This window comes from Dipteris shenzhenensis, chromosome 11 (assembly GCF_047967505.1).
Source record: "Dipteris shenzhenensis isolate YYH24624 ecotype China chromosome 11, Dip_SZ_1.0, whole genome shotgun sequence".
Lineage (NCBI taxonomy): Eukaryota > Viridiplantae > Streptophyta > Polypodiopsida > Gleicheniales > Dipteridaceae > Dipteris > Dipteris shenzhenensis.
In genome coordinates this window covers 9,136,159-9,280,337 of record NC_141606.1, presented here as the reverse complement: position 1 = coordinate 9,280,337, position 144,179 = coordinate 9,136,159, and the positions used below count along the sequence as shown (strand labels likewise).

The following is a 144,179-nucleotide window of genomic DNA, read 5'->3' as shown; positions in this document are numbered from 1 at the left end:
TAAAGATTCTTTCGATTGTAAAAGAACACAACACAAACACTCAGATTGAGAACATAGAAGAGATGTCACCACTTAAATAAATATATAGGAATTCTTATCCAAACTAATAAACTTAATTATACTAATAAAAGTAAATTCATATTCATAAAAATCTTATTTGTATGAATAAAATGTATCATACAAATACTCACTGATGATGTAGAAAATTTTGAAAAAAAACATGATGTGGCAGTGAAATGTTTCCCCCATTGAAGTATTCATCCAGATTTTCCATTTTTTTAACATCACAAATTTGAAAACTCCATCTTAGATCTATATGGAAGGCATAATAATTTGAGGAAAAATTTGTGATACTGTGATAATCTCTATAGTAGAGTTTGCTGAAATTACTCATTTATAAAATGAAATTCAATATATGCATTGGTATTCAATCCAAGTGACTTATTTTTTTCACATAATATATTACCTCATGAGATCATTTAAATGAAATTTATTCTATGCACTAGTGCTCAAGCCAACTGACAATTAATAATGTATTATCACATGGGGTCATCTAATATGAAGAAGAACCATTGATTTTTTTATTCAGATTATAAGAAACATGAAACATTGTTTATTCAGTAATATTTCTTACGACATGAAAGATGGTTGAAAGCTCAAGGATATACTCTCAAGGAACATTAGGTGTGGTCTATGGAGGAGCATCTCAATTCAAAGCCAAAAATCGCCTTACTACTTTGGTTCTAGATTTAGGTCGATCACATGGCTATGGATAACATGAAACTTCTTTGGCTCTAGCCATGGCAAGGGTGAGCATGATGGGGCAAGAGCTATTATACAGTGGGTAGTCACACATGAACAACTGAACGATGATGTCACTTTAAAATGTGTTGTAGATTTTGGTAATTTTTTAAGCATGAGCATGATGGGGCACGAGCCATTATACAATGAGTAGTCGCACATGAACAATTGAAGGAAAATTATGCCACTTTGAAATGTGTTGTAGATTTTGTTGATCTTTTTAGGATTCAACGTGCATGTCATACCATAAACATGATGTCCAAATCTTATGAAACTCTGCAACTATAAATAATATTATCTTTGAAACGTCTCTACAAAGTTTTTCACCATTAAACACATAGAGGTTGTGAAGATAGTGGGAGAGAGGGAAGGAGTCTCACTTGCGGCTTTCTCACATACACAATGGGGGAATACACACACAGGTGGAGGCTGAAAACAGTTTTCCTTTTCTTAGTTGTGAAAGCCAAAAGAACTCTAGTACAAAGAAATAGAAGAATCCTATACGTGGGTCTCAAACCAAACTCAACTAACTAAGGTGGCATACTAACTGAGCCACGAACTAGAGTAGATAAGGATAGCTGTCATCCAGCTATTATTCGTGGGTGGTGTACCAACCGCATCTGCAGCTAACAAGTCGGTGACATAAATGCACAACGGTCTCTGAACTTGCGCAGCTTCTCTGCGCCCAATTCCTTCGTGCATATGTCAGCTACCTGATCCTCTGTGCAGACATAAACTAGATCAATAAGACCTAGTAAAACCTTCTCCCACACATAGTGATAATGCACCTCAATGTGCTTTGTTCTAGCATGATAGACTGGGTTATTTGCCAAGTGTATACTGCTCATGTTGTCACAATAAATGACAACTGGCCCATCTGTAGACTGATGCATATCATAAAGTAGCTTATGCAACCAAGCTACCTCACATGCAGCCATTGCTGCACCCCTGTACTCAGCCTCTGTGCTCGACAAGGCAACTGTAGGCTGTTTCTTGCTGCTCCAGGTGACTGCAGCACTTCCAAAAGAGAACACATATCCACCACTGGTAGATCGTCTATCAGAAGTACTACCAACCCAATCACCATCCGTGTATCCATGCAACTGTATCTAAACCCCAGCCTCATAAAATAGTCCATACTGCAATGTGGACTTCACATACTTGAGTATGCATCTAGTCGCATCCAAATGTAGTTTCCTTGAATGATTTTTGAAATAACCTTTTTCAATCCATATTTTCCTTGTAAGGGGATATTTTCATAGCTTTTCCCAATATCTGCAGTGAAAACTGAATATATTTCAAATGGTAAATTTAATTTCACCTCATAGATGGAACTGACTAGACAAAATGCACTTTGTGATACCGGCATCTAATTTAAATCATGCTTGGAGATCCCTGGACAATTCCATGATGGGATCCAAGCAAGCTTTTAATGCAAAAGTGATTAAGGAAGCTAGTTCCGAAAATACACATAGGTATGCATTCGTGATCCATCTGAAAGTGTTCTTGTGAGCTTTGAAGGTAGCCATGAGATATGGTAATGAGTGAGAGTCCAAAGTAATATTCAAGTTAAAGTTTTAAATGTCCTTGACCAATCGGTCTAGGATGTGTGGGCTATCCACTCTCTCGAAGTCCCTGCTAGAAACCCTCAACACTTCTTGATCGAAAATGAACTTTTTACATATATATGCTAGAGACAAAGCTAATTTATTTATCGAAGTAATAAGAAGAGGTCATGTCAGTCTCCTAACCTCCTTTTTTATAGATGATATCTCCATAGAATCCACATTTTCTTCAATGCATAATCTCTTTCTCATTACCAATCTCCCCAAATGATCATTGCAAAATAATCTAAATTCTTTCTCTATTGATTTAAGCATTTTTTACGACAAAGGACTTAGTGTGATTAATTGGTTTCAAATCATATATAATGTATCCAGTGTCCCCTCAATACTCAAGTGTTTCCTAGGGATATGTCCTAGCCCTTTCTTCATATATCCTTTTAACATATTCTCAGCCACAATTTCATTATCAATAGTACACACATGTCCCCATTCTCTTCTAATGAATTAGTATCCGTTTCACATTGACATGTAATCTTCGATCCATCCCTGAATAATACCTTGGGTTTACAAAGTATAGATGCTAAGTTACTGGAAAACTTCCATGTAATGCTAATATCTTTCATGATATCAATCAAATCATCCATCTTGTAGTGGCATAGGAAATCTATAAATAATTTTTTAATTAAAAACATTTCACATAATGGTCAAAGAGTGCATGAATGAAGAGGTTAGAATGCTTCTCTTTTGTTAACAAAGTTTTTCTGTTGTGTGATAGTACCATGATACCTCTCAAGCGAACTTTACATACCTTCCATCGATCAATCCTTGTCATCATAAAGGAGGAACGGGAAGGTTCTTGCTCTTTGTATCAGTGTATGATATGGTCTTACCACCTGGGACTCCGGACTATCCAGATGCACCGAGCTCATGGAAGGGGGTTGCCATTCGGTCATCTTGCTGGAATAGTGATCCCTTGGTTGAATAGTAGGAAGTGTGCCCTCACCCCCTCATATAACCAATGCATCCTACTAACTGTCCTCTTGCTCGATGTCCATATGCTCTAGAAAGCAATGTCTCAGGGGATCGTAGCATGAGTTCCCCATATGACATCACTCCTGGTGATGGTTAAGGTAATAATGGAGCAAGGGGGTTCTTCTCCAAATTCTTAATGGCGGCTAGTAGCACTAGCTCCCTCATGTAGTGGAATGTGAGAGACGCCTTGTAGAAGATAACTTCATATATCAAAAGGGCATAAACATTAGTAACATCAATCTCAAGTTTCATATTACGTTGAATGTAATGGATCAAAATATATATATGCAAGACTTGCCCTCATGAATAAAAGGAAGGAGTTGAAAGTAGCATTCAATGATCTATTTGGAAAAAATGTTGGAAGATTGTGCAGCATGTACCAAATACCGTGGTCGAACCATAATGGTTATGCTCTGCAGTCAATCTTTTCTTCTAAGCATATGCACTTAATATAAGCCTGTCTACCAACATTGAAGATATCATTCAGGTATTTAGGAGTTCTCCTTTCTGTTTTTGATATCCGGCTCTTACATCTCCTAAAGACACCCACGAGGGAAGGACATCTGCTTGTCGCAAATGCTGACATCAAGCAAAAGTTGGAGAGAGGATGATTGTGTGTAATGCTAATATTGAAGCTTTGTGGTTGCCTCTTTGCTTCCACTTTTTGCTTTTGATGAATCAACAAGATCAGGTAGGAATAACCACATGTCTGGTGCAAATGGTGCTAATAAATTCATATCATGGAGTTCCTAAACTTTATTATCATATGCCAGCAATTCAGCTTCCAATACCCATGGCAGGAAAAACAGATTATTATACGTGTGTAGAGCTCTTTTTTGGGGTGACTGCAGTGGACATAAATAAGTTGATCTGAGAATATCGTTTCTTGGATATCTTCTGACAGCCGGCTCTTCAAGATCACAAAAACTATGCTGTATTGAGCTAGAGGAGGACCCTTCAGGTAAAGAAAAACATTTCAGACCCACACTTTTAGAGGACAATGGCCCTACTGGGGGAGGGAGATTAGAATAAATGAACAGGCTCCTCATAGTATCGGGAGATTTTTCAACAAATTCCACTAAAGCAACATTATCTTCCTCTAACTGATCCAGAGACAGAGATAACTGATTGATCACCTCCAAAATCTTCTGTGTATTTCCCTTTCTGATTACCAGAATTCTACACCAATCATTGATGGAAAGTTGCATGACCAATAATTTATTTGACTCAGGGTGCTCTTTGATTTCCTGCATGTCTAGGGCAATGATTTTGTCATGGAATCTTTTATGCAGCATAGTCATTATAACCTGGCATCCAAGAGATGGAGCATGAAATGGATCCACATACCCGAGAGCCATCAAATCCTTGTGCCATAAAGAGGCCTGTTAATTAAATCCAAGCATAACCATTAGTCATGAGATTTTTCTACCTCACAATGGCTAGGCTAGTGTGTGTTCATCCTATATTTCTACTATCCATTTTCATATTTCCATTCACGTTCTCCTTGAAAAATTCAGAATCATAATATTCCATTAATTCCAAGAGTCCTCAAATACTACCTTAGCCCAAACTATTTCAGCATCTTAAATCAACTTTTTAGAAATCCAATAATCACACCCATCTCAAACGAAACCTTTTCAAAATCTCTTATTTTCCAAGTCTCCTCACTTTTCACTTGATGGAGCCCAAGTGTATTATAAATATATCTCTTAGCATTGTAGAATATGAAGTTTTTGTGAAATTAAACAAACTTCTTTCAGTTGGAAAGGGGGTACAAGCTGATCCAAATTTGTCATCATCATTGCTCTCTATTTTCAAATCCCTCATACATTCCATTCGGGAAAGAAAGAACAACAGAATCTAGATGATGTTCAAAAAATTGTTTATTGACAGTTATATCCAAGGGTTACTGAGAATTCCCAAAATCTCCATGTATATGGTAGTTCCATATATATGGTCATCATTCAAAATTTCTCAGTGCTATCCAGAGGTTGTATAAAAAAGAACTAATATTATAGGTTCCATAGATGTAGTTGTCTGTCTCGCTAGTAGTATTAAATGTGCCAATGTGATTTTTAAAAACCTTCATCTACAAATTTGGTTGAGAAGTGTGCCAACTCACCTGCATCCATCCACACAAAAGGTAAGTTAGAACCAAGACCTTTTAAATGTGGGACTCCAGGTCTCCATGCCAGCACATAGTTGTTATCCATGTCCCCCAACTTGAAATGCAATACTTACATTATGGCACATAAACCTTCACAAATAATCATTCAATGGTAATGTATACAGCCACAGTAACTGTTCGTAAACATCCTTGGTAGTAAAGGTTATCATTATGAGTGGTTCATAGGTAATCCTCCAACAAATCCAAATCTATATGATCATGGGACCCAATCCATCTCTCTCGAGCTTTTGTAACATTGTTAAACCATGTTGGGATAGCTACATATCAAGCATGTATCTCTATACTACATGCATCACATGAATGGGTTTACATCACTATCAAAGAGCCCTAATAGTGTAAAATATACTAGTGGAAGAACGGACGTAGATTGGGCATATAACCCGGTACGTTCAACCATCCAATATAGAGGGCTCGTGAAGGCAGACCCTCTCACATGGTTTGAACTAAAGCTATGGTAGTAAACTCGTTAGATACTTTAAAATAACGTAGGAGACATCAATGTAAAAGACGGGAGACTTTAGAGGCTAGATGATCTGAACGTCACAAGCAGTATGAGATCAATGCTTCATCAGCTACTTAACCTCCCTTATCCTGCTTGCGGCGTAAGTTTCTAACACACCATTGATTCTATTAGGAAGCATCCTAGCAGGCTACAATCTAATGAGCTTCCTCGTGACCTAACCCTTCGAGCTACCTCGAGCATTGAGTTCGTGTTCACATAGAAGGCTATTCTTTAAGAGATTCCAACCTCCGCCATAGATATGGATGCGCTCGAGTAGACATACACTACTGGCAATAATATACAAGCAATGTATTCAAGAACACACAAGAAGTTGCTAGCGTTGGTCTCCCTCGAGGAATCAAAACCATGGCTGACATATCTAGTCAAGGGGACATCCCATGGTGGACTCAACTTCGACTGTTGCAGTTGCAAAATGTTTGTGCACAATGACCAATCCATCTCTTCGAAGTAACAGCCTATTACTCTAATAAAGCAAACCCCTAGACCTACTCTTCATAGTCGATGGAGGAGACGTTTCGTGGGATCACTGATAAACGGGTCATCATAGCAACTACGCTTTCTGCTACACAAGCCATCTCCTATCAACCTCCCCTCCTGGGTCTCCACCTACCTCTATAAAAATGGATAGCACTTGAGAGGGTCCATGCAGAGAGGCAACTTCTTTCAAGTTACACAAGTCCCTCCATCCATTCCGCCATTGCCTAATGGGAGCTATGTGACCGATGACTTAACCATACTCCTCTGTAATGTATCACACTCCTACTTCAAGGCATACATATCATTAGTGCAATATAATGAAATTATTTCACAAGACTTCCGTCTAGTCCCTCTCCCATGGAGTGATACAAAATGACCCTCGTGTTCACATGAAGTATGGTCACACTACCAGTCGGTAGTCCAGATGTCGAGTCTTCACATCGCTTGTGAGGGGTGACTCAGCTCTCTATTATCCCAAGGTGTTTGCTGACCCTCAACCATCATGGAGCTATCTTCTCTAGGGACCCTTGATACTAAATGTCACTAGTGTTCAATATGCACTGGGATCACTTGACTCACTAAGTCTATTGAAGCTATGACGTCTTTGCAACTCACAAACACATGCACCATCTCAGAACCTCAGGTCATAACGTCTATCGACGAGCTCAGGCTCCTTCGCGACTCCCAGACCTATGCATTGTCTTAGAACTACCGGTGTTCAAGACAGCATATGCATATATCTTCTACTAGTGGCTACACTACTAATGTTCTCCAACGGGAGACTCGGGGCAAACTTAATAGTTTCCTGGTTCCCATGCCACTGAGCAAATTAAGGTAACAACATACCTGGTGGAACATCCATCCTCCTTTTTCTGTGTAGTATACGTCCCCTGAAGTGTTCACGGTGCATGAACACAAGTTCCCAGACCTTATCACTAGTTCCTCACGCTAAATATGTCCCTCCTAACTCAGTCGTTCGAGTTTTTTGGAGGTAGTGTCTTCAGTATCTCAGACTTCTCAGCAACAAAAAGGCTGCCTTGGATGCTCTACCTCCTCGAGGATCATGGGAGCCCTTGTACCTCTGAGGGTTATGTGTCAGTACCTACCCCCACTAACTCCATGGCTGCATCAGTGCTGCTTCTCAGTCTGTTCATATCCCTGGATCAAATCCCTTCAATTACTTCAATATCGTGCACCATTACGTTCCTAACATAATCCAATCTATTAGTTGCATAGTTGGTTGGAGACTTTGAGAATCGAATTGGAACCACCGAACATCCATGTCCTAATTGAATCTTTCAGATAATTTGGTATTACTGCAATCATTTGTTGATTTTATATATATACTCAGAATATTGTTTTTTTTTAATATACCCTTTGTGAAGATCTCCATGCTACAAAAGAGTAATATATTCCCCTTATACTTGGTATGTACAAGTCTACCCACACCTTGGTGTACACTAATCCTCTATTCCCTTTACGTAACTCCTGATAATTATTCTCAAATTTTATCCATCAGAATACTATAATAAGGTGTATCCTACATGGAAGAACTTTTTCTCACCCACATAGGTGATCCACGCCACTCCTTATAATGGAAGAAAGTGTGTGTGTGTGTGTGTGTGTGTGTGTGTGTGTGTGTGTGTGTGTGTGTGTGTGTGTGTGTGTGTGTGTGTGTGTGTGTGTGTGTGTGTGTGTGTAAATAATTCAGTATCCCATCATATAAATGAACCATATATTTATTTCCAAGTAATATTACCAATAATTGAAATAAGAATTTAATTTAGGAAAGATACATATACTCCAAACATTGTACTGATCCTTGCTACAGTGCAAAAAAAAAAATTATTATTATTTGATGAAATCCAAAGGAGATAACAATGTATCTTCAAGGGGTAGCCAAGGTAGTGGACTTGATAACAATTATTTGAGGACGAAAGAACTATACCTGCCAACTAACCAAACAATAACGAAAGTTGGAACTTTACTGGTTATTGAATGGATGCCAAGTATCCAAACATTATTCCCTCTCTTGTCATTTCTTTCATGAATAACATACATCAAATATGCAACAACCAAGGCTTGTAAATGTCGTATATTTAAAGAGGAAAGGGTAAGAACATATTAGGTGCAAAACCAAGTTAAACTAAATGGAAAAAACATTTCCTAGCCTTCCATAAAGGAGGCATGATACAAGTTAGAAATAAAAAAAGCCTACCATGTAGGAGGCATAATAAATTAAAGGTTAGTGAAATAATTTTCTAGCCTACCATAAAGGAGGCACTACAGATAATGAAATTTCTAAGCCTTCCATAGAGGAGGCACAATAAATGTTAGAAATAAATTAGAGCAAGAATATTATTACATGGGTGTCCCAGTGCATACGCATTGCCATATTGCTAGTTATTTATAGAAGGCAAGATTATTAAGAACACTAATAAGAAAAGATATATACACTTAACAAAATTTTTCAATAACAAAGTATTCTAACAAAGATGTTTCCCCAACTCTTTGTTTCTTGGCTTTTCTTGCCAAATATGGTCAAAGCCTACATTTAGCTTCTTCTTCATGGGCTTTCTGCATCTTATGATTGACAAAAGCTATAGATTGGCATTAATTCTAGCTATTTTTTTGTCCATAGGGGTTTTCATGCTTGATTCTTCCTGTATGACAAGAAATAATTTAGTGAAAAGAATCAAAAAATGCACTGTAAGTACGTTAGTTAGAAAGTTAGCAAATACATAGATATAACTCTCATACTAAATGTTGGAAAATGTAAAGAGATGCCAAGCCGACACGGAATCAATTAAAGAAATAAATCACAAAAACCTAGTTACTAGGAATTTATCACTTACCCCATTAACTATGTTCATACACCAAGAAATAAAGGGACAATGATAAAATGATATGACCATGCAATAAGAAAGAAGTAAAAAGATAGAAAAGGGGCACTCATCAAAAGGATGTACAAGTATTAAGAACATGTATTAAATGAGAAATAAGTATGAACTAGTACATAACCACTTGCAATATACTCGTCTATAAGTTACCGTAGAGAAGCTTACGAATTGGAGGGAGCATGGACGAGCAACAAATTGTAAGAGCAAGGGTGCAATGGTAATTCTAGGCCGATAATGGATCAAGGGAAGGTCCAAAGGATAGGCAAGCCAACACTGATCATGAAAGCCATTAGAGGAACTAGTGAAGAGCAAGGAGGCAATGGCTGCTCAAGAATGGTTCACTGTAGGTAAAGTAAAAAAGTGACCAGCTAATGGAAACAAGAACATTAAAGAGAAATCCCTTCGTAAGCTTAAGTGGCAAGCAAAGGGAAAGCACACAAGTGCTTTTGAAAAGAGTAAGTGCCAACTACACAAGCTCTGTGCAGTGCAAGTAAGTAGGCTAGGTAAAAAGAAACTTTATTCTATGATGACTAAACATCAAGCTAGAATGTAGTAGGCAACATAGTAGGCAATGTACTACACATCACGTAGCCAAACGAAGCTATAGCTAGCAAAGCATTAAGAAAAAAGAAGCTAGCACGTTAGAAAAGAGCCCCAAAGCTTCGGAACAAACAAGAGGAGAGCTGTCAACATAATTTCAGTATTGAATAAAGGCCCAAGTGGCAACGAGTATCAGGCTAAAGGGGAGACAGTAGCCCATGCTATTGTGAAGTGCCATGCAAACTATAACTAACTAACAACTAAAGCTAGTCAAAGAGCATGCAGATTGTTACACGAACCACGAGCAAGGAAGAGCACCTGAGCTGATGCACACCACAGGCAATAATATAATGCCTAGGAACCATAACTCAAGCAACAAGGCCGGGACCAATAAAGGTAGGAAGGCCGTAATTACACTAGTATAACAATAGGTAATCAAAGAACCTTCAAAGCAATCATGGAGCCAAGCAAGTGAAGGTAATTAGCCGATCAAAATGCACTACACGCTTGCTATCAATGTAAGAAAGAACACGAAACTGCATGCAAACCAAAAAATCGAATAGACAAATTGTAGGCACGTAAGGAAAACAAGAGCAGATCTATGTACCTGAGTAGTTGCCATTGTAGAAAGGGAGGCGATGATGCTAGTTGCGGGTAGAAGGGATGGATTAGTGTCTAGGCTGAGGTAGATAAGGACTAAAGGTTTTTGGGGGTTGCAAGTATAGAAGCCACAATAGGGGAGGATAGAGGCAAGTAGGGGATATATAGATAGTTAGCTCGTGTAACCATAATGGCACCACAAAGTAGTTAGATCGACCTTATCCCATTCTTAAAATGAGGGAATAGAATCATATGAAAGCATATGGTAAGTTTAAAGAGCCAATTAGGTACAGTAATTAGACGCCACCACACCTATCCTAGGAATCTATTAAATCCATATGCTTATCTTCAAGTCTCTGGAGCAATTATTAAGTCTAGAATTATAAAGTATAAAAGTTTATGCAGTACCAAAAATTGCCAAGGTGCCAAAATTAAAAATCGGGGTTGATCAATTAAAGGCAAATACAAAAGGTATCCAACCAAAAGAAGTCGCTTGTTACATTGATGTGTGAACATGGCACCATTATCCGTACAAAGAATTGCCGCTACCAACTCCACTAGATAAGCTACATCATATCGACCCAAAGGGATAATAAAATATATATTATATTAAGGGTAATATTGTGCACTGTGTATGTGTAGTCGTGTGACTAAATACTACGCATGTGTGTGTGTGTGTGTGTGTGTGTGTGTGTGTGTGTGTGTGCACACGCGTGTGTGTGAGAGTGTGTGTGAGTGAATATGTGCATGTGTTTGTGTGTAGCCTCTGTGTGTGTGTGTGTGTGTGTGTGTGTGTGTGTGTGTGTGTGTGTGTGTGTAATTTCTCTTTATTGATTTTTTAATACACATCCAAGTTTACATATTGGATTGTATTGGCATTGACTTGTCTTATAGGAGTTCTGTGACTATTTATAGGTTTTTCTTTTGTTCGATTATTTTGATATTTTTCTTTGTAAATTATTAGAATCGGGTGTTTATATATATTCTCTCTTTTCATTATCCTTTTGTAGCACGTGTGTTTTAACTGGGATCACAGTCTCTTTTTTATGCTCTCCTTATACACATACTCCCTTAGCAATTTTTTACAAATGTACTAGAATCTCAACTTAGTCACACTTCTCATTAGTTTCATTTCATAACCTTAAAATTAGTTATCTTATTCATTTTAATTTTTCCCTCTTATTTTATGCTCTAAGTACCTCTGTACCTTTAACCCCTTCTAAATCCTATATAATAAAATTAGCATTGTTGTATTGCTTGATCTTTTATGAGATTTTTTAAATTATTAAATTAATTGTTATTTTTCCTCTCTACTTTCAATTGCTTTGTACCTTGATTCAATTTGTGTTGTAAATACTTCCTCTAAATTTTTCATTCATGTTATATCTTTAGTTAAGTTTTGCTCCTACGCTTACCTTCACTTTAAAGCCCTTAATTTTATTAACTAGTTTTTGCATAGCTAATAGGTAGCCCGAAGGGTTGCTTCATTGTTTTATTTCAATGTCTTTGTTAAAGGGGTGGACTACCCCCCTCAAAAAGAAATTCTTTTTACATAAGAAAGGGGATTAACCATGGTTTGTTAATGGTTTTGTCCTTTGCTAAAGGGTGTGGACTACCCCCTTATGATGGTCTTTACTTCTCCCTTAAGGGTGTTGACTAACTCCCTTTGTATTTTTCATATAAGAAGGTGGATTAGTCATTTCACCTTTTAATTGTGAAATCATTATATTTTTATACTCTAGAATCTAAAAAGTTGTTCTTGTTTCTATGTAAAGCAATAACAAGCCAAGAAACACAAGCATTGCCGGTCTATCTAGATTAGGGTTTATTTCACTGGTGGCAGATAACTAAACACTGACCTCGGAACGTGGACTACCTGATGGATTTGACACTTTTTTACCAATCTTGTGGTTTTTTTGGAAAACTCAATATTAGAAAAAATCTTAATTTTCTTGGAATTTTTCGCAAACTCTATATCAAGAAAACTCTCAATTTGTTATAATTTTGTTATAATATTCAATTTAGTTGTCTCAAATATTTTTTTCCTTGTCTCATTTATAACTTTTTAATCCAAATGATGGAATTAATTGTATGGTTTGCTTATTAATGGGACTATTAAATCTATACACACATGCATGCATGCACACACACACACACACACACACACACACAAACACACACACACACCCACACACACACACACTCACACACACTGTTATGGATAAATATGACCAAAGTAAAAGGCATAAATATGTGTGTGTGCTTGTATGTGTGGCAATAGTATAATAAAATATGGTGTGCATAAGGCCTAGGGTTGAGGTGGCAGGGCATGACCATGTGCCACCCTCCATGTAAGAGGACGCATAAGGTGTGTTATACATAATCCATGGCAGTAATAATATAAAATGATAAGGTGGCATGGGTCCTCCATGCACCACCCCTCCACTTAGGCAGTCCCACACCTATATTTAGTGAGATATGGCCCAAGGACCATGGGAGAAGTAATATAAAATAGGTAGAGATAGATATTATATTGGATTCTTCCCTCCATGTGGGATAGGCCCATGTGGGGGGAGGTGTAGAAAGTCCAAGAATGCAAGTTAAATAATGGGAAAGTAGGATGAGGTGGCAAGATTCCTTGTGCCAACCCTCCACTTGTCATCCTAGATGTTTGAACATATTATAAAATTGGGAAGAGACCAAGGGAGTATCTTAGACTTGGGATATGGGGGTTGATGTATGTGGAAAAATGAGGCAAAGGGTTGTCGCACACAATTGAGAGTGCATAACTGCCTAGCCCACATGGGACACTCTTCCACACACACCATGCATGTGGGAGGATGCATTTATTAGGAGAGACCCCCTCTCTTGGCTATAAAAGGAGGGGGCTATTCCTTGATGGAACACGCTCATTCTTGTAAAGCCACCTGATATAGTACTTTGATATCTCCCCCCCCATCCTTCCTTTCAAATAAAGCATGACTCTCTTCCCTTGATGTCTCCATCTCTACATTCCACCTCCCATCATGTACATGCTCCTCTTCCCCCTCTCCCTTCCCCCTTGTGGCATAGTCCCTCTCTTCATTCCCACCCCTCTTAATCCTTTTTTTCCCCACCTATGTTAATGCTTCTTCCCTCATGTTCCCTTTTCCTCTATGGCCCTCGAGCATCACCATGCCTTGCGTCTAACATCATGCCTCGAATTCTTTTCTAGTTAATAGAACTAGTGTGGCTACTAGGATCGAAATCTCCATGGCTAGTGGTGTAAAATTCATTACTCCTACAGTTGGGTATAGTTCTGTAGCACCCTCCGTGTGCCGTTATTTGCTTCTATGCCTCCAATCTGCGTATCTCCTGCTCGTAGTTCTCCATCTCTACAGTTGTAGAACTTCTCAGTTTCTATGCATTTAGCCTGTGGTTCTTGCACATCTTCTAGGTTCTTGCGCCTTTAGCCTACGGTTTCTATGTATCTTCTGGGTTCCAGCATAGCGCCACGCATCTTCTGGTCAATCATGCCTGTAAAACCGCTCATGCATATCTGCAACACCCGCACACTCCCAGGTTGTAGCTAGCACATCTATCCATCACAAACAGATCACGAATCGTGAATATTTTTTGAGTTCCTATGTCTTTTGGCGCATCTACGTGTTGCGGATAGATTGCGACTATTTTCTTGGATTCCTGTGTCTTCTGGCGCACCTGCGCATCACGGACAACAAACTTTTCAGGCTCGTGCAAAAGATTTCGTGCCTCTATCCTCTTCTCTTCTCCTCTCCTCTCCTCTCTTTTTATTAAGAAGTGGGAATTGAACACAAGACCTCCCCATTCACAAAAGGGAGACTTACCAATGGGCCAGCAAATAGGAAGTGATGAAAGTATAAAGATATTGCTTATATGATGAAATCTCATTAACTGTAACTGTCTAACCATAGGGAGTTTCCTCTTGTTGTAAAAAGCAAAAGTACTTCATTTCATGTGCTTTATTCATATCTGATACTAGATCATAGATTCTGAACTTTTTCAAGTTCACTCCTTGGATGCACGCCACATGAGGAGGGTGGACATTTATGTCACTTCTCGACGAGTTCAAGGATTTGGTGCTTGGTCCTCCCCTCATTACGGCTACCAATTGGCGAGATCTCTTTCTTGATCTTCATGTTGATCTTCAACAACTGATTGTACAATGCATTGTTCAAGGAGATGATGGGTGGGATGATACACCGTGGACAATTCAAGGTGAAGAATTAGTGATACACTGGGAGGACTTTGATTTCCATTCTACTCATTATGCGGTGATCGAGCTACTTGCTATCGGAGGTAATTAAAAGGGTGACATTCTTCAAAGGGTGGGATGCTCCCCAAGCTTGGGGGGAGATTTGGTGCATCTGCTTATTAATTCATGTGGATAAGCTCGTCTTGAATGATTTCTTCTCGATCTCATTACAAAGGTTTCTAGGGCTCGGCTATAATGTTTCGACCAAGGAATCCCTTTGTACCTAATCAACCTTTTGCGCCTCATTTTGAGCTTCAAGTTGTAATTCTTTTTGGTCTAAAGATAAACTATCAACAAAGGATTGCAAGTTTATTTGGTGCTGAACGTGTTGCTCAAGTATTAAATTCTCCCCACCCTCTCCTTCTACCTATCTTGGACTACCGAGAAACTTGGGATGTCTGTATTTTAGTCTTGGTGTGATGACATCTTGGCACCTCCAATTTGACAGTGCATACAAACCTTTGATCAAGGCTGCTGGTGTGGGTGTGAAGCTCACTTCACCAGAGGGTGAGGTGTATTATTATAGCCAGTCTACACCAGCAAGTACTTGCAACCAAGCAAAGTACTCAGCACTCATTTTTGGGCTACAAAAGGCACAAGAACATCACATCAAGCAACTTGAGGTGCAAGGAGATTCTCAACTCATGTGTGAACAAGTTAGTGGAAGGTGGAAGGTGTGGAGTGAAGGCTTGGTTCCACGACATCAACAAGTGTTGGAACTTTGCCAACAATTTGAAGAGGTAAAAATTCAGCATATCCCTTGAGCTCAAAATATAGTTGTTGATTTCTTGGCATGTGAAGCCTGTACTTCAATCACGCATGAAGCCAATGGAAGCACCGCCCCAACAAAGCCGCAAGCCACGAAGGAGGGTCATCATTTGTAAGGAATGGAAAGGTTGTGGTCATCATGAAACTAAGTGTTGGGCATATTTGATACGAGTTTATCGACTTCATAAGATCATCAGAAAGGTCCTCAAGGACATTGCTCAAAAGAAGGATGCCAGACCGCACACCGCTTGAAGAAATAGCATGGCAATTATAAGAGCTAGAAGAAGCTAAAGATGATGTGCAAGCTCTCCAACTGTTGACATTTGTCATGGCATTCTTGTTTGCCTTGATGAACAACCTCATGCAGTGCCATGTCTCTAACCCTCGCTTGTAAAGATGGATGCGATATCATGAGGGTTGGTCCTTTAAGGTTGTCTATGAGCTATTCTATGCTGAAGATTCTTCCCGTGTAGTATTTCACAATACACTAGTCACACCCTACCCTGCCTAGGTGTGCTTTGTGGATGTATCTTCACTTAATTTTCAGTTCAAGCTGCCTCTTTCCATTGTTTGCCAATAGATAAGCCTCATTTCAACTCTCTCTTTTCCATTTTTCAAGCATGGCTGACATTCCCGTGTTCTATGGATGGGTTGAAGAAAATCCAAATGAGTATCTTGTGGCCTTCACAAGCGTCGTTGTGTTTCTCTCAACTTTCTTACTAAAGATAGACGGCTATTGGTTCTTCCCATATTTCTAGAGGGTTTGGCTCAAGTGTGGTATGAGAGCAAACCGAGGATGTTCGCCAAAGCTGGCCAAGGTTAACATCAGCGATGATTCAGTATTTCGGCAAAGAAGAGGAGACATAGAATGTGTACCTGCAGGTGTCAAACTTGAAGCAGTCAGAAAGGTGAGACGGCGCATCGATATGTGGATCGAGTGGCCATGCTCCTGGACCATTTAATTGCCATGTAGGAGGACAATGTCGGATTTTGAGCTGGAATGACTCAGCATGTGCTGGGCTACCTTATAAGAGGATCAAGTGACGAATTCTGCCACAAGGAGTATATCCTCAACCTCAGCCTAGAAGATTTCCCCAGCCTCGCCCACGAGCCCCCTCCTTCCTACTCCCCCAACCCCTCTTGCTAAAGAACCCGGAGTCAATGACCTAGCCAAGGCCCTGAATGATCTTTGGCTTGAGATGGTGGGCATCAGAAATAAAGCCAATCGCCCTCCAAGAGAATGTGCCAATGTTATGTGCTACGAGTGCCACCAAAAGGGTCATTATCGCACGAAATGTCCCAATATTCCAAGGGTGAATCTTTTGAGTGAATCAGGGATCGAGGATTCTGATGTAGAGATCCTTGACCTCGAGAAAATAAGTCATACCACCTCAGACCCCTCTCCAAACTAGGCCGCCCTAGGAAGAAGGTGTCCTTCTCAAAGCCCTCAGATGCTGAGATGGCAAACCCACCAACAGAGAAGACTAAAAGATCTCGCAAGAGTAAGTGGTCACCCTTGGATTTTCCCATCAGCTCAGGGCAAGAGGACTATTCAGTCATTCACGACCTTGCTCATCGGTCTTTGAGCATCATGCTCCCTCAACTAATAGCATTAAGCCCTAAGGTGAGACGTGAGCTGTAGCAAGGGCTCTCAACAAGGAGGAGCAAGAAAAAGGGAAAGGTACGAGAGGTCTCTTCTATCTCTGAAGAAATTGATCGGCACCCACATACAGTAGATGTCATCATAGATAATTGCCGTGTCAAAAGTGTGTATGTTGATGGGGGAGCTGCATGTAATATCATGGTGTCCCAAATCATGAAGAAATTGAATTTAAAATGCACAAGGCGTTCCTCCACTCGAATCAAGGTAGCAGATGGTTGACGACTTGCCACCCTGGGAGTCATTGAGGATTTGCCCATCACTGTCAATGGGTTGACCACCACCGTCAATTTCTATGTAGTGGACATTGAAGATACAGGTAGGAGTTACCCAACCAAACTCAAGAGACCATGGTTGAGAAAGAGTGATGCAGTTAGTTATTAGAAGACAGGACACATGTCTTTTGGTGCTTCTAAGGAGAAGATCCTAGTGCAACCAGGTGCCACGAAACCAAAAGAAGAAGAGGAGCAAGACAATGATACTCTCTCATCCTCGATGTCTGAATCAATGGAAGAATTAGATGCGGGTTAGGAGTTCTTAGAGGAGGAAGTTTACATGATGGGGGTGTCTCCGACCCCACCACCTATAGAAAAGGTAACAGCTAGTCCTCAACAGCTTGAATCTATGCTTTCCCCTGACCTCACTTTGAGTGAGAAAGATGAGTTCTTAAAAATGTTCAAAGATTTCCTTGACCTCTTTGCAACTAGCTACCACCACCTTCGCCATGTCACTGCCATAGAAACAAGATAGAGCTGAAGCCTAATGCTAAGCCTGTGGCTCAAAAGTATCGGAGATTAGGGCCCCTACAGATCGATGCTTTGCACTCACAATTGCAGAAACTTATAGAAGCTGGGTTTATTGTTCCGGTTCACAATACTAAATGGGTTTCATCAGTGGTAGTCACCCCAAAGAAAAACAACAAGTGGCGGGTTTGCATCGACTATAAGAAACTCAATGTAGCCACCAAGAGGGACCATCATCCTCTTCCCTTTCAAGACCTCATTCTTGAGAAGGTAAGTGGTCATTAGATGTATACTTTCTGTGATGGTTACTTCGGGTTTTATCAAATCAGAATTGCTGAGGAGGATGTGCTTAAAACCACATTTGCCACACCTTCGGGGACATTTGCATTCAAAGTAATGCCATTTGGCCTCACCAATGCTCCTGCTACCTTTCAAAGATTTATGCAGATTGTGTTTCCTCCTTATTTGGGGGTTTTCTTGGAGGTGTTTTTAGATGATTTTTGTATATTCTCGCCACGTAAGGAGCACATCATGAAGGTTAGGTTGGCCTTACAAAGGGTCAATGATGTGAATGGCAGCCTCAACCCTAATAAATGCACCATTGGAGCCACTCAAGGGAGGTTACTGGGACATATTGTCTCATCTGAGGGCGTCAAGCCTACCCCGAGAAGGTAGAAGCTATCCTCAAGCTCTCCCACCAACAACCAAACATCAGGTACGCTCATTTGTCAATCTAGCAGGAAACTATCACCACTTCATTAATCAATATGCTACTTTGACGTGACCCATGACTATGCTATTAAAAGATGGAGTTGATTTCTCTTGGGATGAGGATTGTGATCATGGGTTTGTACAAATCAAGAGTGCTCTCGCTTCAAAACCCATTCTACGCAATCCTGATTAGTCAAAGACTTTCTATATCAATCTTGGGTTTGGTGAGCACACTCTGGCAGGTATTCTTCTCCCGCAAGGGGAGGATCGATTCATGTATCCCGTTCGATTTGCTTCTCGACAATTGCTCAAAACTGAATGATGCTACTCTGAGGCTGACAACATGCTTTGTCTTTGGTGTTCTACATTGAGAAATTTAAGCATTATGTGGCTGGAACTTCATCATAATCTGCAGCAATGGTCTTGCAAAGCAAGTTCTTCAATCACTAAATCCCATGGGCCGGTTGGCCAAATGGTTGGCAGTTTTACAAGAATATGATTTTTCTTTCAAAATTGTAAAAGGGGGTTGTTCCAACCCTTGTGCTTTGATTGATTTAGAGGAGTGCCTCGATGTAACCCTTGTAGCGGCCATAGAAGTTGGGGATCCATGGTATGGTGGAATCTACAGGTTTTTGACCGCTTTCTCCTTTCCTCTAGAAAGTACTAGCTATGAGAGAAAGAAAATCTGTAGAGATAGTAGGCGCTACACTCTCTTTGATGGGGTGTTGTACCATCAAGGCCTGGATGGGGTACTAAGACGGGCCATTGATGTAAATTAAGTACCTAAGGTATTGAAGCATTATCATGATGGATTTTGTGGAGGCCACCATGCCGGTGACTATACAGCTAAGAAGATTTTACATGCTAGGTACTATTGGCTGACCTTGTTCAAGGATGTCACTATGTATTGCAAAACTTGTGAACCATGCCAATTCTTTGGTAGGAAGGATTTGCGTCCTGGTCAACATCACTTAGTGATGTCCATCCATCCGTTTCAAAAGTGGGGAATAGATTTTTTTGGGCCCCTACCCATGGCTGCCTGCAAAAAGAAGTATCTTTTGGTAGCCACTCAGTATGTCACTAAGTGGGCTGAAGCTATCGTTCTCCCCACTGAAAATGGTAAGGCAGTTTCAAATTTCATATTTGAACATATCTACACAAGGTTTGGGACACCCATGGAAATAGTATTTGACCATGGGAGTCCATTCTTAAATGGAGCAGTGGAGTTGCTCATGGATTGCATGGGTATTGATCACCACACTTCTAGCATCTATCATCTAGCATCCATGGGACAAACAAAGCGGATCAATGGACTCCTTTGTAAATCCAGGGGAAAAATAGCCAAAGGAAACAAGAACCAGTGGGATCAAAAGGTCACTGAAGTTGTGTGGGCTTACAACATCACTCATAAAACATCTACAGGTCACACTCCTTTTGAGTTGGTGTATGGTACTGAGGTAGTTTTACCACTAGAGATAGGAATTCCAGCCTTGAGATTGGCACGAGAACATAGGATGACAGAAGATGAACATGTAGAGGCCAGGTTGGTACAACTTGAGAAGTTAGATGAAACCCAATGCCTTGGACTACATCAAATAGAGATCCAAAAGAATCAACAAAAGGCCTGCTTGGATGCTAAATTTCACAAGGGATGGGAAAGACACTTTGCTGAGTGGGATGTTGTGCTATGCTTTGATAATAGATTGGACCACCAAATGGATAAGAAGTTCGTGCCACTGTGGACTGGTCCATACAAAGACATCAAGGAACATAGCAATGGGTCTGTACAAGTTCAGGAGCTGCATGAGCCATATGGCCAGAAGGTGATCAACAAGCGTTGTCTCAAGCCCTTCTTTGTGTGTGATAGTCCCAGGCATGGAAATGTTGTGCATTCCCTGCCTGGGGGGGGGATCTGTTATGGATAAATTTGACCAAAGTAAAAGGCATAAATATGTGTGTGTGCTTGTATGTGTGGCAATAGTATAATAAAATATGGTGTGCATAAGGCCCAGGGTTGAGGTCGCAGGGCATGACCATGTGCCACCCTCCATGTAAGAGGACCCATAAGGTGTGTTGTACATAATTTATGGTAGTAATAATATATAATGATAAGGTGGCATGGGTCCTCCATGCACCACCCCTCCACCTAGGCGGTCCCATGCCTGCATTTAGTGAGATATGGCCCAAGGACCATGGGAGAAGTAATATAAAATAGGTGGACATATATATTATATTGGATTATTCCCTCCATGTAGGATAGGTCCGTGTGGGGGGGGGGGTGTAGAAAGTCCAAGAATGCAAGTTAAATAATGGGAAAGTAGGATGAGGTGGCAAGATTCCTTGTGCCAACCCTCCACTTGTCCTCCTAGATGTTTGAACGTATTATAAAATTGGGAAGAGACCAAGGGAGTATCTTAGACTTGGGATATGGGGGTTGATGTATGTGGAAAAATGAGGCAAAGGGTTGTCGCACACAATTGAGAGTGTGTAACTGCCTAGCCCACATGGGACACTCTTCCACACACACCATGCATGTGGGAGGATGCATTTATTAGGAGAGACAACCTCTCTTGGCTATAAAAGGAGGGGGATATTCCTTGATGGAACACGCTCATTCTTGTAAATCCACCTAGCTAGTACTTTGATTTCTCCCCCCCCATCCTTCCTTTCAAATAAAGCATGACTCTCTTCCCTCGATGTCTCCATCTCTACATTTTACCTCCCATCATGTACATGCTCCTCTTCCCCCTCTCCCTTCCCCCTTGTGGCATAGTCCCTCTCTTCATTCCCACCCCTCTTAATCCTTTTTTTCCCCACCTATGTTAATGCTTCTTCCCTCATGTTCCCTTTTCCTCTATGGCCCTCGAGCGTCGCCATGCCTTGTGTCTAGCATCATGCCTCGAATTCTTTTCTAGTTAATAACACACACACACGCGTGCACACATACACTTCCTACACCTTCCTCTCTTTTGGTTAGACCCTGGTCCCTTTGTCTCTCCCTCCCTCCCTCCCTCTCTCTCTCTGTCTCTCTCTCTCTCTCTCTCTCTCTCTCTCTCTCTTTCTCTCTCTCTTTCCTGTTTTTCTTAGATATTCCTTAATTTCTCTTTCATTTTTTATTTTCCCTAATTCTCTTTTTTTTCCCTAATTTTCGTTATTTATTCTCCCTTTTTTTAACACTTCATGTCCAATTTTTCTTAAATATTAAATCTATTTTTTCAAAAAATTTGTTTACCTACCTCAATTTTTTCCTTTCTTTCTTTCTTGTTCCTTTCCCTTATAATTTTTCCTTTCCTTTTTTCCTTTTTATCCTTTATTAATGGCCTTTGTTTCTATAAATTCTCTACTTTTTCTTTTAATTTGCTTATAATTTTGCTATGTTCTAGTGTTATTGATGTTTTTTACTCTTCGCCCTTATCTCCTAAGTTTTTAATTTTTGTAACAGTTTTTTTTAATTTACCTTATTACTTTTTCTTTTCGTGTTTATTATCCCATTTTTCCTTAATATTTTCCCTCTTTTTTTTCAGAACCCCCTTCAATTTTATTATTTTTTTCTCTCTCTAAAATCTCCATATTTGGTTTTTTTCTTATTATCGTTTGACCTCCCCTAATTTTTTAAATTTCATTTTTTTGTAGTTATTTACATTTACTTTTCTAAATTCCTAGCCTTTTTCTAATTATTTTCTTTATTTTTTTATTCTAGCCTATTTTCTTTTTCTCAAGTTGATCCTTACCGGTGGATAAAAAAAGGTCTCTTAAGACATTTAATTTTTTCTAAATAGTCCCTTTAGGAAAAGCAAACCATAGCTTAATAAACCCCCCGACCCGCGCACCCACGCATACCCCTCGGTTCCCCTGCTAGGATACTTATAGTTGTTGATGACCTACATTACAAGATGGCCCTTACTTCTTGGGCCTTGACTCCCTCTAACCGACCCTCCTGACTACCCTCATCGTCACTCCCTTTAAAAGCCCTCTACCAATTGTCTCCCCTCACTTACTCTTTATTCCCCTGCTACCCAGTACCCACTGGTCAAATATCGAGCTCCACTCGTGATATGCCAGGGTGACCATTGTGCACTTATGTCACCAACTTGTTAGCTGTAGATGTGGTTGGTACACCGCCCATGAATAATAGCTGGATGACAGCTATCTTTATGTACTCTAGTTAGTGGCTCACTTAGTGTACCACCTAGGTTAGCTGAGTTTGATTTGAGACCCACATATAGGATTCAGCTATTCCTTTTGTACTTAGAGAGAGTTCTTTTGGCTTTCACAACTAAGAAGAGGAAAACTATTTTCAGCCTCCACCTTTGTGTGTATTCCCCATTGTGTATGTGAGAAAGCTGCAAGTGAGACTCCTTACTTCTCTCCCACTCTCTTCACATGGTATCAGAGCTCGGTTCGTGGTAAGCAGCTCAACAAAGCAAACCAAGTTTGCGGTGTCTTGGTAAGAGGATCAGTGTTGCTTTCCTTTCGAGTTTGGGAGCAAATCTCTGTAGGTAGCACAAGAGTGCACTGATTTTGGATGCCCTTCGTTGTGACATTATTTTTTTTATTCGAGGCCATTTCGAGGCCCATTTTGGTGGCGGAAGTTTTCCGCATGCACTCAAAAAAGTGCCCTATTTTTTGTTGTGCGACCACTGTTCTGCAAGTCGGTGAAAAGTTACCCTAGAAATTGCATCGTATGCCTGTGCGTAGTGATATTGGGAGTGACAGAATCATTCTTATTGCCTATTGATGCATAATCGTCACTAGGAAGTGACTGTGTGGTCAAATAACACTTTCAACAGTTTTGCAAATTTGCCCTTGTGAGGCAGAAGTTGTGTTTTTTGCAGTGACAGAATATTTTGCCACTGTTTTATAATGGCGTATCATGCTCTTACACAGATAGTCACTTAAAAGCTTGACAAGAACAACTTCCAAGCATGGAAGTTTAGAATGATGAATTTCCTTAAGGGAAAAGGCTATTGGGAGCTCATTACTGGAGCTAAACAAGAACCAATTATTCCTAATGTTCCCAATCAACAAGAGTTACAGGCATTTAAAGGCTGGCATGAGAGAGCCAAAAAAGTTATGTACTGGCTGTCTATTAATATTTCAGATTCTATGATTGTGCATATTCAGGATGCAAGCACACCGAAGGAGGCATGCGATGTATAGCACAAATACGCAAGCCAGGAAAATGCAGCTCAAGCAGGAGTTGCATAATGTGCAGAGAGAAAATATGAGCATCAATGACTACCACATGAAGGTGTAGAAGATTGCAAATGCACTTGCTTCCATTGGGTCGCCAGGGGAAGATGATGATTTAGTTTCTGTGACCTTGAATAGTCTAGGAAAGGATTATGCACAATTCTGGACATCCATTGCCGTCCGTGAAAAATTTCCTGATTTTGAAGAGTTGATTGCTCTTCTAATTTTTGAAGAGCAGAGAAATGGTAGTGCACCTTCTTCAAGAGGAACTTCAAAAGAAACTATCTTCTACTCAAATGCTGGAAGAGGTAGAGGCAGAGGTAGAGCAGGCCGATCTAGAGGCCATGGTAGAAATCAGAATATGCAGCAAATTCAAGAAAACCAGTCCTATAGAGGAGGACGTGGTAACCTTAGAGGCAAGGGGAGCCAAAGAGGTCGTGGTAGATGGCAGAGAGGCCAAAATGCAAATAGCAATGTTGAATGCTAGTACTGTGGTAAAATGGGTCATATGGCTAAAGACTACTACAAAAAGCAGAATGACATCATGATTGGAAAATTGTAGCAAGGCAATTATGCATCCTCTAGTAGACAAGGTGATGACAGAAATGAGCATTTGTTTATGATGCAGCACATGAGCAATTCTATGACAAGTGCAGAAGAAAGCAATGATGTGTGGTATGTTGACTCAGGTGCATCAAACCACATGACAGGTCATGCAGAATGGATGCAAGATGCAAGGAAAATGGAAAAACCAAGATTTGTGGACATGGTGATGATACTGCACATCCTATTGTGCAAATCGGTAAAATTCCTTTGTCTATGCAAAATGGGAAAAAGAAATACATCTGATGTATTTCATGTCCCGAATATCACCAAGAACCTGGTTTCTATTGGTCAAATGGTTGAGCAGGGCTTGTAGGTCAGATTTAATCCTCACGGATGCTTTGTTGAGGATATGAAAAATAAAGGTCGCTTGATAGCAAAAGGGAAGAAGAAGGGCAAGATGTTTATGTTGGATGCAGACATGCCTAAATTGAGTGCAGCAATGTTTGCACATGGGACTGGTGTAGTTGTAGATATTGATATCTGGCATAAACGCATTGGTCATGTTAATGTACAGCGACTTAAATTAATGCAGGCCCAAAATATTGTTACAAGATTGCCTAAGTTCAAGGTTGCAGAAATGCATAAGGTATGTGAAGCCTGTCAATTTGGAAAACAGGCAAGGAAACCATTTCCTAGACATGTACAAGAGAGTAAGAGGCCATTGGAATTAATCCATTTTGATGTATGGACTACTAAAGCTGCATCTATTGGAGGCTATCATTATTTTATCACTTTTATTGATGACTATAGCAGAAAAGTTTGGGTGTATTTTATGAAAAAGAAAAGTGAAGTGTTTGTTGGGGTAAAGGGCAGTGTGCCCACCCACTTGTACAGTGCCCATGTATACTCATATATATATATATGATAGAGGAATAAGCTGAAGTAGCTTTTGCTCCACCACTTTTGGTGTCTCCTATCCCGTTGTGTGCTCTCCTCTCCCACAACTGGTATCAGAGCCCATGGCGTTCGATCTACGAGGAGCTCGGTGAGAGGAGAATGGGCACTGCTTCGAGAGATCTACCGGGAGCTTTGGAGAGCTTGATTCTCTTATTCACGGAGAGATTTTGGGTAGACATCATCCAAATCTGTTTGCTCTACAATGCAGCTGTAAGAATCTCTTTGGGTTATCTTTCAGCGCTCCAGTGCTCTAGCAACCTAGCGTTGGAAGGAGACTGCTGTCCATTGGTCTTGACGTTGTCTCATGGGAGCCTATCGTTGGCTGTTGATGCATCCTTTGCAGCAAGTGGCTGGCCGTTGTGTGCTTGTTGGAGGCATTGCTTCGTAGATACTTGTTGGAGATCGTTGACATTGGTGTTTCGCAACTCACGAGTGGATATCGTTGGAAGCTGTCGTATGAGTCTTAGAGGCAGCTTGTGTCTTGGAGCTCGGTCGTAAAAGCACCGTTTAGGCTTGCTATTACTGCTAAGGCTGGAGCTTTGAGTGATGCACTCTTGAGGCTGAGCCTTCATTGGAGAGCGTTGTTTGGAGAGGGCTGTAGGGAAGCTCTTTGTAGCTGCAGCTGCTGCAGATGGCTCGTGAGCCACTGCGAGCTCTTAGATGGAGTAGATAGGAGTCTCTTTCTCTCCATACCCTTCTCCTTCCCGTGAGCAAAGGAACAGCATCCCAGTGATAGCAACAACATCCACTTTGGAGAAAAAGAGTGAGTTCTTTGTTTTTAGTCTGGAAATCTGACAATATTTCAGACAGTAAAAGTGAGCAGAATGCCATTTTCGACACCAAGTATTTGCAAATCCATAAGGATTTAGGCTCGGTGCCCAACAAAGGAGTCAGAGAACTTTGGAAGGGCTACGTTTTCTCTGTTGACAGCTCAGTCATTTGAGTTTACAGTACAAAGTTATTTACTGTCCAAAATAGGGACAGTTCGTGATCAGTGTGCAGACATCCATTTTGCAGAGTGTATATTGGCAAATGCATACATGTTGATACACTTTGGCAAGTTGATGCATTTTGGCAAAATGATGCAGTAAATGTCACTTGGTATTTTTTATTCTCTGGTATGCAATTTTCAGAAAGCGGTTTATGCATTGGATGCCACAGTATATGCAAGTATTTTGCTCAGAAATCGGATGTTCAATATCTGGTTATGCTTTGAAGCCCACGAGAAAATGATTGATATTCTTGACTGACAGGTCATTGAATAGTTGCTGCTGTTTTTTTTTTTTTTAAAATGACAGAACAGTCATTTTCAGGACTGAATATCTCTTTCCTGGTGCGGAATCGCACTTTGTGCCGAACTGGAAAGTTGTAGTTCACTGAACATACTACAACTTTGCTTTTGGAAGCAAGTTGATCCGGTATAAGCTGCAGGAGTTACAGCCTCTGCAAAACCACAAATAGTTGCAGTCTACTGTCTATCTGTGACCAATGTGCAGGAAGCTATTTTTCAGGTGAGAATATCTAAGAATCCACAAGGATTTGGCTCTTAAGGTCAACTGACAAGTTGTAGATCTTTTTACCAGCTACAACTTTGCTGTTTACAGCTTTGGCATCCGGTCTTTCAGTGAAAAGATATTGCTGTTCAAAAACAGGGACAGCGTGTTATTTTGCCCAAAGTGGCTGTGAGGTATTGTTGTAGGAATTTCTCTTGCACAACAGTGAATTGGGAACTCACAGTAAATTACAGAAAGTGATTGGGATCTCACTTCAGTCCAAGGGCATTATTGGCATTTTGGCAAGTCACTTTGGCACATTTGGCGAGTGGTGAATGCTTGATTTTGTTGCTAAAGGATTGCACACTTGAGATGATGCATTGGTGATGCAGTAAATGCCATTTCAATGCATTATGGATTTGCATTGGTGGATGCTGCACTGATGTTTATGGATAGTTGAGCTAGGCTCCTATTGCCATTGGTTGAGCAGGCATTGCTCATTTGGTTCAGTGCATTTCTTACTTGGATTGCTAGGCATTGGCAGGTTACTGGGCTGCATATATTCTTGTTTATGCCTCTTTATGGCTGAGTGCTTTTGAGCATTGGATCAGCCAGTTTATTTGGAGACTTGATTGGTCTGGATAACACTATAATTTTTTGGTCATTTGGGTTGCCTATTACACTATACTACTCTTTAGTTGTAAGCTATTGTGCCACAGATATGGCATCTACAGCCGGTAGTGCCGTCTTTGATATTGAGAGGTTGGATGGATCAAACTTTCAGTATTGGAAAGAGCAGATTTATGATGTGTTAGTGCAGAAGAGGCAGCATAAGCCCATTCAATGCAAAGGTGTCAAGCCTAATAGCATTAAACAGAGTGATTGGGATGACATGGATGAGCAAGCATGCTCTATCATTCAGTCATCACTCTCAAAGTCAGTCTACTTGCAGGTACAGGATGGTGTACAGGGTGTAGATTGCCATGCATATGAGTTCTATACTCGTATATGCCGGATGTATGACCATGATAGTGTTATGTTACAGCATGATGGGCTGAAATGTCCTGATGGGCTAAAATACAGCCTTGATATGCACTCCAAAGGTCGATCAATTGGTAGAAACAGGTCATGTTCAAGGGGGAATTCCAAGAGTAAGTCTAGCTCTCGAACTTGTGTTAGATGTTTCTATTGTGGAAAGTATGGCCACATGAGAAAGTATTGCTGGAAATGGCTGAGAAAATACAAGAAGAAGAGCAAGGTTAAGAATGACAGGAAGAAGGAGAAGAAGCATGTTGAGCTTCAAGGCGTGGATGCTAGGGTTTCCACTGATAGTAGCAGTGATGAAGGCATTCTTTTGTCTATGTCTGACACCTCCTTCTTGGCCACTGATGTACCCATTCTCGGTGATTGGATGTTAGATCCATGTGCTTCATGTCATATGACCCCTCATAGGTCATGGTTCAGTGCATATCAGGAATGCATTGTGGAGAGTGGTTTGATGGGCATTGATCATTCTATGGATGTCTATGGTTATGGGGATATCCACCTTGTTATGCCTAGTGGCTCTATTCTTGTTCTACAGAGGGTTAGACATATACCAAGACTTGCTACGAGCAAGATTAGTACTGGACAGTTGGTTGAGGCAGGTTATCATGTCTCTTTGGGTGATCATGCATGGAAGATTGCTAGAGGCAATCTGGTTATGGCTAAGGGATCACGGGTTGGATTCTCTTATGCATTGCATATATCAGGTGTCCAGGATAAGATGCTTATGATTAGTAAGCAGCCATCAGCTAGTTTATGGTATTCTAGACTTGGACATATGTCTACTGCAGGTATGGAAGCCCTTACAACATTGAGATACATTCCTGTTATGGATGTCTCTCAAATTTTATGTCATGATTGTGATGATGATCAACAGTCAGGATCCTCCTTTGTGAGGAAGATAGTCAGTGAGAGGTATCTTGAGCCATTGCAGTTGGTTCATAGTGTAGTTTGTGGGCCTATGCCTACCGTTTCACTGGGTGGCGCCTCTTACTTTGTGACATTTATTGATGCCGCTACAAAGTACATATGGGTCTATCCGATTCGGCAGAAGCATGATGTATATGATACATTTCAGCGCTTCTTGGGTAATGCTGAAAATCAGTCAAGAAAGAAGCTATTGAGCTTGATGACTGATGGTGATGCAGAGTTTATCTCTTCTAGATTTCAGCATCTATGTGATACACTTGGTATCAATAGGGTGTTGACCACTCCTCATCTTTCTGCTCACGATGCCTTGGCAGAAGGCATAAATAGGATTCTAGTGGACAAGATTGGTAGCATGCTACGGTATGCAGGTCTTACCGAATGCTATTGGGCTGAGGCATGTAAGACAGCTGCATACTTGCTTAACAGGTTACCCAGGAGATCTCTGAATGGTAGAGTGCCATTTGACTTCTTGACAGGCACGGCACCATGTTATGAGCATTTACGTGTGTTTGGCTGCGAGGCTTATGCTCATGGTTCCCGATCGAGGAGGTGTATCTTCCTTGGATATAGTGAGTCCAGTAAGGACTACAGGTTATGGGATTCTTCAACTAGAGAGTTGATACATAGCCATAATGTCTATTTCAGAGAGGATGCTATGTTTAGACAGCCCAGGACTATGGATAGCAGGAGAGTGGTATTCCAGGAGGGTGTAAGTGCACTGATACCTCCGAATTCTATGCAGGGACAGCCCATATCCCTTGGAGTGGGAGGTTTTTCCCACGGTGAGCAGGTTATAAAGTTGGGACAGCCACGATTACTTCCTGATTTTGGTCAGAGACGGTCAGATGTCTCTAGTATCCCACAGGTTTATACTCCTATGGAGATTGTTGATGCATCTTCTATGGACAGTTACAGTTTACTCCCAGGATGCAAAGTGCCTCTTGCAGATGAGGATGAGGCTATGCATGGTGAGGAGGATACCTTGGCTAATGATGCCCGGTATGATCCATTGGCTGGTTATGCCAGGACAGATGTGGTTTCTGCAGTTATTGACTCGGGTCATATTGCGCATGGGCAGGAATCATTGATATGTTTACTTCGTAAGTGCCTCCATGGCCAGAAGCAATCCCCTCGAGCTTGGCTTCATAGGTTTGATACCGTTATGAGAGCTCAGGATGTGATGCGCAGTGAGACGGGTTATGGTCTCAGTATTCAGGAGGTCGCTATCCTTATGAGGTTACTTGCCATATGGTTCCTTATGGACAGGGATGCTTTGCAGTGGGAGCTGCATGGTCTTGATGATGTTTCTCAGATACTTGGTTGTTTCAGTATGGAGAGGGGGAAGTTACTGAGTACTCCATTGCCTGTATTGGCTCCATACTTGAAACACAGTAGGTTTGACGATCATAGATCAGTTGAGCAGCAAGTTATGATTGATATGGCAGCCATAGTACTTCATGCATCCATGACTGTGTTGAGACTTGGTTCTCACATGTTTGCCATTGGGGCTACACTTCCAGTTCTTGCTTCCGTTGCAGTGGGAGTTGGTAGCATGATTATGGTAGATTTTGGCAGTAGGGAAGCGGTTGTGGACATCAGGTCCTTATGCTTCCAGGAGCAGCATGCAGGTGATGCAAGTTGGGTAGACCAGCAGAGGTCTATTGTAGGGCATGTGCTTATGGTCACAGGTGGTACAGAGACATTTTCTTTACACAGTGATAGTTCAGGTGCTATGGACTTAGCACAGGAGCACGTGGTGGTGAGAGTTCACTCTCCCAGTGAGATCTGGCATGAGATCTTGGTTGACAGGCATCTACAGCTTGTCATTTTCTATCCTGCAAACCTGATGTGTCTGCTAGCAGCTTATCCTCTATGCACTTTGCACATTGTAAGTGCCGATGGGCATAGGATGACGGTGTGGTCATCTTGTTTTTCAGCCTATGGCTGATTGTATTATATGTGTACTATACTCCCTTAAAGGCACACTGCCTTTAAGTGGGAGGTTGTTGGGGTAAAGGGCAGTGTGCCCACGCACTTGTACAGTGCCCATGTATACTCATATATATATATATATATGATAGAGGAATAAGCTGGAGTAGCTTTTGCTCCACCACTTTTGGTGTCTCCTATCCCGTTGTGTGCTCTCCTCTCCCACAGTGTTTGGGCATTTCAAAGCTTTAAAAGCTATGGTTGAAAAAGAAACAAGCTTGCAAATAAATTGCCTAAAGTCAAATGGAGGGGGAGAATACCTCTCAAATGAGTTTGCAAGGTTCCTACAGGAGCATGGCATAAAGCAACAATATTCATGCAGTCATACCCCACAGCAAAATGGACTTGCAGAAAGGAAAAACAGGCATATTGGAGAGGTATCTCGTGCCATGCTCAACGCAAAAGACCTACCATATTATTATTAGGTTGAAGCAGTTGCTACAGCAATCTACATAATGAATACGACTCCCACTGTAGCAATACATGGCATGACACCAGAGGAGAGGTATACTGGTAGGAAACCAAATATTTCTCATTTGAAAGTTTTTGGTTGCATTGCCTATGTTCATGTGCCAAATGAGTTGAGATCCAAGTTGGATCCAAAAGTTGAGAAGTGCATCTTTATTGGTTATTCTCTGCAACAGAAATGGTATAGATGCTATAACCCTTCTACTCGTAAGTTTACAGTGAGCAGAGATGTTGTTTTTGATGAGATGAGTAGCTAGTATAAACCAGTAAATGTAATTGATGATGTAGATGCACAAAATGGTAATGCTGCACATAATTCACAGCAGCAATCACAAAATATTAGTGGACCTGTAGTTTTCTCTAGCAGTCGTTCACATACTTCAGCATGGACAAGCAGATTGAGATCAGGAGAATCTCCTCAAACAATGCAGATAGTGGTATGCAAGTATCACGAAAAGGAAAAGAGAAAGTAGATCAGCCCATATTTGATGTGAATGCAGGTCACTCTTATGTGGATGGTGAATCCAGTGGCTCAAAACAGAGCCTTGATGATGAGTTGGGTATTCCTTCTGTTGTTACACCTGGAGTAAGGAAGACAAGGGATGTTTTGAGAGCACCTAGTAGTAAGCCTATTTTGCATAGGTCTATCAGAGTTAAGTATCCTATGGATAGGCTAAAATATGATGGATTTATAGCCATTCACTATGCTTATATGGTCAAAGTGATACAAGAACCAGAACCCACTTCTTTTGAGCAAGCCATGGGAAAAGAAAAATGGGAGAAAGCCATGGATGAACAAATGGATGCCTTGGAAGCAAATGCTACATGGGAATTGGTACCTTTACCTAAAGACAAGAATGCAATTGGCTGCAAATGGGTTTATAAGGAGAAGCACAATGCATATGGTTCTATGAACAGATACAAGGCAAGATTAGTTGTCAAGGGATATGCACAGACATAAGGCATTGATTATGAAGAAACATTCAGTTCGGTTGCAAGGATGGCAACCGTAAGAGCAATCATTACTATGGCTACATCAAAGGGATGGTCTTTACATTAGATGGATGTAAAGAATGCCTTCTTGCATGGTGATTTGCAAGAAGAAGTCTATATGGAGCAGCCACCAAGTTATGTTCATGATGTTCATCCTGAGTTTGTTTGCAGGTTGAAGAAAGCCTTGTATGGCTTGAAGCAAGCACCCAGAGCATAGTCTGACAAGATAGGATAGTATCTTGTCACTATTGGCTTTCAGATTTCCAAGGCAGATTTCTCACTTTATGTGAGAAAAACAGAGAAAGATATTATGCTGCTTGTCATTTATGTTGATGATTTGATCATCATAGGTGATAGTGATGAAGATATCCTTCATGTGAAAATGCTATTGAAGCAGAAGTTTGAGATGAAGGATTTGGGAGAGCTGCGTTACTTCTTGGGCATTGAGGTGATTTGATCCACAAGTGGCATATGGCTCTTGCAGAGGCAATATGGATTGGACATGCTGTCCAAATATGGGATGGCATGCTGTAAGCCTATTTCAGTTCCTTTGGAGCAAAATGTGAAGTTGAACGCAGATGCAGGTGAGCTTTTGGAAGACCCTACTATGTACAGATGCATAGTAGGAAGTTTGATTTATATGACTATTACCAAGCCAGATTTGAGCTATGCTGTTGGGTTGGTAAGTCAGTTTATGCAGGCTCCAAGGAAACCTCATTTGGATGCAACTAGACATATACTGAGGTATGTGAAGTCCACATTCCAGTATGGACTATTTTATGAGACTGGGGTTCAGATACAATTGCATGGATACACTAATGCTGATTGGGCTAGTAGTATTTCTTATAGACGATCTACCAGTGGATATGTGTTCTTTTTTGGGAGTGTTGCAGTCACTTGGAGCAGTAAGAAATAGCCTACAGTTGCCTTGTCGAGCACAAAGGTTGAGTACAGGGGTGCAACAATGGCTGCATGTGAGGTAGCTTGGTTGCGTAAGCTACTTTATGATATGCATCAATCTACAGATGGGCCAGTTGTCATTTATTGTGACAACATGGGCAATATACACTTGGCAAATAACCCAGTCTATCATGCTAGAACAAAGCACATTGAGGTGCATTATCACTATGTGTGGGAGAAGGTTCTAGTAGGTTTTATTGATCTAGTTTATGTCAGCACAGAGGATCAGGTAGCTGACATATTCACAAAGGTATTGGGTGCAGAGAAGTTGCGCAAGTTCAGAGACCTGCTTGGTGTGTAGGAATTGGGATTGAGCTCGAGGAGGAGTGTTGAGATATCGAGCTCCACTCCTGATATGCCAGGGTGATCATTGTGCATTTATGTCACCAACTTGTTAGCTGTAGATGTGGTTGGTACACCGCCCATGAATAATAGCTGGATGACAGCTATCTTTATGTACTCTAGTTAGTAGCTCAATTAGTATGCCACCTAGGTTAGCTGAGTTTGGTTTGAGACTCACATATAGGATTCAGCTATTCCATTTGTACTTAGAGAGAGTTCTTTTGGCTTTCACAACTAAGAAGAGGAAAATTGTTTTCAGCCTGCACCTTTGTGTGTATTCCCCCATTGTGTATGTGAGAAAGCTGCAAGTGAGACTCCCTACTTCTCTCCCACTCTCTTCACACCCACTACCTAGAGCTTCCCACTACAGTCTACCCCCTCGCTCCATTAGCTTTGATTGCGGGGCGCCTCTTTTGGAATACATGCTGCATCTCTGGCTTCTGACTCTGCCTCATCCTGCTTGTATGCACGTTGCTTGGTACGGGGTTGTGAACTATTCTGGGCTCTCATTTACTCGAGACGTAACACCATGGACTACCAGTAGAGTACCAGGTATTCGCATGGCAAGTCGTCTTCTTTGCTTCCTTTTTTACACCATAGTACATCCTACTCTATCTCCTACCCCTTCTAAGTCATTTCAATCCTTCTCTCCACCCAGTCTTCCTTATCAAAATACCAAGCCATAATAAAAGTGTCTATCCCCCCTTCTATAAACACACTGCTCTCCCTAGTCTCTATTTATTTAAGAAATCCCCCTTTTTTTCCCCTCCCCTCTCTATTGTTTCCCCTACCCTCCCCTCTCTTTTGTTTCCCCTTCTTCATGACCTTTTTTATGTTTTCTTTTAAGCTTTATTTAAAAAATTTTAAATTTTTATTTTCTTATTATTTCTTGCCATTTGTTCCCCCCCCCCCACACCACCTCCCAACTCCTCCTTTTTTCATTATTTTCCAAAAAAATCCTTTATTTCTCATTTTCCTAACGATCCCTACTACACCTAATTTTCTCTCATTTACCCATACCCCCCTCTTTCCTTTTTTTCTATATATAAATTTCTCCAGACCTCCCCCCTTGTTATATATAATGAATAGGTACATATATGTAAATTTTCCCGTCCCCATTTTTTTTGAAACTGCATGTTTTCTCTAATTTTTTTATTTCTTCCCCCTTCACAAACTAAATCCAAACAACAACCCCATGCCTTTTTTCCCCCCCTCCTCTCTCCCTTTTTTTATTTTTATTTCTCTCTCTCTCCTCTTTTTTCTTTCTATATGACTCTCTTCCTTTTTTCCTCTCTCTCTCTCTCTCTCTCTCTCTCTCTCTCTCTCTCTCTCTCTCTTAAAACCTAACCTTTTACTGGACTACTCAACCCAATCCACACTTGGAAAATCCCATCTTTTTCACTTAATATTTTTTACTTCGTGCTGGTTCAGTTTATGGCCAGGCTTCTAATTTATTGTGACCCCGATAACAAGGGAGGAGTGTCTATGACACTTGTCTTCCCAATTAAAGTTAAGCTGGTTCTTACCATGTTTTCTTGTTGGATGATGGCAGGTATGCATATTCTCCTCTTCAGTAAATAAGATGCTTGTCAAGACTTCACCGGCTTTTTTTTTTTTTTAAACACTCTTGTACCAACTTTTGTTTATGAACACCCATGTAATGATTTTTTTTAAATCCACCCTTATCTGAGCTTTGTGTGCCGTATTGTTAAAAGGTTTCAGTTTTTAAAAACACACACACACACACACACGTTCTCTTATCCCAATTATCTGTGATTCTTCTTTAGAACCATCCCTCTTGTAGAATTAAAAAGGCCACACTACATATATTATTTTAGTTACACAGGAGTACGCTAATGAACTACCAATCGACTTGGAAGTCAATTAATAAACAATATTGGCTAGTTGTTGTTCTTTGCATTAACTTCCTCTGTATTTTATATATTTATAATATTCACTGAATTCAATCCATTGTGACCCACAAGCCTCATTTATTTTTGTTGTACATTTTTCCCTTCACACATATTTTTTGTCTTGTTATCTTATACTTCCATCAGGTTTGCATATTGATAATTGGCTCAAAAGCAACCACAGTTTGGCACTCTCACTTTGTAAGGTATATGCAAAATCATGCCATTTTTCCTTTCCTAGAGTACTATCTATAAAAGACAAACTAGTGTTCTCATTTTGTAAGATATGTGCAAAACTATGCCATTTTTTCTTTCATAAAGTAGTCTCGCTTACATTAACTATAGGCTTTCTTCGATAAAGCACTCTCCCTTATAGGCACTATAGGCTTTCTTCTTTAATTATGTAATTTCCCTAGTTTTATACTTTGTCTTGCTATGTAGTCCCTCTTTTATGATCTAGATGGAAAACCATGGATCCAATCTGGTAAGTTCAATCTGATGGGTATGTGATTGTTGGATCTATACTGATGGACCACATATTTGTGTAACTTAGACTACGTGATCTAGGTGTTATACCATGAATTAAAACTAGATCTAGGTAATGGATTTGGACCAATGGATATGAATTGTGTGACAAATTTTCTAATCTGAACATTGGACATGGATCTAGATTAGTGGATCTAGATTGTTAGATTTTTCTAGATTCATGGTAGACCTGACCATAAATCTTAATAAATTAATGTATATCTACTCTTTTTTAATGTTTCCTATTGCTATTTTGTCAATCACATGTACATGTTCCTAAACATCACGGTATATATGTGTGATGTGACTAATCGGTTTTTCCCAATGTCCAATGGACATTGTCAATCTGCTCTTTTTTATATTTCCTATTGCTATTTTGTCAATCACATGTACACGTTCCTAAACATCACGAGATACATGTTGATTTGAATAATCTTTTTTTCCCAATGTCCAATGGACATTGTAGACCACAACAACATTTGCATCTCTCCCATTTATATATTTATGATGCTCTTAAACTCTCTATTTACTCGACATTGAAAACAAGTAGCCACGAGCCATGACACCTAGCTTCCCATCACGGACTATCTCATTGTTATTTGTGTTTGATAGTGGTAGGTATTAGGTCCTTGCTTTGGTGCAAAGCAAAAGTTTGAGCATCATTTTGTTCAATTCATGAGGTTCTTTTAATTTGATTACCATAAGTTTTTTGAAAAATAGGCCTTTTTACAACAACTATGGTGTTTTAGTTTTCCAACAACTATATGACAAGGCTTTGTCTCAATAAATTCATCCAATTGAGTATGATGTCTCGTACAAAGAAGCTACCTCGCCTACCTTGAGAAGGATGTTTCTCCATACTTCTTTACAAGTAGACACATTTGCTCATTCATCTTGTGAATTGAACAATTTTTTGTTGGATGTATGCTTTTGAGAGGTATATGAATTATATTAAAAATTTTGGAAGTATCCTTTTGAGAGGTATATGAAATATCTTGAAGTGTAAGTAGAGAATATAGTAAAGATAGAATGAAGCATGGCTGAGGGATATGCCATAGTGGGATCTATTAGGGTGACAACAAAGTTTTGGAAGGATTTCAAAGTTTGTGAAATTATGTTTTAGATTACAAGGACGAAATATGTGTCTTCAATTCAATACGTTAAACATGATTTCAAGGGGGAAATTAGAAGAATAAGCATTCTTTAACTAGCATATGACAATGTATACTTGCATGTGAACAAGAACTTAACAACAATCTTCCCTCTTTATAGGAGAGATCCTAAGCACCTACACCTAGGTCATGGTCTCATCTAGCCCCTGTCTATTGCACATAGGAAAATTGGAACTTCCTAAGGATAAGTGCATGTTGGGCTTGGATTAGAGAAAAAATTTACCTTTAAAATCTGAAGTACTAAGAACAAAACAATGGCACTCCTATATGCATGTCATGGTACTAGCATCGATGATAATGTCCTCACTAACACTAGGCTCGAGGCAACTATCAATAGTAATTGTGTTGCTATTGATAATATAAGGGCCATTACTAGCATTACTAGTGTATCTATTTCCAGTAGCTTTAACACCCTTAGTAGCAATGGTAGGTCAGAAGTCATATTACCAACCACTAATATTAAGCTTTCTTATGGAGTTACTTGATATTGGCAATAATATTCCATGTACCAAGCCCTAGTCTTTCCATTTATTCTTATTGGGATGGGCCTACCTATGATTAAGCTCATTGTTTCGTGAAAAAGGTGTTCACATGTATAAATGACATATAAGAGGAATGTAGTTCCATGAATATGCAATCCTTAATCTCGTACTCACGTCTCAAGAAAAGCTTCTTTCTCTTTCCACCATATTATGTAATCCTTGCATCAGTAGTAGGTATCCTTAACCAAATGATATCAAAGCAAGCATGATGGTTTTATGAATCTAACTATGTCTTCCCATAATAGTCAAAAGCACCTTGGCATTTTAAATTTGAGCTCATCTTATTAAAATTTGTGCAAAATCATTGCAATCGTCTTTTCAACGTATTATTTCTTTGTAATCTCTATAGACACTAAGAATGTGTTGATGTCTCAGAATGTGGATCACTACTAATCTAGCCTTGTCCATAGTTTCCATAAACCCATCAATCTCATGTATGTAATGTCACTAAGAAATTGTTCTCTTATGCATAGACCTCCATAGAGATACCTATTACAAGTTGGGTGTCTCTTTAATGGGATTTCTCCCTTGCTTCACCTTCAACTATTGATGTAAGATTTGCTAATGTTTCACTATTGAATTAATGAATGAAGGGGGCAATGATGTGAGGTAGCAAAAGATGCAATGTCACGACTTGATTAGACATAATTGTTGAATTATTGAACAAATGGAGCAATGATATGAGGTAGCAAGAGATGCAATGTGTCACTACTAGCTCATCCAAAAATAAGAGAAATAAAGCATCATCACACCCAAGGGATGAATATGCAATTGGGACTGATCTCATGTATCAAAGAAACAACCATGTAATTTTGCGATCTATATTTTTTTGGAGACATTCAAAGAAGCTATGGGTCCAAAAGATATCTACAAACAAGGTGGGAATCCCACTAAGACCCGACCTTTTGGAATGTTATTGTATGTGTAAGTGTAAAGTAGCTTGAAAAATATTTTCAATAGCTTAGAAAAGAAAAACGAAAGGTGTAGATTGGAAGGAAAGGGAAAGAGAAAAAGCAAGTGAAGGTGAATGAATATGGGGAAGGTAGATGAGTGAAAGAGAGGAGAGAAAAGATGTGAAAGAGGGAATGAACAATTATGGGTGGTAATGTGGCCATTTTGGCAAGAGACTGTCACTGAAATGATATCACATGATTTTGATAAAGGTTGTGTCATTCAAGCTAAAAGACAAAATAACCACTTCTCCTCATGTGAGAACACAAACTTAATCCACAAAGTGACAAAGTCACTTAAGCTCCTCACAAAGAGACAAAAACCTAAATTTAAAACTCATTATGACAACATAAACCACCACTAATCCTATCATTAACCACTTGTTAACATGGTCAACTTGACCAAAGGGTAGTACTAAAGACAAAGAGAGCCTCAATCACTAGTGAAAAATACCCAATAAAAGACAAAAGCAATTAGAACATCCATAACATGACAAAAACCTTAGTACCCTACCAAACACATAAAAAACCTCTAAACCACCACGAAACCAACATGTAATCTAGTGAACTTGACCAAATGAACTAACATTTTAATCTTGGACTTGATTAGCATTCACCAAACAAGAGCATTTCTTAGGAGCCTTTCAAGGCGAAAAAAGAAGCAATGTTTATTCCTCACTCGTGCATTTTGAAGAAGTGCCTTGTGAAACATGAAGTCAAGCATTTACTTGAGGGGAGTTCTGTAAAACATAAAAGTCTTGATTTAGCTAAATTAAATTCACTTGCCAAGAACAAAAAGTCAAAATTAATTAGTTGGGGGGCTATTAGTTGTGGAGAAAAGAAGAGGGATGAAAAGAAAGAGTTGCTAGCAAGTGCATGGTCAAAGTTAAGAGGAGGTGAAACATAGGGGTGAAAGGAGGGTGCCACTTCCGCAACATGTGGGAGTAATGGAGGCACATTAATGAAGGAGGACATTTAAGGAGGTAAGGGAAAATAGTGAGGGGAGGCAAAGTAATGGAGGTCAAATAAAGGGAATGAAGGGGGTTCGTTGTGTGGCAAAAGGGGGACATTAAAGATGGCAAAAGGAAATTGAACATGTGAGGTCAAATAAAGGGAATAAAGGGGGTTCGTTGTATCTTCCTAAGAGGGCTCACTTCTATAGAGATCATTATTGCTATTCTTTTCTTGGATATAATCTTTCCCCTTTGGGAAGGATTTGTGTAAATTTCTTGTCTCCCCTTTATCAACATGTAATTTGATCCTAGCTAAATATAGGCTTTATGCTAAAAACAACCTCACTCATGCACAAACGTAGCTTAAATAGCCTCAATGTGTAAAATTATCTAAGGGATACAAATATGTGCACTTGCTCTTCTAAGTTTCAGTCACTCAATTGCTAATATTTTAAAAAGGTATTCCTTTGATCATGTTATTTATTATGCCAAGTCACATCTACCCAATTATTAAATTTAGATTAAGTTCTTTGATGAGCCCATTAGCTTATGCACCATTGCTTGCTCCTTGTTGATAGATATTGATCTTGGACACTATTCTAGTAGGATTCCTTCTGGTTGATAGGTTTTTAACTTATACACTACTCCGATTGAGAGCTTAGAATTTGCACTCTTCATTTTGTATATGCATCTCTGCAAACATCCATCCACACAAAGACTCTAGCATTGGTTAGAATGTATCAAACAGCTTGCTTGCTAATTTGAGGTTCAAGCTTCATCAGATTTAGTGTGCACACACATGTGCACGCACGCTTTCCATGTCTTTTATATATATGGGATAAGTTAACAAAAAACAATGCGGAGCAGTAGCCATAATATGTGAGATGGCCAGCTTGTTTAATTTGATTCGCTGACCTCAAGACCAATTACCTGCTCCATTGCCAAATGTTTAAGGCAGCCCACAATTAATGTACTCCAAATGCAATCCCAAGGTAGCCAGACATGTGAGCTAGGGATAATGAAAAATCGTTTGTTCTGTTCTATCGATGATGTCAAGACCAATTACCTGCTCCATTGCCAAATGTTTAAGGCAGCCCACAATTAATGTACTCCAAATGCAATCCCAAGGTAGCCAGACATGTGAGCTAGGGACAATGAAAAATCGTTTGTTTTGTTCTATCGATGATGTCAAAGACCATTGAGCTTTAGCAAGGACAGATGTGAACAACAATCAACTCATTCACAATATTGGTCCTTGGGAATGCGAAGTAAAGGGAGACTAGCTGACAGGTTGCCTTCTCACCAAGGTTGAAATAATGAGAACCCAGAGAAAGCTTGCTAATCTGGCGGGCAACAGAAGTATGAGCTCAAGTGTTGCATTGAGGGGCCTATCATCAGGTAACAATCCCCTTCCCAAAATCCCCAGGGTGAACCCATCCATTGCCGTGGTGGTGAGAAAGTTGCCTCTCTTCACTGCTTCCACAATCACCCCAGCCACTTCATCCGTCGTCTGTGCCTTTTCCCTCTCAAACATAAACAATCTCTTCCAGAGAGGTGCTTCAGAATTGAACTTTACCACTGCCAAAACAGCTTGCATGAGCATGCCTTCTCTAATTGAGCATGAGGTAAAATCAAGAGGGAAGAAAGTATCATGCATGCTTAGAACGGTAAATCGCATTCCCAGGCAAATCAAGAGAGCGTATTTTATTCTCATCGTGCAAGCTGAATCAGGTAAATCATGATTCCACAGACGAGCTAAAATATGGGGAGCATATGTTTTCTAATCAACTAGACAAGTGAATGTTCCAGGAAAATCAAGAGTGTGATCAGAGAGCTGAATCAGGTAAATCATGATTCCACAGACGAGCTAAAATATGGGGAGCATATGTTTTCTAATCAACTAGACAAGTGAATGTTCACAGGAAAATCAAGAGTATGCTCTCTAATCATGGATGCCTGGACAGCTGAACCATGTTGCTGGGCAAATTTAAGAAACACTGGAATAGTATTTTACCGTGTTATGCAAATTAAGAGAGGTTAAGATGAGATGCGAGTACCTTCGTCTAGCATTGCAGTTTCTGTATACCCAGGAATCACCATCTGCACATTGATTTTGTCGGGTAGCAACTGCACCTTCAACAATTCTGCGAGTCCCTTCTGGGCGAATTTTGAAGCCATGTACGTATTGGCGCCACAAGCAAAGTACTACGGACAACAATGCATGGTAAAAGGACATCGCAATGTCGTGTAAGCTCGAATCGAAAAGACTGTTAAATATAGAACGCAGAGAATTGGGTTTTCTTGAATATCCTACCAGTGAGCTCAGAGAGTTAATGAAAACAATGGAGGTCGGATTTCTCTGACTACGTTGCTTCATCAAAGGCAGTGCGGCGTGAACAGGGTAAACACTACCCAGGAAATTGATCCGAAATTGGGCTTCCAACTCCGATACTGGAACTTGCTCAAGAAAGCCGCCCTTTGCAATTCCCGCGTTGCATATCAAAATGTCGATAGGTTTCCATTTGAAAGATTCTTTGATCGCGGTCGTGATAGCTGACGGACAAGCAACGTCCACGGACTGCAACCAGCCAAGCAAGCATCATGCAGTGGTTTACCAGCATCGCCACCTTTACATAGCTATGAAATCGCACTTCGTTTGCTAAGACATACTCTAATTAGAGAGACAGACAAGCGGTGTTTACATCACTAAAGTGGGCTACGAGACCACACAAGTGAGCATTCTTTCAACCAGACAACAAAGTGAGAAGAGGACAATCATGCAAGTTCCAGTAGCGTCACCTCCACGGGTGGACAGTGCCTTCTACAGCATCACGGACTCACGATTCAAAACGGCCGCCTGAAATTTTAGAGACGGAAGTTTGAACAGCACATTTTAACATCCTTGCGGCGAAGACAAGGGTGGGAAACTGGAAAAATTTCACGAAACTTAGGACGGTCACTAAGTTTTGTGTTTCTAGAAGTACGTCGTAAGGGAGCAAACAAAGGCATTCTAGCCGGGGGGGATACCAGGACAAACACTACTGGAAGTATCGCCTCAGGCATTGTTTCGAGATCCAGAAAGCAAGGCCAGAACAGGAGCTCACCTTGAGCAGAATACGGTTGCTAGAACAACCGACTTGCTCAATTAGTTCTTCACGAGCTTTGAGGAGGTTCTTTTCTGTCCTCGCCATCAAGGTGACGAAAGCTCCCTCGATGAGGCACCGTTTGGCGAGAGAGAAGCCAATCCCAGCGGAGCCCCCAGTGACGGCAACATGTCTGCCTTCGAGCGATGGGAAGAAGGGGGGTATACTTGATAGAAGTTTGAGGACTAGGAAACCCAAGAGCAGCGCAAAGCCGAGGATCAAAATGAGGGAGTCCATAGCTACGATCAAAGGGGAAGTGAGAAGTAATTGAATGGGAAGAAAAATAACAGATTCGGTGCGCTCAAAACGAGAGATAATCGAGCGCCGCCATAGCTGAGCTCGACGAAGAAGACGATGATGTTGGACACGAAGCTCTATTCACGAGCCTCGTAATTTGCCACCTTATTATTCGTTGTAGCCGATCCTTAATTTCACGGTTAGTTCCAATACATAATTAGTTTCTCCTGATTAGGTGAGCCTATATTAAATGCAAAAGTACCACATCTTCCCTTTCCCCCCCTCTCCCCTAATCAATGGCCCTCCCTTCCCCATCCCCCCTCGGACGTCTTCCCTTATCTCGTTGGTGAAATGCTTGTACTAGATTTTGCCACCTTTGTTGTTTTATCCATTGAGGGTTTTAGCGGGGCCCTTGGTAATAAGAGTGTCCCATCGGAAGAAAAAGTTTCCTTGCTTCCCTTTATCAAGTCAAAGGCCTCTTGTCTTATTCTTGCCTCTAATCTTGGCAATCCAAGAAAGTACTCATCATACTCAAGTAGAATTCGCCTTCATTGCCACGCTCCTTTCACTTTCTGACATCACCATGCTTGTTGTGCTCCTTGTAGCAATTAGACATCAGTCATGCAAGTCATGCAGTCATGTACTCTAAAGGTATTCTAATTAAAAATAGAATGCTAATTTGGGTCCGTTTCCCCAAAAGGAAAGAACATTGTATTAATGCTTGAGAAAAAACCAACCATACAAATCAACTATCCATGTGGCACTGATCATGGGAGAAAATCAAGAAAAGTGAGGGAATCTCAAAAATTAGGGCCAAAAGACAAGGTGGGTGGCTCTATAACCTACAAATGCCTCAATCTAAGATTGTGTAGAATAAACTTGGTTATAGAAACATGCATGCCTTTCATTGGTCATCCAAGAACCCATTGTCGCTCGCCCCCTTATAAGGTATAGATGATATCCTACCAAATTGCAATGAGGGAGGTTACTAGAGGTACCTACTAGCCTCCCATCACCCAACTACAATGGCCGATCTAGATGTTCCAATGAGTAATACTAGACACTATCTGCTATATGCTATCATCGAGTGAGGCTACAGGCTTCTACCGAGATGGAGGAATTAGGTCTTGTACCTCGATTTGCAAGACCCTCTTATCCAATAATCCTATAGGCTAACAAAACCATCTTGATTGAGAACGCGTGCCTATCAAACTAGTGAAGCCTTGCTGCATCCTTTGAGTACAAGCCACAATTCGAACGGTCCCCAACTATGTCTTCTGTACTATGGGGTAGCTCCATAGACAATGATATCATCTCAAGGTCTCTCCCTACATAACGATGGCACTTCCCATCTACTCACATTTGCTCTAACCACAAGTTAATGAGTAGTCCCTCGTTTTAAGAGAAATGTGTAATCTTCCATGGACGAGGGCTAGTCCACAGATATGACCAAAATTAGGTAATGATCTACTGGGGCACCTATTTCTCTACCTAATGTCCACACGACCATATTCAACTGCTATAGACATCGACCGATGTGTGGAGTGCACGAGAAGGACACTTCTATCATTCTCTTGCTCTAGAAGGCCAAGCCTACTTACTTGGATTCCATTATATCTCTCGAAGAACCATGAGTTATGTTTGTGCTTACCTTCGTCACTTAGAATGGTGTTTCTCATCCCATCTTCAACTTTGGTTTTTTTTTGGGGGTGTAAAATAAGGATTTTAAAGAAAAACCAACATACCTTTCTTGCAGGTGCTTTTGTACTTGTGTTGGCCTTGCTATTCTTTTCTCCACCATCGAACACTTGTTGTGGCCATGCACCTCAAGAATAGTCCATCCAATTAAACCAAGTGCTTTCATTGGTGTTGCACTACCTTACTCTCACCACATTATACTCAAGTGATACTCTTACAATAGGTACAACAAAATCAATTGGAACCAAATTATCTAATGCAAACTTTAAAAAGGGGTATGAGAATTTATATGTCATTTGTTACTTACCCATCATGCAAACTTAAGTCCTAATTGGTAGTAGTGAGAAGAGCAAGGTGAAGCTCTTGCTTTAGCTCATGCCCACCCTCATGCTTCTATTCTCCCTCCCCATGAGCCCATTGCAATATTGTATACTAGGCCATTCTTGGATGGTGACCCCTCCTTTTGTGTCCATCTAAGCTCATCAGGTTGCTTTCCCTCCTGAATAGCTTTGGCTATGTTTGAGCCTATGTGACATTGCCCAGGGTTGGATAGGGCTCTAGATATGCTTGTGTGGCAGTGGATTATGATTGTGGATCATCTTGGCCAGGGATGGACCATTGACCCAGTACTAATCATTTTGAGGTAGGACTCTTCTCAATGGTAGTTTTGGTTATATGAGGGACTTTGCAATCAGCCCCACAACTTAAAGGTAGAAAAGCTAGATGGGCTGAATTAATGTAAGAATATGATACACAATTGACATATTGAAAGGGGAAGTTCAATGTGGTAGCAGACTCTCTTAGCCGAATGCCAATTGTTAATGAATTGAGTTTTACTCAATTTCACAATAATTTCCTAGAGTCCTTAAAAGGGAAATGTGAGTTTGATCCTCACTTCTCTGAAATATGGAAAGCTATAAGAAATAGGGATCCAACTAGTCAAGAGGCTTTCACTAAGGAGTCACATGGAAATGGTGACACACCGAAAAAGAGAAGGTTCAAGCGGCCAAAGACTTTCTTGAAGATATGAATCAAATGCTTGAGTTAGCTAAAGATAGCATAAGAAGAGCTTAGGATAGAGTTAAGTGCCAAACATTCTGCTATAGGTTTTAGTCCATTCATGATGATGTATGGATTTCAACCAAGAGCCCCAATGGTAGTGGGACTCGAAAAAGAGAAGGTTCAAGCGGCCAAAGACTCTTTTGAAGATATGAATCAAATGCTTAAGTTAGCTAAAGATAGCATAAGAAGAGCTCAGGATACAGCACAAAGTTATGCAAACCCCCACCATCATAGAAGGCTGGAGTTTGAAGTAAATGAGAAAGTCTATCTTAAGATACCTAAATCTTCGGAATCTCTAAAGACTAGTAAATGTCTAAAGCTGTCTCCTAGATATTGTGTACCATTCACAATACTTAAGAGAATTGGAGAACTTGCTTACAAATTAGCCTTACCCGAGGGATGTAGAGTACATCTGGCTTTTCATGTAAGTAGGCTAAAAAGAAAGTTGGGAGATGGTGATAATCTCATTGGAAATGTCCTAGTTGAGCTCATTGAACCTGCATCTTTACCAGATGAGCCCAAAAGAATTTAGATAGACAAGAAAAAATAACATGACATACAATACGGCAAGAATGTCTAGTTAAGTGGAAAGATAGACCTAAAGAGAGTTCAACATGGGAAAGGGTAAGCAATCTCTAGAGGAGGTTTTCCAATTTTGTTTTCAAGGACGTAAACCATTCTTAACAAGAATGGAATGTTACATCTGTCATAATTATGTAAGTCTGAAGTTTGGTTATGGTGAGGCAGGAGACCAAGAGATATCGCAACGGTGGACACACACGAATGTCTAGGCAAAAAAGGTCTAGCATTACTGAGGGATGCCAAGAGGGGTCAAAGGGTAAGGTCCTTTGAAACGACACTTGACATCAAAAGGGATCCACATGGCATGCACTGGGTTCAGGGGAGGTTTCTTGAGAGAAGGCTCCACATGGAAAGTAGAAATAGAGAAGGAATTAGCAGACAGTTCATCTATGAAACAAGCAGGGAGCTCACAAGAAACCATGGCTGGGTGGAATTGGCAAAGTGAAGCCCTCCTTTGTTGTGACACATATGAAGCAACAAATCTGTGCTTTTGTTATGTACCTAGACACTAATTCTCAAATTAGCAGACTTAATTCAGAAGTAGGCTAATGTGGGACTAGAGAGCTTGAACACTAACAAAGGGCCAATTTGCTAATTTTAGCCATGACGCTTTTCATGTAGCAGGATTCTTTCTAAATAAGAGTGACCAATAATAATTTGGTGGTATTTGGACAATTTTTAGGATTAGATCTAAGAGGGCACTCTACAATTGGTATCATAGTAGCCCTCAACATAAAGGAATCATTGCAAGATATGCAAGTGAATGGTGCCATGCATGTTTTATATCTTTGTAAGGTGTTTCTCCAAGTTGTTTATTTCTCGTGAGGTAGGATGTAGAGGGTTCATTCATAAAATTTTGCTTGCGCCAAAGGGGTATAGAACATATAGGGTGGGAGTTTGCACTAGTTCTTCTAGATTGCTTTGTGTTGCTAGTTTATTTTATCTCAAAAAAAATCTTAGTAGAAGGTTGAGCATGTGGTTAGAACCACTTTGCACAACTTTAGTGAGGCCAGCTTCACAACTGTATGTGGATTTCTATAGTAGAACTCACCTAGAATATGCATGAGTCAAGGTTGATTACTGATGAATAATACATCAAGCACTATTGCCTTTGTTATGAGCTAATTGTAGACAGTTGTATAGAAGATTGCAAGCAATCAAGGCCGATTCACAGAGGTATCATTGCTACAATGCCGCTTAAGTGATTTGACTGGCTATATAGTGTTATAGGTTTGTAGTTATTCACTAGTTAGTAGGTTCTAGTCAAGCTACAGAGAGAAAGTAATTGAAGGGGATGTTGCTACAAATTGTGACTATTTTTGGACTCGTAATTGATGCTTTTGGATAGGCCCTATACGAGGCTTTAGGATTCAAAAGTCAAAAGATTGGTTTTAGCAGGTTTTCCTATATTCTAGAGGTTGATTTCCCTCTTTTTGTGGATTTCTTTAAGGTGTGTTTTCTCAAAAAGAACACAGAGCCTAAATTTTAGGGATGGTAACCCCCTCTATCGAATACCCTATACAATCCTAGCTACCCACCACAATGACTGCCAATTACCCTTAGCAATTGCAAGCTAGTGGCACAATAATTTGCCAATCAATTGTATATTGAATAAAAGCAAACATAAATAGGCAACCCTTGCTTAGGTATGCTGGTGGTCGTTATTTGGTGGAGATGAAGGGTCTATTATTTTTCAAAGTTAATTTTTCAGCTTGTTTGGATAAGTAGTCTCCCCTCCCATCACAATTGTTTGTTTGGATAATTAGTCTCCCCTCCCATCACAATTGTGGGATTTCAACCCACAACATCACACTTCTCTTGTCTAGACCACCTTACTAGTTATACCACTTCTCTTGTCTATACCACTTCACAAGCTTCATTTGGTGACAAATTTGTCATGTTATAAATTATGTATTAATAATCACCTACATTTGTAATGCTTACTTATCCTCCATCTCCATCTCCACCTCTAGATCCACCTTCTCTTCCCCCATCCCCTCCTCCTCCACTTTGACTGAATACTTCTCCTCCTCCTCTCCTCAACATCCAATGCCCCCTTCTCTAATTATGAGAGTCTAGTTCCCCTAAAGGTGGAAGAGTTTTGGACCCTTTATGATTGTAAGACCAATAAATTTGAACTTTGAGCCATATCCCCATCCTCATGTATGACAAATACTACCTTAATAAATATTTACATATGTATGCATGTATGTGTGTACATACAACATATAATTTGTATAATTTATCATATATCATATATTCATATAACACATACTATGTGAATTATTATATACATAAGTTATATACAAATGTTTATGTATATAGGTATTAACATATATATACATATTGTTTGTTTATAACATATGTAATATAATTTTGTCTTTAAAAGTGTGAGTGCATGCATGCATGCATGTATGTATGTATGCATGTATGCATGCATGCATGCATGCATGTATGTATGTATGCATGTATGCATGCATGTTTGTATGTATGCATGCATGCATGCATGTGTGTGTGTATGTATGAATGAATGCATGCGTGCGCGAACATGCACACACACACACACACCCCGTCCCCTTACATAGAAAAACTTTTGCCCTGGGATATAAGGCTTTGATGGGAATTGACTATATAAGTATCTCAAATAATGGGATGTGCCTCTAATATATAATTTCATGGAGGACTAATGGGATGTGCCTCTAATATATAATACCATGGAGGACTAATAATTAGACACTGGGATTCATAACGAGATAAATATGTAGTACTATGGAGGACTAATAACCGGTGTATGAATCAAGTACTCTAAGTGGACCATTGTTATGCAAGACTGCCAACAAGTAAGTATCATGGGAATAGACGTGTCGATTAGATCACAACATGGATTATCAACTTTCCCTTATGAACAACATTTTGAGGGTCCATACTAATCAATTGTTGGACAGTTATGGGATCAATAATTGAGTTTGAAATATGATGTATGCTAATGAGTTTGATGAATTGTTTGATAGTTATGGGATCAATAATTGAGTTTGAAATATGATGTATGCTAATGAGTTTGAAAACATCCAAGTCAATAAAGAAGTTTGGGGAAAAAATGCAAACATTTTGGAACATCTCTAAACGTTAGAAATTTTTAGAAAAGAGCAAGAAAATGCATGTGAGGCATACATGCTATGTCCTCTTGATTTTTATGGGCAAGAACAAAGCCGAGTAGGGACCTATCATAGTTTGAGGACACTTTAGACATGGAATAAACATTTAATAGTAGTAAATACTTTAGTCCAACATTCATCACAGAGGACTTAAACGTCATAGTTACTCCACAGCTAAGGAGTTGTATCTTCCAAATCATTTCTTTAAGTGGCAGTAGATGATGATTCTAGAAATCCAAATGTTTCATATAATGTTCAAAGCCATTTTATTTCAAGAAACAAAGTTTTCTTGAAGCACTAATTCAGTGCCTTGTTAATTTTCCTCCCATGGTCAGCATAGCTCTGAGAAACTTACCTTCTTTATTTCTCAATTCATTTTTGAATGTCGATACAAATCATATTCTTGGTAGCATGCTTATTTCTCATAAAGCTTGAATGATGATGAAATTTTTTCTTCATCAAGGGTTTCTTTTGTATCAATGCTCTAGTGCTGCAAAGCTTACCAAAGAGGTTGATATAGGAGATGCCAAGATGCCACATGTACATCGGACATCTTCTAAATACGTCAAACATTTTAGGCCGGTTGGAGGGCAGAATGACTAAGCACACTTAGAATGACTCTAAGGGTCCCACCTAGCCCTTTTGCTATGCCCATTCCAAGCTTGAACAAGAAATTTCTTCCAGCCATAGTCACATTCTCTTAACATTGCAAAATCCTACCAATGAGCGTAAGACTCATAACGGATTCTTTGCTCCTAGACTCTTACATGCATATTCAAGTAGGTCTACTTTTCAGACAAAGTTTGAAATGCTGCAAGTCTTAATAATTGGTCATAGTAATATCTTAATAAATGGTCATAGTAATGTCTTAATAACTGGTCATAGTAATGTCTTAATAAATGGTCATAGAAATGTCTTAATAAATGGGCATAGCAATGTTATGTTTGAAACTCTAGTAGGTCTTAATAAATGGTCATAGTAATGTTATGTTTGAAACTCTGCATAGAAATTCTCCTAGCTCCATCTCATAATTCTCATGTTTGACCAAGAACTAAGGTTTAGGTGAAAAGTGATGTCATTGAAATGGCAGCATCTTATTTATCATACCAACAAATGAAAGCAAGCAGACGACTCCTTTCATAACCATTTCCTGAGGCCCTTTTCTTTGTTCTCTTCTATTATTAGAAACTCTTTTCTTCTCCTCATCTCAATAATGATATTAGAGAACTAATGTCTTTTATTGCGGCCTTCTTGCATTTTGATAGGTAGACAAGGGACTTCTAGATATATCTAGAATAATCCTCCCCAAGGACTTTCACGTGTCATGGTATAGCACCACATTATGTTGGCAGGCAATGAGCTTACTACTATAAAATATTCTTGCAAGTGGTTGAATATGATTTGAAGGCTTTGAAGACCTATTTGACAATCAGTGTCAAGATGGAGGAGTGTTACTAGCCAACCTTTAGGGTTCTTCAAAACTTAACTGATGTCTGATGCACACTTGAAGTGATGCCTAAGGTATTTTCTATTACGGTGAGATGTCATCAATCATGCAACTTGACAAAATAGAAGGGACTAGAGTGCAAAGTCCCTCCTTGAGCACTCTTGTAGTACCCATTGGATGTAGGACAAGATTAAGGCTTTTCAATCCCACTAATCCAGATTCGATAGGTGTAGTGCTAGAGCTAGTAGCCAATTAAGGTAAAATTTTAAGAATTCAAGGGTGCCAATGACAAAGACCCATACAGTAACTTGCAAGTTTTTTGTGAGTATTCCATATACAAGGTCCCATGACCAAGGAAGAGTATATGAACTACTTTCCTTGCACCTTGGCCAAGACCACTCACCACCTCTAGTCCATCTTGGCCAAAATCAATCAGCATTTGCAATGGTTATTTTGTTGATTGGCAGTAGATATCCAAGGCAATCCGTAGAATGTTTGGGCTAGAAATCAATGAAGAAGGAGTCCTCACCAAACTTAGTGATTTGAAGACGAAATAGAATGAATCTATTTAGGATTTTGTGTTAACAATGTGGTGCCTCATTAATCAAATGAGAAAACTGCTAGATGACAAGTCACTTCTTGCCTTGTTAATGAAGGAATGCACTCAATTACACTTGTGATCTCTCGAGTTTGTTAATCCAATTAAGACATTTGAAGAGCTACATGTGTTTATGAGAGATTGTGACACCTTATCCATGCCTTTGCATTATCAAGAGTGGATTTGATGTACATGATGTTGTGGAAAGCATTCCTATCCGTTGAGATGGTTCCAGTGATCATGTTATGGCTTAAGCATTTTTGGAAGATGTTCTTTTTTTATTTATTTTTTCTTTGTTTCCTTATTTTCTTGATGCACCACATATCCTTTTGGACATGGACATGGATGTGTATGATGTGTTTGCAATCCTCTACCTCCTCAAGCAAGATTTATCCAAGATAACTTGGAAGGTTAGAACCTTTTCCCACTCTACAATATGAGGAATTAGTTGCACATGTCTGTTGATTGCCATTATGTATCTTGGTTTTATGTTTCAAATTTTAATGCAGTAATGTATTTCTATCATCTTAAGCATCAAATGTCTTTCATAATGTTTTATTCAAAATAACAAATCATAAATAGCCTTATGGACATGAAATTTCATCTTTCAGGCAATTTCCCATGGCTTGCAACCAAAAATTAAACTTACATGGCGGTAGAGTAGTAGCTAAGAATGGCCTAGATTATCATATAGTGGTTTGATTGCCCACTAATTTCTACTAGACTATTGTTGTAAGCACTATTTTGGAGACACATTGAACTACTCAGTCAATTGCGTTGCTACACAAACTACTATTTTTGTAGTTGTTTTGTTTTGGGGAAGCAACATTGGCTAGAAGGCTTCAATCACATTGCCATTTGTTTGGACGATTTGCTTCTAGCTACAACATTGAAACTGATCATCATTTTATCCATCAAGGAGACCTCCTATTGCTATAATCAACATCTTTCCTTGGAGTTTTACAATCTATCTATTGTTGTCTTCAGAGAAGTAAAGCTACACTGGCATTTGTTTGGAAGATTTTCTTCCAACTACAACATTGAAACTAATCATCATTTTATCCATCAAGTAGACCTCCTACCACTACAATCAATATCTTTCCTTGGAGTTTTACAATCTATATGTTGTTTTCTTCAGAGAAGTAAAGCTATATTGCTATTGTCTTCAAAGAAGTACATCTACTCAAGCATTTCTAAATTCACTACTATACTATACCTCTATTTTGGAGGATTTTTGCCTCAAAATCCTACCCAAATGCATGACAAAATTCTATTGTGAAGTGTCACCATCTTTGGAGACAATTTTGCCTCTATTTTGCACCAAAAATAGTGCAAATTTTGGGCTTTTTAGTTCTATGAATGCTTAGTCTTTTTTTTAAAGATGGTTGTTGGACACCTGCAACAACAAGTCAAAATTCAACTTTTCATTGGACTTCTTGGATTGAATAGTCGAATACAGCAAACAATGTGTTGTCTTGAAGGTTTCGTGATCAAAATCATTGACTTATTTTATTATTCTCGTCAGCATTCTAGAGGCATTTGATTGCATTTTTTTCCACATTGTCTAGACACATTCCTGGTAAGATCTGGATAGTTTGACAAACATTAAGCTCAAGATAATACTCTCTTGGAAAACATTTATCACAAGATATGACCAGCTTGATTAATATGTCTGCTATCTTGTGGAGTCGTTGAGATTGCTTTCTTGCACATGAAGAGGAAATCAAGAAGCACTCCATAAATGTAGATGGTCTAAATATAAGATGTCATACCTTGGATGGAGCATTACTCGTATGTGATCACTTGGTATTGTCCCTATGCTAGGAGGAAGATGTATGCTTACATGATGTCAGAGATGTTGATGCACATAGATTGTCTATTCTTGATTAAGGTTTATCTCTTTTGTATAATGAATAAAGTGGGAGCTTTGCATCTTGAAAGCCTGTGGAAGCATAGAGCAACTGATATGGGCACAAGTGCTTGATGAGCATCTTGTTTACAATGTCCTCTCCTAGTCTCCGCATTGATTACACATATGCACAACATGGTCATTGTGAGGAAGCAATAAACTCTCTTTGAATGGTCCAATGCAACTATGTCTCTCTAAATGCAAGCACCATTTTTTGCATCTTGAAATGTATTGGCAACGTAGGGAAAAACAATTGTACATGTTGAAATTATTAGATAGGGTTTTAGGTTGCTAGATTGCAAGTCGGCCAAGAAAGGGTGATTTTGGGTTGTTCTAATTGGGCGTAAATGATTATGTTTATCTAATATAGATGGTCGGCTTGCTCAAACTTGGACAACATTGTTGGCCAGATCTCGGACCTTGCCCACGACTGTCCTACCCACGATTGTCCACATCTGACCTTGCTTTGATATTGGTTGAGCCTTAGGACTTGACATGCCTAATGTGTTGCTAGTTGTCATTGGGCACATGGGTGCATGTGATAAAAAAGGTGCAAGGTGATGTCAAAATGCAATCACCTTTACTTGCATCTTGAAAGCTTGTGGTAGCATAGGAATAAAAGACAAGTTTTGGAAAATACATGATGACATTATCAAACAAATGCTTCAATTGAGGCAATAACTAGGGTATGTGAATGTTTGTGAGCAACACGAGAGAGAGGGAGGGAGGGAGGGAGAGAGAGAGAGAGAGAGAGAGAGAGAGAGAGTTTATTAAAGTCTTTGTAGGGCCGATAAATCTATGAGACTTATAGACAACTTGATATAAAAGGTGGAGCTACTAAAATGATCATCACCCATGCTGACTACTAAGTCCTTAGTGATACATAATCATATCATCAGTGATGACATCATCCTCATCCTCATGGGAGGGTTGGGGGGGCGAGGCTATGCTAATGCGTAACTAGTGATGGAGCATTGGTGATTGTCTATGAGCACTCCCCGCCTCGATCTCCTAGCAATGGCTCTCTCAGCTCGATCTCTTGGCAATGGCTGAGGTTCACTGGAAGCTCTCTCGGCTCCAACCAGGCCTTGAATGTGTGTAGTTGTAGGAGATCCTCTCGAATGATTTGGTTGAGCTTGTGACACCCAAGGGCGATAGATGGAGCAAGATGGAGCATCCAAACATACTGAAAGGGATGCCATTAAAAAGGGAAATGTTGCAATTAGAGAGATGTCCAACAAACACAATCATGTTGGGAATTGAGAAGAAGTCAATTGCCAAGCTCTAGGATGCATGGCATGCCTAATGGTGCTATAAAAATCTCCATCAAACTCTAATGTGATTTATTTAAGATTGTGTGTGTGTATACATGTCTGTGGGCATGTGCGTGTGCATGTGCATGCATGCATGCATGTGTGTGTGTGTGTGTGTGTGTGTGTGTGTGTCCCGAGGGATTCACTCTTAATAAAAGGGGATGTCACCTACGTGCATGAACTTCAAGAGAAAACCCTTATTACGGTCCATGTAGGATGATAAAGCACCCATATTTAAGCTTATAAGGATAACACCAAAATCCTACTTTGTCCCCCCCTTTCTTTAAATCTATGTTCTTTCTCATCCATTTAGACTAAACCATAAACAAATTTAGCTAACATCTCCTTGAACTATTTGGTGAACTCAACATTTGGCATTTTGTAGTTGGTATAATTGTTCATGAGACAATGAAACTTGGCTCATTGTAGCTTAGATTGTGTGAGACAAGCAGCCTGTTGAGGGCTTCTTGTAGCTTGGATTGAAGGTTGCAACTATTTTTTAATATTTATATGATACATCCTATTTTTCAATATTTATATGATACATCCTATTATGATTCCACTGGAATTTGGTTTGATGTATCTATAAAAATGTCTACATGTGTGTGTGTGTGCGCGTGCACACACGCACACGCACTTGTGTGCACTTGTGTGTGCACATGCGCGCATGTGTGTGTGTGTGTGTGTGTGTGTGTGTGTGAGTCACATGCATGCATATGCATGATTTTTTCTCTTAAGGAAAGAACTTTCTTTTAATGCTTGAAAAATTTGACCATACAAGTCAGTTGATCATGGGTTGTTGATTCTGGAAGAAATGATATCAATAGGAAACCAACTAGTTAGATTTTAGACTTCTTAGTTATATTGTCAACCAATTTCTAGTTGGAAATTCAAATTTTCCAGTTTGATTACCATTCAACAAGAAATTAATTGGCTGAGTTTTTTTTGCCCAAATGTGTGGGGGAGTCCTGGGTATAGAGCGACAAAACTAAAGTTTACTTTTAGACATCGTTAATTTTTATAGGTCAAAATCCCATCAAAATATGTAATTTGTGGGTTTTGTAAACTAAAATGCCAAAATATAGTTCTTAAAAAGAAGTATAGACAAAATTTGAACCAACATTTTTGAATTATAGCTGATAAATGTATTCAACATTAGTTTTTGAAAGCAACGGTCCAGGGAAAGGTTATGAGGCAAGCACTTTTTTTAGTAGAAAGGATGTAAGTCAAATTGTGTGATAGGCATGGAGATTTTGATTGAGCATTCATAGCATGGAGATTCTAATGGATTATTCATGGTACTAGTAGCATACAGTCCAACACTACCACCTTCTTCTTCATGTTTTGAACGTTGGCCCCAACTTCATCTTCATCCACCTTGAATTGATGCTTCAATCAAGTTGGCATCCATTCTAGCTAGCTATAAATTATATTCTTACTATCTTCCTTAACGGTAAGTCAAGCCAACATCTAAGGGTATTCTCTTTGTTGGCCTTAAATATCATATCTCTTACACATATGTCACAAATTACTTTGCAAGATTAGGTAAAGTATACAAGAAGTTTATAGCATGCCTCTTTCCCATTCATATTCTATCAAGCCTGTAGCTGCAATTGTCTGATGATGCATCCTATAATTGCTGAAAGTGGACCGACTTACCTACCTCTACCCGATAGACAAGCATTACTACTAGTCCCCCCATGGTTGCTATTCCTCTCATCAATGAAAATCAAGACATTCGTCATGCTACATTTTAAATCCTATCATATCTTAAACTAGTGTTAAAGTGGAACAATGCATATCCAAAGCTCCATTTCTCTAATTTCACATAGCTCATGCCATACTTCATTGTAGTTTAGTAACCAAATATGGCACATGGTAAGAAAAGTAATCCTTGTTTGTCTATCTTGCGTCTTAGCACAACCAAAGATACTCAATATAGGCTAGGGTTGTTATTGTGTCATGTCATCGCAATGCTTTGAATCAAAAAATCATTAAGGTCTAGGTTTATTAAGGTGACAGTTTGCTTCCCAATCCCTTCTTTGTCAATGGTGACTAGGAGGATTGCTCAAAACAACTTATAGGGAAAATGGTCATTCTCTCTCAAGGGCTTCGACTATGACTTGTAGAAAAATTCATGACTTCTAGAAAAATCCATGCTTCAATTAAATAGCCATCCCCAATCTGTGCTTTATTTTTGTCTAAGATGTATTGAATCCTAACCTGGTACCCTATCAATGTATTTTATGAATTATTATTTTGGTTTGGGATGGCTTTGTCGTGTATAAAAACAGCTGATCATTCTATGCTATTTAATTTTTTGGTATCTTTGGTTTAATAGGGGTCTTTTCTTGATAACTGGTACCCCATCTCAGAAACCTTAGTAGGACCTCCTAAAGTGCATTATGATGCTTGACTAAAGGCATTAGAAGCCTTTGACCTACTTGTATTCTATACCCTTTCACAACAATTCAATACCTCCTACTGTGTTAGCACTGTTTGCATACATTAAGCTCTGTAGCACTTTTGGTATATTCACATCAATTCCACTTCTCCTTTTATTAGATATAAATAGCAACCATTCCTCATACACCAAGTTATCGTCATTGTTTCTATTCCATTGTCATCATACTTCTACTACCCTTACTTAATAACCCATCCATGGTTTGCTAGACCTAGTTTGATTGGCTTCTATCTTCATGGTTCAGAGTTGCCCTAGTGTGCTCCTAGAAATTCATCCCTATAATATGGCTTGATTCAAAAATAAAAAATCACTTCAAAGTTTAAATATTATCAATTCTAAAACTCATCCATCTCGGGGGGAACTAGCCTCATATTATTAGAGAAGGGGTGTTGGGAGGTGGAGGAGAGGAGAAAGAGAAGTATTTGGTAGAAGTGGAGCAGGAGGAGGTGGGGGAAGGGAAGGTGGAGGAGAAGTATTTGTTGTAGATGAAGGTCAAGGTTGAGGTAGAGGAGTGGGAGGTGGAGGTGAATGTGGAGAAGGAGGAGGACGTGGAGGTGGAGGTGGAAGTGGGAAAAAGGAGGAAGAGAGGTGGAGGTGGAAAAGAGAAAGAGGAGGAGGAGGATAAAATTATTACTATATAATTTATAACATGAAAATTTTTGCCACCAAATGAGGCTAGTGAAGTATTATAGACAAGAGGACTGTTGTGGCTTGGAATCCCACAATTGTGATGTGGCTTGGGGACCAAAGGGCAAATGAATCATGGGCTGCCATGTGGCATGCCCATGCAATGGTTACCCTTTCTTCCTTTCTAACCAAAAAAGGATGGCCTAGCCAAAGTGCCCTCTATGGCAAAGGGGAAACCGCGTTTTGGCCACATAGAATGAAGAATGGTAGCAAAAGGGCGGCTAAAAAGCATATATGTTTGTTATACCTTCAAACATATGTAAATACATGTGTTATATAATTTCTACTATACAACTATTTATAAAGTATGTATGATGCCCCTCCACAAGAGGATCACTTTTGTTGATGGTTGGGTGCTCTACCCTTAGGTGGTGCATAAAATGAATGGAATATGGTTGATGTGAAGATCTCAATTTCGTCGCTATGTGTGTATAGATAGGACCTATGAAATGGCCAAAATAATCTTTTGCAACTCCATCCCAAAATGTAAGCAAGACTTTACATAGATAAGAAGATAGATTACTCCACTTAAATCTCATAAATTTGGGTAATGTAGTGATTGAATAGGATTTATTTTGTTAAGAAATCTCAAAAGGGTAATATACTTACTAGCGGTGGTGGTAAAACGTCTTTATCCCGTGGTACAAGCAACTGTGTAGCAAATCCAAGGGGTGTGGGGATCCTCTCTGTCTCTTCCCCCGTGCCCCCCGCCTCCTTTCTCTCTCTCTCTCTCTCTCTTTCTCTCTCTCTCTCTCTCTCTCAGCCGAGGCCTACTAGTCTCAGGTTATAAAGCCTTGTAATCTGACTGTGCATATCTCTATTCTGAAGACATGCGATGTGCATATCTTTGTTTTGTCTCTTTGCATGTGTAGGTTAGCGGCCAACACTATTTGACTGATGCATCTCTCATTTTCTCTTTCTATTCTATATATTATATGGGATAAGTTATAATATTTATATGAATGTATGTACAAACATACATATTTATGCATGCATGCATATATTGACGCACAAGTGGTGGGACATGTGGAAGATGTGAAATGTGGCCAAGGAGGAGGAGGAGGAAGAGGATGAGGATGAGGGTGGTGGTGGGGGTAGTGGTGGTGGTTAAGACCATGTAGATGGAGACGGAGATGGGTTGGAGTGGGAGAAAGAGTGGACGGTGGAGGAGGAGGAGGCATAGCCACCCTGTAAGGTAAGGCAGTGGCAAAAGGGCAACCACCTATGTTGCCCTATATTTGGTCTAAAAAGGCAATTTTAGGCTGCCCTATTTGACCATTATTCTTGCAATAATTCCATTCTAGACCAACTCAATTCTTGTAGTAATTCCATTTTAGGCTGCCCTATTTGACCATTATACTTGGAGTAATTCCATTCTAGACCAACTCAATAGGTTTAGAATGATTGCCATCCTAAACCTAAGGCCTTAAGAGTAGGTCCTTGTGCATGCATGATGCTAGTGTTGTCATAAGGGCAAAACTAGCAATGGTATCATCCTATCTCCAAGAAGTAGGAGGGCATTGCAACACTGAAGTCATGGCACCAGTGAGTGTGTTTGACGGCTTACTAGGAAAGTGTAGTGGTGGTGAAGGGTTCTCATTGGTTGTAAACTTATGAGCATTGTTGTAATTGGAGGAAGGAGCATTAGCATGTGTGCATCTTTATTAAATGCTAAATGCTACTACATGAGCATTCTCATTGTGAAAAGGCCTTTGCTAGTAGTGAGGTAATTGGAATCATGCTGCCCTCTAAGGGTCTTATGTCGACAAGAAGGGAAATAAGCCTATGCTATGCAAAAATACACCACGAGAAATATAGGGGTGATACGGGGGAAATAGAGGGGACCATGGGAAATAACACTCCATGCTCTAGATATGAGGGTACTATCCCTGACACCCTTAAGAACCATTGATGTGATACTTCTGTACCATTGGTGCAACATTTCTCTAATGTCCCCTGGCTTGTTATGTCTTGCACATTGCACATCCAAAAAAGCCATCCTATTTCCCCTCTTTTCCCCCCTCCATGACATAAGGCCCTAGTAAGAGGGTGTGGGCATTCAGATGGGGAAAGAAATAGGGCATGAGAAAAGAGAGCCTTAGCTTAGCATCCAGCCGACTTAGATTTCAAATTGGTTGATTGCATTGTTAGTCTAATAGGAAATTAGTTGGTTAGAATTTTTGACATTTTAATTATATTGCCAATCACTTCAGTTGGAATTTCAACGATTACCATTCAAGAAGAAATCGATTGGTCAAGGTTGTAGTTTTCCTGAACATGTGGGGGAGTCTTGGGTAGTGCTAGCCAAAAAAAAAATCTAATCTAATAAAATAAAGTTTACTCTTACACATGATCGGATTTTAGAGGTCAAATCCTATCAAAGTATTTAATTTGTAGGTTTTGTACATTGAAAGGCCTAAAATTTAATAAGTGCAAGAAAAACCCAAAGTGCACATCAACACTACTCTTAATATAATGGTAAGTGGCGCCTTTGGATGCAAAGTGGAAGCATTTGATATTTTTAGTGTGTTGGGCTATTAAAAGGTAGTCTTAGTCCAATTTGTAGAATAATCTCCATTAAAAGTGGCCTAACTCAATTAACATTTTTTTTTCCAAAATTCTCAATTAACTTTGTAAAAAAATTACACCAAAAAATGCACAAAGGAGAATGCAATTCTCCGTTATAGCAAGGAGGCGAGCTAATAAAGCCCCAAGGCAAATTTGAATGTGATAAAAAAAATCTTAAGGATTTTTGTTAGCATAGATCGTGGTGAAAATATCTTAAGTGTGGGTTTTGTAAGCATGGTAGTGTTCATAGACAACCTGCAAACTATATACAATGAACTTGCAAAATTTTCATTTTCACCTACAAAAAAGATTTTCTCAATTTTACAAAATCGTCAAAATTTTCGACAATTTTGTTATACTAGAAGGGGGCATGCGTGTTGCTTGCGGCACAACATGATTGTACCTAGTTATGGGCTCGGAAGGAGCAGCAAACCCGAGAGCATTACACGTTCTTGTGTCAGAACCGCACCTTCTCGAGAAGCCTGACGAGAATCAGAAACCTCATTTGTGGGAGCTTTGTGAAGGTGACACATAAATTCTAGCTGGAAAATCTGCAAATTCTCAAGAAAGACCCCCAAATTCTAGCTGGTGACACATAAATTCTAGCTGGAAAATCTGCAAATTCTCAAGAAAGACCCCCAAATTCTAGCTGAAAAAAATCTGTAAATTTTCAAGAAAGGCCATGGGAGGGCACGCCATGTGAGAGAAATTATAGCTAAGAAGTGTCAAGAAAGCCCTTGGAAAAGCCATGAGGAGGGCACTTTTCCGAGCAGAAAGGATGTCATTCTGACGGAGCATTCATGGCAATAGTAGCGTACAACGCCACCTTCTTTTATTCTTCACGCTTTGCACGTACCTTCATAAATTATCAGTTCAATCGTTACTTCATAGCAACCTCCCAATTCATGCTTCAATCAGTTTACTCTTTCCTTGATGGCTCCTTTCCTCGCTTCCCCCTTCCCTCTCCTTCCCACCTCTGCCTGGCTCCTCCTCATCTTCACCATGCTCCTCTCCCTCTTGCCCCTTCCTTTTCAGCCCTTCTTGCGGTCTCTTTTCTTGCGAGGAAAGCTCTTGCAGCCAGCCTCGTCTCCTCCTGTAAGTTTTTAGACAACGCTCGGCTTTGATGAGCTTTGTATGCGTGAATAAATGGACTTGCCCTCGCGCTCTTACCCACCCCTCTCCTTAGGCGGCATCTGTTTCATGGTAATAGGAACATTGGATAGGGAGCGTAGGAATTTGTCGGTCTGGACGCGATCGGCAAAGTTGGGCAGGCCTACAAAAGTTTCAACAAAGCTTTCAAAAAATTTCGTAGGCTTGAAAATGAAGATTTTGCTCGCACACCTATTGGAATTATGCGATCATTGTTTTATCATGTGAAGCTCATTGCGAGTAATCAGAGGCGAAGACTGTTTAGGAGTCTCCGCCTTGTCCGAAAATATATTAATCGTTTAGCCGCTTCTCCTTTTGTTCAGCATCAAGAAATGGGTGGGCCCGCTGGAAGATTGTGAAAGCATCCCTTGGTTTGATCAATGAATGTGGCTTTCCTAGGTTCTATTGACGATGACTTTCACAATCCGTCGCCCACAGGTTTACCTCAAACCTTGTACGAAAACTCGACCTGCTGGAACATTGAGAGGCGCATAAGTACTGTAGGCTCATCTCTTTCCCTTATGGCGGATATACTTGCTCCCATACTAGTCGTGTCTTTCTAGATGACGGCCCTAGACGTTTTGACATATTTGAGAGATCTTTGATGTACATGTGGCCTCTCCTGCAATAAGCTTCCTTGGTAAGCTTTGCAGTAGACCATCGATGCAAAAGAAACCGTGAACATTGATTGTTGAAGGGACAATTCCATCATTGTTCATTAATCTAGATGCTTTACTAGCAATGATCAAACTGCCAGGAATATGATTTGAAACGGCATTCAAAAATGAATTCGTGAACGAAGAAGAAAATTTCTAAGAGCTATGCCAACCATGGGAGGAAAATTAACGGGGCGCTGAATTAGTGATTCAGTGCTTACAGTAAAGTAACCTCTGGTTAACAGGAAGCTCAGGTTAAGTTTCAACTCGGTACAGAGGAGCTCGGGCAAAGTTTGTGCTAAAGGGCATGTGCAAATTTGGTCCATACCTCCCTCTAGGGTGGTGGGCCAATCATGGAGTGCGGTCTAATTAGTTAGGAGGAGAATAGGATTACAAGGCGGCAAGCTTGACGGTCGTGTTAGAAATTGACCAACAGAGGGTACGTAGAGCGAAAGACTGATAAATAGCCTAGGAGCTCACATAGTGTGTGGGAAGTGGAATCACAAACTTCTTAAACCTAAGTGCTTCAAATAAATGTGCAGACTCATCAATAGACAATGATCCAGCCATATTGTCATGGGGACTTGGTGGTGATGGTGAAGTGTCTAAACTAACTATCACTGAATTTGGCCTAGGGTACCAGGCTAGGGGCCTTAGTTAATGTCCAAAAGGTACCTATGATTTTATGTGCAACAAGTGCAACTCCTGGTGCTATTAGAGTGGTTTCATTTTCTAAGGTCATTGGTTTGGTTCAGTGGGGTCATCCTTTAAAAACTGACCCCTAGAGATCTTTCAAAATAGGGTCATTGGTTCCTTTGCACTAGGGTCATGGTGTGCCATCTGACCCCCTAGGGGCATTAAAAATCCCACGCCTCATTTTGCTTAGGTATTCACTGGTGGCCTATCTGCTTGCCTTGTGTCACCTTTGGAAGTCCCTGGAGCACTTCCTTGGCTTTCCTTGCTGATTTGAGACTTCACCCCTACTAGGGGCAGCTTCATTCATTCATGGCGGTTTTCTGCAGCTCTCCCTTGGCTTGTTGAAGTGGAATTTCGTGCTTTCTTCGCGACAGTTCTCCTCCCCTTGGTGCCCTCTGTTGATGGCATGCTTCCGGGACCTAGACGCCTTCATTCTGGGCTACTTTTGAAGCTTTTTTCAACTTTTTTCGTGACAGAAGTTCTTCTTTTCTGCATCTAAAGCCATATTCGTGGAACACAGGCCTAGGAAACTTCGAACTTCATGCACAGTTTTCAGCTCTAGCCATTCGTGAATGGCACGAATCTTTGCTAGATCCATTCGTATCCCATCTTTGGATATTATATGCCCCAAGTAATGGATTTCTTCTAGGAAGATTCACTTTTCTTGCTGTTTGCATAGAGCTGATGATTTCTCAGCTCTTGAAACACTATAGCAAGATGTTCCTTGTGCTCTTCTTCGGACTTAGAAAAGACAATTATGTCATCGAAGAAGGTACCAGTGAACTGTTTGTAGGGTCGGGAGATACGATCCATCATCCTATTGAAAGTAGCTGGGGCATTTGTCAATCCAAAAGGCATCACCAGATATTCATACAACCCAAAAGTAGTGCGGAGCGCTGTCTTGTGCACATCCTGAGGTTGTATCCTCACTTGGTGATAGCCACTCTTTAAGTCTATCTTGCTGAAAATTGAAGCTCCATTTAACTGATCTAGCACATCATCAATGCGCGGAATAGGGAATCTATTCTTGATGGTCATTTTGTTCAATGTGTAGTAATCGACGCACATACGGAATGAACCATCTTTCTTCTGTACTAGCAGTACAGGGGAACAAAAAGGAGAAGAACTGGGCTGAATCAACCCCTTGGACAACAAGTCCTGCACCTTAGTCATAATCTCTTCTCGTTGAGTTGCACTAACTCTGTATGGGGGCCTATTGGGTGGCTCGCTGCCAGGAATGAGTTCTATGCCATGATCCTCATGTCTCTCAGGGGGTAGCTCCCCTGGCAAAGCGTCAAAAAAGCAATCTTTAAAATTTTCAAGAAACTGAGTTTTTTTCCTGATCTGCCTCACTTATTTCAGCATGCATTTCCACATCTCTCTCTTTTACAAAAATCATGTAAGCTGAAACTGCAGACTTTATTTCTTTTCCAACAGAACTATTTGATACAATGGGAATAGTCTCCCCTCTATTCCTAGCAACCACACGATGTACTTTGCCCCTATGTACAAACTCCAGCACTCTTTCAGGAAGAGTCAACTTCATTGCGTTGCGATGAAACCAAGGCATACCCAAGACTACATCATGATGTTTCAGTGGAGAAATGAAGAAGTCTTCCTGATCCACATAACTCTGTACATGAAGACGGAGCTTCCCTATCAAGGGAGTGACTGGCATAGGGTTCCCACAGAACATTTGATCGGCATCCAAAGCCATGCCCAGCTCCTCCGTCTTTATTCCCAGTCTCAGGGCTAGGTCCTCTGATATGAAATTATCAGCAGCCCCTGGATCAAATAAAATCTGCGCTTGTTGGTCTCTGACTTTGCTCCATGATAGCAGCAATTCTCGTTCTTCTGGGTTTGAAACATGACCCAGTATGTCAGGAATTCCTCTTGTCATTGGCTTTTGCGGTCCCCGTGGCTTCTCTGCCTCTTTTCCCTTCGAAGTTGAAGGCTTTTCTGGGCACTGGGCAGCCACATGCCCCTCTTTCCCACACTTAAAGCATTTCCCATCTCTGTGGAATCAGCTATCTGTTCAGGAGTGAATGGGGATTTGCCTTTATATGACTTTGAAAACTGAGTACCCCTCGGCTTTTGAGGCTGAAACCCTTTCTTTTCAACCTTGGGATACTCTTTCTTTTCTGATTTTGAAAAATCAGTTTTCTTTCTTTCAGCACGTCCTGCATGCAAGGATAGTATCGTGGATGGATCTTGTAACAGCACAAGACTAGCTACTGAAGCTGAATGCATAAGGTCTTGAATGTTCTTTGCCCCCAAAGCATTCACTACTGCCTGGATTCTTGGACTGAGACCTGCTCTATACTTTCTTATTTAGGTTCCTTTGGAGATGTTTTTGAAAGGTGCAACCTGCAAATAAGCATCCCAAAACTTTTGGTTGCATCCACTGTATCTCCTGCATCCATATGCAAACTGTCCCAGTCTTGAAGAACATGATCTCTAAACTGTTTAGGCATAAACTGCTGGTAGAAGGCTTTCTTGAAGTCCTTCCATCTCTTTGGGGTTGACCCATCTGTGGTCTGTGCACTCCACCATGCACTAGCTGTCGTTGTCAAGTGCAAACTGACCATTCTTAACTTGGAGGATTCGCAAAACTTTTCAGTACCGAATGCATCATCAAACTGTCTGATGAACTGCAATGCTTTGTCTGTATGACCATATTGTCCATTATAGGTCATAAACTTGACAGATTTACCTCCCTCTTTGAATTCTTTGGTCTCTCCGGAAGACTTACTCTTCCTAGACTTCTTGGGTTTCCTTCTTTTCCTAGATGGTTTATGTGATAAAGAAGAAGATACAGAAGTCGAGCTCGAGGTAGACGGTGAAGAACTGGGAGATCGGTGATGATGCCTCCATCTCTTCTTGCTATGAGACCGTCCCCTATGAGATCTCTCTTTCTGTGGCTGTACACGAGAGTGTGCCTCTGGCATTGGCACATCATACGCTGCATTAGGCATAGTTTATGCTTGAAACAAATGCTGAGCTCTTGGATCCTTTTTGAGATTTCCCATCTCTTGCATACGAGTGCGTACCATCTGCTCAAATTCTTGCTGATTTTGCTGCACACTTCTCTGTCTTGGATGTGCATCCCTATCTTGTGAATCCCTCTGGATAGGTGATTGAGCCATTTGCTTACGACTCGTTTGAGATCTGCAAGTTTCTCACACACACTGTGTATGCAACTGATGCATGCAACCTTTGCTTTTCAAAGAGAAAAATTACCTCAACAAGAGGTGTCTTGCATTCACAATCTATGCCAGTACCGGGCTATCAACTCAAGGCATATACCCACAAGGTTGCTAAGGCATCAACAACTATATTGCCCCTTTTCTGGCTGCTGCAAAAAGCACTGAGTATGCATCTGATTCCCTTTTCCTGAGCACAAAGGCATGCATATTCTTTTTCTGCAAATCTCTGATTTTACTGTGTTTTCTGCTGCTTTTCTGACAGTAAATATTCACTCAGATAGGTGAAAACTGCTGGCAGAAACAGTCTCTGCAACTGTCTTTTTTTTTTGGGGGGGGGGGGGGACAGTAACCAGATGGGTAACTACTGGTTACTCTAACCAGACTGACTGGTTCTGGTCTGGTTGGTCTGTAACTAGACCTCTAACCAGATTAACTAGATTCTGAAGTAACTGAACCAGACTGGAATCTGGTTAACTGAACTAGTCTGGTCTGGTTAGGCTGATCAGACTAGTTAGCTATAATCTGGTTAGGCTGACCAGACTAGCTAAGAGTAACCTCACCCTTAACCTGAGTCACTAACCACAGTTAGCTTAACCACTGGCCTGCCAGGCTGGCTGCCACGTGTCTGCTCTTTGCACATGCTTGTGCCATGTCAGCATGCCACATGTCAGTGCCACGTCAGCACCACACGTGTGCGCAATGTCATCTGCTGACCTGCCACGTCATCTGCTGTTTGGCTAGGTGCCATGTCAGCGCAGTACATGTGTTTGCCACGTTACGAAAGCCACGTCAGCATCTCCTTGAACGTTCACAATGGCGAACATGCGCCACATCAATGCCATGCATGAGCGCATGTGTCAGCGTATTTGTCGCCCGTGCCTTCGTGAAGGTTTCAACCTTATAAAAAATTAGATGACGGACGAAATCGTCTGCTCACGGGACGGAATTTCGTCGCATCTGAATTCCGGCTGAATCTTCGTATCTAGTGTACAGATCTGAGTCGGAGTATCGTTGGCGTTGCCAGTCTAAGCCTTGGTATAATGCTTCCGTCCGACGGCCTCACGCTACCAATGAAATCTGTCTCTGTCAGGATCTTTGTCGGATGACGAACACGGGCTTGCGTTGCCTCACCATGAGCGTTCAAGTGTAGGCTTTGCTCAACGAGATGATTTCATCGCTAGCTCGTCACCTAGTGCAGGATTTAAGCATAAAAATCGTCCAAACGCTAGAGCTCTCCGTCGCCTGTCATCGCCTCATTTTCTCACAGCCTCTACCTTTGTCCTTTAGCTGGCATATTACCTAGGGACTAGCATAAGGAGAACGGACTATGAAGCTTCCCGTATGTCAATCTCATGCGCAGGCTCAAATATCGTGCGCCACCATCACACATCGGAATGCTAATTCCTTGCCTAAGCTGCTGCTTGGATCGTCAAAGGCTTGAGAAAGTCTTTAATCCTGCTCTGATACCAATGAAATCTTACTCGGTAAAGACAACAAAGATACTCTCATTTGCTCTCCCTCTCTCCCTCTCTCAACAGATGCACTAGGGCCTAGGACAAGAGTCGGGCTGGACCCCTCCGAAGGATTTTATTACTTGAGAGAAGAAGGAATACATAGTTCCTCGTGGAAGCTGTTTATACATATCCAAACGTGAATGAATTCCTTACATGAGCTCTAAGGATCCCCTTCTTGGCAACAAGCCACTTGTCAATTTCTACATTACTTTCCTAATTACATGCCACTAAGGGCAAATCTGGAGTCTTCGAAGCACTTGGTCACACGAACCGCCTCCTAGACTCTAGTTAGGCTCCATTGCGCTTAGGAAAATCACTCTTCCTAGTACCTGCAACAATTAATTTAAGCGCACCACCATGGTACCCATTAATTGTTAGCGCTTTGCATGCAAATAATACACTGTGGACTAATTCTAGTCAGAGTGGGCATCCCCACTGAACACATGTGCACACATAACAAATATAAAAAATTATATTTATTCTCTGGTTGACCGAAGTCAATGCCCTTGATCATAATTAAGAGGCTTTGACCAAGGGTCGAGGCGCCTTAATTATAGTGAAGTCTCTCCAACCAAAGTTGGCACAACTCTTCAACCGAAGTTGGCACATCTTGGTTAACAGTAGTTAACCCTCTTGGCGCATGCCAAGTCTCGTTGATCGAAGTCAACGTTCTTTGACCGTACTCAGAAGCTCTGTAGTTCTTTGGTTAACCGCAGTTAACCCTCTTGGTAATAAACCACCGAAGTTAGGTTTACTTGACTAGAGTTAAGTATCTTTGACTGTAGTCAATTCTTTGACCATAATTAACACAAATGGAAAACTCTTTAATTATGATCAAATAAATGGTCAATTGTACTTTGACTTAGGATATTTGCATTGTGGTAACACTGACCCCCTAGGGGCATTAAAAATCCCACGCCTCATTTTGCTTAGGTGTCTGCTGGTGGCCTATCTGCTTGCCTTATGTCACCTCTGGAAGTCCTTGGAGCCCTTCCTTGGCTTTCCTTGCTGATTTGAGACTTCATCCCTACCAGGGGCAACTTCATTCATTGATGGCGGATTTCTGCAGCTCTCCCTTTGCTTGTTGAAGTGGAATTTCGTGCTTTCTTCATGACAGTTCTCCTCCCCTTGGTGCCCTCTGTTGCTGGCATGCTTTCGGGACTTGGACGCCTTCATTCTGGGCCACTTTTGAAGCTGTTTTCGACTTTCTTCATGACAGAAGTTCTTCTTTTCTGCATCTAAAGCGATATTCATGGGCGCCTCTAATCTTGCTCTTGCTTGGTGCAAGGCGCACTGAAAACGGAGCTGTTTGTGGGCTGTAAACTCTGTTTGGTGGACGCATTCTTGGCTGATCTGCTATAGCTTGCTGGACGCACTCTTTTTTGAAACAAGCTCTATTGGTTGGCTGAATCCTCATCTTTCTTCTACACTCTTTGCTACAGCCATTCCTACTGAGTTCCTACTAGGTTGGATGTCCTGTCTTTGGCCCGGGAGAGGATTGGGGCATTGGTTGTGATACTCTCTTCTTGGGGGTGCAGTGGTTGGCCTTGGGCTCGGTAATGGCTTGGAAATGGGAAATGCATTGCTTGGCATGCTATCAGATTGGTCTACTTGTGAATATGTATGTCTGCTGAAAGGAACCTAAGTAATAGCACTTGGGAGTTGGTCACTAGCATAGCCACGGGTTGGCGTTGTACTGGGTTGCACTTGCGGGTGAGCTCTTGAAGGGAGTCCCTTTGTATCTTTGAGCTAACCAGTTTAAATAAATACCGCAAGGGGCGCCAAGTGTTGGTGCCAACAGGTGTCACTCTCTATGTTTTTGAGTAGGGGCATTCTAGCCTCCCTTGTCTTGAATGGTTATATGGTGCAGGGAAATTCTACGCTTTGAGTTTGGTTTGTGGACAAAGGCAATCCTTTAAGTTGGCTGTATTTTCATCTTTGTGAGTTAGTAGAGATAGATTCACTGCCCTTAGTGATCTAAGGCCGGTTACACATATATAGAAGCTACCAAAAGAATAATAGAACTGGTGTTGCGCGTTTGTTGGGGAGTGGGGGCAGTTGGCACACACTACAAGGGGGGGCTGGACTCCCACATAAATGTACAGGGCGCACAGCCCAAGAGAAGCTGCCCACAGCCCAACAAATAGGGCTTGGGATTCATGCAGACTGAGTCGGCTATTTTGGCCAGGCCTTGGGGCCTATAAAAGGAGAGGCTAGGAGCCTCATAACACATCCAACAGGTCAGCCATCAGAGGAGCAGCTGTACACACCCCCTCAGGCCTACATCTAGGAGGCACAGGAGTCTAGGAGTTGCTGCAGATTGAGCTCATCAAGGGCTGGACCTTGGCTGTCTTCTAGGGCAGCAAGGAGCTTAGGTCAAAGAACGGAGAGTCTACATAAGGCTTCCCGGACGACCAGCTTGCTGGCCCTATATAAGGGCAGGGTGCGGTCCACTGCAGCCCCTCCCTTCCCTGGAACACGTGTGCTGCTGCCAGGCCGTCTTGCAGGCCTTTAACCTGCTCATAGCCCTTCTCATCCAAGCACCTTTGGCCCCGGATTCTCTTTGTACCTGCTGCTCCAGATCTGCCATTTTGCAGGCCCGCTCCATCCCTTGGATGCCTTGCCATTTGCACTGTAACTGGTGCCATCTGTTGCAGCCTTCTTCTCTTGTGAAGTGCTGCCCATGTGGCAGCCCCCTTTTTCTCTCTTGTTTGGGCATATCTTGCCGTAGGTCTCCCTCCCCCACACCCCCCTCATTTGGGGGCTTATAGATGGGGAGTTGACCTTTCCAACACCCCCTCTCACCGACACATCTCGGCGTTGCCCCAGTAGCTCCCATGATGAAACCCTCTAGCACAAGTTGGTGTTGATTCCAGTTCTTGCCTTTTCAACGAGTGGCTCTTGCTCCTCCAGGTCCGTTCTTGCATATGCAAATCATCCTAGTACACAGGTCCATCCACGATAGCAGCAGATGGCACCACCACCTTCAGTCACGTTCCCACCTTCGAACTTGAGCAATCTAGATGCCACGATCTTCTAGTTGTCCCCCTCATAACGAGTGAACAACCTGGAGTCTTCTAGGCACCTCGCTATGGGGATCTGTTTCAAACCGTCCTTCCTTTGGCAAGGTCCGCAACAAAAGAACCATCTCGAGAAATGAAATTCCAAGAATATCTCTAGATAACCTCGACCACGAACTCTCACTGAGCTCTCGAGGAAGTACTCTTCTGGCTTCAGTACACCTTGTCCATCACCTTCTAGCAACATGTGTTTGAGATTTGAAGAAGCACTCACACTTTCCCTTCTGCCTTTGAAGAAGGACCATTCCTTCCAATCTCACATTACTAGAGACATATGAAGAGTAGATTCTCTCCACAGCATGCTATAAAGGCTTAAATTAAGAACATCAAGTACATACTAGATCGTCGTACTGTCTGCGTGCTTGCTCAAAAAGCAAACCATACACCTCATCGAGGCACATACCAATAACTTGTGCAATTTTATACTGCCCCTTCTGTATTACAACCACCATCGGAACATGAAACCCCTAGGGCACTCCACCCACCTGGAAGATTCCAAGCACTCCATGCTGGCCTTCACCTTCACAAAGGTTTCTGACTCCTCGTCGGTCGACATCTCAATGTCAGACATCTTCACTATGGCTTCTAGGGCGGCATATCGTACCTCAGTAACACATGGAGATGTCACCAAGAATAGTTCTCCGATTGCCACATTAGCTTTGGCTTTTGTGTCACCATCTGAATCTGAGTTGGACTTCTTGCCACCGTTAGGCTTGCCCTTTCCTTTGCCAGTGTTATCCTTTGCCAGCAACGCCTTGTCATCGTTGACGTTGTTGTAGAGCTTCTCCCTAGCTTCTTCCTGGAGCAGTATTGGACCCAACTCCGCAATTGGTCCTTTATCCTGTTGTCATAATCGTAATGAAGCTTTTGAAATTCAGAGGTAGCCTCCTCATCAAGGCCAACTGGCATGAGTCCACCTTTTGACCAATCGATGCTAGTTGATCCATCACCACCTTGACCTTCGTCAAGTCGTCGTGTATCGAATCTCCTTCATCCATATCCAAGTTGTAGAGCTGATGCTGAAGAAGCAAGATCGTGGATGTGTTATGCGTCTCATACAGATCCTTTAGAATGACCCATGTCTCTACGGACGTTGTGTGGATAAAAATGGAGAAATATTTTTCACTTGTTGCATGTTGCTGCATGAGTGTATAGCTATGTACATAGCTAGTTGGTTGTGGAAATGAGCAGTGGACACCCTCATGATGGACTCCACACTGATGACATATTGTCTTGAGATGGAAGACACTTCTACAGGGACTCTGGGAGATAATGGAGTGCAGAGTGGTTGCAGCAGGCAATCCAGAGCAGTGTGATGGGGTTTTGTTGTGGGATGACATGTACTCTTTATGGTTGTCCAATGCCATATGTGCATGAAAGCACGAGTTTTTTTGTTGAGAATGCCTTGCTTCCAGTGTGTTGGCTTCATGGTAGTGTGATAGTCCGTGGGGAACTAAGCATTACATGCTGGTTAGCAGGTTATGTGTTGGTGGTGCCTAAGGTCGGAGTATAGGCACTAATTGCCTTGGTATAGTTTGAAGGAAAGAGTGGGAGAGTGGTGAAAAAGCAAAAGGTGACGTGGCCATAATCAAAAAAGCATGCATGCAGGTGGCTACGTGAGGAGGAAGAGGAAGCTTCTCGACGACGATGCTGGCATGCTACGTGAGGGACTACTTTAGAAGGGGTTCGTGGACGATGGAGGCTAGTAGTGCTCGGAGGAGTAGAAGAGGCTCTTCTCGATGAAGGCGACAAAAAGAGGAGCTCAGAAGGAGCTTGAAGGCCAGACGCGATGGAGGATCATGGAAGAAGGGAGAGCTTCGTGAGCTTTGTGGGCCAGGGAGAAGGCAGGCTGGGAAATGGTCCTGAGAGGGCTGTCGTGAGATGATGGAGAAGGGATCGTAGGCTCACAGCACAGGAGGTGGTGAGCTCAGAGGTAACGAGGAGATAGTAGGGGTGATACGCGAGCCTAGGGAGTATCTTGTGAGATGTGGACTAGAGCGCATAGAGTCCATGAGGCTGTGACGACGGGAATTTTGCTTGCTGGCCATCTTCACGTAACAAGTGAGGAGGAGGACAAAATTACGTATGGAGAGCATTGGAGAGACTGTGGAAGCGCTTCATGAGGAGCCGGCTACAAGAGAACATGAGTTCGTGAAGGAGGAGCTATTGGGGTATAAGGACGTCGAGGATAGCGTAGGGAAAGGAAAGCCTAGGACGTCGTGAGGCAGGATTTCGAGGAGGCACGTATCTACAGAAGGGGATCCTGCTCGAGGCGAGATGAAAGCCAGGGAGTTTTTTGTTTGCGAGTGGATCTCTACTACGTAAGGGGAGAACCTTGGATGATGGTTGTTACAAGTCGGGGTGTGAGCTTGCTCCATAGAGCTTGGGAAGAAAGCCGAAAGACTAAGGAGAGCGAAGGGTGCCTCGAAAATCTCAGAAGGAAAGGCCTATAGGGGGCGTCGCCAGAGGAAAGAGAGCTACGTGGCGGTACAAAGCTCAGGAGAGGGAGGCTTGCTGAAGGACGTCACAGGAGAGCTCGTTGGCTACTAGTAGAAGAGATCACGAGACTGCGAGCTGACGGAGGAGCTAACTATCGGTGGCAAGGTGATGGCGCATGCAAAGTATATGGGCAGGGAGTTACTGGTGTATCTATTGCGTACCATGAAGTTTTTAAATGGAGGAAGCTACGCATGAGCTCTTTGGGTTTCTGAGAAGCAAGAGGACCAGTTAGAGCAAGAGAAGCCATAGCCTCGATAATGATTTTGAGTTTTGAGAGAAGACGAGGACTACTATAGGAACACCTTAGTAGGATTTTGGAAGAGGTCGTCTTTTTCTTGATGGAATTGCATGAAGAAGGTGTCAGGAGGGTTGTAAAGAGAGCATGGGCTTGCATTAGTTGTGGGTTGAAGGTAGAGAGGCCTCGCCAGGCAGTATATCAAGATCTCCAAGGGTGGCGAGCTGTGATACGAGAGCGTAGTGCATGTCAGATTTCCTTTAGTCCATAAGGAACTTGTGGATGGTTGTCCGATGAGTTGTGGGATTGGATGCAGTATGTCTTTGTATGCTTTGTGAGCTTGAGCTCAATCAGTAGGAGCATCATGTTGGGCTGTGTAATCCATTGGCTTTTTAAAGAGTTGTTTGGCTTCTAGAAGAAATGTGACCAGAGTGTGAGATGTGATCGGAGGTGTGTAGATACAATGATATTGAATGGATGTCTTTTGCTTTGTGATTGTGTTGATCGGGTGTTTTAAACGTGGATGAGGGTGGCTGTGAAGGCGGTTAGGCTCTACTCTTTTTGTCCATCCAACGTGTCGGTCATCTAGATGTGAGGAAGCACAGAGTCCGCCGTAGTCCCTATGATCAATGCCAGGGTGTGGGCATCTCTATCTTCCCATGCTTCGAGCTCCTCTCCATCTATTGGTATGAGTATCCTCCCATTCTTGTGTACCAATTTCCACAGTTTTCGAGCCACTACATGACTCCGGATCTTCACCTTCCTGATAGGGTGATTGGTCCCATCCAGTTTCCCAGACTCTCGGATGGTGAAAGAAAGAAATTGACTGGGGGAGGAGGGAGGGAGAGAAGGGGCTGAAGAGGTTTCCGAATCAACATCTTTGTTGCTAAACCACACAGCAAAATCGAAAAGCAAACTCAACCTTTTGTAGATCAGAACTTTGTATGCACTTGATTGACCCTGAGTCACAATCCTTCTCGCAGAGGCTTTGTCCTCCAGTTATGGAAGTCGATTCCCAAGAGCCTTTGAATCAGGGTCGTTCTTCAGCAAAGTCCCTGCCTTAAGGCTTCCACACTTGTGAGCCTCCTACTTGGGCTCTGATACCATGTTAGAAATCGACCCACAACGGAAGACTGATAGAATAGCCTAGGAGCTCACACAGTGTGTGTGGGAAGTGGAATTACAAACTTCTTAAACTTATGTGCTTCAAAACAATGATCCACAAGCTACCAAAAGAATATATATTTCTGTCCAAAACTATGGACACAATACAAAGAGAGATAGATCCAAAGTCCCACTAGAGAGTGGTCCTTTGATCTTACCACCACGTACTTCTACTATCTGTAGGACTTGCCCGTGTGCTCCACCTCGAGTGTATGTAGACTCTCTGTCCTTTGACCTCACCTCCTTGCCGCCCTAGAAGACAGCCAATGTCCAGCCCTTGATGAGCTCAGTCTGCAGCAACTCCTAGACTCCTCAGCCTCCTTGAGGTAGGCCTGAGGGTGTGTGTACAGCTTCTCCTGCTGCTCCTCTGATGGCTGACCTTGATGTGTTATGAGGCAGGTTAAAGGCTTGCAAGAGGGCCTGGCAGCGGCACATGTGTTGCAGGGAAGGGAGGGGCTGCAGTGGGCAGCACCCTGCCCTTATATAGGGCCAGGAAGCTGGCCTGCTAGTTTGGTCGGCCACATAGGCCAGCCCACAGCTCCATGCATAGGGGGGAGCTGGCACACACTACAAGGGGGGGTTGGACCCCCACCTAAATGTACAGGGCACACAGCCCAAGAGAAGCTGCGCACAACCCAACGAATAGGGCTTGGTTTTATGGCGAGAATGAATCCAAAATTCTAGTGTGCATTTTGATCATTAGAATGTACCATCCTACAGGAATCGAACCCCGATTTGCACAGAGCTACTTGAGATCTCTCACCCCCTCAAAGCATCACTTCCTAGGCATTAAGTTCATTCTTTCTTAAGGTCATCGTCCACTTGCATCTATGTTTGCTGCAGTTGGAAACCCGTTGGAAACAGCCTCCAGGTATGGTAGGTCCTGGCTTGGCTTTGTGCCTGCCACGAAAAAGCAAGAGGTCCTCTGCATTTATGCCCTTCATCCATTCTAAAAGTTTCTAACATCTGGACACATTCCAAAACGTTTGGAAAATTTTTCTTAACTTGTTTATTAACCTTGATGTTTCCAAACTCATCAGCACACACGTGAAGATGAAGTATTGTATCTGCATACATCATATTCTGAAGGGCTGTGTTTCCTTGCACTTGCACCTCATTGAATGAAAACAATAGAATTTGTTTCCATCATTGGGAAAAAAAATGTTTCAATACTGTCATTGTCCTTAAAAGCTAACTGCTTTTTCTTGTTTGCAGAGATTTACAGTTCCACAAAGTTATTTTCTTCACTTCTATATAGTTGGTGCAGTGTTTAATGCCTGCCTTTTACTGGTGGCACTTGTCATTGCAAATATGAACTTAGCATCGTCATCTTGGATACTTTCCTTTGAGATGGAAACTCAAGAGGCCTGGAGAGTCGTTTTCTTATTGCTACTGCTTGAGTTGCAGCTATTAAGAAGGCTTTACGAGTCCTTATTTGTATCTAAGTTCAGTAAGCTGGCTCGAATGCATGTGCTTGCATATTGTCTGGGCTTATTGTGAGTACTCTCTTGGCAATCAGATTTTGACTTTACATTAATTTGAAGCACTTGGATGAAGTTCTATCAAAGTATTTCACATTGGTAAAAAGATTTGGACTATCTGAGTTGTTTTCCCTAGATGTGTGAAGCTTTTGACTCTTAACAAATAGTCATAGCAATGCTATTTTGAAATTCTGCATAGAAATCCTCCTAACTCCATCTCATGATCCATTCTGCACCAATTCATCTTTTCCACTAGGGTCTTCTTTTGAGTGGGAGGGGATGTCACAATCTGTGATATAGTCATTCCCTAGAACTTCATACTTACGGATGGTTTAATGAATGGACACTTGTGGAAGGGACACTTTGCATGAGGCACAACCCTTCACAAGAGCTACAACGAAGAGCTACAACTCTACCAAAGGGGCATGCACTTATGAAGAGGACATTTCCATTTGTAACGTTGTAATATGTTCTCTCATCAAAAATTGCATCCTTCACAAGACGTACACACCTCTTCATGCACAACATCCTTTGGAGCACATACCTTTTCATGTGTGGCTCTTCAATCTTTATATGAGGGAGGCCCCTTGTATGGATCAGTGACACTTCAGACACTTCAAACATTTGAAGCAATACATATATTCTTGGTCTTTGCTATCATTAGAATCTCTTTTATGCTCCTAAGCTCACTAATGATATTAGACTACTAGGATTTCCTACAGAGCCTTTTACCGAGGCCTTCTTGCATTTTGACAAGCAGAGAAGGGACTCTAAAATAGTCCTCTCCAAGGACTTTTATGTTCTGGGTAGGAAAGATAACATTGCCATAAAAACTATAGCTGCGTCAGAGTTCCTCAGCACAATCTGAGCATCTGTTGCTTGCCTAGTCTCATAGTCCCCCACTCTTGTACGAGCCTTGCTCTCCTTGTGGACGACCCAATGTCCCTTTTGTCTGGCTTCATATGTCTGGTTCATGTATTGCTGTATATGTATTTATTAGGTCTTCATGCATGAAGATTTTCTTCCTTTTTCAATGTGGTCGTCTTTTGAGAGCTATAGAATCCCCTCTAGATCTAATTCTAAATACAGTCCAAACAACAATCAATAAGATCAAACGATAATCAGCAGACGACTCACCTTTTAGCCACCCCTGAGCACGTGGCGACTCCCAAAAGCCCACGCCTAGCTCTGGCGTCCCATACGACCAGAACCTGTTCCCAAGGAACCATTGGCACAACATCTCGTGATCTCCCATGTAGTTAGCAGAAGTCTAGACTCAAGATCCAGACCAGACCATCCAGTGGTGCGTGCACACTGAATACCATCTCAATAGTCTTGGCCACTCTTATATAGAAGAGCATCCCTCTTTATGGATAGCATTTTGGCTAAAATTAGCCAACTGGTCCTTTGCTAGTGTTCAAGTCCTCTAGTTCCATGTCATCCTGTTTCCCTTAATCCTAGGGCCCCCTGTTAGAAATCAACCAACGGAGGGTACACACAGCAGAAGATTGATAGAATAGCCTAGGTTCTCACATAGTGTGTGGTGTGCATGGAATCACAAACTTCCTTACTTAATGGGTTTCACATAGATATGCAGAACAGCAAATAGACAATGCTCAGAAGAGATATAGGACCAACAAAATATTTCCGTCCAATGGACACAATATAACAGAGTTCCGTGGTCCTTTGTCCTCGCCAATAGATGCTGTCTTACTACCTCCAAGGCACTCCTAGATCTTGAGTCCGTGGTGAGCGTATGTAGACTTTTGTCTCTGTGTCTGATCCTCCACACCTTGGTGGCCTGAGTGTCAGCCCAGGTGTGCAGCCCTTCTTCAAGCTTTGCCTGCAGTGGACAGCCTGCCTTGGTCCTCCTGGATGTAAGCCCCAAGTGTGCTGCTGCGCTGCTCCAAGTCTGCTCCGTGAAGGCTGCCTCGGTGGATGTGACATGGGGCTGCAAATGCCCCCTTATATAGGGCTCCAGGCCCTGCCTTGCTGGCAGACTCCCTGCCCTGAAAAAACGACCATGAGGGTCTCCCCCCATGGGCACTCTATTCTAGGCCCTTTTGGGCCCTTCAATGTGGCCGACCTGCTGGCTGACTTCCTCTGCCTCCCACCGACTTGTGGGGCTCTATAAAGCCAGGCCTTTGGCCTTCCATTTCATGCAGGGGCCCAGCCCCTTGGTATGCTCTATCACGGGCCTGGTTTGCTGGCTCCAACCAGCCCAACCAGCCCTCCTTTCTGGCCGACCCTGCTGCTGTTCTCCCCGCCCTGTTCCTGGGCCTGTTGCATGCCATAAGCCTGCTCACAATCCTCGCCACGCAGTGCGTCTTTGCCCTGGGCTAACCCTGCCCTGTTTGCTGTGAGGTGCTGCCCATGTGGCAGCCCCCTTTTTCCCTTTTCTCTGGGCAGATCTTGCCTTAGGTCTAACTCCCCCATGCTCTCCTCATTCGGGGGCTTACAGATTGGGAGGTGACCTTTCCAACACCCCCTCTCTCGACACATCTTGGCCCAATGCCAACTTGTTGATGAAGTTGCCTCTGCCTTGATGAAACCCTCTAGAACAATCCGGTCTTGATTCCGATTCCTGGCTTTCCAACCAGTGGCTCCTGCTCCTCCAAGTCCGGTCTTGCACAAGGTAGTACGAGATGGCATCACCAGCTTCAGTCACGTTCATGCCTTCAATCCGGATGCCATCATCTTCCAGCTGTCCCCCTCATAATGAGTGAACAACCTGGAGTCTTCCAGGCACCATGCTCTCAGGGTTTGTTCAACCCCTCGTGTAATGAAGGGGAAAAAGAGGCCAAGTTAGAGGCCCTTTAGGTGGAAAGTGTGGAGGGACTATATAAGTCTCCATCCACCCCCTATTGTGTACCTTTTTGACGTGACATCTAATCCTATCTACTCTCCCTCCTCCTTCCTACTACCTACGCTCACACTCTCTCCTCCCTCTCTCTATCTCTCTATCCCCTCATCCTTCTCTCTCTTCCTCTCTTTCCCCTTCTCTCTTCCTCTCTCTTTCCCCTTTCCCTCATCCTTCTCTCTCTTCTCTCTCTCTCTCTCTCTCTCTCTCTCTCTCTCAGCCTCCTTCTTTGCCTCTCCGCCTCTCCCTAGATTTCAGATCACATTTGAGACCCCTCATTTTAGTGGTTCGGAGAGAGGAACACGCACGACGTATGTGGGTCTGTGTCTAGATACTAGATGCTCGACCAATCTACATGGCAGTGTGCTATTTTCCACCAGATATATCACCTTATGCACACGTAGTCACTACGAAGGGACACAGCCCATATGAGACGATACATGATGATCTCATTGAGTTCTCCAGACTAGGAGACAACCTCCTTCTTGGTGACTTCAATCCACGCACAGGTGACAGGCAAGTGGGCCTACTTGGCTTTACATCAGACTCTCTCATAGTACCAGAACTAAACACTGCAGAGCTTGGGACTATGAGACACTCAGCAGATGCAACAAACGTGACGGGATACGGCTGGCATCTACTTGACCTGGGCAGAGAGATCTAGCCCGAGGTTCATGCACCTATCGCTCCGCCAGCGAGCACATATAGCCAGACGCAACTAGTGCATCAGATGGCAGCAACTTCTACGCATCATGGGGTTGGTGGTGGGCAGCAAGCCACTTTTGATGACATGTTGGCAGATTCTTTATGTTCATACATGGCCCTACCTGAGGCCATCAAACTTGAGATGCCCTTCTCCGATTATATGAACCTCAAGCGTGATGATGCTCGCACTTCTGGAGGTTACACACAAGAATTATGCAGCCAAGGATATCAAGGACAAACTCACATTGCATAAGTTTAAAGGGGACACTCGCACTCCCAATGAGTTGGAGGAGTGGCTCACGAAGTTGGAAGACTATTTCCACTTCTACCCCAAGTTTGAGGAGGAGCGCATCATTTTTGCAGGTATGCATATGCAGAACTATGCCCACACATGGTGGTGATACATGAGGGATTCGCCTCAGAGACCAACCACTTGGAGGGGTTTCCAAAGAATTGATGGTATCTACATTTGTATCTCCACTTGTATTGGATCAATACTTGGCTGAATTTTATGCCTTGTCATAGGCCGGTACGGTCCAAGAGTACTTGCAGCGCTTTTGGAGGCTTTCCCTGTTTGTGCAGGACGTATCTGAAAAGGGAAAGCTGTTGCGTTTCATCCATGGGTTAAATTCTTCTCTCGCTATAGATGTAAAGGCACATAACCCTCAAACAATTGAGAGGGCAGCTCATCTTGTAGAAGTATTCGAGCCTAAATATGTTGGCAAACATAGAAACGCCATAGGCAGCTCGCATGCTCCGGGGTATGATGCTGAGTTGAAGCCTAAGTTTGCTGAGTGGACTGACAAGAAATCAGCAGAAGCATCATTTCCTCGCTTTCCTACTGTCTCAGGTAGTAAGATGCCGTATGCCAGGCCTTACAAGTATCCTGATGCCAAGCCTGGAGGCAAGCCTACTGCCGGAAATGAGCAGTCTGAGATAAAACAGCATACGCGGGCATTAGGAACAGTAGAAAGAAGGCCAACTTATGTTTTAAATGTGGCGAGAAATGGACTCCTGAGCACAGAAATGTGTGCAAGATGCGCAACAGTGGTACTGCCAAGCTCAGCATGATCATTGACCTCTCAGATGACGAGGAATTGTTTGATGCCCCCCGTTCTTTAGATACGTCTCAGGATGAGATGGCAAATACACATGATGCAGATGAGCCTCCTGCCACTGGAGCCACGAAGGGCACTGACTTTCCTTTTGATCTTGGTGGTGCTATTACGCATGACACTCATGCTTCGCATTCGTATGAGATTCTGCCATGAGAGGCCGTAGGCCCACACTCTTTACTGTGGAGCATCACGATGCGATACCTTTTTATGCACGTGAAGATGCAGGTGGTAATGCTCCTGTGAACGAAAATGAGGTTTATTGGGATGCCCAACCAACACTTTATACTATTTCCATGCATGCCCTGATGGGTGCCAAAAGTGCTGATACTATCAGATTAATAGGGATGATTAATGGCGGTGGACAGCGGTAGCACCCACAGTTTTGTTAACTGCAAGACCTTACAGAGGGTGGGACTGATTGCTACTGAGATAGACCATGGGCTGAGAGTAGAAGTGGCCAATAGACAGCATATGATCAGTAGATCTTGTTGCCAAGATGCAAGGATTAAGTTCTCTGATGACTATACATTTGTAGGTGATCTCTTGGCACTTGACATGGGCCCAATAGATGTTGTCCAGGGCTGTGATTGGTTGCAATCACTGGGCAAAATCAGCATGGATTTCAATGCCTTAACACTCAGCTTTGTCCACAGGATGGAGCAGTTACATTGCATGATATTGCAGCTCCTAAATTGCAGGTCATTTCAGCAAAGCAGTTGGCCAGAGAGCTCAAGAGGGGAAGTGCCATATATGCATTAAACATGTTAGTAACTCAAGAGGGTGGCACTCCCCATGTTGATGATTGTGATATGCAGAGATTGCTCTTAGAGTCTGCAGATGTGTTTGCTGATTTGCCATCACAGTTGCCTCCGAGAAGAGATGTAGATCATGCCATAGTCCTGGAACCTGGTAGTAAGCCAATCAATAAGGCCCCATACCGACTCTCTAAGGTAGAACGGGAGGAAGTGGCAACTCAAGTGAGGGACTTACTTCAGAAGAGTTTCATCACTCATTGCACTTCTCCTTTTGCATCCCCTGTGCTCCTGGTGAAAAAGAAGGATGGTTCTTACCGTATGTGCATTGACTACAGAGACTTGAATAAGGTCACCATCAAGAACAGGTTTCCAATCCCCAGGATAGATGATCCACCAGGATAGATGACCTGTTGGATGAGCTCAAGGGTGCTTAGTTTTTCACTAAGATTGATTTGAGGTCCGGCTATCATCAGATTAGAATGAAAGCTGGGAATGAACACAAGATAGCTTTTCGCACAGAGAGGGGATTGTATGAGTTCAAGGTGATGCCTTTTGGATTGACCAATGCACCAGCTACCTTCCAGGCACTCATGAACAAGATTTTGCAGCCTCTCCTTTTCAAATATGTGATGGTATTTTTTGATGACATCCTCATTTACAGCAAGGATAAGCAGGAGCACATCAGACATGTCAAGCAAGTGCTGGAAATTTTGAGGTTGCATCAGCTTTATGCTAAAGCCAGCAAATGCACTTTTATGGCACAAGAGGTTGAGTATCTTGGTCACATTGTGAGCAAGGATGGCATTCGAGTGGATCCTGCAAAGGTGAAATGCATTGAGGATTGGCCGCAGCCACGCAACCCCCCTCAGTTGAGGGGATTTCTAGGTCTTGCTTCCTTCTAAAAGCGCTTTATTCGCAAGTTTGACAGAACTTTTGAAGAAGGATGCTTTTATGTGGTCTACAGATGCACAACACAGCCTTGAAGACCTGAAATTCGCCCTCACTCATGCTCCTGTGTTGGTATGCCCTGATTTTTCACGTACTTTCATTGTGGAGGTAGATGCCAGTGGCAAAGGATTAGGGGTTGTGCTAAGATAGGAACACGGGGTAGTTGCTTTTGAAAGCATGAAATTGGATGCCAAGGAAATAGATTATCATGTGTATGATCAGGAAATGTTGGCTATCCTCCATGCTTTCGAAAAATGGCACCACTACCTGTACGGTAGCAAAATCAAGGTTAAGACAGATCATAGGACACTCAGGTATTTCCTTACGCAGCCCAACTTGTCAATGAAGCAGAAGAGGTGGCTGGCTAACGTTCAGTCTTATGATTTCGACATCGAGTACAGGAAAGGGAAAGAAAACGTGGTTGCAGATAGGAACACGGGGTAGTTGCTTTTGAAAGCATGAAATTGGATGCCAAGGAACTAGATTAGCATGTGTATGATCAGGAAATGTTGGCTATCCTCCATGCTTTCGAAAAATGGCACCACTACCTGTACGGTAGCAAAATCAAGGTTAAGACAGATCATAGGACACTCAGGTATTTCCTTACGCAGCCCAACTTGTCAATGAAGCAGAAGAGGTGGCTGGCTAAGGTCCAGTCTTATGATTTCGACATCGAGTACAGGAAAGGGAAAGAAAACGTGGTTGCAGATGCCTTATCCCGTATGTGGGCTTGCAGTTTGTTTGCCATTTCTACCATCTACTAGGAGTGGATCCATGGTATTCAAGAAGAATACATGCAGGATTTTAAGGCAGCTTCCATATTTGTGGAGTTACAGAGGCCATCGAGCCAGGGGCATGCTGAATTTAAGCTGCATAATGGGCTGTTGTGGTGCAAGGACATAATTTATTTGGTGCCAGATTCAAAGTACCAACTGCTGGTCTTACAGGAAATGCACTAATCTCCTATGGCAGGACATGCGGGTATAACTAAGACATGAAAAGGTCAAACAAAGCTTTATCTGGGATGGCTTGTGGCGGGATGTATTTAAATTTGTTAGTGAATGTTTGCGCTGCCAGCAAAATAAAGTGGAGAGCCGATTACCCACGGGTCTCTTGCAGCCATTACCTAGTCCAGGAGGCAAATGGACTCACATTGCTATGGATTTCATCACAGGGTTGCCTTCCACAGAGCGGGGATGGGATAGCATTTTTGTGGTGGTTGACAGAATGACAAAGCAGGCCCATTTCATACCCACTAAGTCCTGTTATTCAGCATCACAGGTTGCTTGGCAGCTCATGGAGCATGTTTTTAAGCATCATGGTTTCCCTCGGGAGATTGTCAGCGACAGAGATGCAAAATTTATGGGTCACTTTTGGCAGGAATTATTTACAGCAGTGGGTACTTCTCTTACACCTAGCACTGCTTACCACCCTGAGACGAATGGACAATCAGAAAGGGTGAACAAATGGCTGGAGGAGTATTTGAGGCATTTTTGTCATGACACACAGAAGTATCGGGATAAGTGGTTGGCACTTGCTGAAATTTGTTACAACAGTACCAAGCACATCTCTATTGGCATGAGCCCGTTCGAGGCTATGTATGGATGCACAGTGGGTATGCCATCTTTAGTTGCAGACATGGCTGTGAAAAATCAGCAAGCAAGAAATGACTTGGAGAGTATGGATGCCCTTCTGCAATTGGCTAAAAAGAATATGCAGGATGCCCAAGCCAAGCAGAAGAAGTATGCGGATGAACGCAGGAGGTATCTGTCTTTTGAAGAAGGGGATTATGTACACTTAGGCCTCCATAAGAACCATTAGGCCTCGCTGAAGGTTAACACAACACGAAGCTTGCTTATAGGTATTACGGTCTTTACAGGATCATCCGCAAAGTTGGCGAGGTGGCATATGAGTTGGAGCTACCCAGGACCTCCAGGATTCATAATGTTTTCCATGTGTCCTTACTGAAGCCACATGTTGGACAGCATGTCCAATTCCTTCTTGAGCTACCACCTATGGATGAGGAGGACCACATACTCTATGGTCCGGAGCGCATCATGGGTTTCAAGGATCACATACTCCGAAACAAAGTCTACACCGAGTATCTTATCAAGTGGCAGGGACTCCCTGAGGATGAGAACTCATGGCAGCCAAAGAGCATTGTCAGGGACAACCTCTATCTCCTACCGGACTGATTATTATTTGCTGTTTGCTGCACCTATTTAATAGCCTGCATATAAAATTTTGAGGGCAAAATTCTATGGGAAGGGATGGCTGTAATGAAGGGGAAAAAGAGGCCAAGTTAGAGGCCCTTTAGGTGGAAAATGTGGAGGGACTATATAAGTCTCCATCCACCCCCTACTATGTACCTTTTTGATGTGACAGCTAATCCTATCTACTCTCCCTCCTCCTTCCTGCTGCCTACACTCACACGCTCTCTCTCCTCCCTCTCTCTATCCCCTCATCCTTCTCTCTCTTCCTCTCTCTTTCCCCTTCCCCTCTCTTCTCCTCCCTTCCTCTGCTATTCTATCCCCATCTCCAAATCTGCCCCTTTCCCCTTCTCTACACGTCCTTCGTTTGGCAAGGTCCGCAACAAAAGAAGCACCTCGAGAAATGAAATCCCAAGAATATCTCCAAATAACCCGGACCATGAACTCTCATTGGGTTCTCAAGCAAGTACTCTTCTGGCTTTAGTTCACCTTGTCCATAATTATGTTCCAACAATTTGCTTCCTAGATTTGAAGAAGCACCCACACTTCCCCTTCAGCCTTCCAAGAAGGCACATTGCTTTCAATCTCACATTTCCTAAGACACAAGAAGAGCAGATTCGCTCCACAGCATGTTATATAGGCTCAAATCAATGACATCAAGTGCATACCAGATGTTGTCCTGCTATCATTTCAGAAATATTATGAGACATTGACTCTCTCTCTCTCTCTCTCTCTCTCTCTCTCATGTGTTCACATGCGTGCGTGCGTGTGTACGCGCATGCACACACACACACACACACACAATTTTTTGATTTATACCAATAAAATTTGAAACCAAATGCAAATCAAAATAGAAAATAAATATGAATTGTTGGAAATTTTGTTTCAGCCTATGTTTCTTCCTTTACAACGCCCAAGACGAGTCACAGGGCAAGTATTCTTCGTATACTTTGCTTCTGTTCATCACTACACTTTCTTTTATGCGCTGTTTTTCTTGAATTCAGTTTCGTGTTTTGTCTTCCAAGCTACCAGAAAGTGATTTTTAGATTTCGTTTTTCACTCATAGGGCATTCTAGAACCGATTTTATTTAAATTGAACATGTTTTCTCCGATTTCTGAAGTTCTACCCTTGTTTAGGTTGAAAACGTGAACTATTTTTGATGTGGGCTATGTGATTCAGAGTCTAAGAGATCGGTTGGTGGTAGAATAACAATTAGCAAGCATTGTATATCCTTTCATCTAGTTTTTGCCAAGGGCTTCCCAAGAGACTTTCCATAAAGCGGGGTTCTAAGAGTGGCCAAGGCTATTGTGATGGTATTTGCAAGGTAATGGTGCCAAAGTATGTGATTTTCATTTGTGTAAGGTGTTTCTGCAAGCTGCTGTTTTATCATGAGGTAGGCTTTGATTTGATTCATGGAGTAGGATGTAGAGGGCTCTTTCGCAGCAATTTATGTAAGCAAATCCCAAAGGGGTGTAGAACCTGCAGGGGGGGAGTCTGCACTAGTTACGGCAAATTAATTATAGAATGCTTTGTGCTGCTGGTCGTTTTATCTAGAAAGAACTAGTAGAAGCCTGAGTGCCTAGTTAGAACCATTTTGCACAGCTTTGGTGAGGCGAGCTTCACAGTTATGTTTGAACTGGTGCAGTAGAACTCAACTAGAATACGTTTGGATCAAGGTTGAGTGATGAGTAGGTCATTATATGTTGTTTGTTGCTGAATAATACACCAAGAACTACTGTTGTTGTTATGAGCAGGTATTGTTGGTGGCTGTACCAGTAGATCGCAGGTGGTCAGGGCCAATTCACAGAGATTGGTTCTTGCAGGGCGGCTTGAGTGTGTGGACTGGCTATTTAGTGCGACAGATTTGCAGGCTAGTCACCGGTCAGTAGGCTGTAGTACAGGTATAGAGAAGGACGAATCGTGGACCAGAACATCGAAGAGGAGGATGCTGCAAATCGTGATTACTACCAGCTCCTAATTGGTGCTTTTGGATAGGCCCTATACAAGGCTGCAGGCTTAGAAAGTCAAAAGCTTTCTTTTAGAAGTTTTCCCAATTACTTTACTTTTCTACAGTCTCCTATAGCTCTATGTATTTAGTTCTCCCATTTTTTATTCATCAAGGCGATCTTTGTACATATTTTGGACTACTTAATCATGTCCTAGGATTTCTAGGTTACCCCATATTCTGTCCGAGGGTCTGCATTACTATTGTAATTGAAGCTGAGCATCATTATAACAAAGAAATATACCTGGGATTAGCCCAGGTAGGATGTGTACCTCATTCACACCCGCTGACTCTCACTTCAATCTTCTGGTATATCAGCAAATTTTATGCCCCATTGTTCCATCCATTCCTCCCCATCTCTATACACCAGCTCGTAGTCTTTGTAGCCTCCATAGCTTTGTGTGGTATTCGATTTGCTTCCATCTTCCCAATCTTGTTCAGGTACCCCAGGTATGGCATAATGCTTCTCCCTCCAGTGGTATCATACCAGTAAGATGGGATAGGGTGATTGTGCCTTGACCCCTAGCTCCCCTATGATCAAGCGTTGATGCACTGTTTCTATTCTTTTTCAAAATGCTCTGGAGAGCTCGGGTGTCTAGGCTAGGCATCCACAGAGAATCACTCTGTTTGTACAAGCATAGTGTAAAGAAAGTTTCTCATCTCCCACTTCCATATGTGTGTCTTCTACACTTATTTTGGAAGCTGTACAAGGCTTTTAAACCTCCCATGATTCTTCTTTCCACACATTGTAAGTATATGCAAAATCCAGCCCTAGGTATATGGCGACTGTTCCCAAAGGCTCTTCTTTGAATGTGACATCTATTTGTTTATTTCATGTCCCAATCACAATTGCCTTGGTTTTCAATATGTTGACCTGCATACCTGAATATTTGCATAATTGCTCAATGCATCAAGTGTGCTTGCATGTCACTCTTATCTTTTGCAAAGAGCAATAATAAGGCATCGCCAGCAACCTGGACTCCTTCTCAGCTGTTTGTTATCGCTTCTTTGAGTTGCAGAGCGACTTGGAGCTTTTCGAGCCTTTTCCATAAATTTTAACGTGGAACCATGTCCAAGGCTTCCTTGAGATCTATGAAGCAACAACAAACAGGCCCTTTTCTATTCTTTGCCCCCTCCGTTGCTGCTCTTATGGCGACCGGGTGGTTTATCATCGAGTGCTTGGGACAGAACCCTGCCTGAGATGGTGCCCTGACCCCTGTGACTCGGCCCAACTGCTGATTTTTAACTCAAGGATGGTTCCATATAACTTGGATGTCAGGCTGCCACGATGATGGTTCCGTAGTTTTTTGCCACCTTGCTGTCCTCCCCTTTGTGGATGGCACAATCCTGGTTAGTTGCTATTTTGGAGGGAAACGTTTCTCTAAGGCGTTATTCGTAATCTTGGTAAGCACTTTTGTCCTTTTCCCACCCCATTTCAGCATTTCAACCACTAAACCTTGTGTGTCTAGAGCCTTTCCGTTTGCTGGCTTTTTCAGCCCTTTTTCCACATCCTTTTCTGTTACAAAGAATCATGATTGACTTTCTCTTCTCGGTCCCTCTATATCATGTCTTCCCATGATGCTTTCCTCTCATGTTGAAACTTGATTGTTGCCATGTAGCTTCTAAAAGAGAGAGAGAGAGAGAGAGAGAGAGAGAGAGAGAGAGAGAGAGAGAGATTCATACAAGCATGTGACACTTAGCTTGATTTGAGGATAAAACCATATTTATATATGTATATTTGCAGATATTATGTTTTGGCACCTTTGTCATTGTTTCCAAGAGCTGGAGAAAAGATCGTGACACTGTTTCATGGGCTTCAAGTCCATGAATATGGAGTTGACATATTCAAGAATAAGGGTCTAGGGTGGCAATCTTTACAGTGTATAGGATGGCTTTATTGGATAGGAGCTGCCATATTCATTTGGGGATGGATTCACCAATATCGGTGCCACATGATATTGGTATGCTCTAAATCGGGAGTGCATGTTTTTTGATGGAAGATATTTTGCAAAAGATGCATTGGCATGTCTTATAGGCAGTGATCTTTGATAATGGTTTTAATCAACCTAATGTTTAATATGCTGCAGTATGCTCAATTTTCTTCTGTTTTATGAGCTAAGATATAACGATGCATACACATTTTACATCGTGCAAAATGCTTGTATGCTTTTGAGAAATTGCATGCATGGTTTAATTCACAGTGATGTAAAAAATATGGAATCTTATTTTCACAGGCATCTTTAAGATCCAATAAGGGGGGGAAAATTGAGAAAGCCCATGTATACAAGGTACCTAATGGAGATTGGTTTGAATACGTTTCATCTGCACACTATTTTGCCGAGATTGTGAGTATATTTCTTCTCCCACTTTCATGTGTCCATGCATTCTATGTTTCGAAAATGGTAGATGGAATGGATATTGTGTGTTGTGCATGGGTCTCTCTCTCTTTCTCTCTCTCTCTCACACTTTTTTTTTGGGTAAAATCCAGTGTATTTATATTCTCATGAATTTACAAGATGGGAAGTCTCCAAAATGGAGAGCATCCCAAAGATCAGATACATAAAAAGAAAAGCTCTATGCAAGAAGCATGGATATGACCCTCATGGCAGGCATAATATAAGGATTGCTGCAATGAGGCTTGGAAAGATTCGTATGACTTGTGAAGCTGGCGACCCAAGTATGCCAAAATTATGCTCACTCCAGATTGTCCAAAGAGCCCAATATCTGACCCATGAGAGAAATAGTGAATAGTGAGACAAAGATCTCATAAATCTTCCAAATAACCAAAAATGTTTCCCTCTGGCTCGGGAAACGGAGCCGAAGATGATCTGAAATTCTTCCAAGGAGGTTCCTAGAACACGGGCAGTGCCAAAGCAAATGAGGGACAGTTTCTGAAGGAGCTCGACATCGTAAACATGTGGATGGTGCAATGTGATGTTTGGCAAGTGTGATTCCCACTGACAAAGTGCCGGTCATGCTTCTCCAAAGAAAAAGTCTTTGTTTCAAAGGCATTTTACACTTCCATAATATGCGGAGATTCTTCCGCCACCATGAAAGGGGCTTCTTGATATGCCACAGAGTATTAGCATATTGCTGAATCCATGGAGCAGGCTGAAGGAGCTTGTAGGCTTTGATGGAGGTCAAGACAGGCAGAGGAACAGGATGAGAGCATGTAGCAGAGGGTTGCAATTGCCAATCCATAAGCCTGTCTGTGCCAGCCATAGGAGGAACAGGTAGAAGAGGATGTAACAAATCAGCAATTTTCTTCCATATCGACTTATGATGCATTCCCAATGCATAGGAAGCAGTGGCCTGAGGAAAAGATAAAACATAGCCCTGATCATCTACCACATCATTGATGTATCTAATTCCCAATTTCATGAGAATTATATGCCCGAACAGGTTCCTGTAAAGCAAGTGGAATGTCAAAGATGGCACTCCAATGAATACTTTCTTTCCTCATTGAGTTTGTTCCCGAGTAGTTATCGGGAGTCCATTTGACCTTAGAACTCGGAGATAAGCCTGATTAACATGCAGTAATCTACTAGAAAGAGGTGGCAAATCATCCAGTGGCATACCAAGTTGCAGATTCATCCATAATGGGGCATGATCTGACAAGCCCAATGAGAAATCTATGAGGAGATGAGGGCTAAAATCTGCATATTGTTGTGGGTAAAACAAATACCATCTGTCAAGCCTTGCCCAGTACGTAGTAAATGCATTATGATGAAAAGTATATCCAGGCACTGACCCTTGGAGAAGCAGCCATAAATCTTCAGCCTGCACAGAAAGAAGCATGCTATCCCATTTCTGCCTTTCCGATGATAGCATATGAGATCTTGAAGTGGTGTTATCTCTCGGCCGAGGGGAATTGTTAAAATCTCGATTCTCCACAGATAAATGCATTAGATCTCCATGGATATTTGCTTAAAGAATCCCATAAAGAAGCCCTCATGGCAGAGGTCTGGGAGGCATAAACTGATGCAAACTCAAGAATATCACCATTGACATTACATTGTATGACCATCCATCTGCCAGTGCTGTCATTGGAGGCCAACTGAGGCTCCAGCTCATGTCTGACCATTATGCATACACCTGAGTAGGTAGTGGTACCGGCATAATATATGTCATAACCGCCAAAGTAATCATGATGACCAGCCTTAGAGTGCTGATTATGCTCTTGCAAACAAACAACATCTGGCTGCATTTTATGTACATAATTCCAGAAAAGCCTCCACTTTGAAACATTGCAGAGGCTCTGTACATTGTATGTAAAGCACTTAAGTGTGTGATGCATGAAAGAGATATATACAGAAAGGTATAAATATGAAAACAAGATATCAGAGAGGCAAAGCCTCTGCCTGCATGGGCTGCATGCCTTCATGATCCATGAAATAACATTCTCCCCTTCTTCAGAATCACATATGGGGATGCCCTTCTTCAAAACCCCCACCCAATTTTGAAGGACAGGAGCTGAAGTGGAAGCCTGTCCTGGTGAGGGAGAAGAGGCATCCCATTGACGAGATTGAAAGGGGTGTTGCTTCAATACAACCACCTTCTTAGGCTGTTGAAAACCATCCCTATCTGTTCCCACAGATTCCTTCATCTTCTCTTTTTCTTTTCCTTTTCCTTTTCCAGCAAATGATTGTTGTGATTGATTGGTTTGGCATTCTTTGCTCCATTTCTATTTGCTGTCTTAGCTTGCAAATTCTCATTCTTTTCCCGTGTCTGGGGCGGTAATGCATTGGGAGGGGGCTGATGTAGAACCATTAGGCATTCAGAGGCTAGGTGCCCAAACTTGTGGCAGGCAAAACAAGCTCCTGCAAACACACCCCATTTCAGTTCAAAATACTTTTTTCCCAATTGCACTCCCTCAACTTCCACTGCAATAGAAGGAGGGGTAGGTGAATCCGTGTCCCAGAGAATGCAGAACCTGTTGTGGTTTCCCATAGGGCGTGGAGGACAAATGACCTGTCCCAAAGTAGTAGCCAGGCCAGGCAATTCTTCATGCATATAGTCTGGGAAATTAACAACCTCAACCCATACAGGACATTGATGTCGTATGAGACTTTGATAATCCTTGTTTGGGGACCAAGGCATAGCATGAACCATCTGCTTCCCATAAAAGAGGGGAGAAAGCTCAAGCAACCTCTGCTTGCATAAAGCATCCGATAAATGCACCTCATAAAAGCCTCTAGATGCAAAATATACTCCCTCTACAAAGCATCCTCCAAGGATGGACTTACTGTGCTACATCACTGGCTGCTGGTATTCTTCCTGGAAAGAAAATTATAACCGCGGTTTGAGATAATTTCCTGAGAGGATTCACGAGGGAGGGCAATTTCAATTTGTACGTGACCTCTGGAACTGGTTTGCCCCATTCCTGTCGTGACTGCTAAAAGTCATCCTTGAGGGTCTCAAACACATATTGAGCTTCCATAGTAAGTTCATCATCTTGTGCTGCAGGCTGTGAAGAGCAGCGCTTAGCTTCTGTAGTTCTTTCTTTGCGAGCATATGTACTAACATCCGAACCTGAAGCCATGATTGAAGGAAGACAAGGCAAGAGGGGCTGTACGGAGAAGTAGAGAATCAGAAAACAAGCGAGTCACAAGAGGGTACAGAGAAGCACGAGAGCAAGAACTCGATACTGTACGGAGAAGAACTGGTTCGTAAGGACAAAACCAAGCTGTACGAAGGTATGGTCATGGCTGTACGGGAAAGAGCAGATTATACGGGAAAAAGAGCGGAGCTGTACGGGAAAGGGCAGACTGTACGGACGTGGCTGTACGGGAGATAGGCGAAACTGTACGGAGACACAAGGGGAGCTGTACGGACGTACGGAAGAAAAGCTGTAGGGAAAAGTACGGCGATGCAGAGAGGCGGGAGCTACGTTCAGGGCTGCGCAAAGGTAGGCCAACGTTGGCGTAGGTGATTGTACGGCCGTACGAAAACCGTACGGCGGCCGTACGATTGTACGGTCAAAAAGGGGACTGCACGGGAGCTTTGGCAAGGGTGAATAGCAGAGGCCCTCTCATGCACCTCTCTCTCTCTCACACACACACACACACACACACACACATTATTTTATTTTTTGGTGAAAATTTTTTACTGCTTTATGTTACAGAGTCACTACCCCACAACGGGATGTGCCAAAATACATCAAGAAAAGATCTCATTATATGACAAGACTCTATGTACTGAGTTTGCAAACAATCATAGAAAGATTGCTGCAAGGAGTCCTCAAAAAAGAGAAAATAGAGAAAGTAGGGTCACCAAAGACTCTATGATTCCTATCCTTCCATAGAGTCCAGAGCACCCAGTAGCGAACCCAAGTGAAAAATAAATCAATCTCCTATCTAGGTGGGTGAATCCCAAAAAGCCAAAAAAACTTTCCAAAAGTAGCAGTTAGAAATCTGGTTCTCAAACGTTGCCCAAGGAAGTCCAAGAAATTACGGGTGTGAGAGCAATGCCAAAGAAGATGAGGCACTGATTCCCGTGGAGCCATTCATCTACGAAAAATAGCCGGAGCAATATGTCTGCGTGCTAAAAGCTGCCCAGATGTAAGAACTCCTAGCAAGACTCTCCACAAGACAATCTGTTGTCGAAGAGGAATTTTAGAAGTTCAAATCCCTTGTCGTCTTTTATGCTACCACTTTGCAGGACGATTCATTTGCCAAAGATGATTCGCCCTCTGTGAAACCCAAGGCAAGGGGAGAAGATTTTTATATAGAGAAGATACAGTAATGTGAGATAGCCTCAAAGGACGGCATGTCGACCCTGGCAGATGAAGAGTCCAATCTTGAAGCCGGTCCTCAATCTCTAGTGGCGATACTAGAAACATTGAAGCATATGAATAATAGTGTGCCATGTAGAACGATAATGCATGCCAAGACTATATTTTGCAGCAGCCAAAGGTAAAGAAAGAAGGGTTCCATCATCATCAATAACATCTGCAACTGAGTGGATCCCTTTCAAACTAAGGAAGTACGAACGTCTAGGCTTCTGCAAAGCCAATAGAGGGACGAAAACCCTTGACCAATGTATGATTTCAACTCGTGACGAATTTCCCTGCAAGGAATCCCAGCCATGCCATTCCAAATGCGAGAGGATGTGTTTCCAGTCCATCAACATGTTGGATACCAGTGGACAGCCTTTGATCTTACCATCAATACATCCCAAAAGAAAGTCCCAGTGAGTGGGCTGCCAATATCCAAAGGCAGGGGTGGTGAGTTGTGTGAGCAAATGGCGCATCATGGCAGCCCAAGGCTGAGAACCTTGCATAAGTTGCAGCATCATTTTGCCTTTATGAGCAAGAATATGCATAATGCACGTGGATGTTAAGAATATTGGATCCCCCATGCATCTTTGGCGAATAGAGATGTTGCACCGAAAGCAAACTCAAAATTTTCTTGCCATGTTTGGAGCACCAGAAGGTTTCCATAACTGTAGACATAAAAGATGTAAGATCTCCCTTGCTGAACATAATTAGAGGCAAGTAAAATTGAATATATGCCATCAAAATGGATTGAACAACTATAGCCTGACATGTAATGGCCAAGTGGCTAACTTCCTGTATTCAATCTTTTTCTTCAGCTTTATAAGTATCCAGTCAGATTGTTGGCGACGAGTAATCATCCAACCTGAAGGATAACCGACATGGCGAACCAGTTGAGTGGGTTGGACAATTTCCCCTGGCCATAAAAGAGAATGCCAGCTTTGGAATGCAAAGGCAGCAACTTAGATTTTTGAAAATTGACATGAAGACCTGCGGCTAACCCATATAGGGATAAGGCATGCATCAGGGAGGATAGATCATTCTCAGTATTCCGAGGAGCAAAAAAATCCGAGAAATTATAGTGCTGCTTCCAGGAATCTCTAATCCACGCAGCATGTCGGTCGCCACTAGATGATCCATGTATTGAAGCATGCGATGCGTGGCGATGGCATATAAAAGTGCACTAAGTGGACAGCCCTGATGAACTGAACAACGAAGAGCCCATGCTTCAGAAATATCCCCAGACAGCAGCTTTACTGTCACTGTAGAGCCAATAAATAACATGCTGCAGTTTCTGACCAAAACCCAGTGCATGCATAGTCTGTGATATAAAATCCCATTGGATTGTGTCAAATGCCTTGGCAATGTCAACTTGTAGTAATAAAACATCCTGCTCTGTGTATTTGGCATATTCGATTCCAACATAAGCATTTGCAATGTTATCTGTGATATGCCTGCGGGGAACAAACCCATATTGTGCAAGATGAAGGCCATCATGTAGATACCCTTAAATACGATCAACCACCATTTTAGTGATGATCTTGTAAATAACAGGAATGAGAGTGATAGGCCTCCAATCAGCCAAGGATTCACATATTTGCTTCTTGGAAAGAAGTTTTACGATACCTTTTTTCCAAGAATCTGGCATGTGTTGATTCTCCCAAGCAGAATTGATCATGCGCAGCAAAGTTGTATCCCAGTATGTAAGAAAGAATTCAACAGTAAGACTATCCCATCCTGGAGAAGTCCATTTGCCATAGGATTTTATTGCATCAGATAATTCTGTTTCACACACACTTTTTTTTTTTTGGTGAGAATAAATATTTTATTGCTGTGAAATAATTACATTCATAGTTACTTCTAAAGTGGAGTAACTACTACTCAACTGAAAATCTCAGTATAAGCTAGACATACATCATGATCAATCAAACGAGTCTGAGAGCAATCATAGAACGATTGCCGTAGAGATCGTTTGAAAAAAACAAAAGATGGAAAATTAGGATCACCAAAGACTATGATTTCTGTCTATCCATAGAGTCCACAGTGCCCAGTAGCGCACCCAACAAAACATAAATCAAAACCCCCTCTAGCTGGATGAAAACCAAATAACCAGAAGAACCTGCCAAAAGTAACAGTAGGAAATCTCGCTCGAAGCCCCTGTCGGATGAGAGCGAGGAAATCACAAGTGTGTGGACAGTGCCAGAAGATGTGAAGCACAGATTCGGCAGAATGTAGACATCTGTGGCAAACATTCGGAGCAATATGTCTATGTGCGAGTAAGTGCCCAGATGGAAAAATGCCAAGTAGGACTTGCCAAAGGAAAAGTTGTTGTCGAAGAGGGACTTTATAATGCCAAAGGAGATGCAGTTGCTTTCTCCACCACTTTAGTGGGCGATCCATATGCCAAACAGAATTTGCTCTATTAAAAATCCAAGGCGGAAGTAATAACACTTTATACAGAGAAGGCACTGTGATATGTGAGAGCTTCAAAGGACGGGCTGAAGAGGAAGAAGAATGTAGAGTCCAATCCTCAAGCCTATTCTGAAGTTCCAACCGACGTACCGGCAAGAATGGTTGAAGCATTTCTGAAATTTGATGCCATAAAAGACGATAATGAGCTCCCAAACCATATTTGCTAGCAGCCATAGAAAAAGATAAAAGAGTGCCATCATCCTGAAGTACATCCGCCACAAAGGAAATGCGTTTGAAAGATAGAAAGTAAGAACGCCTGGGTTCTAAGGAGGGTAAAATACTTTGGACCAATAAATATTCTCAGTCCTCAAGGAATTTCCTGACAAAGAATTCCTGCCATTTCATTCCAGGTGGGATAAAATATGCTTCCAATCAAGAAGCAAACGAGAGACAAAAGGACAGCCTTTGATCTTGCCTTGAATAGAGCCAAATAGAAAATCCCACTGTGTAGGCTGCCAATGCCCAAAAGTAGAAGTATCAATATGCAACAAAAGAGAACGGATCATGAAAGCCCAAGGCTGATCCCCTTGCATGAACTGCAACATCATTTTCCCCCTGTGAGCAAGTATATGCATTTGAATATTGAGTATGTTCAGATCCCCGTGCATCTTTGGAGAGTAGAGACGATGCATAGAGAGTAATCTGAGGCTTTTCTTGTCATTTTTTGAACACCAGAAAATCTCCATGATAGCAGACATAAAGGAAACCAGAGCTGCCTTAGTGAACATGATGAGAGGCAGATAGAATTGTATGTATGCTATCAAAATGGTTTGCGTTATTCGCAAGCGAACATGTAATGGCCAAGTTGCAAGCTTCCAATATTCAAGTTTTGCCCTTAACTTTATAAGCACCGAATCAGTTTGTTGAGAACCAGTAAGCCCCTAACCTAGAGGATAGCCAAGATGTCGAATCAGTTGAGAAGTTGGAACAATTTCCCCAGGCCACAAACGACTAATAATTTTGATTTTTGGAAATTGACACTAAGACCAGCAGCCAAACCATATGTAGAAAGAGCTTGCATAATCATGGAGAGAACGCTCCGAGTATTTTTTGGGGTAAAGAAAGAATCATCAGCATATGCTTGGGCAATCATGCTATAGTTGCCAGGAATTTCCAATCCATGCAACATGCCAGTGTCCAAAAGGTGGTCCATATATTGAAGCATTGGATGAGTGGCTATGGCAAAAAGTAAAGCACTGAGGGGACATCCTTGCCGAACAGAACAACCAAGAGTCCAGGTTGTAGAAATATCCCTTGAAAGTATGCATGGAGCTTTACTATCTTGATATAACCAATTAATAACTTGCTGCGTTTTGGGGCCAAATCCCAAGGCCTGCATAGTTGATGAAATAAAATCCCACTTAACAGTATCAAAAGCTTTGGCAATATCAACTTGCAATAGCAAAACATCCTGCTGCATATATTTGGCATATTCGATTCCAACCGAAGCATTAGCAATGTTATCTGTGATATGCCTACGAGGAACAAAACCATCTTGCGCAGGATGCAACCCATCATGTAAATAGCCTTTCAACCGATCAACAATCATTTTGGTAGTAAATTTGTAAATGACCGGCATAAGCGTGATGGGTCTCCAATCAGCCAAAGATTCACAAATTTGCTTTTTTGGAAGGAGTTTAACAAGACCTCGCTTCCATGTGTGTGGCATTTTTTGATTTTGCCAAGCAGAGTTCACCATATGCAGCAATGTATGCTTCAATAGAGGCCAATATTCTAGAAAAAAACTCAACTGTAAGACCATCCCATCTTGGAGATTTCCATCTACCACAGGATTTGATTGCATCGGACAATTCCCTCTCAGTAAAAAGTTCGTCCAATTTCAAAGCTTGACTAGTGGAAATAATAGGAGAAACATGCTGTAAAAGTAAATTTATGGAGACAAAACCTGTTGCGAGGGAGGATCTGCAGAACCAAACTGCTGAGAGAAATGATGTACACAAACAGAAGCAAGCTGTGACCGTGATGTAGTCCATGAACCATCAGGCAGAAGCACCCTATAAATGTTTGTTTTTAATCTCTTTTGATGCAAGCTTTTAAAAAATTGTTTGGAAGAGCAGCCTTTATTTAGAAAGGCTCTTTGTCTTGCTCTAGTCTCCCATTTAGCCAGTTTCGTGTGATCATTGATTTGAAGACAATGTTTAGCTTGGCATAGTGTTGTTTGCTCATGCAATGACAACGGACGAAGATGAATGAGTTTAGTGAGGTCTTGACAAGTTAATTTGGCCTGAGCAACAGTTTTCCTCAGAGTTTTCATGTAAGACTTGCCGTAACCTCTAATTACAACTTGCATTTTAGAAACAAAAGAATCCCATGCATTATCAATATCAAAGTGGCTCTGAGAAGACAGAGAGTGAGATGCTTCAGTAACCATGGCCTTGAAAGCAACATGTTGCAAATAGCTATTGTTCACAATCAGATGTCGTCTTTGAGCTAGTCTATCATCTGGCATATCATAAAAAGATAAGCTCAACCATAAAGGTGCATGATCTGAATGCACAAAGGCATAGTCAATCCACATTTTGCATGTAAAATCATCATTTTGTTGCAGAGCTACACTATACCAACGATCCAGACGTGCCTGATAAGAGGAAAGGGCATTATGTTGGAAAGTGTATCTTGGTGACAAAGGCTGCAATTCCTTCCAAAGGTCAACCAAATCAAGGTGCATCAGCAATTGAGACCATGCATGCCTTTCAGGGGTTAACATATGAGTATGTCGTGATGTATTGTCACCCTGTTGCGGAGCATTGAAATCCCCATAGAGAAAGGCATGATATCTCCATGGATATTGCTGCATGGCATCCCAAATTGCAGATCTATTCCGAGAAGGTTGAGGTGCATAAACAGAAGCAAATTCAAACACCTCGCCTTGAATGATGCATTGAAGAATAATCCATCTGTCTTGATTGCCATTTAAAGCAATAGCTGGCTGAAACTCATGCTTGATCAGACTACTCCTGAGAAAGAGTGCTCCCTAGCATAGAAGATATCATAGCCACAGTAATGACCTGTCTTTCCTGCATAGACATGTTGATTGTGTTCTTGTAGTGCCACTACATCAGGCTGAAATCTATTGATATACAGCCACACAGATTTCCATTTCCTACTGTCACACATCCCCTGAACATTAAGTGTAAAGCATTTGATATGAGCAGTCATATTTACAGATATTTATAGGAGAATAACAGCTATGTACAGCAGCAATCTTTAGGATATCAACCCTGCATTTCTACCTCATGGTTAGGGCCTCTTCCCTGAGAAGAAACATCCGCCTGAGGAGTAGACAGCAAAGCAGCAACCTCTTCTTCAGGGAAGAGGGTTCTGCTAGCTGTTACTGCAGCCCAGGTGATCCCAATTCCTGAATTGACGACTGGAGAGTTGCCACTAGAAGATGCACCATTCCAAGTGCGAGGGGGTGGAGGTCGTTGAACAGAAATAACTTTTCTTGGACTTTGCCATCCATCAATTGGAGGTTTCGGTCCTTTTGCTGAGGGTTGAATAGCAGGAAGCGAAGGGGAAGAAGCAATCCCATTTGAAACCAGTGGAGCTTTGCCTTTATCCTCATTCACAAAAAGCTGTCTATTATCTTTCTTATTATTTCCAATAGAGGCAGGAGCATCCTTAGTGGGCAGTTGGACGGGTAAAGTGGCAGGAGGCATTTTATGCTGACTCATTGGACATTGCGAAGCCATGTGCCCAAATTTTTTATAGGCAAAGCAAGCCCCTGCAAATAAGCCCCATTTAAATTTGTAAAAAGCACTTCCCATGTCAACATTGTTCACCGTGACTGAATAAGACTCTGGTGTTGGATTATCAGTATCCTAGAGAATACAAAATCGATTTGAGTTGCCATTAGGCCGTGGTGGGCAAACCACTTTGCCTAAAGTCATTGCAATTTTAGGCAAGAGTGAAGCCATACATTGCGGGAAGTTTACAACTTCAACCCAGACCAGACAGCGGTGTCGGATCAAAGCCTGAAAATCCCTTGTGGGAGACCATGGCAAAACGTGCACCATTTCCTGCCCAAAAAAGAGGGGCGAATGTTCCAAAAGCATTTGCTTGTGAATCTCATCTACCATAATGACCTCAAAAAAACCTCTGGCTGCATAGTGTACCTTCGGAACAAACGAGCCATCTAGTGTGCGGGTCAACCAGTTGCCTACCTCTGCAGCAGGTGGCATCCGACCTGGGAAAAATAAAATAACTGCATTTTTGGCATATTCTCTAACTAGATCCACAATTTCATCCTCTTCAACCATGAGACCAACCGAGGGAACAGAGTCTTTCCACTCTTTCCTTGTGTCTGCAAATCCTTCATGCATGACATCATAAACCAGTTGTGCTTCAATAGAATCATGCACTGGGTCATGCTGACCTTCAACCTGCTTTTGCTTTTTGCATTGAACCGATCGATCCTTTTGAAAAGTTTTTTCATAAGAATATTCAGCCATTTCTTCAGAAAACGATGGAACCCAAAAAGGGGGTACCTGTAAAGTGATAATAGAGAAAAAACAGTCCCAAACAAAAAACTGCCTACAGAGAAGAGAAAAATAGTGTATTTGCAAGGAGAGTAAGGGGAGAGAGAGATGTAGAAGACAAGTTCTGTAGAAGAAAAAGAGAGAAAAACCATATTTCAGAAAAAGAGGGGAGAAATCTGGCGATGGAAAGAGTACACAGGACCCAAAAACCCAAAAGGAGAGAAAGGGGATCAGAGAGTCTTCAGAACCAGCGTGTAAATGCAGTCCGTGAGCAAAACCCAGCTGTAGAGGCTGCCCGTAAGTAAACCCGGTAGAATCAGCGACCCAAGAGCAATAAAAAAGCCGGCAGCTGCTCTGGAGAAGGCGGACTGGGCGGTACACCTGTACGGAACTGTATGGAACTGTGGCGAGCTGTACGGCTGGTAATAAATGCTCCAAAACACCTCTTTTTTGACACTAATAAGGTGCAGCAGGTAGCTGAAGCAAAAGGGCTGGTCTAGAAAGGCTAGGGAGCTGATGGGAGGGCTGGAGAAGGGCTGCAGGTCCTCTCTCTCTCTCTCTCACACACACACACACACACACACACACGCGCGCGCGCATGTATGTATGTGTGTTTTTTTAATAGGATTTTTATCATTTGCACATTGGATCTTTTAGTAAGATGTGTACACTAGGGCAACAAAGGAATAAGGTTTCATTGTATTTGACAATCAAATAAAAACTTAAGAGTTGTTCTTCTAGATATGCTCTTTATCATTTTGGTGATATCGTCCTATTGAATGAAAACATGTTTGCTGTTGTACTCTGCGCTTTTTGTAAAAGAAAGGTAGCAATCTTGCACCATTCTAGTTCTTACAAATGCATATTTGGGTTCTTGACATTTTGGTAATGTTATGAATAATGAGCGCTAAGGTTATAAACGCTTTTTTGATGTTCTTGGCAGGTCATGTATTTCAGCTTTGTAGTTGCAACTGCTGGTCAAAGCCTAGATGCATGGCTTTTGCTCATGTTTGTGGTAAGCTATACGTTCTTTGTCGGAGGTGGTTGATCGCTTGTAGCTTTTTGAATTTTAACCATAAATTTAGCTTTGCCATGTTAAGGCATTGACTCATTCCTACACTTGCAAGCAATCATTAGCAGCTAACATTGGCCATTTTTCAGGATCTTCTAAGTTTGGTAGTTGTAGACACTCATTGATCCTATAGGTTAATTTGAAAGGTTTTTTTTGTGGAGTCGTCTAACCACAGGACACATTCGCTTCTTTTTTAATTTCAAAGTTAAAATTTTAAGGTCTACATTCTAGCTATTACATCGCCTCGGCATTTTGACTGTGGTTTTGGGGTTGCGCGATGGTATTTATACCTTAGATTATATGGAGAGGTATTCTTGATTGAATTGCTAAATACTAAAACACGAAATAAAAAGAACCTAGACCGTAGTTCTGTTCTCTCAACTGTTGGTGTTTTAGACATGTGTACTCCTAAGCCTTTCACATCCTCTTCATGGCCATTAAACTACCCATTCCAAGCTTTGGGGAATTAGGAAAGTTGAAGATGAAGATCCAAAGCCACCTTGTGATATAGATGATCTGGGAGATTATGACAAGAGTGGAGGTTAGGCCTCGGGATATCCAGAATACTACCAGGCTATTGGTGACACTAGGAGATTGTGATGCAGGCAGAGATTGGGCACGGCGTGATGCTAAGGCCTTGTCCAAACTATTAGCACGACTGTGGACTCGGGCCTCCCTCATATTGAGTTTGTAGACATGATGGTTCAAGCATGACTCATTTTAAGGGATATGTACAAGATTAATAACACATTTCTAGAGGTAGAACTCTACATCATGCATATGGAGCAGGGAGCCTCAGTACATGATCACATCACTAAAATGAAGGTAGTGAGGGATTAACTATCGGAAGTTGGTCAGCAAACGGATTCGGTTCGGAGAGTCGGGATTTTACTTGGTATGCTCCCTAGGAGCTATAAAGGTTTTGTATTGGGCAACGGTCGTCAGGAGGGAGCAGGGGCACATAAAAGGCTAGCTTCATAGCGGCAAGCCCAACAACAAGAAGGGAAAATTAAAAGTTGATGATGAGGAGAATTCTTTATCTAGTGGAAGCAAGAAAAAGAAGAAATGCTTCTATTGCAACAGCTAGGGTATTTTGCACTGTGGAAAGAAGGGTGATCACAAGACAGGGAAGGAGTCCAACCAAGATTCAAAGGAGTCAAAGCTAGCAACAAATGTGGTAATAGAGTGGAATGAAGTTGTTTTGGTGACAACTCAGAGCGTTGCTAAGATTAGGTATACAAATTTAAAGTTAGTGATGATTGCTTTGAGGAACATGACATATTGATAGGGATGCCTTGGGGATATATGTGGATTTGCCACAGGGATTTCATTGTTCTGGTGCTTGGATGCAGATGTTACCAGAGTTGTGATGGGTTGCAACAGAACTTGGGAGCATGATGCTTGGTAGGATCCAAGTTGTCCTTAGATAAACGTGATGATTGTGTTACGATTGTTAGTGAGCGATGTCAGGTTCATGATCAAGGATGGTGGTGCGTAGATCTTTATGCTACCTGGATGTTACTATGCTTCAAGATGGTTTGCTTGCACAGGATCGGACTTGGAGAAGTAGGAGCTGCAGGTTCAAAGACCGATGATGAAGGACGTCTTTGACTTGTTCCTGAGAGCTTCTCAGTGGGAGCTGATGCTCTAAAGACAAGTACAACATAACCATAAAAAGCTAGTACAAAGTGCTTGAGCCCATGGAGAGGACGGAAGTTGTGGTGTGGCATCATTGTGGTTGTTCTCTTTGGCTTGGAGTGCTATAAGAAGAGTACGGGGAAATTTTAAGCAATTTTAAGCCTTCATGTGATGGAAGGTCTCCTATGCTTTGTTCATCTCTGGCCTTGGGTGCTCAATTGCACTCGTCTTAGACTAAGAATGACTTGTTGAAGATTCTCTTGGTTTTGATGTTGTTGACGTAGGAACCTGCTCGATGGGCAGATCAATTGCGGGTGCTTTCCTATTTAGTTCTCTAGCAATTTTAGACACGACTTGCTATTGGGCCTTCCAATCAATGTCTAGCGTGTTGATTCAGAGATCAGCAAGCTCGGAGGTCTTCTCTCTATGTTCACCTCACCCCAGAGACACGATTGATGGGTGTGTCAGTGGCACTCGTCCGACGTAGGGCCAAAGCCAGGAGACCACAACAAACCATGCATACCCACCATCGCTAGGCTCATCATGGGTTTTATAGCTTTGTGCATCACCAGTGCCTCTCGTGGACTTGACTCCTTTGCCAGCAGAATCCGAATGATGTCTCTTAGATGCTTGGCCAGGAGGATAGGTTGCATGGACCAACTATCCTCTTTGCAGTTTTATGGTGCAAAATCTTTTGGTTGCTAAGAATTTATGAGACTATGCCACAAAATGATTAAACCCATCTCGGTTAGATTGCACCAAACACTCCTCCACATGGGGAGGAGGGGGGGCCGCAATGGTGGCGCTTGGGAGGGGCAACAAGGGCAACAACAAGTTGGTCTAGTTGGACAAGCACCAGTACAACTATTACACCTGAGCAGAGGAGGTGGGATACTCATGATGCTCAAACATTGTCATCCCGACTCATTGATTATGGGTTTATAATTCCTTATATTCAGTCCAGCCGGCATTCAAAATCAGCTTGGGATATTTTGGAGAACATGTATCAAGCTCACAATGAGGCTAGAGTCTCATTTTTGCGCAAGGTGTTTGATGGGTGCACATGAATGAAGGAGACTCCATGCAGAAACATGTCACTTGAATTCTAAATGCCATTATTGTAAGAAGCTGGGTCATCATATCAGTGAGTGCCCGAAGAGGCTTGCAAAGGAAGAAAAAGGAATCTGGTATGGATGTTTCAGGTTCAGCCCATATACAGGGAACACATGCTTTTAGCATCAATGAGATGGCCCAAACATTGTATTTCAATAGCGGCGCCTCCCACCATATCACTTGTTGGTAAGAAAGTCTCATGTGTCAACGGTCCTTCTTAGCCAGTTAAAGGGATCGGAGAGCTTTCAATCACAACCGTAGATGGTTAAGATCTTTGCATCTAGGATGTCTTATTTGTCGGTTGGATCAAGTTTGACTATGCATTGGTGTTGACAGGTACAGTTTGTCACAGGTTATTTGAGCACATTCACTGATGTTGCTTCTACCTCTGCCATGCAGGATGCGGGTTATGCATGTAAATTATGGAAGCCTTACGTTAATGCAGAAATTCTAGATGGTTGATGCCTTACCTCGTATTGAGGCCCCTCATAAGCATATATGTGTGGGCTGTATTTTGGGAAGAATGCATAGATTTTCTTTTCCCAAGGATGGTGCAGTCCGGGCTGCAAGAAAATTGCAGCTCGTACTTAGGGTTCACCAGCCTAGGGTTTGGTCTCTATGACTACCCTAGTTTTCTATTTCACTTGTGTTGCTGCAATTTCATTCAATCTTGCTTCAGCTCCATTCTCTCGCCTTCTTTCGCTTCCATTATGGGGTTCTTTTGTAGTAGAGGAGAGAGGTGAGATAGAGGGGCAGACCATCCACTTGTCCCACATGCTTGTTAATGTAGACATGTGATTCAATGCTCCCAAAATGCACTGCTTGTAAGGTTTCTTTAGTGCTTCATAGGTTTCAGTTCTTTAAACTTTAGTGCTAGCCTTCGTCATGGCTGAGTCTGCCCTTCACCTCCGGAGTGCTGACAGAAGCTCAGTACGAAGACTTTGTATAAATGGATGCTCAAGTATGTGTGGATTTGTATGTGTGAGAGCATATTTTTATACTATGGTCTACACCCACTGTTGGGCACTGATGACGTCAGTGGGGATGTCATAGTAGCTAGTCCCTACTATGCATGATGGAGTTTATGGTTTTCAACCTTGTGAGTGACTATCATGAGATTGAAACTGCACTATGTTGTGTTTTTAGAGGATGAGTTTGGGAATGTTCCTGGATTCATCTAGGTATATTTGATTTCAAAAAATGTATTTGAAATTGTGCCTTACAACAATGAAATGTTTGCTTTCTCGAGCTCTTCGACATGGTAGGCTCGAATCTGAAAAGTCCTATACTTTATTTACTAAAAATAGTATTAGAGGGAATTTAAAGTGCAAATGAGCTACGCTGCAGCACCCAAGCTTTGAGTAACTCAAATGCCTCTTCATTTGCTCCGAGGAAAGCCTAACAAGTGGAAAAATCCTTGGCCAGTTTATTTATTGGCCACCGGCTAAAAATGGTGCTGTGTTCTCATCAACAATGACATTTTGGTGAAGTCTTTTGGCGTTGGCTAAAAATAGTAAATGAGCATTCCATGGCTAAATTGATTTCTTCTTTTTTAAACCCTTGGGTCCTTTGTGCCTAAGGTGTACTGTGGATCAATTCATTATTACTCTGATGGAGTAATCTGCATATTGCATCAAGTTTGATCAAATTAAAGAAGTTTAAAGTTAGTGCAACGACATAGGAAAAATCTCGCTTGTTGGGCTGAACACTTTCACCGCCGCCGATATGCGCATGCGAGAAATAAAGCACAACCAGCTCTAAAAAATGGGTCAGGTTTAGTTTGCACTGATTCTATAAAAGCATGACCTAACATTACCACACAAATGGCACATAAATACAGCATTGCATGTGCAAAACGGTGCATAGTCTTGGTGAGATTGCCTCTAGTTGAACCTATAACCTCAAGCCTTGCCACCTTATGGATTTCGTTGTTTTGATCCAGGCTACTGGCACACATTTCAAAACCCTTATCGATTTGGGCGGACCAAGTTAAGCTATCTAGTGAGCTCTATCTTTTGGCTTTGGGAGAGACATATAGGTGGAGGTGTGTACGGGTGGTACCTAGCAATCCTCTTGATTACATCTCAGGTCTTGACTCAATCTGTTTGAGCCCAAAATAGGTCACCTAACCTTGATGGCTCTTGGGTTGGACCTTTGTCAACCAACTCCAGAGAGTATGGTTCTTGGGTCTAGAGTCTTCACCCCATAGTTTTAACTAGAGTGGACATTGAGTCCCCAACCTCACATAAACGCATATATCTGATTCAACAAGGAAAAATGGAAAAGAACAATCACCTAAAGAAGGATACCTTTCTGGTTTGGTTCATAACCACGTTTGTACAATTGAGTCCATTTTGCAGGGTCCTGTAATTGTTGGATTACAATGCAATGCTCTGCTACATTTTCTATGAAAGTGTGAGATTCCAAAAAGAAAAATGCAAATGTATTGTTTGTCCACCTATTGCAGAGGATCTGGGTGCCTTAAACCCATTGAGTTATGAAAATGTTTGGACAAATGCTGCTCTATCAATAGGGATCATATTTGAGGGAGGGTGGGCATAGGGTTTTAGAGCAAGATGGTTGGTTATCCCCTTAGATGTTGGCTTTATCTCTCTTCTAAATGCTGGTTCATTTCCTTCGGAGAAAAGAAAGCTTTGCTTGTAGCTTGAGGTCATTTTCATTGTCTTGAGACTGGGCAGTCAATTCGCTAGTCTCCAATTGTGTGGTTGGCCTCATGGGCGTCCCTTACTAGCTCAAGCATGTTGTGCTATTTCACATTATTGATACCTCTATGTTGGTAAATCCTTATTGTGTTGATAATCGGTGTTGTGAGCGCAGGCTGGAGCTCGCAAAGCTTGGGGTAAGTATCCCAACTATGACTAGAAACTCCTTAGTGTAGCACATCATTGGCGGCCAGAGTGCCAGGACCCTTCCTCCTGGTCCTTGTTATGATTCAGCCCTAACCTAAAATGATCTATGTCTAAGGTTTCTTCCATGCAGAGGAGGTTGCTAACAGCACATTGAGAATGGATGGCATGGATTTTGTTGGCTGAGCAGTTGTTGCAGGTTTAGCACTGCAAAAGCAACGAGTGGTGTTGAGACAACTAGAGTTGAAGTTGGAGCAACGTATAGGCAGAGAGAGTATGTGTCACAGTGCCACATTGGATTCCACTGATTTATGCAGCAGCATCTGATGTGATGAATAATGCCTCGAAATGTCAAGGAAGGCATCATACAGTGAAGATTGAAAGAAAATAGGGGAAGCTTATGAAACTATGATACTCTCCCACAAATGCACAGGTAATCAGATCCACATAAAATGGATTCCTGCAATTGCAGATTGCAGACTTATCGACACCTTTTGGCTTTCCAAGGCGGTAAGACTCCTGCAATCTGCTACTAAGACAAGGTGCTTCTTTCAGACAATAGAGTAGTCATAAGATGAAGCAAATAGTACGCAACATGTGCGTTCTATACAACTCCTCACTGGTTTTTGTGGAACAAATCACCTGAATAAGAACCTGTCTGCAGGTTTTGCAGTGAAGCATACTGTCTGATTTGACTGCGGTATTGAAGAGGCTGTAGCTATGGCTGCCCTCTCTCCACAAGCCTGCTACAATGTCTATCGGCATGTCTATTTTGCAGATGTTTTATCGCTTCACACGGCTTTAGAGATATGGTTTTCTGTGTCTAGAGTTTCTCAAGAATCACAGTTTCTTGCAGCTCAAATCCTTTGTAGTGTCACTGCTGTAGATTTCCTTTGTAGAATTTCGTAGTTTACTTGCTCAGCTGTCTCTTCAGATGTTGGTGCTGTAAGGTATCCCACAGATAGCCTTGGCCTTTCCTAGCTGATGCTTCCTGTTTGCTTGTGCATAGATCATATTTTTGTTTCAGACTTTTTTCATGTAATGCAGCCAGGATTTTTTATATAAACACATATGTGTATTATGGGTGCTGAGTAATTTGTGAGTGTTTTGTACACACTTTTTTTTTTGGGGGTGGAAATTTGGATGCTTTATATCACAGAATCACTATCCCAAAACGGGATGTGAAAAAATACACCTGGTGAAGATCTCAATATATGACAGATACACATTAGGATCTATGTACTTCGTTTGCAAGCAATTATAGAAAGATTGCTGCAGAGAGTGCCTGAAGAAAGAAAAAAGTGAAAAAGTAGGATCACCAAAGACACTATGATGTCTATCTTTCCATAGGGTCCAAACTGTCCAGTAGTAAACCCAAACAAAAAATAAATCAAAATCCTGTCTAGGTGGGTGTATCCCAAATATCCAGAAGAACTTTCCAAAGGTAGCATTTGGAAATCGAGCTTGTAAACGTTGCCCAAGGAAGCTCAAGAAATCATAAGTATAGGAACAATGCCAAAGAAGATGAGGCACAGACCCCCATGGAACCAAACATCTACGACAAACACCCGGAGCAATATCCCCGCGTGCCAAAAGTTGCCCAGATGGAAGAACTCCCAACAAAACTTGCCTCAAGAAAACCTATTGTCGGAGTGGAAATTTTGAATTCCAAATCTGTCTCAATCCGTCACCACATGGCAGTGCGATTCATTCGCCAAAGCTGATTCACTTTGTGAGAAAACCATGGTGGAGGCAAAAGCACTTTATATAAAGAAGAGAGAGCAATGTGTGACAGCTTCAAAGGGTGACAAGATGACCCTGGAGAAGAAAGAGTCTAGTCCTGAAGGTGATCCTCCAGCTCTAAAGGCAGAATGTTTTGTACACACACACACACACACTTTTTTTTAAGTGAAATCATTATATTTCTGTGTGGGAAACCTCAAAAGAGGTAAAAACCCACCAATAAGTACAAGGAAAAAGTTTTTACAAGTAAAACCTCAGAGCAAAAGTCATGAGGTAGCCAAGTAAAAAGTGACATATCAAGCTGGTGGAGGAGGATCAAACACGGCATCCTCTAGCTTCAAATTGTTGCTCTGTAAAACTGATGCAGTGATGAAACCACACCATCAATAAAAACAAGCTGTTTTTTGCCCTTGTGATTCTTCTTGATATAGGCTGGTACCCGAAATTTTTGAATCAGAGGGTCAAAAATCTGTTGTAACATGGGATGAAAAGATTCCAGTAAAAAAGGTACTTCTGCATCCCGGACAGAAGAAAACTCTGGCACAGGCATCGAAGGAAGAGGAGCTAAATCAACATCCGTATCTTCCGATGAAAAAGCTGCATCTGATAAAGCAGGGTTTAGCATTTGAGCTTCAATCTGAGGATCAATCTGAGTAAGAGCAAGGGCAGCATCCTGAGAGAGAGCATGCATATCATCTTGTAAAATGCCCTCTGCAAGGGGTACATCCATATCTTGAGTAGAAGGAAACTGATGGTGCTCAACAAGGGTGCAATCTTGAGCTTCTTCAGCAAGAGGAAGATTTGCCTGTGATTTATCAACCTTCCTCCAGTAGTGCTTCGGAGCAGTAGAGGGCCTCGCCAAAGAAGCCATAGCAGAAACCGGAGGAGAAGGGAGAGTAACCTTGACAGCTGAAAAAGGAGCAGGAGGAATGGGCTTGGATGTAGAAGGGCAAGCACGTGCAAAATGACTAACCTTGTCGGCACCGATAACATGCAGTGGGAAAAGATGCAAAATGGAGCTTGATGCGCATCGGATGGGCAAATCCCAAATCAAGATCTAGAGTAGATGGCACGGGCTGCGTCATATCTCACAAAATGCAAAGACGAACATCACGGGAGGCTTGCAAGAACTCCTGTTTCGGAACATGAAGGGGTCTTCCCAAAAAAGCTGCAAGAGTTGGAAGATGCTGAAGAAGAGGCACAGGCAGCGCTTTGAGAGTAATCCAAACCGGACAGTGAGTCAGAAGGGTTGCAGAAGGATCGAAAAGTGGATCCCAGGGCATGACATAAGCAAAGAAACCAGCCCCAGGAACACCAGCATGACTGACAAGGCGCTCTACCACCTCAGTCGAAGAGCAGTGGGCATAGTAAAATCCTTTGCCCAGAAAGACAAAGGAAGAAATACAATCCTGACCCACTGCAACATCAGCCCAATGACGAAGCTGAGCTGAAGATAAAACCCTGCCCATGAAATAGAGGCAGACTCCAAATTGCTGAGCCTGCCGAAGACCAGAGACCAAAAGGGCAGAATCCAAGGAACAAACAAGCGGGAAACTCGATGAAGGAACTTATGTGACAGAGGCAGAGCACAATTGGCGAAGAAGGGCCATCGGAAACATCCAACTTTGCCGATCTTATCAAAGGTGAGGTAGACAAACCACCATGCTTCCGCCGAAGAAAAACACGAGTAGTAGGAGCAGAGGCAGGAGGCGGCGCTGAAGCAGAGAAAACAAAAGAGGAGGGAGGCTGCGTAGTTGACCGTACAGGCTGTACGGTCGATCGTACTTGCTGTACGGATGGCCGTACAGCAGGCATGAAAGGCCGTACGGGGAGGTGCAGGGAGCACGGGAGCTGTACGGGGGGCAGCAGGCTGCACGGAAATTGTACGGAAGGCCGTACAGCTGACGGCAGTTGTACGGAAGGCAAGGTAGGCAGCAGGGACGTCAAGGGTGACTGTACGGACGGAAACGGGGAGGAAGACGAGGCTGGCAAGGCAGAGGAGCAGGTCTCCATCGCTCGCAATCTCTCTACACACCCCACACACGCATGCACGCATGTGCGCACGTGCGCACACACACACACACACACACAACGTGCAGGTGTGTGTATACACATATATCTATACACATATATACTCTCTAAGAATAAATGAAGGTTTGTGTCCTCTTGATCAGTTTTTATGTTAGTGACTTAGAGTTATTACTTGCCTTTCGCTATGGAGAATGATACCTGTGATGTAAAAATAGGGAAATCTTAGCTAATACTTGCCTTTCGCTATGGAGAATGATACCGTGATGTAAAAATAGGGAAATCTTAGCTTCTCATGTAAGGTTTGGCTGGGTCAGTTACAGCAAAGCTTCATTACACCTTATCAGTGAATAGTTGCTGCAGCATCGAGCAATGCTTTTGCGAAAATTTTCTCTATCTTTGTTTCTATTGTCGAATATTTAAATGGATATCACTTGTTTCCCATCTGACAAAGCATTTTTTTCAATCTAGCTTACTATGGTGCGGGAAGGCATCCTATGGACACTTTTATTTTATTGTTGCAGGTTCTCAACCTTTCAATAGCTGCTGATGATACCCATAAGTGGTATAGACAAAAGTTTGATGACTATCCTTCTTCTCGAAGGGTAATTATTCCTTTTGTATACTAGGCTACTGATCTCCTTGATTTCGGAGCCTTTTTAATATATGTAAGTACATCCTAAAGCTTCATTGGCAGAACGCAGTTGCTGTCACCTTGTAGGTTGATATGTTGCAGGTTCTCAACCTTTCAATAGCTGCTGATGATACCCATAAGTGGTATAGACAAAAGTTTGATGACTATCCTTTGCTGTCACCTTGTAGGTTGACATGTTCTAATCTTTTATTCTTTGCAAGTCGTCACATTTATTGGTTGCTTGCAGCTCAAATATGACTACTTCATATTAGTGTCTTGTCACTCGATGATGCAATAAACTGGTATGATAGAAGATTTGAATTTTTGTAACTGTCGCACACAAGGCTGCTGGATTATTGTCCGAAATTCAGATTATTGATCGAATTGCACTGGAATTGTAATCCATCTACCTTCTCGATCATTTGAAGCCACAACAGCTTGATGGGCATGTTTCACTAGAACAAGCACACTTGAGACGCCATGCTCTCTCGCATTAAAAAACTGTCAGCCTGCATACACATGCTGTCCAATGTACCAAATATTCAGCCACTGTACAATCCCTGCGCATAGATGTCTAGCATAGACAAAAATGCAATAGTCAAGCTAAGCAATCCCTGCTCATGCCACAAGTACCTGCAATCTCACAAGAGAGCATACAAGTCTGAGTTCTTCTCTACTACATTCGCTACATTTGGAGCACCCAAAGAATCATTGGCATGTCTCTGCATTGTTTATCAAGCATTGTGCTCTTGTAGAGACACTATATCAGGTTGCTGCAAGTTATTAACATAAGCCCACATTAACAAAAGCTTCCATTTGCATAAATCACACAACCTTTGTACATTATAGGTCAAGCATTTTATAGTTATGTACAAAGTCTATTTACAAAAGAGGGCAAATAAGATTGCTTGTTAACCCCAAGGTACAAATTTCAAAGAGTGATCTTGATGGGACATCAATCATGTTGACAAGGTAGTAAAATTGCTACTTTATCCCTAGGAAAAGAGCGTGACGTTCAGTCAGTACAGCCCGAGTAGTGCCTATACTAGAAAGCACCAGCCCAAGTACAAAGTGAAAGAGCCTTCCTAATTGGGGTTTGTTTTTTCGAGGATTGTCAAATGATTTTATCCTTTACTATGTCTTGAACAACCCCCAATTTCCCTAGGGGGTATCTTATGTAGAGCTAATTGACATTGCAAGGCCATGTGCCTAAACTTGCGACATTCAAAACATGTACTTGCAAAAAGGTCCCATTTGACCTTGTAAAAGGTACTCCCCTATCACAACAATATTGACAACAACATAATACAACTGGGGCATGGGGACATCTATGTTCCAAATGTGCAAAAATGATTGGAGTCTCCATTTTGTCGAGATGGGCACATTAAGCTTTCCCAATGAGGCTTCAACAAAGTTTCGAAGCATTGGGGGAAGTTCGCAACTTCCACCTAGATAGGGCATCAATGATAGTCTTGAGTAGGAGACTATGGCAAGGCATGTACCGCTGTTAACCTTCGTACAGAGGAGTATGCTCCAAGAAAATTTGCATATACTTCTCTTCGATTAGAAAACCCTCCGAAGAAACCTTGGTTGCACAATGTAATTCCTTATCAAAATAGACGCCCAAAGTCTCAACTAATTGTCGACATTAGCGGCAACGTGCATGTGACTTGCAAAGAAAATGATTACATTCTTTGCATATATCCAATGCGAGTCAACAATGTCTCCCACATTATTGATATGCCAATAGTAAGGGCGGGCTCCATTCATCTTTCCTAAGTCCATGGATAACATCAAAAACCAATTGGGCTTCATGCAACACATCCGCAACAAACTTTTTCTTCTTATTCCATAAGGATTCCTCCTTGTTGTAAGCCTTGTCTATTGAAGCTACAATGATGTTGACACACACGACTACTCATGCATACCTTTGTGTTAAACGCACGCAACCAACAAACTAGCTATAGACAAACATAAGTGGCAAGTCAAGGCTATATCACAAAGCAAAGCAAAACTAGCAAAGCTGGCAAATAACTATGTAACACACAACCTAGATATAGACAAACACAAGTAGCAAAACCAAGTGACATCACAAGGTAAGCAAATACATCACAAAAGATAAAAAATGGAAAGCCCCTTGACACATGGATAGGCCTAGAACAGGGCAAAACGAGGTGGTTACAGGGGCAAAAAGAGATGGCCACAATAAATAGTCAAAATTGAGACCTCTCTCCCTCCCCTCCCCTCCCCCCGCCCCCCCCCTTGCCCCCCTTCTCTCTCTCTCTCTCTCTCTCTCTCTCTCTCTCTCTCGCACGCACAGGAGAGTAGTGTGAGAAAAGCTATGTGTAAGAGAGACATGTTTGATGAATCAAAGCTATACTCACCGAAGAAGTCACTGAGCAAACCTTGAAGCAGTTCAATAATTGGTGACCTCAATCATTGGGAAGTTCAAGCAAGCTGTCAAGTAGGTCTCGTCTCTCTCCTCACACACACCACACGACAACACACACGACATGCACACGCACATGTGCACGCGGGCATGCGCACACACACACACACACACACACACACACACACACACACACACACACACACACACACACACACACACACACACACTTCCTATTCATTTCTTCCTTAACATTTACTTTACATTTTTCTCTTTTCTTCCCTCTCCCCCCCCCTCCTCCTTCCTTACATTTACACTCTCTATCCTTTCTCTCTCGTTACACTCCCTATTTCCCCTACTTCCCCTAAAATTTTCCCTAATTTTCCTTACCCCTATTAATCTTTTCCTATTTTCCTACCTTTTCTATTTCTCAAAATTCCCCCTCCCTCCCTTACCTTCCCCCCCCCCCCTTTACATCTACACTCTCAATCCTTTCTCTCTCTTTTACACTCCCTAATTTCCCTTTTAATAATTTCTCTCCTATTTTCCTATATTCCGAAGAAGTCACTGAGCAAACCTTGAAGCAGTTCAATAATTGGTGACCTCAATCATTGGGAAGTTTAAGCAAGCTGTCAAGTAGGTCTCGTCTCTCTCCTCACACACACCACACGACATGCACACGCACATGTGCACGCGGGCATGCACACACACACACACACACACACACATACACACACACTTCCTATTCATTTCTTCCTTAACATTTACTTTACATTTTTCTCTTTTCTTCCCTCTCCCCCCCCCTCCTCCTTCCTTACATTTACACTCTCTATCCTTTCTCTCTCGTTACACTCCCTATTTCCCCTACTTTCCCTAAAATTTTCCCTAATTTTCCTTACCCCTATTAATCTTTTCCTATTTTCCTACCTTTTCTATTTCTCAAAATTCCCCCTCCCTCCCTTACCTTCCCCCCCCCCCCCTTACATCTACACTCTCGATCCTTTCTCTCTCTTTTACACTCCCTAATTTCCCTTTTAATAATTTCTCTCCTATTTTCCTATATTCCTTATTTTCCTATCTTCTCTATTCTCTAATTATCCTATTTTCCTATTTTTCCTACCTTCTTATTCTTTCATTTTTTCCTAATCTCTCTAATTTTTTATTTTTAAAATATACAAAGCCTTTTTATTTATTTTCCTTATTCTTCCTACTTTTCTATTTCCCTATCTCACCTTTTTTCCTTTTTTTCTATTTTCCTATATAATTTTTAATTTAAAAAAACACTTAAATTGTCTTCTTCAATATTTTTAATTAAAAAAAATCCTAATTTTTCTAAATACCCCCTATTCTCGTAACCCCCTTTTAATTCCCCCCCCCCTCTTTTCTATCCTTATTTCCCATCATGTGCACTCTACCTCCCTTCACTCTCCTTGCTTTATGTACTTATCTTCTCGCATTTTGTGCCTCTCCCACTTCCCTATAGCGGTCTCTACGCCTTGCTTTGCACGCTTCCACTCCCCCTACCCCTTGGACCTCTCACCTCCTCGACTTTCCCTACCTGACCGTCGCTCCTATCTATTTAACCCTCACGTCACTCTCCACTCATCGCACTTATCGTACTTGCGCATCCCTCCTTGCTACGTTTGCTCCTACTCTCTGCCACCTTAATTCACCTGCAACAATGCTGTTGCACACAGCCTACACCTCCTCTTTGCTCATGCGGCCTCCACCATTCGGGGGTTCTTTGCATACGACCTGCTGTTGCCAGTTACTCCGGCGTCGGCCTTACGCTCCTGCCTGTCTGAAACCCCACACCTGCCATCTCTCTGTAGCTCTGCCAGTCCTCTAGGCTTCAAGGCTTCAAGACTCTCCACCTCAATGCCTCGGAATTATCCACCGGTGGCAGATGCGGCTCTGCTGCTGCTGTCTACCCCCGCCCGTCATTCTTCCAACCACCATACCTTCTATTTACCTTGATTATGACGGCTCTGGTTCTCTCTAGTTTGCTCCGCTCTGGTTTGCACCTCACATTGCATCCGCACAGGTGGCACGGCTTTCCCCTTTGAAGGTGCTCTTGTCTTTTGTACTTTCGCACGGATTCGCGCTCGCCATGGACTTTCAGGTCCTTTCTTGATTAATTTTTTCCTTTTCATTTAACACCCCCCCCCCCCCCCCCTCCCCCACCCCTTTTTCCTTTTCTCTCCCCTCTTTCTTTCACCTCACCTATGCTAGTCCTTTTATATTAGTCATTTTTAGCTCTTACATTAGTCTTTTAGTTTTCCTTTTTTTCATTCTCCTCTCTTAATTCTCTTAATTTTAGTCTATTTTGCATGCAAAACCTAATTTGTCCTCTCAAACTCGTTTTAGTTGTATTTTGCTAAAACTATTACACTCTCCTCTATATTCTTATGTTTGAAATTCTTTTCCTCTCATTATGCCTTTTACCTTCTTCTCCCTCCTTTAAAAGCATAAATTCAAAATTTAGCTTTTTAAGTCTGTTGTGTGAGCAACTATTTTTATTGTGATCTCGATAATAACGGAGGGGTGTCTATGACACCTGTCTTCCCAACCAAGTTAAAATATGGTTCTTATCATTTTTCTTGTTGGATGGTGGCAGGTAGGCAGATTTCCCTCTTCAATAAAAGTGATGCTGCCAATGACTTTTCAAAGCATTACTACTCGCTTTATCTCTTTTGAAAAAAATTATTCTTCCTTTAATGATGTCTATTCCTTTTTTGTGGATATTTATTGCAAAGTACTTCTATTAAAACATTTGTCCTTATGAGAATTTTACTATATAGATACAATTTCACTATATAGAAGCAAAATTTTTTGTATGTAGAGAATTGGCCCCCATAGAACTTCACCATATAGAAAAAAAAAAATATTGAAACGATAGAATAAAAATATTTATATAGATATTTAGCCAAACTGTTTGACTACATAAGTAAGATTCACTATGTAGTAAAGTCACTCATTGCTTTTAAATGCAATTTCACACAATTTATTCAATTTTTATATTTATAAGTACAACTTTTTTGTTGTAATACAATTTCACTATATACTAATAATAGGCTAACAATAACTAGAAACAAGAGTAACAAAGTAAATGTTTGTATTGCATTCCAAATTAAGTGAATCACAATAAAAAGTAGTAATGCTATTCAACTCCATATTTTTCCTAACTGTGCCTATATCTCTTCTCAAAGTATTAAAGTTTGCTTTCAGAAGCTTATAGGCATCAAGCTCACTCCGAGTACCAAAGTACTTCATCAAAATTGTCTCTTAATCGTCTTTGTACCTGACATGCAAAATGACATGAAGTTAGAAGTTACTTAAATTGATATAATTAATTATTTGAATGAAAATTGTTATAACATATAAAAATCCTACTTGCACTTTTCTCGAGGATACTTCGTCACAACTTACCTAAATTTGGAATCTCGCTGAGAGTCTATTAACAATACAATTTAATATCTAATATTTTATTCAAAAGCACAAGTTAACCATTCTATGTTAACAAAGAAAGATAGGTGTTTCTATACTATATCTCCTTGATTTCTTCACTCTAGTGGAAGCAACATTTGATGAATTATTTTTGCAACATCATTCAACATTTTTGCAAACCTAGCAACATGCTCCAATGGAGATGAATTTGGTCCAAATATCTCCTCCTTGTGAACTCTCCACAAAAGTAGCAGAGTTCTCACAACTTCCATGTTCTCCTTTGACCATCCATTATCACGAGGACTAAAGTTTCTACCAAGGGAATTGCAAACCGTGTGAAGACGCTGGAGTGCTCTTGAGGCTACATATGCTTGGAGAGTATGCATTATATGACTAACTCTCATAAACATTCTGCTAGGAGAATTGCAGACTGTGCCAAGACGTCAGAGTGCTCTTGAGGCTAGACTACTTCGAGAATAAGCATTGTATGACTAACTTTCGTACACATTCTACCAAGGGAATTGCAAACCATGCTAAGATGCCGAAGTGCTCTTGAGGCTAGATTGCTTTGAGACTATGCATTGTATGACTAACTCTTGTAAACATTTTGCTAGGGGAATTGCAGACCATGCCAAGACATTGGAGTGCTCTTGAGGCTAGATTGCTTGGAGACTATGCATTATATGACTAACTCTTGTAAACATTCTGCTAGGGGAATTGCAGATCGGGCCCAGACACTGGAGTGCTCCTGAGGCTAGAGTTCTTGGAGATTATGCATTGTATGACTAACTCTCGTAAGCATTCTGCCAAGGGAATTGTAGACCATGCCAAGATGCCGGAATGCTCCTGAGGCTAGATTTCTTTCAGACTATGCATTATATGACTAATCCTCATAAACATTCTACCAGGGGAATTGCAAACCGTGCCAAGATGCTAGAGTGCTCTTGAGGCTAGACTGCTTGAAGACTGAAATTGTATGACTAACTCTCGTACACATTCTACCAAGGGAATTGCAAACCTTATTAAGATATGGGAGTCCTCTTGAGGCTAGATTGCTTGGAGACTATGCATTGTATGACTAACTCTTGTACACATTCTTCTAGGGGAATTGAAGGTGAGGCTAGATTACTTGGAGACTATGCATTGGGGAGGGCTATCCAAACATTGCCTATAGGTGTTGAAAAATCAATGAGTTAGGCACTGGAATGTTGTGCCTAGAACATAGTTCCTATACCCTATATACTCCAAGGGGTTTGGTGTTGCATGCTTTAGTAACACGTTCAACAACTTTCAGTAGGCAAAGCAATCAAACGCCATTCCAAACAAGGATTATATGAATCCAAAAAAAAAAGGGCCCATCTTGCAAATCAGCACATAGGTTTTAAATACAAAAGCGTTAGGTCAAAGACAATCCACTTTCATAAAGCCTAACGGATGTACAAGAAACAAGACAAGGCAATAATGTATCCAAATTTGGTTAATATATTATGCCTACCTGCTTAACAAGTTGAAAGGTTAAAATTTTCCAAAGCCTATTCATGAGGATCCTCTAAAAACTAAAAGAACATATGAAGTAATGGAGGCAAAACATATCCTAATGCATCAAGGCCAATAGACTCGGTTAAGGCTACATTTACAAGTACTAGGTGTTGACTTTACATGGCTACCTATTTATTGATGCAATATGTGAACATAAGTTCTTGCGAAATAATATTGAGATCCTCTATGCTACCTCAAAGCATTGTAGCTAAGACAGTTGATTCATGAGCGGTTGTTGTATGTTATTTTAGAATTAGTTTCTATTTTTCCTTGACAGCTTAGTTACATGTGCATGTGGGTTGGAAACACACTATCCACCTCAGCTACCACTGGGGTACCACTAAGGAGTTGGATAACAAGTCCCAACATCAATCACATGTGTGTGGATGACACAACTTGGATTAGGTGAGTCAATCCTTGAGCCAATCATCTCATTGACCACCATTTAATCATTCCTCTACCAATGGCTCTATACGTCTAAATACAAGGAGTTGATTAGATGCTCACCAAGTGCAATTGAGATAAGTGTTGGCATTTGGATGTGTTTTCGCGCACGGACAATGTGTGTTGTGCACATTGTGTGTAAGAATTGGGACATCTTAGAGGCATCCTCACCAAGCTTGTTTCTCTTTGTTTTGAAACATTAACAATGTGTTTTGTGCACATTGTGTGTGTGGAGAATACCTTATCCTTGGTCTTCACCATGGGAACACAAAATAGTTGCAATTTTACATTTCATTGTAGGAAAACTCTATGAAGGGGAGATACTATACTATGGTTTTTGCCATAATTGACACAAGGCTTATCATGTTGAGATGTGTCAAATTGGAGATCTCAACTTGATTGCCTATTTGAGGTAAAAAGAAGATAATTTAAGAGTAATTACAAGATTTTGGAATAGTGCATACATGATTTTACTTCTAACTCATGCATTATAATTAGAAATGATCTTGGATAGTAGTTTGTGACGTACAAAGATGTATTTGATTAACAATCGCATGAAATGGGTCTTTTGAGAGTGGACAAAATGAGCCTATTATTGAGTCTATCAACAATGATCCAAATCTTATTAATAGATCCCAAGGCAGCATTGAGATGAAATCCATAATGATACAATACCAACAAAGAAATGGTACAAAATGACATAAGAGAAGATAAAATGATGTTTAATGCATTCTTCCATGTAGTTATTGACATCTCAACAAAGATATGGTTAGATGAAATACCTCTAAATGACTAAATCTATCAACCATAACCTAAATCTAATCATTACCTTGAGAGGTCAGGGAATCCGTGAGATAAAATCCGTAGTGATGGAGTCCCTGGGAAAAGGTGGTACAAGAAGATGTGGGAGAAGTCCTAAGGTATTTCTTTTGTAAAATTTGACCTTCTGATAGATGATACTAGAGATATGAGGTATGTCAAGTAAGGTGTTAGCTCCAATGTTAGACTTTCTTGGGATGTATGTGATCAAGAAGTGAAACATGGAAACAAGTAGAAGCAGATAGAAGAAACTTAGAAGCAAGATGAGACCAATGGGGATGGGGACAAAAGAAAAATTTAGAGAGGGGATGAAACTAAAAGGAAGGGTGAGCGGATGGGGAAAATGGAAAATGGGAGAATATGAGTGGAAGAGGGGAAATTGGTAGGGGGAGGAGGGATGGAACCGGATGGGAGAAAAAGGAAAAAAGAAAAAAGAAAATCAGATTAGGGATTAGAAGAGATGAGCAGGAATGACGGGAAAGCATACAATTCTATGTTCACATATTTTAAAAAATTATTTTTTTCTTTTATAATAGCTTGAACCTCCAGTCATATTAACATAAGAGACAACATTGCCATTTATAAGTTTTTAAAAACTTATGATTGATGTATCTACAACTTAGAATAGATAACGAATATATTGAAATTTCCTACATGGAGGCTAGAGACATGCTTGGTTTAGAATAAGAAAGGGTGTGAATGGAAAAAATTTGTTGTGTAGAAAACTATTTTCATTCAATCCCACAAAGTTGATTTCCAATGGGACCATCCCATTCTTGAGGTTGATATTTAGCAAGGGGTTTTTTTACTCCAAGAAAGTAACATCAAAATCTCTTACATAACTATCTAGAGAAAATAAGTGTGCTAGGGAAATTAATCTAGAGACTTGCATGGCTAGTTTGCAAGACTATCAATAGTACTATCAAGTATTTTCAACATGTAGAGTGGACATGGTACCACCCATTCTTAGCTCAACAAAATATTATAGTGGCAACTTTGGAAGAATGAATAAATATTTGCATTTTTAATTGGCGACCATGGTCATGATGGGACCCCATAATGTTAACCCAATGCTTCGATATCTGCAATGCCTACCACAAGTAGTGGTGGTGCTTGCTTGTGCTTGCTTTTGTCTCATGGCCCTTTGATTTTTTCGAGTGTGTGGGGCAAGTGTGATTTGCAAACGACTAATGAGGTGTTGCACTTGATTGAGCAAGGATAATTGTCATGTGGCGAATACATATTGTGGGTAAAAGGGGGAAATGCATTGTGTAGAATGCAATGATGAAGTGTAAGAGAGAGAGAAAATATATGCACATGGATGGAATTCAAGACTGCTCTATTACTTAGCCAAAATAGAAGCTGCATACACATAGTTCACGACTGCACTTTACACACATGGGTTGCCTTGGTAACAGGAATGACCTTTACTCCTAGAACTCTAGGAACTTATATACACAAATTTCCTTATGATAAATGTGATGGGTACTACCAACTAAATTTACAATTGTTTAGACCTCCTTGTAAGAGGTACATGTGCCATTACACTGTATTGGCCCTTTTAGACATATTTCACCTTCATAGATCCTTAGTACATCATTCTCTATCTCTTACTCATTCTAACCAATTGACTCTTTTGTAGGTTATTCCTTTTTCTCTTCCTTTTCTATTGCAACAGTCATAACTCTCTCTTTTGCTATCTATCACAACAAGATTTTTCTCTTCCTCTACTATTGCAACAGGTGCTGTCCTATGTCAAATGGTTCTTTCCCCAGGCAGACTCTATATTCTGGCTAAAGTTATTCACAACATTGATGAAACACTTTGCATCATCATCTTCTAGCATTTTCTTTTGTAGTAGAGGTACCGAGCTATAAAGAGCTATCCAAACTCAATCCTTTTCTAATCTTTTTTTCCCCCTTCCCCCCTATTCACAACAAGCATTGTGTAACTTCCACCATACATCAAACTCATCAACACGTTAGAGCCTTATCAATCTTTTTACTTGCAGAAATATTTTTTAAATTCTTACACCGCCAAACCTCAGGTTATGTTCGTGAAACATTTCTTATGTTTATTTATATTTTCTCATCTTTTGTAATCATTACTTACCAAGAGTGTAATCCCATATTAGCAAGAACCTTTTCAATACTTGATATGATCCTCTCACTCTCTTGTTATACACATTAATGATGTAAAGGTGCACTTACATTTCATTTATTTTGATGATAACATAAAGGGAAGAAATGTGTATTTCTCTCAAGATGAATTTTAGGAATTTGCTTCAAGATGGATCTTTCCCTAGAAGGTCGTGAACTGGTGCCTTAGTTTGATTTACCTCTACAAGTTCAGAAGTCCATTGCTTTTGGTTCTTTGTAGTTGGCTATAATGGTACTCTCTTTTGCATGCATAACACACAAGGATGGTTTGTATTTTCTCCATATGCCACATTAAAGATGTACCTTTAATAACCTTGAGGTCAGAAACAAGATGCCATTCTACATGGTAGGAGGGATCCATAGCCCTAAACTTCAAGCAACTCACTATCGTTATGACCTTTGATCACACTTGGGATATTAGTTTGGTCTAAGAACCACTTCAAAATTTAATGTGACTCCTTTAGCATCTACAAAATCAACTCAAATTTTATTCTAAAATATTATAAGCATTTTTTTTTCACCGAATCAAATTTCAATTTTGCATGAACTACCTCAAATGAAACTAGCCACCAAATCTCTTGTTCTGATTGCGTGTTGAACTAACTTTGCATCATCCAACTTAGCTTGAAGTTTCAATATTCTATTCGTCAATGTCAAACTGACCCTTTCTAATTTTTTACCTTTCACCACCTCATTTTCATCAAGCTTTAGAATGATCTTTAGTTGACCATTGATACTTCTACCATAGGCATATTTTAAAACTTCACTATGGCCTGCGGTTTGTAGTTTTTGAAGAAGGAGTACAGGGACCATCCTGAAAAGTTTGACAGTGAGAGGAGGGCTACAAGGAGATGGTTGGACTCCATAGGTACTTTGCACTTTGGTGCAGGCGGACGGTTGGTGTTCGAGGCATGGGTGGTAAGTCTAATTCTTATCATTTAATTTATTATTCTATATGTTTTATTACATATTGCATGCCAGAAAGGTGATGCAGGAACTGTGAGAGAGCATTAAGGCTAGGAAGGATGGGGCAAAGAGCAGTCGGGGTGGAGAAGACAATGAGGCAGCTCCCCAGTCCCAAGAAGGATGCAGAGAGCAGTCACGATGGAGCAAGTTCTAGCCACCATGGTGGAGCAATTTGCAACAGTCCCACGATGAGGGTTGTTTTTTTGAAACACTATTGGAAGTCCAACGAGAAAGCTACAAGACCTTGTAAGAAGATCAAGATAGATGTTTGCACAAGCTTGCCATGGCTTTCGACAATTATGAAAAGTAGTCCATCATCTTGAGAGATTTCCAACTAGAGTGAAAGTCTTGGAAATGGCCCATGAAGATGTTTTTCAACAATTTACATAGCTTCAACAGATGCTGAGGGAGTCAGATGAAGTTGTTGCATAGAGTGAGCAAAAAGTGGACGAGATCAAGGAGAACATCCACAGCCTTAGGATGAAAAAGGAAGGAATCAAGAAGCAACTTTGTCATGTATGGAGCAAGACTGTGGTATTGACAGCCGCAATAAATAAGTCGTATGCCTATCCTGCTATGCAGAAGGATCCAAAAATGCATGGTTTGCCATACCCCCATCATAGATGGCTGCTATATCTAATGGCCTGCGTGCTACCACCCTGTGCACGTTTTTTGCTTTGGGGTGTTTGTGCATACAAAATTGCTATGTAGAGAGTGCCGTTTGCCTTTTACCAGGTCATGGACAAATCGAATGTGCATGCTTGCCATAGCTATCTATGACAAGAAAGTAAATGTTGCATCTAATTTTCCATTTGGCCAAAAGATACAAAAGAAAAGGAGCTCAAATTGAAGAAGGCCAAGACCGAGCCTGATTGTGAGGAAAAGGAGCCTGAAGGGAGGAACCATCCCCCTTTAGGAAAGGAGCAAGAAGGGTTGAGCCTACAACTAGGAAGCTCAAATCAAGGAAAGAGGAAGCGACAAGGGGGGACCGGGTCCCTGTAGGAAGGAACAAGCCCCATTTTGGAAAGGAGCAAGGAGGGCCGAGCCTGCAATTAGGGAGCTCAGCAAGGAGTCCTTGAGATGTAATATAAAGTAAAGGAGTATTTGAGATTGTAATCTATGTAATCTATGTGTAATCTATTGAATTGTTAATCTTCTCCAAAGTTTACTTGGGCATTGTTTTCTCAGCTATCTAACTAGATAATGTCCTTTGATCCACGCCAGCACGGTGATAATAATGAGACAAAAGATTTTGATTTGACAAGTAATATATTTCGATTATATCACTAATGTGAGACTGAAAGATTTAGATTAGTGAACTAATGTGAGATGAAAGATTTTGATTAGACAACTAACATGAGACAAAAGTATGAGAAGGTCAGGCTCAATGAACTCAAAGATTTCCATTACCAAACTAACACGAGACTGAAGATTGAGAAGGTTGGGCTCAATGAACTCTCTCCCCACTACAAGGCATATGCTATTTTTTGACAGAAATATCGACCTTTTTTACACTAAAAAGTTTTTTTTGATGGTCTCAAAGGTCGATATTTATGTCACTATTAACGCCAAAAAAGAATTGTTGCTATATAAACATTGCTATATAGCCACACTTAACAGAACCTAAAAAAAACATTAGTGGGGCTAAACAAGGCCACAACAAGCCCTCTTTTTCCCCACTAATGTTTTTTTTTAGTAATTACAAAAGAATGTTTACAAGCACACAAGTCAGATATAACTCTCAAACCTTGGTTATAAAATTTCCCTTGTGAAAGGGGTGATACAAAATCGCTCAAACCAGCCCAGAGACAGAAGCATATACATGTCAAAGATATACAACCTTGTTTGTTACGAAATTTCCCTTTCGAAAAGGGTGATACAAAATCACTCAAATGAGCCGACATACAAAAGCATATACATGCTGAAGTTCCTAGAGCATTTTCAATCACGCTTTCATTGATGGTAATCTTTTGACCTTGACAGACTACTTGCCCCTTCTTCACATTCACCTTCTATACCAACCTAGTGAAGTTTTGGAGGACATCCAAATTGGTCTTTTGAAGAGTGAGAGAGGAGATCCCATATGTCACAATTTCAAGATCAAGGAGGGAGGGGCTCTCGCACTGTGGTGTAGACGGGGAGGAAAGATTGTGTGAGGAGCTCTCGGACTGTGTAGGGTCCATTATGAGAGGGGATAGAAGTTGCAAGAAGAGTAAAAGGGAGATAGAAATGGTTAATAGGGATAGAAGATGAAACAATGAAGGAATTGGATTAGTGGAGGCTTGACTTTGCAGTCTGATTGCAAGGGAGAAAGAAATGGTCAAGAGGGATAGAAGATGAAGAAGTGAATGGAAGGGAGAAGGAAATGGTCGAGAGGGCTAGAAGATGAAATGGTTAAGGGAATGGAATAGTGGTTTGTATCCCGCCTACACTGTCAAGGTGAGAGCCACCACAATGGTTGTAGCCCAACTATTGTCAAGGTGAGAGCCACCATGATGGTTGGCCCAAATTTTAATTAAGTCAAGGCAGCAGTACTAACTTGCATGGTAATGAATGATTAGAGGTGGTGGCACTGGGATTGCATGCTCAAGAGAGTACTAGAATGCATGATAATGAGGGATTAGAGGTGATTAGGCTTCATGATTTAAATTTGTGGGAATTACTGCCTGATGGTGGTGGCTTTCATCAGCCACGTTTGTCTCTAGCTATGATTCCATCATGCCATCGCTCACCCACCACTACACTAAAGCATGCATGATCACTATGAGTGCAGTAAAAATTACCAATCATTGGGCTCGGATGCTTAGTAGAGTACTAGAGTGCATGGTAACAAGTGATTATAGCCATGTCTATCATGGCTACAATTCCACCGGGCTGGTAGTCAGTTAAAATTACCAACCACACCACCAGGCTATGGCATGCATGATCACTATGAGTGCAGTAAAAATTAAAAGTCATAGGCTCACATGCTCAGTAGAGAACTAGAGTGCATGGTAATGAGTGATTAGAGCTTCATGATTTACCTTTGTGGGAATTATTGCCAGTTGGTGGTGGCTCTCATCAGCCATGTCTATCATGGCTAAGATTCCACTGGGTTGGCAGTTATAATTACCAGCCACTGGAGTGGCACTACATGGCATCTTTATCATGATTAACAGAGTGTTTGGGGTGGCACCTAAGATTCCACCGCAATGGCCTACAATTAATATGGATGGAACCCCAAAGCTCCAGCCACCATAGTTGCTTGAACTTTATAATATATATAAGATCAGTGGCATTTGGCATTTTGCTATGTTGCTATGATCTGCCCATACTCTTCTACTTTGCTCCACACCCCTCCTCTAGATCTTTTCCACCCCTGGTCTACTTTGCTCCACACTTCCTCAAACTCTCATCACTCATCTGCTCTCCTGCTCATCTGCTGCCTATTACTCATCACTCATCTGCTGCTCACCCACTCACTGTAGCATACCTATTACTACCCTCCCTTGATGCTCAGTGATCCCAATGTTATCTGCCTTCTCATATAAGGTGATTGCGTTGCACTCACCTATAGTAGAAATGGTAGCACTAGTGGAGACCCTTCGCTTCCACGGTTATTCCCCACATGTGCATGTCACCACCTTAGATGACATGCTCACAGAGGGCCTCTTTATGGCTGTGATGCATGGGTTCCCCCTAGATGTCAATGAAGGCCTCAGTATTTTAGAGTAGAGTACTTTCAACTTGTTGGGGGGGTAGTAATCTGAGTCCTGGCAATGTGCATGGCTCTCCATCATATCCTCCTTTGGCTCCCTAAAAAATTTTAATGCAACAAGCTAGACTGGAAGAAAATTGAGTTGTACAAATTCCCTCTTGCTCAAACGAGGCTCTTAGCAATGGCTGGATGTCATCTTTTGGGCTCTCAACGATCTTTTGGCTCACTGGATGTTATGTTTAGTCTCTAAGGCATTTATGTAATCTCTTTTTGTTCAATTTGAGGCTCTCAATATGCACTGTTGTTAACTTTTATATTTGAATGGTTATGGCTGCTACCTGTAATCTTTTGGCCTTCAATGCTCTATTGTCGAGTTTTTATAAATGTAAGATCCCTTTGTTCAATTTTTGCTTGGTATAAGTTGATAATTTTTATATAACTTGTTATTGGATGTAGATGTACATTGTAATATCTTTTGATCAATTATCACTCGATAAATTGTACTTTTGCCCTCATTTATATTTACTACAACAAGGACTAAAATACCAAGAAAGAAGGACTACAATTTCCTTGGTTTATGACCAAAATAGAACTAAAATAACTCCAACGACCCCACCGTTGTGGTTGCATGGAGATACATCTAGAAAAATACAATTAAACTTTCAAAAAATTCAATTGATGATATGGCCCTTGAGGGGTCCCCTCTAGGGACAAGGGCCATATCGACGTGCATTATACAATATCCAGGATGCCACTGGATAGAAATGGCATGTCCATATGGGCCTTGCCCCTACAGGGGACCCCTCAAGTGCCATATCATCAATTTCATTTTTCTTGGTTACACAATGGAATACATTTCCCTTGGTACACAAATATATAGCTCAAAGAACCAATGCAGTGGCTTTCATAGATCTCCTTCCATTTGCTAGCATGCTAGTTGTCATAGACCTCCTTCTATAATACATAAAAATAGGTAACAGAGCTATAACTCCAAGAACCAGTGGGGTGGTCTCTCTAAGACAACCTTGAATTTTGGGAGATGACAAGTCATCAAGCCAAAGACTGCACTGAGGCGATGCTCAAAATGATAGATTATGTCTCATAATTATGCCAAAAATTAGTGCGGTGGTCTCTCCAAGACAACCTATGATTTGTATGGGCTGCAGGCAAAGATGCAAAAAAAGGTTGCATGATGACAGGTGGTCAGACGACGCTACGGCGGTGTTCAAAATGATAGATTGCATCTAATTATTATGCCAAGAACTAGCATGGTGGTCCCTCCAAGACAACCTTCAATTTTAATGATCTGCATGTGTGCCGTGCCCAATGATAGGTGGCAAAGCTATGGCAAAATGTTGCATGATGATAAATGATCAGACGGCGTAGGCCCAGAGAGACTACTGGACTACGCGAAGCAGTGTAGAGATGCTGTGTGTCAACCTATCCAGTGTTCAGAACAAATAGATTGTGTCTCATTATTATGCCAGTGCATCTTCTTGACATCGGCAAAATTTTTGGCAAGAGCGTGGGTCCACACAAAATTCAAATATTCACCCAGGAGCGCATCGCATTACGGCCCTAAATGACTCCAAAATAGTTTTATGATTGGCTATACCCAAGAAAACGTTGACCCCTTAGAAAGGAAAACGTATTTAGTAGCTTATTATTCTAAGGATCGAAACTTCTATGAAAGTTATTTTGTAATATGGCAATTAGTGGTATTGCATGTCACTTGTGAGTGGTTTAATTTACATAAGCATTGCAAATTTTCATGTGTAGTTTGTGTATTCTTTATTTGGAAGTAGTATGAGTGCTTTTAAAATGATTATTGCATGCACTATAAGATCACTACACCCATCCTTGATGGCATCACAAGAGTAGCTGAAGACTAAGGTTTTGATGTTTGTCCACAAGTTAATGATCAAACACTTGATAGGATTGAGTGACGAAGAAATTCAGGCTTATGTGACCTCAAAATATGTACGCGATCAAATGCTAACCTAAGTATTTAACACCTATTTCATTAATTTTGGACTAGTGCACTATCCAAATTCATTTTGTGAGATAATTTTGGATAAAGCATTTCAAAAAAAGAGGCTCTTATAGAACAAAACTTTGAGTCAAAAAGTAAGATTTTAAAAAAGCAAATTAGAAAAATTGACATGACATGTTATTAAAACTAGAGTACATTAAAAAAAAAGGACTTCATGTTGTTAAAAGAGACACAAAGTAAGATTTTAAAAAATCAAATTAGAAAAAAAACTAGAGTACATTTAAAAAACTACAGTACATTTAAAAAAAAGCATGACACATTTGTACAAGAAGTAGATCATATAACTCAAAGCCATATGGTGTTAAAAAACACCTTCCATTAGCTCAGCCTAGAAGATGTCATCTTTGTCTCTTACAGTTACTTTAGAAAACACATAAGTCTATGGAATTAAATTTCACAGTTACTTTAAATTTCTATGGAATTAAATTTCCATCACTTGACTATTAAGTCATTAGAGAGAGCATATGTCCTCGAAAGTGCCTACTATGGCATTGGCTTCATGAAAACAAGCAGACTTTAAACTTGCAGGCCATGCATAACCAGGGCTGGCATTGCAAATCTCCTCATAGATTCTCCTCACAACTTGTTTCGAATCTTCCGCTGACTTGTAAGCATTCAACAACTCTTCTTTTCTCTCTTGGCTTTCCTCATCTTCACCATTTTTTTCAATACAGCTTCTAGCCACCGCCATATTCTGTACGAAAATTTAACTCGTTTGCATAAGAAGTACGTGATTAAAAGACTTAGCAAAAAAGAAAGATAAGGATATTCACCTCTTCTGCTGAGTTCAAATCAAGCAGCCATGTGCGTAACATATCCTCCTCGAATGATTTTCCCTTCATTAGTCCATACAAAAGAGATCTAAGACAGAATTTGAGTTCAGAAAATGAAGTCGGGTAGTAAGTAGTCATTGTCTTAGAGGGAAAGTGGGAGAAGGAGAGTGAGGGAGCAGTAGCGAGGGATGTACAGTGAGCTACCCCTCCTTCAAGAGTGGTAGAAAGTGAGGGAAGACTTAAAGTGAAAGATGAATACAAGTTAATTAGAAGGACTAGGATGTAAGAAATAAGAGAGTGTCTGTGGAAGGACTAAGATGGAAGATTACAAGTGCACTAAGGCACGATGTCTTCCCTATTATAAGGATAAGGGTTGGAATAAAGTGAGAGAAGCATTGGAAATGCTCTACTTTAAGTGAGTGGAGACTGTCGAACTGAATAAAATTTTGCAGAGCATTGGGAATGCTGTACTTTAAGTGAGTGGAGCATTGGGAATTGATACTTTGCCATGAAATATATTACAAATATTACATCATCACATGTTCATATCAAAATTCTCATTAAGAAGGTTATATTTCCTAATAATCACATCATCACACATTCATATCATAAAATTATGTGCATGAAATAAATATATAAATATCATGACTAAATGTCACTTAAGTAATAAGTCAGAAATTGGTGTATAATCAACAAAAACTACATCATGATTCATACATTGCAACAAATAAATGTCAACCATAATATTCATGGAGTAAACAACATCATGAGAATATGCTCCTCATGCATATATACAAACACAACATCATACATGCATCACAACTCTTCTGATGCTTCGGGCGTCATTCATAGGAACATGCTTCAACCACTTGCAAACATCCTCTATGGTTTCTTCTTTGTTGCTAAGCACTTCCGAAATACGAGGATCGAGCATATATGAAACGCTTTGTATATTTTGCAGAAAATTTGCTACAACATTACTATATTAAAAAAAAAAGTATTAGCTTCTTGGGTTTAATCAAAATAAGCAAAGTATAAAGCGAAAGAAAAGGTTGCATCAAACCTGAGGATGGTTGTAATGACTTTGACATTAACCTCTTTCTTAGGATTTAAGAGGATTGAAATCTCTTCTTCATCAAAGTCAAAAAAATGAGGTTGTTGTCGAATTAACAACATAGCGGTGAATGAACTTCCAATCTGCTCCAATAGATTCATATTTTCATGACTCATCTTATTGAGAGAGTAGTCTACATCGTATTCTTCTTCACTTGCTATTCTTCTACATCCTCCTTCTGCTATAAAAATATAAAAAGGCAACTCTCCACCCACAGCTGTGTCCATCTTTTTGCTCCACTGGCAAACTTCTTTTGAATTCTACTTGATCTTGTTGCTCCGTGGTTGTTCTGACAGCAGATACTAGCCGATATGTAGCACTGTCCATCATGACATATTAAATATATTAATATTTCATGATCATAAGATACAAAATAAGAAAGTATCAAAAATATTAAGAGAATAATTACCTGGGGGAGTTGGCACGATAGCCTTCCATTGAATTCACAAACCACAAATGGTTGAGTTCAAGGTCCCAGAAGATCAGATTCCAATGTGAGCTACACGACCAGAATAAAAATGATTATTGTTTTACACAAACTTGCCAAAGAAATAGTAAAAATAAGGTTAGAGTTGATACTTATGCCTCATGATAAGGCATTAAGATGACTCGCACCCCATCTAAAATCAAAGGGCTTAACCAAGTACAAACATCTTCTATAGTCTTTTGAGGAGAGCTAAAAATAGAAGAAAGGAGAGCATCGAGCATGTAGACACGATGCTGCACTGCACTAGGAAGCTGAGAAATAACTACACTGCACCAAGAAATAAACAAACGTTAGCTCATAGAATTGATTTGCATTCTGCACTAGGAAACTCATATATAACTACACTGTGAATAAATAAAAAAATGTTAGCTCATTGAAGTAGCAACAAATAAACAAACGTTACTTGATAATGTCCAAGATAACATTGTCATTAACCTCTTTTAAAGGATCGGAGAGGATTGAAACCTCCTCTCTACCAAAGCTCAAATATTGAGGTTCTCGTTTCAAAATGATCCTAACTTCAAATGAGCTCTCCATTTTATCCAATGTAGCTAAATTTGATTCTTCAATCAAATTTAGAGGTGGTTGCATTGTTGAAGTAGAAGGGAGTGCCTCCATATTGACTTCATCCATTTCTTCTCCCTCTATTGCCTGTAAACAAATATGAGAGATTAGATTCATTATCTTTAAATTTAAATCTTATTTAAAAAATTGTATTTAGTTGAGAAATAGAGAGTTCATAGCACTAAGTATTGTCATAGTGGCCTTTTTTCATAACCCTATGAGCCATAATTATCAAAGAAGGCATCATCATGTTTGTCTTCATCCACCAACCTCTCTCTAAATGGGTCATGTAAGTTCATCTTTTCATCATCATCAACTGGGACATTATGATCTTCAAGGTAATCATCCATGTCATCGGTGTCCTTGTGGTCTATCTCTTTTTCATAGCCTATGGTTAGATCTGCTTGAAGCTGAAAATAAGCCATAAAATGCTTATTTTCAATAATATTTGTGGAGTTGCCTTTTCTGAGGAGATCCTCAAATAAATATCCCATCTTGCACAAGGTGACCTCCCAACCTGCCGGTAGCAAATTCTCCATCATGGTAAGCAAGAGACTCCCACTTTTTGCAGGACTTCCATAGTTGTTTTTTTGATAATGTATGGATCTAGGAATATCTTGCTCTTCTAGCATCAATCTCAAATTATTTGAATTCCCTCTTATGTTCTTTTATAAGGAGTGATCAGGGTTGGGACTCCGCATACAGAAAAAGAATGATTCAAGAGATTGAATCGCTATGCTACATTCAAATTGCTATATGCTATATTAAAATTGATGTCAACATAAAGTAGAGGTGTTATAAATTATGTGTGTGAAAGGAGATAGGGGCACCTTTCTCCAAGTAGGGGGCCCTTCGAAGTGGGAGAGCCTAGGTGCACTTTTTGAGGCACATTGGTATCTCCACATCTGAGGGAGATGCACTTTTTTGGACCCACATGGGCCTTGTTAGTTCTTAATCCATTTTTCTAATCCACTCCTTATGAGGCCCTTTTTGAGTCCAAATTTTCCCTAATGTCAGGATTCATCTGTGAGATGCATGTCGAATAGAGTGACTTTGATTCGAATGGCCGATGAATAGACATAGCTATTACATTGAAAAGGAGCAAACCAAAAAATAGACAAAATTGAATTAACAAAAATTGAGCTACAAATCAACAAAAATGAATAAACAAAGAGGGAAAGAGTATTTAAAAGGTACAAAAAAAAGGGAACGAAGAGGGGGATGGAATGTGGAATAGAGAAGAGAGATGGAATGCAAAAAAAGAGGAATGGATGTAGGAAAGAGAAGAGGGAAAGAGAGAAGAACATGTGGAAGAGAGGAGAAAAGAAAAGAGGAATCGATGTAGAAAAGAGAGGTAATAAGTATGCAAGGTGGGAGCACCAGATTTTGTCAATGCTAAAAATGAACTAGTACTGCACATGCCTAAGCAAAAACCTAGGCTCTTCTACAGCATGTAGGTATGTGTTCATCATAGTATTAGAGCACTAGGCTATGCAGTCTCCATATTTTATTAGACAAAAGATTTTGAACAAGGAAATTTTTTGAATATGAAAGACTCTTACAAACAATAATAATATTGTGCCATGACACTCACAATTTTGTGCCATGAAAAACACTTACAAACACTAATAGTACTATGCAATGAATTTTGTAGGACCACTTTGTGAGGCATTCTTGTGTATTTGATATAGTTTTTGAGATAATCATCAAGCACATCTCATCAATAAAATCATTATGGCCTTTTGGCTTGTATGTGGGAATTCATGTGTATATAATTGTCCTTTTTTTCAATTCATCTATTTGCACTCTTCAAGGATATCTTTTTCCTTTTGGGTAAAAGAATTGTTTATATTATATATTGATCAAAAGATATACAATCATGTTCAAAAGTACAATCTTAATAGCGGTAAGATTTTTCCAAAGTTTGACAAGAAGGTAAGTAGCAAAAAGAAAAGAGATCTTCTGAGTCTGACTCAGAATTGTAGTAGATGGTTCCTTTAAACTGACATTCTTCATTAAATGCTCCTACTCATGATCACGTATCTCTAAGAAGAACTAGACAAGATCGCTGTCATAGATCCAAGAGGCCTGCTACCCAATCAGCAAAAACATGGTCTGCATTAGTAACATCCAAGTTGAATTGATAATCATTTCTAGAAATCCAAATAAACCACAAGACGTGTGCATGAACAAGTTCCCAATGAGAGTGTTTAACTTTGCTATATCCCCAAAAAGTATGGCTTTCCAATTCTCTGGCTATCGTAGTTGCATATGAACCATTTTCTAGACTTTTGTGTCAAACGGACATGACACAAAGAGATGGAAGGCATCTTCTTGGATCCCAGGACAACGTCTACATTTGACATCCCCTTTTCCATTCCTTAGCCATCTCAAGTTGGTCCACACCGCTTTATTCAAGATAAACCAAAGCAACATAGACATCTTCTTTGGGATAGATTTTGTCCAAGTGTAAAAACATCTCCGCTTCCAGTCCGAGGGGGTCACTCATATACATGCAACATAGCACGTTAGTGCAAGGAGGGGTATTTTTTTAATAAGGGGATTTACATGCCATTTACATACATGAGGAGATTTGTAAAATAGGGACTAAGTGTAATTCATACGTGTATATTTTTGGACAGGTATCTAAATTTTAAGATGGAAAAATGTATACATGCAAGAGGGGGTTAATCAATTACATGACAAAATGTAAAAATTAAAGAGTATGGGTATTTTTAATACATGATTGCTCGCATGTGCTATGTGGGGTTTATGAAGAGTGAACCCCCTAAGGCTTCCAGCCACCATGAGAGGAGTTTGAGGCATTCCATCTAGCATTCAAGATCGGGATCATGTCTCCTATGTCCTCATAAGGAGGGGGAACAGGAAGCAAATTAAGTGAGAGGATCCAACTAAACTCTAAGGAGTAATTTAACACCGATCCCCCCTTCCATTGGATGCCCCCTTCCCAAAGAGATAATCTGTTAGTTACGAATAGAGCATCATGGTTTATAAGTATGAATTCCCTTCTGATTTTTAGCATAGTTTTCCATATGAAGTTATCACTAAGCCACAGTTGTCCCCACAATTGTAGACCCTTGCTAGAGAGTAGTCAAGCTCTAAGGAAGTATTCACTTCTTAGGATAGCATTTTTTTGTATTGAAGAGGACATATGGAGTCAAGGTGCATAAACAATACTTTCCCAAAAAACTTGAGCTGTGCCTTAATTGACTCAAGAGCAATCCATAAGGATTTCCACAAGGAGCTTCTCTTTGTAGGACAAGGTTCTGGGATAAACATTGCAGACAGGATTGGGAACCTTTTCCACTGCTTGGCTCAACAGGTCTGACATGTTTGAAATTATTGGCTAAAAGCATTGCCCAGTTAAGATCAGGACTTAGCAAAGCTTTTAGTATCCATGTTGCAGTAAGCTTAGAAGCTACTTGTTTGATGTCCACTACCCCAAGGCCACCTTCATGCTTAGGTCTAGAGAAGAAGCTCCATTTGACTTTTGCAATCTTGTTTGAGCCTCTCAAAAGGAAGGAACCACATTTGGAGATGAGCTTATCAAGACCAGGCTTGTGGGTGCCAACAAGAGAAGTAAAAAATAGTAATTAGATACAAGCAATGGTTAAGAACCAGGTTGTCCTAGAAACGTCTTTGCTTCTCGAGTTTGGAGCTGAACCTATTTAAAATCCAATCCCATTGATCCTTCATGGACACATCAAGCCCATGGGAATGCCCAAAAATCTGAAAACAATTCCTTTAAGGATCACCTAACAACCTAAGAGTTCTAGTTCCTCTTGAAGTTTTCCACTGATTGTGCAGTATCAGGTTTTGATATGGTTGATCAGAGAGCCTGATGTTGTGTAGAAGATCTCCAAACACTCCAGAACTTTGTGAACATCTTGGGGGGAGTTCTTAGGAGTGATATTAATGCTGTCCACAAATTGTTGCATGACAAGTTGCTTTCCAGACGGCATTTCTACTCCTTTAATAGAGCCATCTCATATTTTGTCAATGAGTAACCAACCCAAAGCATCCATGGCAATAGCATACAGTAGGGAGGAAATGGGGTAGTCTTGCCTAATAGATCTCTTCAAAGGTAAGGGTGAGGACATATCACCATTGATGCACACTTTGGCTGAGGTATTTGAGAGTAGATGTTGGACAAAAGAAATGTAATTTGGGCCTAGTCCCATGTCTCTCATGGATTGGATTTAGAATTCCCAATCAAGCCTCTCATAGGCTTTATCAAAATATACTTTCATAAAACAAATACCTTGACCCGAATCCCTAGCATATTTACTACCCTTCCAGATGTTGAAAATAGCCTCCAAAAGGTATCTTCCCTTTATAAACCCCTTCTATTCTTGACTACCTATCCATCTTGTGATGAATTGTGAGGGCCAATGCTTTGGCGAATATTTTATAGCTACAGTTAAGCATGGTAAGCAGTCTCCAAGTTTTAATAACATCCTTCCTATTATATCACTATTCAAATGCTCAAGAAGAGAGGAACTACATAGGATTTACCTACCAAACGTCTAGGAGCTTGGGGCCCAACCCACTCCCAAAAGGATTTGTAGAACTCAATAGGAAGATTGTCTTCTCTCAGGGTTTTGCCATCCTTCATGACCAAAACAACTTCCTTGATTTCCTTCAGAGTAAGAGGGGCCTCTAAACTCTAAAGATCTAATCTAGTGACAACTCCTTGCCTTGCTTCCTAGCATCTGGTTCTCGCCCACACCACATCATTATTTGACTACATAATGCTTTCTCTTAAAGTAAACCACGATGCCAAATGCTCAAGGCGAGTACTTTACGAGGTGTGATACCAAGTTCTAGTATCGCTAGAAGTACTCAAAAAAGAGGTTGTTCATCTACAAAGAAAGGAAAAAAGGAAGAGCAATAGCATGAAGAAGAGGAAGGTGATGAAATAGGAAGCCAAAATGATGTCAATGAAAAACCTAAATATTCGTCTCAATGAGGAAGTGACAGATGATGACCCAAGCTATATTTGGGGCCAAAAGGTGTATGTTGTAGATGCACAAAAGGTGCTTAGAGTAAGAGTCTTCACAAATAGCAAGAGATTAGACCTAGTCTATGCTAAATAGCTTTACAAGTCTTTGGTTGATGGAAAGAAGCTAGTAGTGTAAAATGTGGTCGTCCGTCCAATGGCATATTGGCCAGACAAAGACAAAAGGAATAGTATCAGTTTTAAGAAACCTAAAGATTTTATGTTAGAATTCACCAACTTCATCGGACACAAGTTCCATCTTTGTAAGAAGGACAAAGTATAGTGGCATATCCAGACCGAGGTATAAAGGATGCCGAGTTCCATTTCCTAACTCATTACACAATTGAGCAAATTGATGGGCAACACTTTGCATTTTCTTGTAATGAGCATGCTAATGCCAAAAAGTGTGCTGGAAGACTTTGTTCGGAGACCTTTAGCCAAGTTCCTCAATTCCATTGATATGCTGCATGCATATGTATTTTCAAGAATAAAAAAATATGTATGATTGACTCAAAAAGACTTAATCATGATAGTCATCTGTTGCAAAGGATCACTTCTACTTTAGAGATGTTGGAGAAAGCACGAACCATATGGAGTTCTTTCCAGTCTCCCATAAGCACTTTAAAACGAATTGCTACTAAAGCTGGAACATAGAACCTTATTGATTTCTACACATTCTTAAGTACAATTGCTCCAAGGGTAAATCAGGAAAGGACAGAGGTGCTGACAAGATTTAAGACTATGAGGGACAGGTATCAGCACCACACAAGTATAATTTTCCATCCCACATGAAGTGTTCCAATAGATAAAAGAAAAGCATGCTACATATAAGAAGGTAGATGTCACATATGATGCTCCCTCACTTATTACACAAAAGGAAAGAAAGATTAAGAAAAAGGAGATGATGGCTCAGATGTGGAGGCCTCTGAGAAACTTGCCAGACAAGTATGCAAGCATGGCTATAGAGAAATTAGTTAAAAATATAAAGAGCATTCCATGGAGTATCGTACCATCTACTATCATGATATGCCAGGGTGACCGTTGTGCATTTATGTCACCAACTTGTTAGCTACAGATGCGGTTGGTACACCGCCCATGAATAATAGCTAGATGATAGCTATCTTTATGTACTCTAGTTAGTGGGTCAGCTAGTATGCCACCTAGGTTAGCTGAGTTTGGTTTGAGACCCACATATAGGGTTCATCTATTCCTTTTGTATTAAGAGAGAGTTCTTTTGACTTTCACAACTAAGAAGAGGAAAACTTTTTTCAGCCTCCACCTTTGTGTGTATTCCCCCATTGTGTATGTGAGAAAGCTACAAGTGAGACTCCTTACCCCTCTCCCACTCTCTTCACATCCGAGCTCAGTTCATGGTAAGGAGCTCAAGAAAGCAAACCAAGTTCGCAGTGTCATGGTAAGAGGATCAGTGTTGCTTTCCTTTTTCGAGTTTGGGAGCAAATCTCTGCAAGTAGCACAGCTGAAAAGTACAAGAGTGCACTGTCTCAGATTGGGACACCCTTCGCGGTGTGGAGAGAGGCCAGTATCTGCTGCGGGATAGGGTAAAGCTCTTGGTGATATTTTTTTTTGATTCGAGGCCTATTTTGGTGGCAGAAGTTTTCCGCAAGCACTCAAAAAAGTGCCCTATTTTTGTTGTGTGACCACTATTCTGCAAGACGATGAAAGTTGTCGTAGAAATTGCATCGTATGCGTGTGCGCAGGGATATTGGGAGTGACAGAATCATTCTTATTGCCTGTTGATGCATAATCGTCACTAGGAAGTGACTATGTGGTCAAATACCACTTTCATCAGTTTTGCAGAATTGCCCTTATGAGGTAGAAGTTGTGTTTTTTGTAGTGACAAAATATTTTTGCAGTGTTCTGTAATGGCATCTGATGCTCTTTCATAGATAGTCACTGAAAAGTTTGACAAGAACAACTTCCCAGCATGGAAGTTTAGAATGATGAATTTCCTTAAGAGAAAAGGCTATTGGGAGTTCATTACTAGAGTTGAACAAGAACCAGTTATTCCTAATATTCCCAATCAACAGGAGTTGCAGGCATTTAAAGGCTGGCATGAGAGACCCAAAAAATTTATGTACTAGCTGTCTATTAGTATTTCAAGTTCTATGATTGTGCATCTTCAAGATACAAGCACGCCGAAGGAGGCGTGGGATACATTGAAAAAAATGTATAGCACAAATACGCAAGCCAGGAAAATGCAGCTCAAGCAGGAGTTGCATAATGTGTAGAGAGAAAGCATGAGCATCAATGACTACCACATGAAGGTGAAGAAGATTGTAGATGCACTTGCTTCCATTGGGTCGCCAATGGAAGATGATGATTTAGTTTCTGTGACCTTGAATGGTCTAGGAAAGGATTATGCACAATTCCGGACATCCATTGCCGTCCGTGAAAAATTTCCTGATTTTGAGGAGTTGATTGCTCTTCTAATTTCTGAAGAGCAGAGAAATTGTGGATCTTCTTTAGGAGGAACTTCAAAAGAAGTTGCCTTCTACTCAAATGCTGGAAGACGTAGAGGCAGAGGTAGAGCAGGCCGATTTGGAGGCCGTGGCAGAAATTAGAATATGCAACAAATTCAAGAAAACCAGCCCTATGGAGGAGGACGGGGTAACTTTAGAGGCAGGGGGAGCCAAAGAGGCCGTGGTGGATAGCAGAGAGGCCAAAATGCAAACAACAATGTTGAATGCTACTACTATGGTAAAATGGGTCATATGGCTAAAGACTGCTATAAAAAGTAGAATGACATCATAAATGGAAAATTGCAACAAGGCAATTATGCATCCTCTAGTAGACAGGGTGATGACAAAAATGAGCATTTGTTTATGGTGCAGCACATGACCAATTCTGTGACAAGTGTAGAAGAAAGCAATGATGTGTAGTATGTTGACTCAGGTGCATCAAACCACATGACATGTCATGCAAAATGGATGCAGGATGCAAGGAAAATGGAAAGACTAGGATTTGTGGAGACCGATGATGATACTGCACATCCTATTGTGTAGATTGGTAAAGTTCCTTTGTCTATGCAGGATGGGAAAAAGAAATACCTGTCTGATGTATTTCATGTCCCAATATCACCAAGAACCTTGTTTCTATTGGTCAAATGGTTGAGCAAGGTCTGTAGGTCAGATTTAATCCTCATGGATGCTTTGTTGAGGATATGAAAAATAAAGGTCGCTTGATAGCAAAAGGGAAGAAGAAGAGTAGGATGTTTACGTTGGATGCGAACATGCTTGAATTGAGAGCAGCAATGTTTGCACATGGAACCGGTGTAGTTTCATATATTGATATCTGGCATAAACACATTGGTCATGTTAATGTACAACGACTTAAATTAATGCAGGCCCAAAATATTGTTGCAGGATTGCCTAAGTTCAAGGTTGCAGAAATGCATAAGGTATGTGAAGCTTGTCAATTTGGAAAGCAGGCAAGAAAACCATTTCCTAGACATGTTCAAGAGAGTAAGAGGCCATTGGAATTAATCCACTTTGATGTGTGGACTACTAAAGCTGCATCTATTGGAGGCTGTCATTATTTTGTCACTTTTATTGATGACTACAACAGAAAAGTTTGGGTGTATTTTATGAAAAAGAAAAGTGAAGTGTTTAGGGATTTCAAAGCTTTTAAAGCTATGATTGAAAACAGGCCTGCAACTAAAATGCCTAAGGTCAGATGGAGGGGGAGAGTACCTCTCAAATGAGTTTGCAAGGTTCTTGCAAGAGCATGGCATAAAGCAGCAATATTCATGCAGTTATACCCCACAGCAAAATGGACTTGCAGAAAGGAAACATGCATATTGGAGAGGTATCTCGTGCCATGCTCAACGAAAAAGACTTGCCATATTATTATTGGGCTAAAGCAATTGCTACAACAGTCTACATAATGAAAAGGACTCCCACTGCAGCAATACATGGCATGATGCCAGCGGAGAGGTATAATGGTAGGAAACTAGATATTTCCCATTTGAAATTTTTTGGTTGCATTGCCTATGTGCATGTGCCAGACAAGTTGAGATCCAAGTTGGATCCAAAAGCTGAGAAGTGCATCTTTATTGGTTATTCTTTGTAGCAGAAAGGTATAGATGCTATAACCCTTCTACTCGTAAGTTTACAGTGAGCAGAGATGTTGTTTTTATGAGATGAGCAGCTGGTATAAACGAGTAAATGTGATTGATGATGTAGATGCACAAAATGGTAATGTTGCACAGAATTCACAATAGCAGTCACAAAATATTAGTGGACTTGAAGTGTCCTCTAGCAGTGGTTCACATACTTTGCCATGGACAAGTAGATTGAGATCAAGAGAATCTCCTCAAAGCAATGCAGATAGTGGTATGCAAGTATCACGAAAAGGAAAAGAGAAAGTAGATCAGCCCATGCTTGATGTGAATGCAGGTCACTCTTATGTGGATGGTGAATCCAGTGGCTCAGAATAGAGCCTTGATGATGAGTTGGGTATTCCTTCTATTGTTACACCTGGAGTAAGGAAGACAAGGGATGTTTTGAGAGCACCTGGTAGTGAGCCTATTTTGCGTAGGTCTACTAGAGTTAAGTATCTTGTGGATAGGTGTTAGCCCTCTCTACTCTGAAGACTAACTCGAAACGCACTACTGCGACAGATTTACATGCGTAATCGTACTTCAGAACTGCGTATGAAAATTCATAGAGTAGAACAGTGATCGACAGAATCATTCATGATAAAACAATAAGGCAGATGCAATAGAATCTCTGTATAACATTTCTCCGAGCAGTACAACACCGTACTCTCTGATACATAGCACTGATCCTTGCTCCGATCCTCATCAATGAGCCTCAATTGATCTCTCTGAATGATCGCTCTCTCCTCTCTTATCTAACCGGCACACATAACTCCTTCACGGTTGCCGTGCCTATTCAGTTCTCCGCCTGCCCCTAGAACTTCCGTCTTTTCATATCTCATTAATAAACTAGATACAACGTATTAATAATAATCTAAGGACTAATGATCTAAGGACTCCCCCCCTAGCTCCTCTTTACTGTGGCTGCTTTTGCCCCTAACAATAGGCTGAAATATGGTGGATTTATAGCCATTCACTATGCCTATATGGTCAAAGTGATACAAGAACCAGAACCCACTTCTTTTGAGCAAGCCATGGGAAATGAAAAATGGGAGAAAGCCATGGATGAAGAAATGGATGCCTTGGAAGAAAATGCTACATGGGACTTGGTGCCTTTGCCTAAAGACAAGAATGCAATTGGCTGCAAGTGGGTTTATAAGGTGAAGCACAATGCAGATGGTTCTGTGAGCAGATACAAGGCAAGATTAGTTGTCAAGGGGTATGCACAGACATATGGCATTGATTATGAAGAAACATTTAGTCTAGTTGCAAGGATGGAAACCGTAAGAGTAGTCATTGCTATGGCTGCATCAAAGGGATGGTCTTTACATCAAATGGATGTAAAGAATGCCTTCTTGCATGGTGATTTGCAAGAAGAGGTCTATATGGAGTAGCCACCAGGTTATGTGCATGCTGTTCATCCTGAGTTTGTTTGCAGGTTGAAGAAAGCCTTGTATGGCTTGAAGCAAGCACCCAGACATGGTCTGACAAGATAGGATAGTATCTTGTCACTATTGGCTTTTAGATTTCCAAGGCAGATTTCTCACTTTATGTGAGAAAAACAGAGAAAGGTATTATGCTGCTTGTCATTTATGTTGATGATTTGATCATCACAGGTGATAGTGATGAAGATATCCTTCATGTGAAAATGCTATTGAAGTAGAAGTCTGAGATGAAGGATTTGGGAGAGCTGCGTTACTTCTTGGGCATTGAGGTGATTAGATCCACAACTGGGATATGGCTCTTACAGAGGCAGTATGGATTGGACATGCTGTCCAAATATGGGATGACAGGCTGTAATCCTATTTCAGTTCCTTTGGAGCAGAATGTGAAGCTGATCGCAGATGCAGGTGAGCTTCTAGAAGACCCTACTATGTACAGACGCATAGTAGGAATTTTGATTTATATGACTATTACCAGGCCAGATTTGAGCTATGTTGTTGGGTTGGTAAGTCAGTTTATGCAGGCTCTAAAGAAATCACATTTGGATGCAGTTAGATGCATACTGAGGTATGTGAAGTCCATATTGCAATATGGACTATTTTATGAGACTGGGGTTCAGATACAATTGCATGGATACACTGATGCTGATTGGGCTGGTAGTATTTCTGATAGACGATCTACCAGTGGATATGTGTTCTCTTTTGGGAGTGCTGCACTCACTTGGAGCAGCAAGAAACAGCCTACAGTTGCCTTGTCGAGCACAAGGGCTGAGTACAAGGGTGTAGCAATGGCTGCATGTGAGGTAGCTTGGTTGCGTAAGCTACTTTATGATATGCATCAGTCTACAGATGGGCCAATTGTCATTTATTGTGACAACATGAGCAGTATACACTTGGCAAATAACCCAGTCAGTCTATCATGCTAGAACAAAGCACATTGAGGTGCATTATCACTATGTGTGGGAGAAGGTTCTCGTAGGTTTTATTGATCCAGTTTATGTCAGCACAGAGGATTAGGTAGCTGACATATTCACGAAGGCATTGGGTGCAGAGAAGCTGCACAAGTTCAGAGACTTGCTTGGTGTGCACGAATTGGGATTGAGCTCGAGGGGGAGTGTTGAGATATCGAGCTCCACTCGTGATATGCCAGGGTCACCGTTGTGCATTTATGTCATCGACTTGTTAGCTGTAGATGCGGTTGGTACATGCGGTTGGTACATCGCCCATGAATAATAGCTAGATGACAACTATCTTTATGTACTCTAGTTAGTGGCTCAGTTAGTATGCCACCTAGGTTAGCTGAGTTTGGTTTGAGACCCACATATAGGTGTCATCTATTCCTTTTGTATTGAGAGAGAGTTCTTTTGGCTTTCACAACTAAGAAGAGGAAAATTATTTTTAGCCTCCACCTTTGT

The 144,179-nt window shown here is 41.2% G+C and overlaps 2 protein-coding genes across 3 annotated transcripts; one reads left to right on the top strand and one right to left on the bottom strand.

The window, feature by feature from the left end:
• Positions 1-40,823: 40,823 nt before the first annotated feature.
• LOC147896592 (uncharacterized) lies at positions 40,824-43,246 on the bottom strand. Its single transcript, XM_087381829.1, has 4 exons — positions 42,853-43,246; positions 42,063-42,326; positions 41,806-41,953; positions 40,824-41,326 (listed from the first exon to the last, which is right to left on the bottom strand). Exons 1-4 carry the CDS (start codon positions 43,126-43,128, stop codon positions 41,028-41,030), a joined length of 987 nt encoding a protein of 328 aa, XP_087237955.1. The 5' UTR covers positions 43,129-43,246; the 3' UTR covers positions 40,824-41,027.
• An 18,175-nt stretch (positions 43,247-61,421) lies between these two features.
• LOC147896591 (polyprenal reductase 1-like) lies at positions 61,422-112,136 on the top strand. 2 transcript variants are annotated; one of them, XM_087381578.1, is made up of 6 exons: positions 61,423-61,706; positions 76,026-76,306; positions 88,638-88,854; positions 89,128-89,238; positions 101,583-101,654; positions 111,625-112,127. In XM_087381578.1, the coding sequence occupies exons 1-6, from the start codon at positions 61,545-61,547 to the stop codon at positions 111,727-111,729; spliced, it is 948 nt and encodes a 315-aa protein (XP_087237704.1). In that variant the 5' UTR covers positions 61,423-61,544; the 3' UTR covers positions 111,730-112,127. The 2 variants fall into 2 exon arrangements, with proteins under 2 accessions (XP_087237705.1, XP_087237704.1); XM_087381579.1 differs by lacking the exon at positions 89,128-89,238 and having other exon boundaries at positions 61,422-61,706; positions 111,625-112,136.
• The last annotated feature ends 32,043 nt before the right edge of the window (positions 112,137-144,179 follow it).

Bases quoted from the DNA above. Each gene is read 5' to 3' on its own strand.
- LOC147896591 (XM_087381578.1), top strand. From the start codon at position 61,545: ATGGCTCCTTTCCTCGCTTCCCCCTTCCCTCTCCTTCCCACCTCTGCC. The intron at 61,707-76,025 runs GTAAGTTTTTAG...TCTTGTTTGCAG, and splicing joins AGCCAGCCTCGTCTCCTCCT to AGATTTACAGTTCCACAAAG. The intron at 101,655-111,624 runs GTAAGCTATACG...TTATTGTTGCAG, and splicing joins GGCTTTTGCTCATGTTTGTG to GTTCTCAACCTTTCAATAGC.
- LOC147896592 (XM_087381829.1), bottom strand. From the start codon at position 43,128: ATGGACTCCCTCATTTTGATCCTCGGCTTTGCGCTGCTCTTGGGTTTC. The intron at 41,954-42,062 runs GTAGGATATTCA...TGTTGTCCGTAG, and splicing joins TTAACTCTCTGAGCTCACTG to TACTTTGCTTGTGGCGCCAA. The intron at 41,327-41,805 runs GTACTCGCATCT...CTGTTTTGGCAG, and splicing joins AACTGCAATGCTAGACGAAG to TGGTAAAGTTCAATTCTGAA.